Raw genomic sequence first — 144,179 nt, 5'->3', positions numbered from 1 at the left:
TTGAACACTCGTGGAATCACCCGATCGAAAGACAATAATGAAGACCTGTCGTTGGATGCGAAGAAATGACCATTAAGGCATGCCAGTTCTAAGGCACTGAAAGGGAGTTCTTCAGTATTGTAGCAATGCCTCAAACAATGTATAGGTAAATAACTGCAGATTGGACTTCTCTTGAACATATTGGCGACACGACTCCAGAGTGTGGCAACATCTGACTCAACATGGGACTAAAGGTCATGATGACAGTGTGGAATAGTCAAATGAGAGGCAAAATGGATCACCCAAACTCGGGAGGACAAGTGACTGAGTGAGGATATCCCAAACCCGACACGAGAGTAGAAGAGTGTCATGTTCAAGAGCACATGCTGCTTATACAAAGGATGTCTCATCTTCATTTTTCCCCGCTATTTCTAGCAAGTACCCCAATTATATTTTATCACAAGCTTGAAGGGGATAGCATATGCTTGTCATGTAAGTTCATTCTTCGAATGAATCCATCCTAGTAAGTTTTACGAGCCCTAGAAAGGAGAAGCTCGGTCTCATCATGGTGACAAGTCTTTTGTCACGAAGTTTTAACAAGCCCAACGTAAGAACAAATCGATATCTTTTTCATATTTAGATAGTTTGAAAAAGAAACGGAAAATAACACTCCATCATGTCCCTTTTCGTAATTTGTCCCTCGAACCCGAAAAGGTAGAAAACAATATCCGAGGGAACCTCTTGACCATGTCGACCAAGGTGTACCTTTTTCATAAATAGTTAATCTCAACCCAAAAAAGGGGAAAACGTATACTGAGGTGACATCAATTCATTTACTTTAACGAGTTCAAAAAAACAAGTACTCGACAATATTTTCAATTTTCAAAAATCTGAAAAGAGCTTAAAGATGACTTCAGGGGGGTTACTTTTTTGTTTATTTAATGAGTCCGAAAAAGAGATAGTAATATGTCTATCAAGAACAAGATTTTCTAATGCATCGGTTAATGTATTTAAATTACATGGAATATGTTGATATGTAATATAATCAAAATTTCTTTCCAGCAATCTAACATGTAGATACATATGCAATATTTGTGGATTTCTCACGGAGTAATGATTGTTTAATTATAACAATACGAGCTGCAAATCCAACTTGACAACTAAATCCCTAATTCCAAGAGCAACTGCTTCTGCAAGAGTTCAATAACTGCACTATATTCAGCAATATTATTGGTTGTTCGGCCAAGGAAAATACCTTGTAAGTTAATCAGCTTGCCATTAGGGTCATATAGTACCCATGCTATGGAAGAGAGGTTATGTGTGCTACGACAAGCACCATTAACAAAACCAATGTAATGACCTGATGAAATTTGCAAACCGAGTGGAACAAACGATAATCAAAAAACATATGTCTGAAAAGAAAACAAACACACCAAAAATAAAAAACGCACACTGATGAATTAACACACTAATCTACAAAAGTTATTACACAAATTTCACGCACAATACTTTTTGAGATACAACCCATTATGGGGTTGTGACAATGCATTTCCCTCATAATCACATAGCTCATAGGCACCTTTCTGTAAAACACGTTTGACGATATAGGGCCCATGCCACATGGGTTCGAACTTTCCTGCCCCCAATTTATCATTGGCTTGATCATAAAGAAGGACCAAGTCGCGTTCAACAAAAGTGCGAGGAGAAACGGTTTGGTCAAAATGAGCTTTGACTCGCTTCTTTTGATCTTCAAAGACCATTGCAACAATGCGACGAGTCTCATCAAGTCTCTCAAGATATAATAGTCGTTCCTCTTTAGGCGAGGTATTCGGAAGAAGTTCGATAGCTAGCTTAAGCGAAGGGTTTCACATTTGATTGGAAGAGTTGCCTCTAAACCATACGTAAACTGGAACAGAGTGAATCAAGTGGCCATATTAGCAGAAGTTTTGTAGGCCCAAAGAGCTGAGAATATCATTAAATTCCAATCCTTTATGTACTTCCCAACAGTGCGCTGAAGCATAGTAATCAAAACCTTATTGACTGCTTCAACCTGGCCATTGGCCTGTGGATAATAAGGAGTTGAGCTATCATGTCGAAGACCCAACAAAGCATTTAGCTCTGCCATCATGTGCTAACGAAAATGTGATCCATGGTCAGTCAAGATAGCTTGAGAAATAGACGCTTCAAGACAGGATGGCATCTCATTGAGGTTAGGAAGAAAAGAAGAATGATGGTGTAGATCATTCCATGGAATTTCACCCAGAGACATGGCCTCCACGATACTCTCATCAGTAGGGAATGTCTCGTTCAAAGGATCTGGAGAATCCCAAGAACCAAGCTAGGGAGATGGTATGTAAGTGTCCAGGTTCATGCTAAAGACAATATGACTTTCTGAAGCAGCCATCGAAGCTAAGACAATTTCTTGATAATTTATTTCCAATGGACTTAAAGGCATAACATCACCAAATGAGTCAATTTGATCGTCGTTGTTTATACTACCTTCCAAAGATAACTCCTAAAAATACTCTTATTCAATGTTGGCATTTATTTTCTCCTCTCTTTGTCACTTAACTATCTAAACCAATAACTCTTAGTGTTGGACTTCAAACTATAAGTATTGTTTCTTAAAAACGACACACCTTTAGAAATAACTAAGAAGTCTGCCAACCTTTACTTCTTATGGCATGAATCAAGGACACATTTATTGTTGAAGAAAACCTTCTATTTTTTGTCCTGAAGATGGAGTATATTGTCTCTGATACTGTTCCTATGTGGCACATTTAACAAGTTTCTAAACCCACTCCTTTCCTACAGGGAAGTGTTGAACGGTGTTTAGCTTTGTTTGCAAGGAATTATTGGGTTGTTGCTTTGTTGTGTGTTGTCCTAGCAGCGACATATTTTTTCCCTCAAACAATGAAGGTTGTAGAGATGTTTATTTTTGAATGCAACCCTTTGTGTGAAGTAAAGGTTGCCATCAATGACTCATTTCAGCACATTTCCTCTTAAGATCGATGTTTCCAAAACTATTTTTCACACTTAATTTGTCCAATAATAATAAACCAAGATTCAAGACTGTTTTACATCTCACACTAATGTAAAGAAACCACACCATGTTTAAGGCTTTAACACACTTTGCAACTTTGCTAACTATTCCAAGGAAGTTGAATTTGTTTAACTTAGCCATATTAGTAGCAATGATTGTAAGAAAGGTCATTTTTTCTTTCACGAGATTAGGAAAATACCTAGTGTGGTTGACCAGTCAAACTTCGCTTTTATCAACAAATCTAACAACAGAGAGGTTGATTTTGTTGAAGAATGTAACTAGTGTTGGTCTTCATAATTATATTTGAATCATGATGTAATGTATTTGTCAAAAGAAAGAAAAAAGAATTATATTATTTAAGAAAATTAACCTAATAAAGCACGAATTTCATGCTTGGGTCAATGGTTTATAGGTCAAAGCCTCCATTGTAGGCTTCTAAGGTTCCATGTCATAATGTAAAACACTGTTCTCAAGCTTCATTTGTCAAGAAAAAAATTTATTTTAATGTAAAATAAGTCAATTAGGCCTCTTCCACCAAGTTGACCTCAAACTGGACAAGTTGGCCTAATTGAGGGGCAAAATCTCCTATATATAGGCAACAACTCGACCTCATTTGGAGCACTCCCTCACCAAGTTCGACCTGCAGTTGTTGGGGGGCAGTGAAAAGTGTGAAATTAAAGGAAGATGGAAAGGGCTAGCGAAAGAGAAGGAGGCCTCTATCGAGCATAAGAAGTTGAAATTCTCTCTCTCTCTCTCTCTCTCTCTCTCTCTCTCTCTCTCTCTCGTGTGTAGCTGCGAAGTTGTTAGAAGGGCCAAAACTTCAATATTGTAGCTAGGCCGAAATTTTGGAGTTGTTGGGGGCTGAAATTATGGGTTGTTGTTGAGTTGTAATTGCTGGACAAGAAGAGACTACTCAAGTTTGTTGAATCATATTGCAAGGTTGACTTGGTGGAGGAGGAAGGTTTTTTGGTCTAGGGTCTTGGTCTATCTCAACTTGAATTTGTTAGTGGAAGAGTTTGACTAGGGTTTCCCTTATACAGAGGTTTTAGCCCTGGCTAAGTGCCTACATCTAGTGCCATTGATCTTTGTGTTTTGCTTTGATGGTTGCTTGATGAAACAAAGATAAAAGAACATAAGAACGTTAATAAGAACACAAAGATATCATAAGTAATTATCAACATAAGAAAATCTTTTTGATTTTATAACATGGTATAAGATCTAAGGTGAAGAAGAAGTAAAAAGGTAGACTGAAGATCTATTGAAAGGAGAGATTTAAGGGTTTCAAGAAAAGGGTCAGAAGGAGTAGAAGATAGCAATATGGGAAACTCAATGAAGGGAGAAAACAAATTAGAAGGAGCCTCCAACTACAGGGCATGGAAAAAGAGGATAGCTCTTATTCTCGCAAAGCACAAAGTTTTGGACCGTGTTCAAAGAAAAGTAAGAAACCTACAAATGAAGCAGAGAAAGAGAAGTTCAGAGAAACCAAAATTTGGCGATGAACCTAATAATAGATGGAGTAAAGGACAAACTAATTTCATTCATATCCAACATAGACTCTACTCAAGAAATGTATGAGGATCTCTCCAAATTATTTACCATCAAGAACATTGGTCAAATAGTAAGCCTCAAGAATGAACTGATGACAATAAGGATGACAAGAGATGATAATGTATCATCATACTTTGTGAGGATATCCCGAATAAGAGATGGACTCCAAGCAATAGATGAAGTTGTACCAGAAAAGGAGCTTGTAATTGTTGTTCTTCTAGGACAACCAAAATCTTGGAGTGCTTTTGCATAAGGAATTAGCAGTTGGAAGGACACCCCAACATTCGAACAAATGTGGAATGCATGCAACCAAGAAAAAGCCTGAATATCATTAGTAAACAAAAAGGAGGAGGATGAGGAAGAAAACACCTCTAATGCTTATTCTTCTCATCACAAGAAAACACCTTCAATAAGTTCAAAGGACCAAAGAAGAAAGTTGACCTATCCAAGATTTAATGTTACAACTGTCATAAGATGGGTCATTACAAAAATCAATGTCTTGAGAATCCAAAGAATATGAAGAGAGATGGGAAACAAGCAAATGTTACCGATGAAGCTTCACCTGAGAAGAACAAGGCTGAAGAATCGAAAGTCAAAAACTTATACTACTAAGTCTTCTCTTACATATCCTTCTTAGTCTTGTATTGTTTTCCTTTAAGTTTTGATTTTAAGAGTTTTAGAACATTTTTGAATTATTTTGATAGGTTATAGGTATCCCTCAACATTGGATTAAGATAAGTATTTTACTGAAAAGATAAGTATGGTGTTCCTTGTTTCCTCTTTTATGTTTGGTTTCCCTCTCATATCAAGATTTGTTTGTATTATATGCTAATAATATTTTCTTTGTATTTTTCTTGGTAGCAAAGATTGTTGAATTCACAAAGGTTGTGAAGGAGATTTCAAAGGATAGACTTGAAGCATGGAAGAAGTTTTGTTGCAAAGGAAGCCCTTCAAGAATTATTGTCTTACAAGGTTTGTTAAAGAACAATTCAAGGTATGTCTTAAACTATAGTTTTGTTAGAAAATGTATGTTCATTCTCTTTTCAAATTTGTTTTACATTATTGACATTGTTATGTTTGGGATATCTTGATCTTAAAAGATTTTTGTTAGGGTGATTAATTATCGGATTGAATCTACCCTCGTTATATTGTCATTTTGATCATTCTTGTGAAACCCTAACCTTTAGGGTTCACTATAAAACCCTAATTTTTGTGTTTAGAGTATGTTATCAATATTGTTGAAACTCTAGTCCGCTTAGGGTTGTTAATAAACTCTAGAACCAATGATGAATTTCTATGTTTAGGGTTTTGGTATTGTTATGGCAAAAAATCCTAGGCTTTTAGGGTTTGTTGTTATTGTTTGAGTTATAAACCAAAACCTTAGATTTTGATGTTACGGTTGGTAAATTTGGGTTTATGAACAAATCCCTTGCAATGGTATTGTAAAATCCTAGGAATGAAGCCCTAGGTGTATATTCGTCTGTATGATCAAAACCTGTGTCTACATGAAATTGTTATATATCTTGAGTTTCCCTAGTAGATATTGTTGTGAAATGCTAATGCATGATTACGAAACTATGTGTGTGTGTGTGTGTGTGTTGATGTTTTAGTTTATGAAATCTAGGGCTTGTATCAAAACCCTAGTTTAGATTGATATTCGAGGAGATGATGATATTGCTTTCAATATGATTTAGCTTTGATAATAAAATTTAAGGTTTGCAACAAACCCTAGTAGAGGTCTAACATGTAAAAGCATATCGTTGAAACCTTAGATGTATGGTAGGATTGTTAGTTGATTGAATTATTGATATTTAAGGCTTTGTATCTTGAAGATGGAGTCTAGGGTTTATGACAAAACCCTACCAAAAAGTTGAAGTCTAGAATATAAAAGATATAACCCTTGTTGATTATGAACGTAACTAGGTATTTGATGTCTAAAAGCAAGAATGGGTCGATGTTTCCATTGTAATGACATAGTTAACTTCATGCTTATGTATATTTGTTTTTGGTTGTACTTGTTATTAAAGTTTTGTCTTCAAGATGTTGAAAATGTTCATAAGTGAAGATGACTTGATAATTTTGGTAAACATGATGAAGGAAGCTATAAGAATGATGATGATCAAGATGACTTTGATATCATAAGAAAGAAATAAAGCCTTGAGAGAATGAAGTTTCTCCAATATTATGAAGTTGCTGATCTCCTTAAGTTGAGAGGGAGGACATATTATGACAGTGAATACCTTGAAGTAAGAATGAAACAAAATGAATGTAAGTACTACAAGTGAATGTTCGTGATTCATGAAGTTGCAAACAAAAGACTTGAGAAGTATCGAGGTTGTATTTGATACTGTTGAAAAAGTAAAAGAAGAAAGTGTAGAACTTTTTCTACAAAACCTGGCTCTCATACCATGTAGAATTTCCTGCAAATTCTCTACAAATCTACCTCTGAGATCTTTGTAGAAAATCTGACTGTAGATTAACTCGATAATGCAATATGCCAAAGCAAAATACTATAATCTACTTCTACTATCAAACTTGCAGAAGCTTAAAGATCGAGCTAGAATCAAGTTGAACACATATAACCAGAAAAGAAGAATCAATACACATGAAACACAAAAGAATACTTTAGGGAAAGCCTCAACGAAAAACCCCACTATCTGTATTATCATACAAGGTGGAAATACATCAAGATTACACAAAGCTTTAGCTCCCACAGCTAACCAGCTCGCAATACAATCCTCCTGGATGCTCACAGGCAAACAAGGCTTCTCACAAACCTTCTCCTCTGCCCTCCAAGACTCCTATTTCCTTGCGTTGTTTCTCCTGGGTGATCTTACTGTTACAAGTGTAACACTGATCACTCACAATGATCTCACACCCTGTAAAACTGCGCAATCCTCAAGGAACCTTATTCCTTCCGCATGGATGAGTTTCCATTATAGGAAAATTCCTCCAACTGATAGTACAATGTCCCTGTCTTTAATCTCAATTGGGCCTTTGTATGAACTGACATGCATGAGTTATTTATGTGAGAACTCTCAGTGATCTAGAGTACACTAGTTGCATGCATGCATGCATTAACTGACTAAACTCACACTCAGTTCCGCGAACTATTTGGAACTAATCTAACTAGACTTAACTCAGTCAACTGAGCTAACTAATTACAACTCAAATACAACTCATCCTTATCTCCTTAATTAAGAGATAACTTCCTCAATCAAAGGGATAAATGTTGCATGACTTCGCAAAGAGTTCATGTTTGAATTTCTCCAACTAATTAACTCAGGATGAATTAATTAATTATTTTTCAAACACCTGGCGAGACTAAATTCAAATTTTAATTCAAGGACAAATTAAAATTGGAATATTCTGAATGTTATTTTTAGCATTTCTTGTTGCTATTCTCTACACTCCCTCTCAACAAGAAAGAAATTCAACTCAATCCCGATCCTAAACCTTTGGAATGTTCTGCATGTAACACTTCTCTCTAGTGTTGTAGCTCTAGAAACTCCAGAAACAAAAAATATCGAACCTGAATCAGAATGATGTCTCTGTCATCAAAGTCTCTGAATGCTATTGCCTTTATCGACTGAAAACTCTGTGCTTCTGTTGACTCAGCCTATCTGCACTGTTGTCAATCCTTCTCTGCGCTCTTCAATACTGACTGCTCTAGCCTCTGTCACTTTGATCTCTGACTGCATCAATCCCATGGATTCCTCCTGCTACTATGTACTTTGGGCTCCCATAGCAAGGTATGATCCATGAGATAAAACCTCTCAATGGACCCTACCCAATTTCAACCTTGTCGGGACTATCACTTCACATCGCCCCACCTCACAGCTAGAGGTATGGCTACATGTGATCCCTCTGCCCAAGGGATATATTGAACGATTCCACTTTTCCTATATGGGAATCTCAAGAATCTCATATATTCTTTGCATGGTGCGGGAGGGAGCATTCTAGCCATATATTCTACATTTTTCATTGTTTAAGAGACCACCAGAAACCTCCATGAAGTTATCAAGGAATTTTTTGAATCTTTGGGCAATAATGCATGAAGCTCTGCCCATCAACAAAGTGTCATTTGCGAACAAGGAATGATTTATGCTTCTTACACCATGTGAGATGTGCAAACCAGTTAGTGTTCTTTCTCTCCTTCTCTTTTCCAAAGCTCTACTTAACGAGTCTGCCATTATTATATATAAGAAAGGTGAAAGAGGGTAGCCCTACCTCAACCCTCTGGAACTTTGAAAGAACTCACTCGGTCTTCCGTTTATCAACAGGGCTATCCATGGTCCCATAATGCAGGCACTGATTACCTCAATGATTTCATTTGAGAAACCAAATTTCTTTAAGACAATAGTGAGGTAAGGAAGACTTACCCGGTCAAAGGCATTGGCCATATCCAATTTTATGATGATTCCCTGTTCTTTTTTCAGCATGCTTGAGTGTAGAGCTTCCTGGACCACCAGTACATTGTCTATAATCTGTCTATTTGGAACAAAGCCTCCTTGGTTTTCCAAGATAATCTCAGGGAGAAATTTCTTTATTCGGTTGGCTATGATCTTCATTATTATTTTATAAGAAGAGTTGCACAATGAAATTGGCTGAAATCTGCTAAAAGTGGAAGGTCTAGCATCCTTTGGAATTAATGTCAGATAGGAGGATTTGGTAAAACCTCCCATTTTTTTTAATAAACACATTGCTTATCATTCTTACTAAATCCTTTTTTATTATCTGCCAGTGTTGCCTGTAAAAAGCAATTGTGAATCCATTCACACCCGGTGCTTTATCCAGACAAAGGCCCCAAACAACTACCTCAATTTCTTCTTCTGCAATTTCTTGCATAATTTCAACATTTTTCTCAACACTTATCTTATTTGGTACATGCTGCAAAAATGTTCCGTAATCTGCTATTTCTCCATTTGTTGTTAGGAGGTTTTTGAAATGTTTGTGAGATTCTTTTTTAATTCAACTACTCCTCTAATTTCCTGTCCCTCTACTTGGATTTTGTCGATTTGATTTCTGGCTCTTCTGATTTTCATAGTATTATGAAAAAAATTTGTGTTTTTATCTCCTGCTTTTAACCAAAGGCTTCTTGACTTTAGTCTCGCCACTTCCTCTTCTTTCCGGTTTTCTCTATATATTTCCCAAAAGAGGCCCTTTTCCTGGAGATGGTCCTCTTTGGCCTCCTTTGTTTTCTTTTGCCTCCTGAAGTTTCTCCATTTTTTTCTAAAACTTAGCCTTTCTTTTTTCTGTTTGCTTTTCGTTTTCTATGGCCCATATTTTCAATTCCTTTCTCAAGTTTTTTAGCTTGGTTTCCCACACATAATAGGGGGACCCCGAGACTTTTTGAGACCACACTTCGGCAATTAGTTTTTTGAATTCTACATTGCTGTTCCATATTGGGCAATATCTGAAAGGTATTGGGCCTTGATTTTCCATCAGCCCCATAGTGATTACCACCGGCTTGTGATCTGATGTCGTTGTATGAATGATTCTTGATCTTGTTGAATTGTAGTTGGAGATGATGTTGTCCTGAACCAAAATCCGATCTAATCTTTCCTTTATATTGTTGCTTCCTACCCTTTTGTTGTTCCATGTATACTTACCATTGTTGGGAGGGATGTCTATTAGATTGTTTTTTTCCATAATGTTTTCAATGGCATCCCTTGAAGGGTCTGCATGGTAAATCCCTCCAAATTTCTCCTCTACATTTAGGACAAGATTAAGGTCCCCTCCCAGGATTATCTTTTTGTTATGAGTATCATTTAAGGTTTCTTGAACCATATTCCAACATTGTTTTTTTCCCTGAAGTGGTTGGGAGTGTATATGTTGACAATGCAAAATTGCTCATTGGTGGTTCTCTCCTTTAGATCTGTTCTAATCCATTGTTGTTCATTTATTTGTTGTAGCGGCTCCCATTTTCCTTTCCTCCATAATGTGCAAATTCGTCCTGAGGCCCCTATAGCTTGTTGAGTTGTTCCCTCATAATTTTTAGATTTTTGATCATTTTTTCTGAGTCTTGGCAACTAGTTTTGGTCTCCTAAAGCATAAGAATATTTGGGATTTCCTTTACTAAAATATCTTTTGCTGCATTTACTTTCAAAGGTGTTTTCAAACCGCGACAATTCCAGGAGACCACAATCATTATTTATTTAGTTGATGGGTTGAGGGTCCTTTCCCTCTTTAATGGTTTTCGTTTTTCTCATTGTTCCCGAAGCTTTTCCCAAAAAAGGATTCCATGGGTTGTTGTGTTCTTAAAGCCATCTCTTTTGCTACCACTTCATCTCTAATCTCTTTGTTAGATTTTCTTCCTGCTTTCTTTTGGTGATCTAAGATTTGAAGAGATTCCTTTGATTGGTTTCTTGTCATAATTCTCTCAACTGAGGGGGGAGGAGGGTTGCGAGGGATAATAGGAAGGAAGGGGGTGAAGATATGAAAGGGGAAGAGATGAGGAGGGGAGGAAAGGGATGAGGGAGGAATTGGAGGATCATCAAGAGGTCCAAAGGGTTGGGATTGATGAAAGATGAGGATATTAGGGGGGGGGGAATGACTGGGGGGGGAGCCTAGGGATGGCTTGAGGAGGAGAGGGGCTGTTTTTTTTTCCAATTTTTTCTTTTTAACTTATTCCCATTTTGCTTCAGACTTTTAAATTTTCACTTTCTTGTTTTTTTGGACATCTATTTGCAAAATGACCGTATTCATGACATACCTTGCATTTGAAAGGTATCTGCTCATAGTCCAGCTATTGTATGTGCATCCATTGATCTACTTTGATCTTTACAGCCTCTGATAGGCCCTTCCCTAGGTCCACTTCGACACAAATCCTCGCACATGCATGCATGTTCTCTTTTGGTTCGCATCTATCAATATACTTCCCCACAACATTCCCGATGGCCCTAACAGATTCATCGCCCCAGCAATGTAGAGGAAAGTGAGGTAGTCTTACCCATACCGGCACTGCGCTAGGCACATCCATTTCAGGATCGAAGGCAAGGGTCCATCTGTTTAGGTATAGGCCTCACATGTCCATGAAGTATGGCCGTTTCTGAAGATCAAATCTCGATCTTCCTTTGTTTCGAAATGAAAGGTGTAATACCCCCTCCACACAATATTATGGAAATTTTTCCATTTATTGAAGAGGACCAGTTCCTTTCAACCCATTTCTAAACCGAACGAGGTGATGGCCATAGTTCTGTAAACTAACCAACCAATCCCCTTTCTGCTAGAGACAACACCACCATATCTTTTTTCACTTTTATAATAGCTAGTCTCTACAATTTCAATATAATATATATTATTATTTTATGTCTAAAAAAAATTGGATTTGAAAATTTATTTTTAATATTATATTTTATATTAAGAAAAAAATTTCAATATTATATTTTATATTAAAATAAAAAATTTAATCAAACATATTTATTTTATATTTATATAAATATATTTAATTATATAATTTTATATAATTAAAAAACATATTTGAAAATATATATGTTTAGTTGTTTCCTCTTTCTTTTTTTCTTTTTATTTTTATTTTATGTATATTATTTCCATATTTTTCCATATTGATTGACACCCTCACGTAATGTATTCTTATGCTTTAGTGTACAAACAAAACATTTCCATACATCAAACCTTACACTGTGATTGATATTGATGACTACTAATATAAATAAACACTTAAGACCTATAAAAATTTGACATCATTTTTCAACATGTCTCTGCCAACCATTATGGACCGTTATATAATGCTCGGGTGGACGAATTTTAGCGAAATGAAACATGCCAGCCTGGCGCTTCATGTATTAGCTAACAAACAAAGCATTTCAATACTTTAGTGAAACACAATATTCAACCCTTACACGTGGATTGATGTTGGTGACTAACGATATAAATATACACTTAAGACCTATAAAATTTTGACATCATTTTTGGAAAGGTCTCTACCCCCCATCATAGACTATTATATAATCTTTAGCGCGTGAACTTTTTTGTTGCTTCTTTATGGACCGTGTTATCTCTAAAATGTGACTTTGACACAAAGTTAACCATGGTTCATTTATATGACAATACTGTATTTGACTTATTCAAGTTTGTGTTAAAGAACCGTGTTATCTCTACAATGTGACTTTGACACATAAAGTTAACCATGGTTCATTTATATGACAATACTGTATTTGACTTATTCAAGTTTGTGTTGTTTTCTTCTAACTGCCAGTTAGTATTTTCTTTATTATCTCTTTTTGTTGTCTTATCCAGTGTGGATGGTTGCTAAGCCCTAATTTGATTTAGGGATAAATTCCTTAAAGTAGACTTCATCTAATCTATGTAGCAAATTTAGGTAAATGTCCTATATTATATATTAAAATTTAGCTAAATTTCTGTAGACTACGATGATATGTTAAACATGGATACTTAATCCAAGTAAATTTCATAAAATTGGATAATATGGGTAATATGTTAATCATTCATGGTTAATTTAGGTATTTCTTTAAAAATAGGATAGTAGATGGTTTTTTGATATGAGTATAAATCTATTTCCAAGGGATAGCTCAGTTGGTTGAGTTCCTGTTGCTAAGTACTTCACCTATCAGTATAAATTTAATAAATTATGATAACATATCAAATATGGTTGGGTTGATCTACCTAGATTTACTCATTCTCAGGGTAGATTCCTTCGAGATGTAGCGATCATTCGTGAACTACATTAAAAAAGATATTGATATAAATTTAATAAATTATGATAACATATCAAATATGGTCGAGTTGATCTACCTAGATTTTCTCATTTTCTCATGGATGTAGCCGTTACTCAGTGTGAGCCACATTAAAAAAAGATATTGGTATAAATTTAAATAAATTTCTTAAATTATGATAATATATCAAATATGGATGACTAATTTAGATAATAATAATAAAAGATTGTAAGCTTGGCAGGACTACATCTTCATCATGTCCAATATATCACTCAATTGGGGCGGGGAATTGAACCGATGACTTTAGATCAAGGAGTGCCTTAATAGCGCACCGGATCACCATCTATCAAAGACCCGGTGAACAATTTAGATAAATGATTTAAAATATGATAATATGTCAAATATAAATGGTTCTAAACGAACCTTTTTTTGTAATCAGAACAATTAGGGATTTTATATTAACAAAGTTGGAATAGGGTCCAATACCCTTACATAGCTTTCCATTACAATTTTTTGCAGTTCATGAAATAATTCAAAATTCTGCAAATGCTTGGATTAGAGTTCCAGATTAGCCTAAAGATATTGACATTGTCAACTTTATAAAATCTTTCCAATATGTAACAGAATTTACATGAAAGCATAACAAAATATAGACATATTTGAAACATTAGGACCAGACATCAGAACTGATTTAGTTAGGCCCCTTGGAGCCATCATCCCGGAAACAATGAACCTTCTTTCCTCCAGCAGAGACATCGCAAACTTTAGCACCCACAATCTTCAATGCAACCCCATTTCTTGAGATCTCCAGATCCTCAAGTCGCTCGCTAATGGAATGGATATCCTCATGAATATCATCCATAATAAGCTCCATGTCAGCTTGTTGGTGGAGCAATTTAGATTCAAGAAACATTTGAAATGGCATGTGTTGGCGCTCCACCATATCCTCTAATTTTGAAATGGAAACAAGCAGGGCATGAGAAGCATCCAATAACTTGACCAAGACCATATTGGCCTCAAAGCTATCCATAAGAATAGAAGCAGGAGAGTTAGCCATGGTTGGAAGCAAAAAGGACTTATGACAACCCTGTTCAATGCATAGGAGGAAGAACAAATAGACCAACAACAACCTAAAACACCTTTCAAATATTCAAAAGTTGAGAGGGAGTAATATATAAGGGAGCTCTACTAGCACAGGACCAAACATCCAACAAAATTTTGACTCCATGCTCTAAAGATAGGTCAGACGGAGGATTGGCAAGGCCTTGGACGAAAACCATAAAATCAAATTTACATCCAAAGCATTCCTCATCACAGCCAAGAGAGCCAAACCAACTTCAAATGTGAGGGGAATAAATGGATTAGACTCCACTGTCTCGGAGGTCTCAAGAGACCCATCAAATTATGATTCGAATTAATAACATAGGACAAGGAATTAATAAGCCTGAACCTGGAGATTTCCAGGGGATCCCAACACAGGAATTCAAACACTTTTGAGAGGAGGAAGATTAATGATAACCTATGTGCCCATCCTGAGAGGGGATGGAATACCATGCAATGCTTTGTCTTTGCTTGAGAATTATCCATAGCTTAACTTTATATCCTTTGAAAATAATTGAGTCCCGGATTCTGAAAAAAATTGATGACAATATTCATATTAGGGAATAGGACAGAAACACTCAAAATTATCCATTACGATCTTCCCTGCCCAAGATCAAAGCCAAATTGTGAGGCAACACTATTTTCTCTTTGAGCTATAGGGAGAGGTGAGGAGCTAATCCAATCGCTTGCTTGGGTCATTTTTCTAATAACAATCGACGAGTCTTTGTACACCATGAGATTATGAATTTTGTTTGCTATGGTTATTTTTATGCCTTTCCAAAGAGCAAGGGATTTAATCGTATTGTTGGTTGCAATTCCTAATTCCCAAGCAAATTTAGACACAATTTTTTCATCGACACTTATGAGAACCCCTCGTGCTCTTGCCTTCCCTAGTTCTAAATGAACTTTGACTTGTAAACCAAATTTAAATAAATTTCTTAAAGTGTAGTAATATGTTTTATTTTATTTTTTAACTATAAGAATGAATAACTTAATTGGTTTTATATTCACTTAATAAATGGTAGATTCCCACCGCAATCACTTAATACATAACACTTTATTTTCATAACATTTACTAATTGAATTGTCCAAATATATTAAATATAAATAGTTAATCTAAATAATTTTTTTAAAGTATGATAAACCTAGATAAACTCTTTAACATATGTTCAGAAAACATTGCCTTGTAAATCAAATCTAAATAAATTTCCTAAAATATAATAATATGTAAATATGAATGGTAACTATAATATGTAAAATTCAGTGGCATTTTGATTGACTTATATTTATAATTGGGAAAAAAATATACTTTAGGTTTTGGCATTATTATTGTTTTTTATTATAATTTTTACAATATTATAATATATTTATATATTTTAATGTGTTTTTTTTGTTTTTTATTATAATTTTTACAATATTATAATATATTTATTTATATATTTTAATGTGTCTTTTGTTTTTTATTATAATTTTTACAATATTATAATATATTTATATATTTTAATGTGTTTGTGATTGGTAAAATTAGTTAAAAAATTATGAAATTTTATAATTTAAAAGTTTTACTATTATAATTTCTTTTGTTAATTAAAAAGTTGAGATTATTATATAATATGTAAAATTCTAATTTGAGGTATTTAAACCATTAAAATTAGATTGAATTTGGAGTGGACATGGTTAGATTTTTTTTTTTTAATCTCCTCCTTATCATCATGAGGTATTTAAACCATTAAAAATAGATTGAATTTGGAGTGGGCATGGTTAGATTTTTTTTTTTTAATCTCCTCCTTATCATCATGAATTACAAATATGGATAGCAATACAAAATAAAACCTTTCAAAATTTACCAGGATTTTGTTATTATAATTATTCCATTTTTGTAATTTAAAAAAAAATATATGAAAAAAATTATTATTATTATTTATTTTTAAATATTTCTTTGATAAATGTAATTAATCTCATTTTAATTATAAATATGCTTTTTAATAATTTGTTATTATATATTTATTTTAGCTCTTTTTTAAATATGGAAAAGCATATAAATTTTTTACTTATTTAAAATAAATTTAAGTTGTACTAGTTTAATAAAATTTTAGATATATAAAAATATTTTTATTATATAATATATAGAGATTATTTCTCTCTCCAAGAGTGTATATGTTTCATTTGCATTATATTTATATTTGATTAATTTATAGGTGTTATTATTATTTTTATTATAAATATTATATTTGTTTCAAGACAACATAGGATAATGCAAGTATTATATTCGGTGTAGAAATAATATCTTTCAAATAATAATGAAAAAATAATTATAACATTTTATTAGAAGTTATAATACTTATTATAAATGGTATATTCTTAAAGTAGATTTATATTAATTTTCACTTTATTAAGAGTTGATCAATTTTTTCGGAGCGTAAACTTTGAGCCAAATCTTTTTTAATTACAAATCTTTTATAAAGTGGAAATTTTGAAAAAAAGTTTGCAACTCTAGTGATTTAATTCTTCATGATAAATTTGAGGTGAAGATGGATTTGTGTTGTTTTAAATGAAAATTATTTGCACACACAAAACTACTCTACACTTTTTATTACACACAATATCATAAGCGATACTTAAGATAAGTTGACCATCTCAGCCAATAAATCTAATTAATTGAAAAAATATCTCAACTGTGTCTAACAATCCAAAACCAACTCTAAAGTAAGCATTATTTCTAACACCCTCCCTTAATATTTACATCACAAAGAACAATACTGAAATCACATAAAAATATTTTTGGTCTTTAATCACTGTATGATCTGGTCTTTATTAACATTCTATGCACTTCTAAACTCTCGTAGACTACACTCTGTCTCAAACATTCATTTTGAGTTTGCCACTTCATTCATAGAATATAGAATTGTTTTTGACCATCAATGTTCTATTTGTAATGACTAATGATTCTTGACATACTTCAAAAAATAGTCTAGAGACTTAATCAATTTATTGACATATGACTAATGATTCTCGACATACTTCGAAAAATAGTCTAGAGACTTAATCAATTTATTGACATACTTCCATATGTCAAAACATAGCCAACTACTATTTTGATAGTTATATAGGTAAGTAGTCTATATACTTAATGTATCCAATAGTCAATTATACAATCTGACATTTTTCACGTACACAAGCTCATAAACACACCAAGATAACTAGTAAACATTGTCCTTGGAGCACCAAAGTACAACATGATCCACCAACTTAACACAAATTATAGACATAATTAAACCAATGACGTATTCTTGTAACACTAAAGAATGTCAAGAACCACTAGCTTAAATTATGTTACTTTGTTCTGTGATTGCTTCTTTATCATATAAGTTTACAAACAAAATAAATATAACATGCATAACCAATAGTTATATTCTAGAAAAGTATAAGAGGCTCTATATTAAAATTTATTATCATTGTTCGAATCTTGTGAGTCTTCAAAGATGTCATTTGGAGAATCTTTAGAGATAGATATGTTGGCTTATTCTTTTCACACTCAAGGCCAAACATAGGATGAGTGGAAAGTGCTCCCCTCCCAATGGTTTCTTTAATGTATTGGCTCTCTGTAGCATAGGAATTGTGCTTTGCAAACAACATCTCAACAAAAAAGTATGCAACATGTTTACTTGCACCATAGCCATGAGATTCAAAATTTGATTTCCTATGAAACCATTTTTGTGAAGGTTTAGGTTCTGACAGAGCATTTGGCACTGGACCATGTGGCCTCTATATGAGGGTGGAGGGGAAATCAAACTTGCTAAAAGTAGTAGAACACATAGATCTTGCAACATGAACAATTGTCCCCAAAAGGAAAGATCGTAGGTAGTGATCAGTTGAGGTACCGAGTTGCAAGAAGTGTAAGATCCGGAGATCAAACATAAAATCTTGAAAATATTCTAAATATACAAGATATACACAGTCCAAATATGGTTCTAATGCAGAAGACCAACAACAATCCACCAACTTGGGAAAGTACAAGCCACAAATAGTTGTGATCCTATCTAATATTATATGTCGTCAAATGATTCTACACAATATAATGAGATTGGGGAACAAGAGCAAGTCTCAGGTTGTGCGCCACATCATCTTCAATATGCAAGTGGGAGGGATCCATAAATGGTTCCAACACTGACCCTCGGAGAGGACCCACAAGCTCAAAGTCAGAAATGATTTGTCTACAGTTGATGCAAAATCGTAGCAATATGGCCTATTAGTAGACCTTTCACATCCCCATTTGATTTCCACCACATGTATGATAACTCTACAAGGAAGAGACTTTAATCAACCATGAGCTTACTGATAAGCAGAGGTGTCGAGGTACCTTACACTTCAACAAACTCACTACAAAATCACATTGAAAACTATAAAACGAATTCAATGCACTCTTTTAAACTATCAACCATGTTAGAATCCTATAAAAATTACATTTTGCACTCTCTCATCTAGACCCTCTCATGAGGGAGTTAACCTAGAGGTACCAACTCTGATACCAAACTAAAAATTATTTACACACACCAAACTATTCTACATTTTTTATTCTATACAATATCATATATTTTATACATAAAACCAAATTAAGATTGGTTGATTATTTTAGCCAACAAATGTAATTGTGTTGAGAGGTGCTCTTTAGCCTAATATGGAAGAGATGTTGTAGTGTAATGTTACGTTATGTAAACAATTATATATATATATATATATGTGTGTGTGTGTGTGTGTGTGTGTGTGTGTGTGTGTGTGTGTGTGTGTAGAGAGAGAGAGAGAGATAATGTTAGCTCAATAATTAAAATTAGAAAATCAAAATTAAAAAATGGAGGTTAATTTATTTAAAATAAAATTTTTTATAACAAACTAATTCTTATAAATATTGTTATTACAATTCAAGTAAATTTGAGGTCATAGAACAATTTACTGTAGGCAGTTTTTTGGGCTCGCGGTTTCCCATCCCAGAGTTTTTCCCTTGGTATTCTTATGTAATATAGCCTATTTAAAGGCGTGAAGACTCTTTTAATCATTTAAAGGCATGAAAGTTCTTATATATATATATATATATATATATATATATATATATATATATATATATCATTTTTAAATATAAAAATATAAGTCATATATATTGAAATTCTAATTCATTTTTTTTTAAGTTATGCACTTTACATTACATCTAATAAATATTACATATACCAACAATTTTATGTTATTGGTTTGCTCAAAAAAGGGAAGTCAAACATGTTAAGCCTTTGAATTATCCTTCTTTTGACAATCCATTTTGTCTTTTTCATCCATTTTGTTACATGTTTTTCACTTCATTCAATCTCAAAGGCCATCCAGGTCATGCAAATGTGTAATTATCCATCAATGGCTCAAAGTCTATGTTTTCTTTGTGAATTTCGTTTAAACTATGCTATAGTTGCTGAATTATGCACTTTCTACAACTAACTTGAATTTCTGCAGCCAAATCCTAAGTTCTCCAGGTTATTGCGCGTTAGAGGACAACCAAGCCACATGAAAAGTTATAAAATGTCGCCTACATGGACATCCACCAACTGGAAGCTCACGGGATGAGATAATCTTATTGGTCAAACTAGAAGTCAACATGGCGCCATGGAACACTAGTTTTCCGCAGTGTCAAGGGACCAACCCTATTATCAAGCAAGCGTGGAAAATATCAGGCAAATGAGATCTAGAAGACTATGATTTTGCTGATGATGTGTCAATAAAGAATTATCTCATGGTTCGCTCCTTTAGTAGCAAATAATGAGAGTGAAATTCCTATTTTGACTTGAAAACCTAAATGTTGAATTTAGTAGTCATTTTCTAGGCGCCAGTTTCTTAAGCTTTTATTCCAAAGACATTATAAAATGCTTCGTTCTAGAAGTGAAAGGTATTCAATAGATATTAATTTAAGGTTGTTGTTATCATTCTCCAGAGAAGACTTTGTTTTTACTTTTTAAGTAATACAAGCAATATGTTCTCATGGTATAATCGTGATTGTGTTGATGAACCATAGTCTCGTGATCTGAATTCTTAGCATCTCACGCTCACCAGGAGGGCCCCCTATGAAGTTGTGAGAGATAATATAATTATTCTTTTCATAATTTTTATTTCATTCCTTATCCTCTGCAGCTTGATTGGAGCTTTATTTAATTCGATTCCTTAGCTAGTTTAATGCTTTAATGCTTTGTTTTGAATTTGAATTTTTCTTATTTTTCTTTGGTTCATTACATGTCAAGCACTTGACAACAACAACAAAAAGAACTCTAAAAACATTTCCTTTATGCTTAGCCTCAGATTTATATTTAGATGTTATGATTAGTACACGTTGTTATGAATGCACATATCAGTAATATTTGAAGGCTTTTGCATTTGAAATCTTGTCAATAATTCATTGCTTTTTAATTACTGCTTTTTAGAATAGTTTCATTTCCAAGTTTTGTAGAATAGCTCTGCTTTCAAATTGATATATATATTTCCTTTCGAGTCCTTTAGAAAAGACTTATTTCAAGTTTCTTAGATCAGACTTAGAATAGAATTATTTCAAAGCTTTTTAGAATAAATTTCTTTTTCAAGTCAATTAGTTTAAATTCCCTTTCATTGTTCTAATAGAATAGTTTTCAATTCCTTATGCAATAGAGTAAATATCAAAGCTTTCATTTTACCATAGTTTTCTTTAAAAAGTTCATTTACATTTTAGTTTTGAGTTGGCTTTTTTAGATAAAAAATGTGTTTGTGCTTAATGAGATCTAGTCATAAATATATTTAAGTTCCATTGATAGTTAATTTCATCTTCTTTACATGAAAATATATTTCTTATCATATATGGTGCATGTATACTTCACAAGATCGCAAACCATGATCAATTTAATGAAGTACTTTAAGAAACAATTAAATTACCTAACATTTTTGGCGTCGTTGTCAAGGAAGTGTACATATGTGTCTACTTTTTATTTAAATTGTCTTTTCATTTAAACAACTCTATATAGAGGGAGCGATAATACGAGAGGTGAGAACTTGTACATCACAATTGTGGGGTTCGCTCTAAATTAAAGTTGTCACAATTTCATTTCATAATAGTTGCATTCATTCCTTAGATGTATAATTGATTTATATTAAAATAATTTAGAATGCATGTATAGGGAACGAGATTCTAGGGGTAAATTTTTAAGTAGAGGACGTAGTTCAATACCAACATCACCAACCACCGTTGCTAGACCATGTAGTACCACACCACTTTCTAATACACACATTCCATCATTTGCAGGTAGAATAAGACTCCCTAAAGTGCATAGGTCTGAAACTCAACCTAGGGATTCACCAACCTCATCTACAAAACATATAGTTGAAGAACCTACATCCCCAACTGAAAGACTCATATTTCTTTCTGTTGACAAGGTTAATCCTCTCTGCGGACAGAGATGATCCCTCTATCCCAATGAGTGGGTCTAGCAATTGAAGTGACAATCAACTATACATCTTCCTAGATTATAATTGAAAAGTAGAACAAGAGAGATGGCCTACCTTGCTCTGATGCTATTCCAATTTCCTTTGTTGAGATCCTTGAACCGTTTTTGTCACTGACTTGTTCCTGCTTCTTTCAGCGCTTATGTACCTACTCAAGTGATCAAGAAAATGGCATGGACGTAACCATTCAGATGATGAAGACTAAATAAAAGATGCATGGTATGGGCACATCCATCCAGATAACAAGGATCATCATAAATATAAAGTCTCGCAGTATGGTCACAACCATCCGTAGTAGAAACATGTGTACAATCATGAATAACATATAACTCCATGCAGCCTAAGTCATAACAGACAAGACTCAGGGTCTTGCGCTCCATCCCGACCCGATCAATGTATGAATTCTAACATGCGAATAAAAATGTTGAAGTCAAACACGCTATAAAACCACCTAATTATCGACCAATGATGTTGACCGTTAATAAGTACGAGAGAAACCACCGATAATGACAATGGCTCTCAAGGTACAATAGTACACTCCATGAATTTGATAATGAAGCTGAGGTCGAACACTCATGGAATCACCCTATCGAAAGCCAATAATGAAGACCTGCCGTCGGATGTGAAGAATTGACCATTAGGGCATGCCAATTCTAAGGTATTGAAAGGAGTTCTTCAGGATTGTAGCAATGCCTCAAACAATGTATAGGTAAATAATTGTAGATTGGACTTCTCCTAAACATATTGGCGACACGACTCCAGAGTGTGGCGACATCTTACTCAACATGGGACTAAAGGTCATGATGATAGTATGGAATAGTCAAATGAGAGGCAAAATGGATCACCCAAACTCGGGAGGACAAGTGACTGAGTGAGGATATCCCAAATCCGACACGAGAGCAGAAGAGTGTCATGTTCAAGAGAAACATGCTGCTTATACAAAGGATGTCTCATCTTCATTTTTCCACACTATTTCTAGCGAGTACCCCAATTATTTTTTATCATAAGCTTGAAGGGGATATCATATGCTTGTCATGTAAGTTCATTCTTCGAATGAATCCATCCTAGTAAGTTTACGAGCCCTAGAAAGGAGAAGCTCAGTCTCATCATGGTGACGAGTCTTTCGTCGCAAAGTTTTAACGAGCCCAACATAAGAATAAATCGATATCTTTTTCATATTTAGATATAGTTTGAAAAAGAAATAGAAAATAACACTCCATCATGTCCCTTTTCGTAATTTGTCCCTCAAACCCGGAAAGGTAGAAAACAATATCCGAGGGAACCTCTTGACCATGTCGACCAAGATGTACCTTTTTCATAAATAGTTAGTCTCAACCCAAAAAAGGGGTAAATGTATACTGAGGTGACATCGATTCATTTACTTTAACGAGTTCAAAAAGACAAGTACTCAGCAATATTTTCAATTTTCGAGAATTTAAAAAGAGCTTAAAGATGACTCTAGGGGTGTTACTTTTTTGTTTATTTAATGAGTCCGAAAAAGAGATAGTAATATGTCTATCAAGAACAAGATTTTCTAATGCAATGTATTTAAATTACGTGGAATATGTTGATATGTAATATAATCAAAATTTCTTTCCAGCAATCTAACATGTAGATACATACACAATATTTGTGGATTTCTCACGGAGTAATGATTGTTTAATTGTAACACTACGAGCTATGAATCCAACTTGACAACTAAATCCCTAATGCTAAAAGCAACTGCTTCTGACAAGAGTTCAATAACTGCACTATATTTAGCAATATTATTGGTTGTTTGGCAAAGGAAGATACCTTGTAAGTTAATCAGCTTGCCATTAGGGTCATAGAGTACCCATGCTATGGAAGAGAGGTTATGTGTGCTACGACAAGCACCATTAGCAAAACCAATGTAATGACCTGATGACATCTGCAAACCGAGTGGAACAAATGATAAGCAGAAAAACATGTCTACAAAGAAAACAAACACACCAAAAATAAAAAACGCACGCTGATGAATTAACACACTAATGTACAAAAGTTATTACACAAATTTCACACACAATACTTTTTGAGATACAACCCATTACGGGATTGTGACAATGCATTTCCCTCATAATCACATAGCTCATAGGCACCTTTTTGTAAAACACGTTTGACGATATAGGGCCCATGCCACATGGGTTCGAACTTTCCTGCCCCCAATTTATCATTGGCTTGATCATAAAGAAGGACCAAGTCGCCTTCAGCAAAAGTGCGAGGAGAAACGGTTTGGTCAAAATGAGCTTTGACTCACTTCTTTTGAGCTTCGATGACCATTGCAGCAATGTGATGAGTCTCGTCAAGTCTCTCAAGATACAATAGTCATTCCTCTTCAGGCGAGGTATTCGGAAGAAGTTCAATAGCTAGCTTAAGCGAAGGGATTTCACATTCGATTGGAAGAGTTGCCTCTAAACCGTACACCAACTGGAATAGAGTGAATCCAGTGGCCATCTTAGCAGAAGTTCTGTAAGCCCAAAGAGCTGAGAATAACATTAAATGCCAATCCTTTCTGTGCTTCCCAATGGTGCGCTGAAGCACAGTAATCAAAACCTTATTGACTGCTTCAACCTGGCCATTTGCCTATGGATAATAAGGAGTTGAGCTATCATGTCGAAGACCCAACTGAGCAGTTAGCTCTGCCATCATGTGCTGACGAAAATGTGATCCATGGTCAGTCAAGATAGCTTGAGAAATAGATGCTTCAAGACAAGATGGCATCTCATCAAGGTTAGGAAGAAAAGAAGAATGATGATGTAGATCATTCCATGGAATTTCATTCAGAGACATGGCCTCCACGATACTCTCATCAGTAGGGAATGTCTCGTTCAAAGGATCCGGAGAATCCCAAGAACCAAGCTAAGGAGATGGTACGTAAGTGTCCAGGTTCATACTAAAGATAGTATGACCTTCTGAAGCAACCATCGAAGCTAAGACAATTTCTTGATAATTTATCTCCAATGGACTTAAAGGCATACCATCACCAAATGAGTCAATTTGATCATCGTTGTTTATAATACCTTCCAAAGATAACTCCTAAAAATACTCTTATTCAATGTTGGCATTTATTTTCTCCTCTCTTTGTCACTTAACTATCTAAACCAATAACTCTTAGTGTTGGACTTCAGACTATAATTATTGTTTCTTAAAAACGACATACCTTTAGAAATAATTAAGAAGTCTGCCAACCTTTACTTCTTGTGGCATGAATCAAGGACACATTTATTGCTGATGAAAACCTTCTATTTTTTGTCCTGAAGATGGAGTATATTGTCTCTGAGATTGTTCCTATGTGGCACATTTAACAAGTTTCTAAACCCACTCCTTTCCTACAGGGAAGTGTTGAATGGTGTTTAGCATTGTTTGCAAGGAATTATTGGGTTGTTGCTTTGTTGTGTGTTGTCCTAGCAGCCACATATTTTTTCCCTCAAACAATGAAGGTTGTAGAGACGTTTATTTTTGAATGCAACCCTTTGTGTGAAGTAAAGGTTGCCATCAATGACTCATTTCAGCACATTTCCTCTTAAGATCGATGTTTCCAAAACTATTTTTCGCACTTAATTTGTCCAAGAATAATAAACCAAGATTCAACATTGATTTACATCTCACACTAATGTAAAGAAACCACACCATGTTTAAGGCTTTAACACACTTTGCAACTTTGCTAACTATTCCAAGGAAGTTGAATTTGTTTAACTTAGCCATATTAGTAGCAATGATTGTAAGAAAGGTCATTTTTTCTTTCACGAGATTAGGAAAATACCTAGTGTGGTTGACCAGTCAAACTTCGCTTTTATCAACAAATCTAACAACAGAGAGGTTGATTTTGTTGAAGAATGTAACTAGTGTCCGTCTTCATAATTATATTTGAATCATGATGTAATGTATTTGTCAAAAGAAAGAAAAAAGAATTTTATTATTTAAGAAAATTAACCTATTAAAGCACGAGTTTCATGCTTGGGTCAATGGTTTATAGGTCAAAGCCTCCATTGTAGGCTTCTAGGGTTCCATGTCATAATGTAAAACACTATTCTCGAGCTTCATTTGTCAAGAAAAAAAATTATTTTAATGTAAAATAGGTCAATTAGGCCTCTTCCACCAAGTTGGCCTCAAACTGGACAAGTTGGCCTAATTGAGGGGCAAAATATCCTATATATAGGCAACAAATCGACCTCATTTGGAGCACTCCTTCACCAAGTTCGACCTGTAGTCGTTGGGGGGCAGTGAAAAGTGTGAAATTAAAGGAAGAAGATGGAAAGGGCTAGCGAAGGAGAAGGAGGCCTCTATCAAGCATAAGAAATTGAAATTCTCTCTCTCTCTCTCTCTCTCTCTCTCTCTCTGTGTGTAGCTGCTAAGTTGTTGGAAGGGCCAAAACTGCAATATTGTAGCTGGGTCGAAATTTTGGAGTTGTTGGGGGCTGAAATTATGGGTTGATGTTGGGTTGTAATTGCTGGACAAGAAGATACTACTCAAGTTTGTTGAATCATATTGCAAGGTTGACTTGGTGGAGGAGGAAGGTTTTTTGGTCTAGGGTCTTGGTCTATCTCAACTTGAATTTTCTAGTGGAAGAGTTTGATTGGGGTTTCCCTTATAGAGAGGTTTTAACCCTGGCTGAGTGCCTACATCTAGTGCCATTAATCTTTGTGTTTTGCTTTGATGGTTGCTTGATGAAACAAAAATAAAAGAACATAAGAACGTCAATAACAACACAAAGATATCATAAGTAATTATCAACATAAGAAAATCTTTCTGCCTTTTTTATTTTCTAACATGGTATCAGACCTAAGGTGAAGAAGAAGTAAAAAGGTAGATTGAAGATCTATTGAAAGGAGAGATATAAGGGTTTCAAGAAAAGGGTCAAAAGGAGTAGAAGATAGCAATATGGGAAACTCAATTAAGGGAGAAAACAAATTAGAAGGAGCCTCCAACTATAGGGCATGGAAAAGAGGATAGCTCTTATTCTCGCAAAACACAAAGTTTTGGACCGTGTTCAAAGGAAAGTCAAGAAACCTACAAATGAAGCAGAGAAAGAGAAGTTCAGAGAAACCGAAATCTTGGCCATGAACCTAATAGTAGATGGAGTAAAGGACAACCTAATTTCATTCATATCCAACATAGATTCCGCTCAAGAAATGTATGAGGCTCTCTCCAAATTATTTACCATCAAGAACATTGGTCAAATAGGAAGCCTCAAGAATGAACTAATGACAATAAGGATGACAATAGACGATAATGTATCATCATACTTTGTGAGGATATCAAGAATAAGAGATGGACTCCAAGCAATAGATGAAGTTTTACCAGAAAAGGAGCTCGTAATTGTTGTTCTTGTAGGACAACCAAAATCTTGGAGTTCTTTTGCATAAGGAATTAGCAGTTGGAAGGACACCCCAACATTCGAACAAATGTGGAATACATGCAACCAAGAAGAAGCCTGAATATCATTAATAAACAACAAGGAGGATGAGGAAGAAAACACCTCTAATGCTTATTCTGCTCATCACAAGAAAACACCTTCAATAAGTTCAAAGGACCAAAGAAAAAAGTTGACCTATCCAAGATTTAATGTTACAACTGTCATAAGATGGGTCATTACAAAAATCAATGTCTTGAGAATCCAAGGAATAAGAAGAGAGATGGGGAACAAGCAAATGTTACCAATGAAGCTCCACCTAAGAAAAACAAGGCTGAAGAATCGAAAGTCAAAAACATATACTACTAATTCTTTTCTATATATCCTTTTTAGTCTTGTATTGTTTTCCTTTAAGTTTTGATTTTAAGACTTTTAGAACATTTTTGAATTATTTTGATAAGTTATAGGTATCCCTCAACATTGGATTAAGATAAGTATTTTACTAAAAAGATAAGGATGGTGTTCCTTGTTTCCTATTTTATGTTTGGTTTCCCTCTCATATCAAGATTTGTTTGTATTATATGCTAATAATATTGCCTTTGTATTTTTCTTGGTAGCAAAGATTGTTGAATACACAAAGTTTGTGAAGGAGACTTCAAAGGATAGACTTGAAGCATGGAAGAAGTTTTGTTGCAAAGGAAGCCCTTCAAGAATTAATGTCTTACAACGTTTGTTAAAGAACAATTCAAGGTATGTCTTAAACTATAAGTTTTGTTAGAAAATGTATGTTCATTCTCTTTTGAAATTTGTTTTACATTATTGACATTGTTATGTCTGGGATATTTTGGTCTTAAAAGATTTTTGTTAGGGTGATTAATTATTGGATTGAATCTACCCTCGTTATATTGTCATTTTGATCATTCTTGTGAAACCCTAACCTTTAGGGTTCACTATAAAACCCTAATTTTTTGTGTTTAGAGTATGTTATCAATATTGTTGAAACCCTAGTCCTCTTAGGGTTGTTAATAAAGTCTAGAACCAATGATGAATTTCTATGTTTAGGGTTTTGGTATTGTTATGGCAAAAAATCCTAGTCTTTTAGGGTTTGTTGTTATTGTTTGAGTTATAAACCAAAACCTTAGATTTTGATGTTAGGGTTTGTTGTCGAATCCTTAGGGTTGGCAAATTTGGGTTTATGAACAAATCCCTTGCAATGGTATTGTAAAATCCTAGGAATGAAGCCCTAGGTGTATATTCGTTTGTATGATCAAAACCTTTGTCTACATGAAATTGTTATATATCATGAGTTCCCTAGTAGATATTGTTTTGAAATGCTAATGCATGATTATGAAACTATATGTGTGTGTGTGTGTGTGGATGTTTTAGTTTATGAAATATAGGGCTTGTAACAAAACCCTAGTTTAGATTGATATTCGAGGAGACGATGATATTGCTTTCAATATGATTTAGCTTTGATAATAAAATTTAAGGTTTGCAACAAACACTAGTAGAGGTCTAACATGTAAAAGCATATTGTTGAAACCTTAGATGTATAGTAGGATTGTTAGTTGATTGAATTGTTGATATTTAAGGCTTTGTATCTTGAAGATGGAGTCTAGGGTTTATGACAAAACCCTACCAAGAAGTTGAAGTCTAGAATATAAAAGATATAGCCCTTGTTGATTATGAACGTAACTAGGTATTTGATGTCTAAAAGCAAGAATGGGTTGATGTTTCCATTGTAATGACATAGTTAACTTCATGCCTATGTATATTTGTTTTTGGTTGTACTTGTTATTAAAGTTTTGTCTTCAAGATGTTGAAAATGTTCGTACGTGAAGATGAATTGATAATTTTGGTAAACATGATGAAGGAAGCTATAAGAATGATGATGATCAAGATGACTTTGATATCATAAGAAAGAAATAAAGCCTTGAGAGAATGAAGTTTCTCCAATATTATGAAGTTGATGATCTCCCTAAGTTAAGAGGGAGGACGTATTATGACAGTGAATACCTTGAAGTAAGAATGAAACGAAATGAATGTAAGTACTAAAGATGAATGTTTGTATTCATGAAGTTGCAAACAAAAGACTTGAGAAGTATCGCGGTTGTATTTGATATTGTTGAAAAAGTAAAAGAAGAAAGTGTAGAACTTTTTCTACAAAACCTCGCTCTCATACCATGTAGAATTTCCTGCAAATTCTCTACAAATCTATCTCTGAGATCTTTGTAGAAAATCTAACTGTAGATTAACTCGATAATGCAATATACCAAAGCAAAATACTATAATCTACTTCTACTATCAAACTTGCGGAAGCTTAAAGATCGCAATAGAATAGAGCTGAACACATATAACCAGAAAAGAAGAATCAATACACATGAAACACAGAAGAATACTCTAGGGAAAGCCTTAGCTAAAAACCCCACTATCTATATTATCATACAAGGTGGAAATACATCAAGATTACACAAAGCTTTAGCACCCACAGCTAACCAGCTCGCAGTACAATCCTCTTGGATGCTCACAGGCAAACAAGGATTCTCACAAACCTTCTCCTCTACCCTCCAAGCCTCCTATTTCCTTGTGTTGTTTCTCCTGGGTGATCCTACTGTTACTAACTGTAACACTGATCACTCATAATGATCTCACACCTTGTAAAACTGTGCAATCCTCAAGGAACCTTATTCCTTTTGCATGGATGAGTTTCTTTTTTAGGAAAATTCCTCCAACTGATAGTACAACGTCCCTGTCTTTAATCTCAATTGGGCCTTTGTATGAACTGACATGCATGAGTTATTTATGAGATAGCTTTCAGTGATCTAGAGTACATTAGTTGCATGCATGCATGCATTAAGTGACTGAACTCACAATCAATTCCACAAGCTGTTTGAAACTAATCCAACTAGACTTAACTCAGTTAATTAAGCTAACTAATTACAACTCAAATACAACTCATCCTTATCTCCTTAATTAAGGGATAACTTCCTCAATCAAAGGGATAACTGTCGCATGACTTCACAATTTCTCCAACTAATTAACTCAGGATGAATTAATTAATTATTTTCAAACAAATGGCGAGACTAAATTCAAATTTTAATTCAAGAACAAATTAAAATTGGAATATTCTTAATGTTATTTTTAGCAATTTTTTGTTGCTATTCTCAACACTCCCTCTCAACAAAAAAGGAATTCAACTCGATCCCGATCCTGAACCTTTGGAATGTTTTGCATGTAACACTTCTCTCTAGTTTTGTAGCTCTAACAACTCCAGAAACAAAAAATATCCAACCTGAATCAGAATGATGTCTCTGTCCACAAAGTCTCTGACTGTTATTGCCTCTGTTGACTGAAAACTCTGCGCTTCTGTTGACTCAGCCTATCTGCACTGTTGTCAATCCTTCTCTACGCTCTTCAATATCTGATTTCTCTAGCCTCTGTCACTTTGACCTCTAACTACATCAATCCCACTGATTCCTCCCGCTACTATGTACTTTGGGCTCCCATAGCAAGGTATGATCCATGAGATAAAACCTCTCAATGGACCCTGCCCAATTTCAGCCTTCTTGGGACTATCACTTCACATCGCCCCACCTCGCACCTGGAGGTATAGCTACATGTGATCCCTCTGCCCACTTGGCTCGAAATTTCCCCCTACTGGAGGTCTCTGCATGAGTGGATGCCTCCATTCGGTCTCCTCTCAGCATCTCCAATTGTGACTCTTCCATAATTGTTTGAGACTTCTTCTGGGACTGCATGTTGAGAGGTAATTTACTATCCCTTTCAACCACCAAGTCTCTAACATTTGCCTTGCTCCTCAAGACTTTGCATGCATCTTGAACTTCAAAAGCATACAGGTTCTTAACTCGTGAACCGATCTGTTTCACCTGTCTCGTGGTGATGTGTCTAAGGAAAACCTTCCCCTTACTAAAGACAACATCGTAGCCTTTGTCCTCCAACATCGTGACCGATACCAAGTTCTTCTCCAATCCAGGCACATACTTCACATCTGTCAAGGTGATAGGAGCTCCATGCTCCCTCTGAAAAGCAACCGTGCCCACTCCTGAAACACTATACCTTTCATCGTCACCCATCTCTATGCGCATCTTGAGGTCTTTCTCCTCCAAGGTACTGAATAAAATTTTATTGCCGGTCATGTGGAATGCGGCTCCACTGTCAAGATACCAACCCCAACCCATCATTGAAGACACCATGCATGCGATGACGGTGAAGTCCATCTTGAACTGAGAGGCCAATGCCTCACCTTCATATCCTTCTGAGGATCCCTTCTTGGACTTCTTCGATGGGCAATTAGTCGCATAATGACCCATCTCGTGACAATTAAAGCATTTCACTTTAGATTTGTCACCCTTCTTCCCTCCATGAGAAAAACTCGATTTGGGATGAGAATCCTTCTCCTTTCCTTTCCTTGCCTTACTCGCTAAGGCCAAATTTTCTTCATCCTCCTTGGATGAAGAACCATCTTGTGTGTTCCTCTTGATCTCCTCCTACATATCCGACCATAGTCATTCCCAATCCGACAGTTTCTCCCTTCCATTCACAGAGCCCTGGTAGCTATGCCAGCGCTTAGGAAGACCGAAGAGAGCAAGACTCACCATATCATCATCGGTTGTCGTTATTCCTACACTTCCAAACTCATCTCTGCGGGTGGTGAGCTTGTTCAGATATGTAGAAATAGTGTCGCCCTTTTCACACTTGATTTTCCAAAGCTTGTCCTTCAGCGCCAGTTTCCTCTGGTCGTTGTTGTTATGATATAGGTCCTTCAATGTCTTCCACATTGAGAATGGAGTCTCCTTCCTATGGAAACTCGAGACAATATGGTCTGGAACGCCCTCTAGAAGAATCCTCCTTGCCTTTGCCACACAGTTCTTCCATGCCGCCAATTCTTGGGCATTAGCTGCTACTGGTTTTGGGATTTCTTGATCAATGAAATCCTTCAAACCATTGTCTTCTAATACTGCTTCCATGCGATCCTTCCATGCTATATAATTCGAGTTGCCATCTAGTCAATACTCGAGTCTCAAGCCATTGTATGCCATTGGAGAACTTAGAGGTGTGATAAGAATTCGATTTTGTACCTGCAATCAAGAACTTCAAACTTCGACTTTTCCCTTCTCAATATGTTGTTCATAGCTCTGATCACCTTTGCTCTGATACCATGTAGAAATTTTTCTACAAAACCTCGCTTTGATACCATGTAGAATTTCCTGCAAATTCTCTACAAATCTACCTCTGAGATCTTTGTAGAAAATCTGACTGTAGATTAACTCAATAATGCAATATACCAAAGCAAAATACTATAATCTACTTTTACTATCAAACTTGCGAAAGCTTAAAGATCAAGCTAGAATCGAGTTGAACACATATAACCAGAAAATAAGAATCAATACACATGAAACACAAAAGAATACTCTAAGGAATGCCTCAGCTAAAAACCCCACTATTTGTATTATCATACAAGGTGGAAATACATCAAGATTACACAAAGTTTTAGCTCCCACATCTAACCTGGTCTCAGTACAATCCTCTTGGATGCTCACAGGCAAACACGGCTTCTCACAAACCTTTTCCTCTACCCTCCAAGCCTCCTATTTCCTTGCGTTGTTTCTCCTGGGTGATCCTATTGTTACCAAGTGTAACACTAATCACTTGCACTAATCTCACACCCTGTAAAACTGCACAATCCTCAAGGAACCTTATTCCTTCTGCATAGATGAGTTTCCTTTATAGGAAAATTCCTCCAACTGATAGTACAATGTCCCTGTCTTTAATCCCAACTAGGCCTTTGTTTGAATTGACATGCATGAGTTACTTATGAGAGAATTCTTAGTTATATGGAGTACACTAATTGCATGCATGGATGCATGAACTGACTAAACTCAAAATCAATTCCACAAACTGTTTAGAACTAATCTAACTGGACTTAACTCAGTTAACTGAGCTAACTAATTACAACTCAAATACAATTCATCCTTATCTCCTTAATTAAGGGATAACTGTTGCATGACTTCACAAAGACTTCATGTTTGAATTTCTCCAACTAATTAACTTAGGATGAATTAATTAATTATTTTTCAAACAACGAGTGAGACTAAATTCGAATTTTAATTCTCAATTTTAATACAGGGACAAATTAAAATTGGAATATTCTAAATGCTATTTTTAACATTTCTATTTTTAGCATTTCTTATTGTTATTCTCAACAAAAAGCTTCTGACAAGATGCATTTGGATAACTTGATGATGATATAAGCAACATCCGAGTGATTGAAGACTCCGAAGGTTTGTGTTTACTTGTATATATACATTTGAAAGTTTATTACTGATTTGGGTTGTTAGTGTGCAAGATCTCTCCAAAAAAGATTAAACATTTGAAGCATACTTGGATTGGTGGATATATCTGATTTAGTTGATTAGGAGAGATGCATCTTATCGTAAGATTCTTGGGAGGACATCTGGTCGACCTATGTGTTGATGTCTAGATCCCGAAGTAGGGCGGGTGGCGTTGATCATGGAACTTCAACCTTGCACCCAAATCCATGTGTTGGTGGTAGAGCTTAAATGCCTGATGGTACCTATAGTGGCTAAAACTTGAGTCCACCTTAGTCCCACTCAATTAGAGTACCTTGGTGTTCTAGCGGCTACAACCACCCTCCAAAATTTTGCCTTAGCTTCGTTTTGGAGTCTCCCTACCAACCTTTCACAGTAGCATGTCTTGCCTTGTCAAGTACACAAGCTTCAGTGATTTTCTTGCAGAATCACAACCTGTCCATCAAAGCCTGTTGCATCCCCCTCACTGGTTGTTTCACTGGACTTGGTCCAGCTATAGGCTGAGCAGCTCCCTCAAGAAATTACGCAATTCTAGAGGGCAACCAGCCTTCACTCTAAAAATTGTGCAATTCTTTCTGGCAGCCTACTGGGCTCCAGAATTGCGCAAATCTATCTGTCACTGTTCACTGAGAAAATTGCGAAATTCCTCCCAACAGGGCTGCTCATCCCAAAAATTGTGCAATTATGGGTAGCAGTCAGTGAGCTACTCAACCTAGAAATTGCATAAACCTTCTAGGTAGCCAGCCCAACTCCCTCCCAGAAATGCACATTTTTCCTCCTCAGCTGAGCAGATCGATGCATGTACCTTCAGGTTGACCGGTTCCCTCTGGGACCGAGAAAAAACTGATTTGCATGCAAGGGTTGCTTCTCCAAAGGCAGCATGCAAAGGCATCCCTTGATTCAGGGATCTATTTTTAGCAGCTGGAGGTTACATGCAAAGATCATTTCAAAAACCTCCTGCCAAGTGTCGTTTTTCTTAGATTTGTGGCATGCGCGTCACAACCTTGATTTGATCAAAACTCATTAACCAGACGCTGCAGAGCTCATTCCTCACATCGACCTTACACCTCTGACATCCCACATTGCACCTAGGAGTCGTCGACACATTTAGCTCAGTCGTCTTGGGGTAAGCCTGCCTTTCATGTCTTGTGTTCCGTTTTTGTCATTTTTTGTGTTCCGCTTTGTGTGAGTGTTGCATGTTTGATTTCAGTGAGCGTTTGATGTCGTTTTGATGTATGTTATCTTGTAGAAGCATCGTTTCAATTTTCATTTGCATCTCACTGTTGTCGCATGCATGACACTGTTTTACATAGATAGTCGTCGTTGCGATGAGCCGAGCTAGATCGAGCATCAGGAAGGTATGATTATTTTGTTAGCTTGGTTGAAAAAGAAATTTTCTTTCCTTTTATTAATCCTAATTCTCCAAATAGAATATCTAGGATTGAAATGATGGAACATCTCTTATCTAAAATGGAGGTGAAGAAAGAAGTTCTAAAAGCAGAAGAACTTCTTAACAATGGAAAATACACCAAAGAGATTGCAGATATAACAACAAAATTCAGAGAATGTTGCTCTGATGATCCGAATGCACTCTGGCATATACCATTAACAACAGGACCATTAACAACACAGATGCGGAAAATAAATGAAGATAGCCAGAGGCTTTGATTTATATTATCAGAAATAGGATTCAGATATTACAGAAGGATTATTTCTTTACAGAGATCGACTGTCATCGCTTTTACCGAACTTCATACCGTTCGCTGGGAACAAGTATTACCGGAGGCTACATGGCGATGGACAGACTCTGCCTTAAAAATCTTATGACAGACTTTCAGACTTTTCCTATGGTTCAGCCACTTTAGGTTCTCACCAGTGCCGAGCACACTGATGCGCAGGCTTCCAAACCAATACTATAAGACCAGAGTGAACTTTTCGTGATGCAAGCAGATCAGACACTATGGTCCGCAGATGCAGAGCAGGAAAATCACTCGACTCCAGACTCACAAGACTCTAAACTCTTCAGACCCGAATGCCCTTTCCATCCTCAGGTCTCATCTATTTATAGGACTCAAGCATCTCATGAGTCATCAACAAGATTGACAGATAGCAAGATGCTTTAAAAGGACCAAATCTGGGCATGAGCGGACTACTCATGTTATCTCATCCCTATTCCGATACGGAAAGCCAGAGGCATATGGGGACCGGATTTACTTTATGTTTACACAGAGGAGATTCGTACAAGAGAACCCTCGAAATACTGAAAAGATAAGATTTGCATATCTCATTATTTACACAGTAGATATTCTTGATCGGGGAATCTACACAAGACCCGTCCAAATCCATTATCGGTTGGAAAGACTTTACATCATGGTGTAGTAATCTACTTGAGGCTAGCTGTAGTGTTGGAGATTCCACCGTTCAATCAAGTAATTTGAATAGTACTGGACCCATATCCCTTTCTCTGTTTCCCAAATATTCGTGTCATGGGGATTTGTTAATTCCAAGTAGCTAAGATGAAGATAAGGATTGTGTTTGGACTTATCTGCTGATGAAAATCTTCATAATTGGAATTATTGCTGGTGTAAAGTATTCTTTCTATGTAGTGATTCATTACGAACCAGCGTATATGGCCACATCTTCGTACTCCTTGTAGAAAATCAAGATCACTCAGATTTACAAGATCATTGATTTTTTTTCTTAGGACATCTATCAGGCATGGTGTCTACGGAGTGAAGTTAGGAATCTTTAATAAGGTGAAGGAATGTGGTTTTAAGATTAATGGAGATAATCCATAAATCTTCCACCAATCTAAGAACCATTCTGGAAGTGGATCTTCTTCTTCCATATCTTCGACTGGCATGTGCTCATACCAAAAGGAGAACTGCACAAAGTAAAATAAATTAGTTAAAAAATTTTGTAATCCCATACCTGTGTAGAATGCATGTTCTTGCCATTCTTCATCAAAGTTGTCTCGATCCAAAAAGTTGCAGAATCTTCTTAGAGTAATGTGACAACTAGTGATCTGTGTACTATCTTCTTCTTCTCTTTCTAGCCTATAGGCTATGCTTCCAATATGTCTGAGATAATCAAGAGCCTCTAAAGCTTCATCATTCATTTCATCTTGAAGTGGATCTATCCATTTGTATGGTATACCAATTCTCTGTCTGACTTATTTGATTGGGATCCAGTTATCCTCATGGTCAAACAGACTCTTCTGTAAATTGAAAGAAACCCAACCAGTGGATGTTTCAATCTCTACTTCTTCTTGATTTCTTCGGATAAAATTCAGGGATAAGGCATGCATTGAATGTTCTTCAAGAAATTCTCTACTGAGCATGTCAGCAAAGCTATTTTTATCTCCTTTGAAAAACTCGATATCAAAAGAATATTCGTTGAGTTGCATTACCCAGCACACCATGGCTGCGTCTTCAAACTCACACTTCTGAATAGCAAACTTCAGGGTTTGACAGTCTGTTCTTACTGTAAAGTGTGTGTAAATGACAAAGTCTTTAAACTTGGAAATGCCAAGGCATACTGCTCGCAGCTCCTTTCTAAGGCTAGACCAGTTCAACTGGTTCTTAGCCCAAAGACCAGAGGAGTATTGACAAACTTCTAGTGCCTTTTTATCTGTGGGGTTTTCCTGACATAAGATTGCACCCCAGCCGGCATGGCTTGCATCTGTCATTATGATCTTTTTCCATTCTTCTCTTATAGGTGAAAGGGGCTGTATATTTCTCACCCTTTCTTTAATTCTTCGGACTGCTTCAGTGCAATCTTTATTCCAGGGAATAGGATCTTTCTATAGACGTTTATTTAGCAACTTTATTTCCTGAGCACAATGTTTCAGGAACTTTGAGATATAATTTAAACTGCCTAGGAATCTCTGTAACTGACATCAGGAAAATGATCAACAAAATTGAGACTCCTTTGTATCACACTGTAGGAACCATACTGAATATTGTATCCAAGAAAATCTATCATGGTTTTGAAAAGCTTCATCTTGGATGCAGAGAGGACTATTCCCATTTCTTTCACTCTTTTATAGAAGATCTTTAGATGCTTGATATGTTCAGGAATGTTATCATAATGAATCAGAAGATCATCTATATACTTCTTTAGAAATTCATCCATACCTTCAAAGGTTTCATCCATAATTCTTTGGAAGGCGGATGGAGCATTGATCAGGCCGAATGGCATAATGTTCCATTCAAAATGTCCTTCAGGAACAGAGAAAGTTGTCTTCCATTTGTTTTCTTCTTTGATCCCAACCTGCCAGAATCCAGACTTCAAATCGAATTTAGAAAAGATTTTTGATTTGGAAATCTGTGCCAGAATGCTTGATGGTTTGGGCAATGGATAAGCATCATAATCCAAAATAGAATTCAGGGGCTTATAATTAACAACTAGTCTTGGTTTACCCCGGGCTTGTTCAACATGATTATTTACATAAAATGCAAAGCAAGCTATAGGGCTCTTGCTTTTCCTAATTAACCCCTTTTTTAAGAGATCTTTGATTTCTGCTTTGCATGTCTTTAGTTGTTCTTCATTCATAGCAATAGCTTTAGATCTTCTGAGCTTGCCATTAAAATCTTTCTTAAGTCGCAGCTCTACTTCTTGCTTCTTTATATGCCAGAATGCATTCGGATCATCAGAGCAACATTCTCTGAATTTGGCTATTATATCTGCAATTTCTTTGGCGTATTTTCCATTGTTAAGAAGTTCTTCTGCTTTTAGAACTTCTTTCTTCACCTCCATTTTAGCTAAGAGATGTTCCATCCTTTCAATCCTAGATATTCTATTTGGAGAATTAGAATTAATAAAAGGAAATAAAATTTCTTTTTCATCCAAGCTAACAAAATAACCATACCTTCCTGATGCTCGATCTAGCTTGGCTCCATGCTTCTCAAAATTTTTGAAGAAGGGAGTCCCAAGGTACATGGCACAGTCTATTCCCGGGACTATTGGACAGACAAGATGAACTCCAGTGGTTTCTGTCAAAAAGATATTTACATTTGCTTCATGCTTTGTAGGAATAGTTCCACTGGCAGTTATCACCTTTGGACACTCAGTAGGCCTCCTTAGATGTGCTGGAACAACTATATCACTGACAATGTTTAGGCGAGATCCAGTATCCATCAAAACTTTCCAAAACTCTGTGTGATTTCCAATTTATACCTTTAGTTTGACACAGTACATTACATCTTGGTTTACATAGTGACAACTCAAACCCGATCTTTCTGCTTCAGACTCATCATCTGAATCTTTCATTTCAGGACCTGGTTTAAAATATGAAGTAGAAGCTGTATTTGCATGAAGTAATTTGACAGAAAGATCTCTATGATTTTCTATGCATAGTCTTTTATTTTCTTTTACTGTTTTCCTCAGTTCTTTAATAGCCATATGCATAGCAGGCGATGTCTGTGGTAGATCTTTGCCAAATTCTTCATTCTTGAATTGTCTCATTAGTGCTTCTACTGAAAATAATGATGCAGGGGGAACATAACCTCGATTTGAAGATGACTTTGAGGTTTTCTTTGAAAGATGATCAGCTAGCATAGATCTGTACATTTCTTTTAGCTGTTGATCACTAGCTGCCATCATCTGAGTGAAAAGATTTCTGCTAATCTCATCATCTTCACTTTTCATCATACTTATCATATTGCACTTGCAAACATCAGGGTCACTACAGTTACAATCATTGCAATTTGTGCAATAGGGGTCTCTGCAGTATTCTTCTTCTTCTGAGGAAGAGTCATCTGCAAAGTTCAATTCATTCTCTGATTCTGAATCAGAGGAGATTAGCTCATCACCACTGCTGGGAAGGTCAAAGTAATTTACTTTACCCTTTTTGTTCTTATAAGCAATTTTCTTTTTAGAGAACTCTTTCTTCTTCTCAGGACATTTATTAGTAGTGTGTCCTTTCTTCTGACAGTTGTAACAAATTACTTCTTTGGAAAACATTTATGTTTTTCTGTATGGCTTTGGTTTTCTGTGCTGATCGTCTTTTTTGTGGTGAAGCGGGGAATTCTTCTTGGGGAATCTCTTTTTCTTTCTTCTCACCCCTTCAGAATTGCCAGCTTTGCCTAAATGCCATTGTTTACATAGCTGCTGATAGCCATGCGGCTTCTTAGGATTAGTGGCGGCACGTGCAATCTTCATCTGGGACCAAAGTTCAACAATGACTGCCTTAACTGCTTGACGAATAATGCCAAATTTGTAGTCTCCAATTTTGCCGGGGAGTTTAGCTACAATTGCTGAAGAAACCCAGTTGGGTAGAGAGGCAACAAAAATCTCTTTCCATTTTGGTTCAAGAATTAAATCAAGAGAAAGAGTATGGAGACGATGCAGATATTCATTGAAATATTCATCAAAGTGCTGCATGTTGTGCAGTTTCATTGCAAGCAGAGTAATGACAGTTATATCATTGGTGATCTAAGGAAATCCAATGAAATTAACTGTGATGTCATAAATCAAACAGCCTATCATATTATTTACAGGGAGAGTAGTGACGGGGTCCATGTATGTAGTGCCATCTGCGTTTAGAATGACTGATTGTTCCCATTGTGAAAGCAGAGTAGGTAACTTTAAAGTCTCAGCTTTAAGCCAGGAGTCTAATGTACCTTCAAAGCCAGCTATTATTCTTCTTGTAGCATTTATTGGACCAATTTCATCTGCAAGATAAGTACGATAACATACAAGCATAGAATGCAGAACAGACATTACTTCGGCTTTGGTACAGTTGTCAATGTTCCATGAATAAGTGGAACTTGCTGAACAATCCTTATGATATTCTGATTTCATTAAATCACGACGGTCAGGAGCAGGGTTCCAAGTAGAAGTCCAAGTAGATCTAGAGGTAGTAGCATGGACTTGCTGGTCAATGTTAGAAGTCTCTGTTTCTTCAGAAGGATCCAATTTTGAAATACCAAATTTTTCTTTATCCCGCTGAGAAAAATTATTTATGCAGCTTTCTAGTTCTTCAAGTTTAGGTGTATCATCTATCTTATTGATACTGGTAATTGCTGCATCTGATTTTTCTTCTTCTTCATCATGACTAGATGAAGCAAAGAACTCTGAAAAACTTCCTTTGAATTCTTTAGATTCTGCTTCTTCTTTCTTTGAACCAGGAGTGTCTTTAGGGACCGGCTTTGGAAGTGGTGTAAAGAAACTTGGATTAGCAAATAGAGAGTATGGATGAGAAGAAGTGGGAGGAGGAAAGTTTATAATGCTTGGAGTTTTGATTAAACTTTCCACAGAAGGAGAAATAGAATAAGGAACAGTAGTAACTGGATTGGAAAACAAAGTTGCAGATTTATAGCTTTCAATATTTGGCTTCTTCTTTAAAGTAGCTAAATCTGAAGAAACAATTTTCACATATCCTTTTATCAAATCTAGATTTTTATTGACTCTAACAATCTCTCGTCCATGAGTAATTGATACATCATGGATCTACTTTTCTGTCTTTAAAGACAGCTTATCAAGACTCTGTGCTATAGTCTGATCATTTTCAGCCAAGGTCTTTACATGCTCATTTAAGTACATAGTATTGTAATCTTGCTTTTGCAAAATTCTATCCAGAAGTGCTTTCATTTCACTATTTGCTTTTTCTAAATTATCAAATTTAGCTTTAGCAAATCTTTCCAAGCTAGATAGAGCAAGATTAGTCCAATTAGTAGCAGCTATCATATCTTTGGCTGAAGAATTTGGATCATCTGGATGGGAAGGCAAAGTTTATACAATTTCCCATCTTGTCCTCTAATGACCAAATTTTTCCAAGGAGGAAAATCATTTTCTGTCTCAAAAATATTTCCATCAAGGAGCTCCCATTTATGCTTTGCAGGGGTTCCTGATCTTATCATGTTGATTCTAAGATTAGAACAAACTTCTCTTACTAGTTCTTCTCCATTTTGTCTGATATAAACCAAATTTCTAGGGGTGTTTGGTTTACTTATCATTTTCTGAACTTTTGGATCAAACTCTGGAATCCTTAGAGGAGAAGGAATTATTACAACATTTTCAGCCATTTTTTCATCAACAAAATTTTCTGGATCACTTAATCTTTTTTGCTTTGCTTGATTTCTGAAAGATTTCATCAAGGCATCTTCTACTTGATTAATTGAAGGATAATAACATTCATAGAATGATATCCACTGATTATTAATAGTCATCCAGGCTTTCCATGACTCACTATTTTGCTCATTAAATTTCCTGCGATCTTTTTTCTCTTGCAACAACATTTCTTGCATATAGAGATGCTCTTTTTCATGAGTAAAAATATCCCAATGGAACATTTTCTTTTTCCAAGGATCAGCTGGGTCATAAGGGCCAATTCCTTTAAAGATTTTCAGAAAAGAGAGGATTTCTTCATCGGAGGGAATCACTACAGACTTTGGAATCTTGTCTATAGGATGTCTTCTATATTCTGGAATTTGAGAAGAATGTACGAAGCCTAATCCTGAAGTAGAAGTTGGGCTGACTGACTGAACAAGCACTTCTTCACAAGGGTTGAAGAATGCAACTTTAGTATAATTCTTATCAGGACAAGCAGAGCCTTCAGCTGGTATAAACTTGATCATATTGATATGAAAGTCTTGAGATGATTTTCCATGAGGGTTAGGAGGATCATTTGAAAACTGACAATATGTCTTGGAACAGTGAGGATGATCGCAAACTGAAGATAAGGCATTCTGAGAAGAAGATGGATTGCTGAACAGATTTTTTAAAGCTTCAAAAACAGCAAGGTCAATGACAATCTGCTGAGGACTTTGTACAGAAGGAATGATATTTAAAGGATTTGTATTTACAGTAGGAATAGAAGTGACAATAGTCAGAAGGATTTGATCTGGGAAATCTTGTGACAACTTTGTCATCCATCTCGGTTATTACGGATTGAGCAGCATGTACTGTCCTTTTTGCAGGTTTTTTCCAGTTAGTAACCCAATCATCTGGAGGACACAAATGTTTTCTTGAAACAGAAACTGGGGCAAATGGGTTACAGGATGAATCATACTGAATAAGAGTAACTTTTCCATCATCCTTGTCTGGAGTATGCAAGACTGCAGGAATAGATGTATTGTAAAACCAAACACAAGTAATATAAAATATGGCTAGATTACTCGCTTCACACACATGCATGCTTTCCCATTTTCTGAATCTTGCACTTGTTGTTTGCATATATGATCATTCACTCTTGTTTGCACTCATCTCACCATGCATTCAGACTTCTCATGTTTCCAGTCGCCCGTCGGCTGGTCTGGGCTGCCTTGGCCCAGACCGTGCCTTGCTTGGCTAGCACAACGCATTTCCGGAAGCAAAGGTTCTCCCTTCCCTCTAGAAATTGTGCAATTCTAGCCCTGCAGTGGCCTCCAAGCTTGCAATGCGCAATTCTTGGAGGCAGTGTCTTGCTGGCCCTAGAAATAACACAATGCAATTTACTAGTTGCATGTTACTGCTGACTGAAATTGCGCATTGCAGAATTTCACTCCTCAACAGGATAGGCTGGACTGTGCATTCCGCAGTTCCAGCATTCAATCAGCCTCCTGATAGTCCGGACTGTGCCTTGCGCAGTTTTGGTAGTCAGTCTCACAACCTCCTGGCGGAAATTACGCAACCTTCACGTTCAATCACACAGGTATGTTGCAAGTCAGTCCTCAAGTTTGTTTTGGTTTTTGACTAACAGATTGCTTGCCATGAGTGTTGTTATGTCTCCAGGCATCACAGGTGTTCGTCTGTCTCTCAACAACACAAGTACAACGGCTTCCAGGAGAGCAGAGTCAAAGACATTGTTAAGAGCACAACTAGGGATGCAGTCGGTCAAGTGTCTATGAACTTGCCTATCCACGAAGACATCAAGTTGTTCATGGACAAGGATATCAAGATCAATGGCAACGACATCACAATGAGTAGCACCATCAACAGAAGGTAGCACACCTGCACGCAACGAATGCAAGAGGAAGGTTGTTGACAGCATAGAGGCAGAGCAAAGCTGCAAGTTCAAAGTAGATCCACTCATGATGAAAGCAACTTTGGAGATTGAGGCTATGAGGTGACGACGCGACATGAAGATCACGTGAAGGTAGAGAACAAAACAAAGAAGGAGTTGCATGTGCTAAAGCAACAACTCAAGAAAGAACATGAGCTGCATAGACAAGAGAATTAGTTGTAGCAAGAACAGGTACAGCAGGAGGCCCAAAATGCACAGACGGATGAAATTGCGCCCGTACAAGTTATAGATCCATCCCATCAGCTGGCACGGAGTAGACAATACAGTGTTGTTGATCGCATGCAAGGGAATTCAGCGCCATGCATGTCATTGTGCGCACGCATGTGATCCCACCATTTGGCACACTCACCAAGGCGAAGACAAGAAGCAAGTCCAACTGGAGTTGAACATGTATTTTGACAAGTTGATGCGCATGACCACCAGCACATGCTTGGAGACCAGCACATACATTATGCATCAACATGGTGTCGATCCAGTCACACCTAGGAAAACCATGCACATGTTATCAGAAAAGTTGGATGGAGGAGCCATATCAGTGTACCTGGATACATGGGAGCAAGAGTTCGCTTCAACAAGATGTCACCATTGAGCACACAGACACCATCACGGACGACCAAGCTTGGCATCAATTCGCCACCATCGACCATCACAAAGATGTCAAAAATTTGGTCTCACCACAACGGTCTGAGTGTTAGTGATGTCTTACATGGTTTGCTCAAGCCATTTTGTCTCACATGGGTACATGTGCATTGTAATGTAACGTCTTGTCAAGTGTAAGTTCAAATGTCAATAGTTGGATGTAACAGTCATAGAGTAGATGAAGAGTCATGAGGGTAGATGAACTGTCACAAAGGGGAATGTCAAAGGCCACCCCACCCTTTGTTATAAATAGTCCCTCATAACTCATTGTAGAGGCTTTTGGTCAGCCAAGCTTCGATAGGGGTATCTTAGAGAAATATTGGACAATATTGTAACACGCCTTGGCTTCTCCACTGCACAAAGCTAGTATATCTCTTTGGTGGAGCAGGCGATTGTCGCTGTAACGTTCCGCTATTAGAACTAGTGGTTGGACACGGATGTATTGTATGACTGGAACTTACACTTCTTAATATAGCAGTGCCAACACGTTTCATGCATATTCCAACTATCTTGTTTACTCTAAATGGTAGATGTATCTGTTTTCTTACGCATGCATGTATGGACTATCATGTATAAGTATGTATGAATCTTACTGAAATGTGTTGATTGGTTTAACCATCACTTTGGATTGTTAGCTAACTTGCTTTCCAGTTTGTGATGCATCTTCGCTCGTGTGTTCCCTTCCAAGCTACGTACTATTACAGGTTTCTAAGGGGCACACTCACCCAACTCTCCATGTGTTAGAATCGTTCATGCACCTTCCTCGTCTTACTGCAGTTGTCACACCCTTGCGACCAACATAGACATCTTACTTGCCTTTGTGCAAAATCGCAATCAAGGCATTATCGTATGACCCACTGCTAGGACTCCTACACCAAACAGTCTAAGGTCTAATTGAGACTTCTTACCAGGGAGATCCCCTGACATGAATGAAAGTACTACATATGAATGTTCGTGATTCATGAAGTTGCAAACAAAAGACTTGAGAAGTATCGAGGTTGTATTTGATACTGTTGAAAAAGTAAAAGAAGAAAGCTTCCAACAATATGTATTTGAACAACTTGATGATGATATAAGCAACATCTGAGTGATTGAGGACCCCAAAGGTTTGTGTTTACCTGTATATATACATTTGAAATTTTATTACTGATTTGGGTTATGATTGTGCAAGATCTCTCCATAAAAGATTGAACGTTTGAAGCATGCTTGGATTGGTGGATATATTTGATTTAGTTGATTAGGAGACATGAAGCATCTTATTGTAAGATGCTTGGGAGGACATATGGTCAACCTATGTGTTGATGTCTAGATCTCGAAGTAGGGAGAGTGGCGTTGATCATGGAACTTCGACCTTGGATACGCACCTAAATCCATGTGTTGGTGGTAGAGCATAAATGTCTGATGGTACCTATAGTAGCTAAAGCTTGAGTCCACCTTAGTCCCACCCGATTAGAGTACCCTGGTCAAGTATCTAATCTGTAGCACTGGGTGTGCTCAAACTCTTCATAAATCATATCATTTGATATCTTCCATGTACCTTTGTATATATGTAATTATGAATACCTCCCTAGTTAAGAGGGAGTGTTAGTGTCGGTCTTCATAATTATATTTAAATCATGATATAATGTATTTGTCAAGAGAAAGAAAAAGGAATTTTATTATTAAAGAAATTTGACTTATTAAAGCATGTGTTTCATGTTTAGGTCAAAGCCTCCATTGTAGGCTTCTAGGATTTATGTCAAGTGTCCTTGTCCATGTCATAATGTAAAAGACCCTTCTCGAGCTTCATTGTCAAGAAAGAAATTCATTTTAATGTAAAACAAGTCAATTAGGCCTCCTCCACCAAGTCGGACTAACTAAGGGGTGGAATCTCCTATATAAAGGCAACAACTCGACCTCATTTGGAGCACTCTCTCACCAAGTTCGATCTACAGTTGCTAGGGGCAGTGAAAAGTGTGAAATTCAAAGAAGAAGGTGGAAAGGGCCACTGAAGGAGAAGGAGGTCCCTATCAAGCACAATAAGTCGAAATTCTCTATCTCCCTCTCACATGTGTGTAGCTGCTAAGTTGCTGGAAGGGCCGAAACTGCAATACTGTAGCTAGGCCGAAATTCTGGGTTGTTGTTGGGTTGTAGCTATTGGACAATAAGGGACTACTCAAGTTTGTTGAATCATATTGGAAGGTTGACTTTGTGGAGGAGGAAGGTCTTTTGGTGTAGGGTCTTGGTCTATCTCAACTTGAATTTGCTAGTGGAAGAATTTGACTAGGTTTTCCCCTATAGAGAGGTTTTAGTCTTGGGTAAGTGTCTACATCTAGTGTCATTGATGTTCGTGTTTTGTTTTGATGATTGCTTGATGAAACAAAGATAAAAGAAGAACATAAAAAAGTTAATAAGAACACAAAGATATCACAAATAATTATCAACATAAGAAAATATTTGTTTTCTGATTTTCTAACAGATTTAGGTGTTGAGATTGACAATATTAAGAATTTGAGCCACGATTTGATCTTGACAAAATTAACATGCTTGCCAATTGGAATAATAAGGTGAATTAATTTATGTGCAAGAATGTCAACCAAGAATAGTAAAATTGAATCTGCTTTTGGATTTGACCAAAAATAGCAAGCAAAACAATTAGTTCTAGTAATTGAACCCAGGTTTTTGATTTGATATTTATGGCAAGACAAATTAGGTCTTTGAAGGATCAAACTAGCAAGAGTTAGTGTTTTAGCGCTAAGCCATTTGGACTGTCATATAGATGGATGGATACCTTCCAACTAACTACCATGTGTCGCACTAGGAGAATAGTTCACTTGCTCAACACTGCTCTTGACTCATCATCTTACACAACTTTAATTTGAGATTTGATTGCCGTCGCTTGGAAAATTTGGGGGTGCACTCTAGCCATACCGGAAACTCGTACCCCATCCCCAAAGGCAGTGCATCATAGTTAACAATCTGCTACAAGTTGGAATTTATCCCAGTGTGCATAGCCACAATTTGCACTCTTTTGTGGTCAAGAGAATATACCTTCCTCACTCGTACGCACCATTTGTAGCCTTGCCTGGAGCAATGACGAGAAACATGATAATCAATAATCCAAGGCCTTGTTTCTGCGCATATAAATAAAGAAATCAGCAAAATTGCCACAGCTGAGCATTGCAATTAGTCAACGATCACATCAAGTGATAATAGAGCATGGAACTCCCATTATCTTACATCTTACGTGATGATAAGAGTGTAGTAGTCTCGCAAACCACCACAGCAGAAACACACAATCAGAACTCCACATCCAAGGACTTTGTCAGTATAAAGCAGCAGTCTAGAATACTGTGAACAGTGTGCTGTGGGTATTTCAGATAATCCGCTATCCCTGCTCAAACACCATCCTTACCCCACAACTGTCCATTCAACTCACAGGTAAGTCAGGGTACTAAGTGAGCGTTGCAAAGTCAAAAATGCAGTGTGAACAGTAGAGATTGTGAAATAGAAACAAGCAAAGTACATCAAAGTTGATACATCTGGTGTTTCAGCAATGACAGGTTGAACTTGAGCATCTATCAGTCGCAGAACTGCAAACAAAACACTAAGCTGCAGGTGACACCAAGGGCAGACCAATAATTTGATACAACTTTCCCAAAAATTTCATTGATATAGGCTGCAAGTCATCTCCTATTTGGCTCAAGTGATTGTTCCAGGTATAATTCACCTAACTGAGGCATTGTATTACGTGTGTATTACATTAACTGACATTTGGCATCTTCCAAGACCTTGGACCTTCCCTGGCTTGTAATAAACTTTTTGCTAACCTTGTCACATACAGGTTTCAAAGAGTCAATTGAACACATTGGCATCTGTTGCTGACGCACATCCATGGTGGCTGGGCACAACAGAGGCAGGCAGATAATATATTTTGCCTATTCGAAAATTACCAGTAATCGCTGCAACAACAAAATCCATCCTTGAAGTGATGGAAGCGGTTGGCATCCCTAACAACAATTTCACGCCCTACAATCTCGGAGATGAACTTGGTGGCAGTGTGGCAATCACCACACATACGAAGGTTCTTGATTATCAGAATGAGTATCCCAGGTGGAGTACTGATAAGCCCGAAAGCAATTGCGAGCTTTTCACTGTGGTGGCAAAGTAATTCTTCCTTCAATCCTTTGTCTATGTCATGTAGTGCAAAGCTTGTGTCGGGGACATAACCTACCTCCTTCATCTTTTCATTCAATTCCTCTATCTGTGCATAGATCTTTTCTGTCTCCATGTGCTGTCTATCTCCTGCAACAAATGAATGAACTTTGTTCTTAACTTCAATCCAACTAAGACCTGGTTCCTTTTTTACCACCCTTTCTTTCAGTAATTTTCTCACATTTGCCACATCATCCCACCTGCCAGCTGTAGCGTAGATGTTTGATAGCAACTTATAAGAGGATGCATCTTGTGGATTTTGTCTTAAGACTATTTCTGCTGCATGTTTCCCTAGTTCAACATTTCCATGTACCCTGCATGCACCGAGTAAAGTCCGCCAAATGACAGGGTCAGGTTCAAATGGCATTTGATAAACAAACTCCTCTGCCTCGGTCAGAAGCCCAGCACGGCCGAGCATGTCAACCATACAAGTGTAGTGCTCAACTTGTGCGCTTATACCATAATCTCGACTCATTGAATCGAAGTAGTAACAACCTTCCTTCACTAAACCTAAATAACAGCACGCGGAAAGCACGCCAATGAAAGTAATGCGGTTTGGCCTTGCACCTGCCTGCTGCATTTCTTCAAATAAATGGAGGGCTTCTTTGCCACGGCCATGATGCGCATAGCTTATGATCATAGTAGTCCACGAGACCACATTCCGCTTAGGAATTATCATGAAACCTTTGGATGCATCATCGATACTCCCACACTTGGAATACATGTCAACAAGGGCACTTCCTACAAATATATCCAAATCAAATCCAGTTTTAATAGTCTGTCCATGGAGTTGTTTACCCTGATTCAATGCTGCTAGTCCGGCACAACCCCGAACCGCGCTGGCAAATGTAAATTCGTCAGCCTTCATCTCTGCCCACTGAATTTGGCAAAAGAGTTTCAGAGCCTCTTCATCATACCCATTCTGTGAATACCCAATAATCAAAGAATTGAACGAAGTAACATCTCGTTGAGGCATTTTGTCAAACAGTCGGCGTGCATCTTCAAATTTGGCATTCTGAGCTAAGCCTGCAACTATGGCATTCCATGACACTAGATCCGGTTTTGATATCTTAACAAAAACGTTATATGCATCTTCTATTCTGCCACACTTAGCGTACAGATCAGCGAGAGCACTCCCCACAAAGTTATTTGACTCAAATCCAGTTTTTACAGCAGATGCATGGATTTGGTTTCCCTGTTCCTGAGCCGCCAGGCTTGTACATGCCCTGAGGACACTGGCGAGAGTGAACCTGTTCCAACTCATTCCTGCCTTCTGCATTTGATTGAAGAATAAAAAAGCCTCCACGCTGTGACCCCTCTGAACGTATCCTGCTAGCATAGCACTCCATGAAACGTTATTTCGTTCAGGCATTTTGTCGAACACTTGGCGTGCAATCGCCACGTTCCCACATTTGGCATACATGCTCAAAAGGTTGTTCTGTAAAAATATTAGGAACCAAAATCCAGTTTTGATGATGTGGGCATGAAGTTTCTTGCCTTCAACCAGAGCTCGGCTATTTATAAATTCCCGCAAGAGACGGGAGTAGCTGTCCGAGTCTAATCCAGGGCCAGTAACCCGTTGACACATGACACTAGACGCGCTAACAGTCGCCATATGAATTAATTTCAAGAATACTAAACGCTGATGGTGGCGACGCCATTTAAATATCTCATGTATTACAGTGGTGACGATAAGGCACTGTCATTGTGACAAGCGAAAGTGGATGCGAATTTGCATATCCACCTTGAAGCTCCTTGCATTCATTCAATCATTTTTCCTTGGTTTTAATGTGACATTACTTCATCCATTTTTCCCTGTGCTCCGATAGATTGGTTGATTGAAATGTTTTATTTGGAGATTTTATTTCATTATTATTTATTATAATTGTGGGCCTTACCAATATGTCTTGAGTTTTTCATATAGTGGTTTTTTTTTACTAAAAAGAATTAAAATTTATTCAAAGTTTAACATTATGAAAGAATTGACTTTTTGTGTACTATATTATTAATTACTATATACTTTATCATTAATCACTAATATTATATATTAATTAATATGTACCATAAACACAAATGGTTTGTAATTAAATTCAACAATTTCATTTCTCATTGGTGTTAAGTATTGAATAGACAATTTTTAGGGTTTTATTTTTTAATTTACACAATATATATATATATATATATATATATATATTGAAAAAAATGTATAAATAATATGTGTACAATTTGTACTAATTTCATTATATCAATCTATACTTCAATGACATAACATGTGTACTCTAATATGAGCATTATATAAAAAATGTCATCATTCAATATTAAATAAATAAATATTAACTTGTTATCATTCTCTTCGCTGTCAATTATATATATATATATATATATATATATATTGACATCATATCTCCTGCTACATTCTATCTGGGTCCTATGTTCAGAGTCTAGATTGATCCACATTATCGGTGGTACTCTGGGTTTTATTTTTTATATTGTATATATATATATATTTGAAAAAAATGTATAAATAATATGTGTACAATTTGTACTAATTTCATTATATCAATCTATACTTCAATGACATAACATGTGTACTGTAATATGAGCATTATATAACAAAATGTCATCATTCAATATTAAATAAATAAATATTAACTTGTTATCATTCTCTTCGCTGTCAATTATATATATATATATATATATGACATCATATCTCCTGCTACATTCTATCCGGGTCCTATGTTCAGAGTCTAGATTGATCCACATTATCGGTGGTACTCTCTCTCGTCTTCGTAATCCCCCCTCCATCTAACTTTTCTCTCTGTGCCTCCAGTTATGCCGGTTTGTTTTGTCAGAAGCGTCTTTTCCCTTCCAGACGTCTTTAACTCTCCCGTGCTACCTGTCTAGTGGCCGGACTGATCTCTTTAATTCTGGAAAATTTCCTGATTTGCATAATCTTTCAAGGACTCCTCCCAGTCTCTGTCCCGGCGTGGAGTTCGAGCTGGTCTAGCATGGAGGATGTGTCTGATGTGTCGGCCACGGAGGCCATGGTGCGCGCCACCATTCTTGCAGAACAAACCTGGAATGGTGCCACGAAAGCGGGTGACTGGCGTACTACATTGGCTGACGCGGTTATTAAATCAACAACACCAGCCGATGTTAGTGTCCGCTCCCAAAAAGTCACGCATGATGGGGCGAAGAGATATAACAAAGCACAGAACCCTGTTAGGACCTCTCCTCTGCCGGCTGCCCTGAAACTGGACAACATCCATCTGTCTAAGCGCATAGAGAGCCTACAGCCCCTCGCCTTGGTGGGGAGATGGCACTTCCCCAAAATGGATGACGCTGAAATGAGAAAATGGCTTGCATCCCAATGGAAGCCTCTGATTGGATATTTCCCAATTGTGTCTAAGCTCATGAAAGAATGGTACTGTTTCCATTTTTCAAAGGTGGGCGACGCTGAAGCCATCCAGAATCTCCCATGGGTTCATGGGAGAAGTTTCCTTGTTCTCCACCGTTGGTATATCGGTTATGATCCTTTGAAAAACACCCCCTCAAACAATTTAATCTGGGTAAAGCTCCCAAATCTTCCTCTGGAGCTCTGGTCTAGGGAGACCTTAACTGAGATTGGCAATTCAATTGGAAGATTTGTCTACGTAGACCCATGGTGTCTGGGGCAGAAAGACAAGCGCATTGCATGGATTCTCATCGAAAATACTTACAGGGGTGGTTTCCCAGACCACATAGAGATTGCCTGGAGGGACATAAAAATCAACCAAAGGCTCGATTTCTGGGGTATTCCTTTTAGGTGTTCCGCCTGTCATAAGACGGGACACCTAATAAAAAGCTGCCCCCGGTGCCCGCTCACAAAGAGAACGACGTTTCATCATAAAATCCGGGTAGCCTCCCCTCTGTCCTCTGAAAAAGAGAAGCATTCCCCCACGGTCAGCTGGACTCCGACAGATTTGGAGGATGCTCGGGTTACCAAGAATCTGGATCATGGATCCATTCTCTCTCCACAATACTTCTCTCATGATCACTCCATTCGCCATGGTTCCAAGCCGGGATCCTTCATGCCGGACTCTATGCCCTTGACTGATTTCAGCGCTGACAAAGAGCTCCCGTTCCAATGTTCTCATCCCATCCCGGAACCTATTGATGAAAATCCTATTCCCTTCCCCCCTCCGATCCCCAAGCCTATAAACTTCATTGTGGATTCTCAAACCATCCAAATTTCTTCATCATCACCCACCCCCGATAAGGCTCATCATCCCTCCATTAAAGGTAAGGAACCTCTGGTATCTGACACCCCATTAAATTCCCCTTCATCTTCTCCCTCAAATTTAATGGACGGTGACTTGGACTTCCTGTTATGCAAGAAATCCATCGAATTGGAGCCTTTAACCATTCATAAGCCCCGGTTCCCTTCTCCCCCTATCATTAGCCCCAACTCTGCCAAAAATATAACTGTCAGAAAGAAGAATAAGGGTGGAAGCAGACATTTCAGGGGGAGAACAAATGATCCGGATGGTGGTATAAGGAACCTGTCTCTAGTGGATGTCCCCATTGTTGACATGACTGTGAAACAGCCTCTTAGAGCAAGCGTGGTTGGCCCTCCCCCTCAATGACTCACATCATTTCTATGAACATTCGAGGTCTGGGCGAAGATCTCAAATTTTTGGCGCTAAGGGACCTTTTCTTCTCTGCCAGGCCAAAAATCATCCTTATACAAGAGACCATGCACAACAAACAGGCGGCCATCTCATATTTCAGGGAAATGTTTCCATTATGGCACATTGCAGCCTCGGAAGCAAGCGGTCTCTCGTGAGGTTTAGCGGTTATGTGGGACCCTTCATGGATCGATGCCAAAGCCTATAAGTTCTTTGCTGGCATTCTCATATCAGCAGTTTTTAGAGGACATTCCTTTCCCATCAACATACTGAATATCTATGCCCCTTATAGAAATAGGTCTCTATTCTGGGATAAGTTCTTTGATTCAGAAATCCTTGACATCGACTATTTAATGATTGCTGGTGATCTCAACATTACTTTGAGCCCAGAAGAACGATGGGGAAATTGCAAACAGAGAGAGCCCCTCTCAGACAAAATCAGAAATGAATTTCTCCTCGAGAATCTTATAGATGTGTTGCCATCCAAAATGATGCTAGAGGCCTATATAGCAAAAAGGATAGATCGTTTCATTGTCCATGCCAGCATCATAGACAAATTGGGAATGCCTTTCTCGACTATTGAAAACGTGTTCATTTCCGACCATAGGCCTATCTCCCTCTGCTGGAAGGATGCGGGCTTCAGGTGTGGATATCCTTTTAAATTCAACAAAACCTGCCTTCAGGATCCTGCTTTTGAGCTAGAAATATTTAAAGCCTAGAAGGACTTGTCTGCTAACGGACTGGCGACCTTCAGAGATAAGATGTCCTCCCTGAAAAAATGGTAAAGGCATGGCAAATTAAAAAAAGACAATTAAATAGATCATCTCTTCAAGATATTCAAAAGGAATTAAACGATATCTGCAACCTTTTGAAAACAAACTCTCTTACTTTCAGTTTAAAATGCCGAATATATGAGCTGGAAAGAAAAAAGCAACATTTTCTCAAGGAAGAGGAAGCCTTATGGAGACTAAAGAGTAGGGCGACATGGCTCAACGAAGGCGACAGGAACACCAAGTTTTTTCACAGGTTTGCAAATGCTAGAAGAGTGAAGAACACTATTTGGAAAATCAGCGATGGACAGGGAGGTTTTTTCTTTTCTCACCAAGAAATCTCAAGGGAGGCCGTCAGGCATTTTAAAGAACAATACAAAAGAAGATAAATCTGCAACTTCCAGGACATCCTATGGAGCATTGATCCGGCTCCCGAATGTTCGATGAAGGAAAAAACAATGAGCTCTTCTGGCCCATCACAGAAGAGGAACTCCTAGACGTCATGAAGACCTTTAAGAAGGACAAATGTCCTGGCCCCAACGATTGGACAATCGAATTTTATCTCCACTTTTTTGATTCCATCAAAACAGGTCTCTTGGGGATGGTCGAGGCATCGAGGATCTCTAGCAGTATACACCACAACACTTCTTCCACTCAGATTGCCCTCATCCCGAAAAATCATGATCCGGTCTCCTTCAAAGACTTTAGACCGATCTCTTTGTGCAACATCTCTTTCAAAATTATCACAAAAATTATAGCTGAACGGATTAAAGCGACTTTGGCCGGATCATTAACAAGGGACCAACATGCTTCCCTGAAGGGTAGGAACATTTTGGACGCTTTGGCCATAACTCAGGAGTGCCTATTTTCCATGTCCACAAACCAATCTGAAGCAGCCATACTAAAAATCGACTTGCAGAGAGCTTTTGACTGTTTAGACTGGGGCTTTATCAGGTGTCTTTTAGCAAAAATTGGACTGAATCCAAATGTTATCAATTGGATTTTGGCTTGCATCGAGAATGTGAATTACTCGGTCATCATTAACGGCATCCCTACCCCTTTCTTCTCAGCTGAAAGGGGCCTACGCCAAGGCTGTCCCTTATCGCCGCTACTTTTTATCCTTGCAATGAATTCTTTGAGTCTTCTCATCAATAAAGTTGTTTCAGAAAACTCTTGCAGGCCTGTAAAGATATGCCGGAACACCTCTGTCTCACACAATTTATTCATTGATGATGTGCTTATTTTTGCTATGTTGTGCAGGATTACATGGCAATGTCTTTTCAACATCCTTAACAGGTTTCAAAGGGCCGCTGGTTTACATATTAACAAGTCCAAATCAATTATATACCACAACGATGTCAATATGGATCTGGTGGACTGGATTTCTCAATTGTTTGAAATCCGTACAAGATCTATCGGGAATGGAGTAAAATATTTGGGCTTCCACCTAAGGGCAAAGGGTTACTCCAAAGGCGACTGGAAGTGGCTCATTGATAGATATTATAAAAAACTATCCGCTTGGGAATTTAAATGTCTTACTCTGGCTGAACGTATCATCCTAACCCGAGCAGTTCTCTTACAGCTTGCTGTTTATTGGTCCCATGTGTTCTTCCTCCTGGCTAGCATCATACAGAAAATAAACAGGATCTCGGCAAACTTCATATGGGGCGGCTCCTCTGCTCAAAGAAAATATCATCTCACCTCCTTGGAGTTTATTTCCAGACCAAAATCTGCTGGTGGTTGGGGCTTATTGGACTTGAGAACATTCGGAAAGGCACTGCTGTGCAAAACCTTGTGGAGGGGGATCTTCGGGACAGGTCCTTGGAGTCATATCATCAGAATGAAATATATGAGGGGAAAAAGTGTGGACTTTTGGTTCCATTTTGAAAGGATTGGGATCAAGTGCGGCTCTCCCATCTGGAACAGTCTCTGCAAAATAGAGAAGTATTTTATTGGGAACCTTAAATGGAGCTTACAGTCAGGCAATAAAATTATCATCGGTATTGACCCCATTATGAGTGGACGCAAATCCATTTCATTTTCTGACAGGCTTCTTTTTTTCCTCCATGGCAAAGGCTACTTTACATGGGATAAGTTGATCTCTGGTTGGCACGGCCCCCTTCCAATATGGAAATCGGCCGCTGAATTGAATCTGCCAGAGTCTCTGTCGAGCCAATGGGACTCGATCATCTCGGTTCTGAAAAGCTGCGGTTTTATCAAAACCATGCCCCAGGACTTCTTAACATGGAACCTGTCAAATGCAAACTCTCTGGTATGTGTTAAAAATATCTACGCCGATATGATTAGCTCCAGGTCAGTGCTCTCTTACCCCTCCTTCCCGACAGCATTTTGGAATTTAGACTGCGCCCCCAAATACATTTACTTCTCTTGGCTGGTTTTTTACAACAAGAATTTGTCCTGGGAAAATTTGAGGAAAAGACTGTGGCACGGGCCGAGCAGATGCCAGATGTGTGAACTGGACGAGGAGACAAATCTACATATGTTCTTCCAGTGTAACTCGATGCAGCACATATGGAGGGAACTAGCCTCTCTATACCGTTTTCCACTTCTCCGTTTTCCACTTCTCCTTCACATATCTATCCCGGCTGCTTTTCACTGGTGGTGTAGGCAAAGCGTTACTTTGAGAATGATCTTCATTATCACACTATGGAGCGCCTGGCGGTGGAGAAATAACAAAATCTTCAATGGAGCAAAGGAGCCCCTCTTGGAAATTTTGCAACACATTGTCCTCATTTATGATTCCGTCCCTAAAAAGCCTTCAATACAGAAACATGCCAACAGTGGTGGTCTATCAGTCTCCTTCCTAAGATCCCCGAGGGCCTTTTTTGACGGTGCTGCTCAGAGACATACTTGCGGTTGCGGGGTGGTCATCTATATGGACGAGAACCTACAATACTATCTGTCCTGGAATGCAGGTAGGGGCACAAACAGTTTGGCGGAGGCTAAAGCTCTCGCAAGTCTTCTTGCTTTTTGTTTTTTCTTTGACATCCACCCCATCTCAATCTTCGGGGACTCAAAACTTATGATCGACCATGTCAGTGGCTACAGCCACATCCTGTGCCCTCACCTCACTTGCTGGCTGGAAAGAATTATGTTCTATTGGCAACAGTTGGCAGGAAGCACCATACAACACGTCTTCCGGGAAATGAACCAGGAGGCAGATTGTCTGTCAAAGGAAGGCCTCCTCCTCAACACAGGATCTTGGTCCTTGATGGTATATGCTGACGGCGAGTCCCACTCCATACAGGATTTCAACATTCCGGGCTTTTAATTTTTCCTTTTCATCTATCTATTTTGATCTATCTCTGGCCCTTCCAATCTTGATATTTTGACATATGATTTTCCTGTTCCTGTACATGACAGATTATGTTCTCTTTCTGCCCATCTATGTTTACTTGGGCACTAGTCTCCCAATGCATGTGTGCATCTCGATTCTTATTAGGCTATCTGCTACAGAAGAACCTCTCCTCTGTTTTTGACTTGGCCTTCCTATATTCATCATATGTACAATCTGGAACTATATTATGTCTTAATATAACACTATTACAACTTTTTTCTTCTGAAAAAAAAACCTTTATCTACCAAAAAAAAGTTTAATTATATTAAAAATTAATAAAAAAAGGTTAAACAAATATTCTATAACTCGTTTTACAATTTTATTATTGTTTGGAGTACATACAACACATCATGACACTAAAATATTTTCCTTATAAAGTGGACATCATAATCCTTGTCTTGTATTTCTGAGACTGAAATTAGGTTCATGCCTAAACCTGGCACATCTAACACATCTGAGACACGCGTACTTGCCCCTAACTCCCTCTGAATCTTTATGGTAACTCTCCCAACTGGAGTACATTTACTTTTGTTTCCCATCTAGATCTAGAAGTCCATCTGCTCCTCCCTATAGCTGGAGAAGTAGTCTCTAACTCTTGTCATGTGTACTGACACTCCACTGTCTATATACAGACACCCTATGAAGTCAAGCTAGAAAGGCAGGTTATCTTAGGGAACTCATCTTCCAATCTAGAAGATAAATCCATAGCATCCTAAATGTTGAATCTCTCTACGACCATATGAGAAATTTTGAGAAACTCAAATACACTGGAGAAGTCAATGGTATACTTCTTAGTGTGCTTTTCTCTTCCTGCCCTTTGTTGATTTGTTGCTACAAAATCCTTGTTGCAAAATCATTGTGCTAGATATGCCCTGCGAAATAACTAATTTTCTCACCAAAAAGCCTCTCTGGAAATCCTACTGCCCGTTGCTACTACTCCTAAGGCAAATCAAACCTTTCCTCCACCGTGGAATGGAAATCAAATTTTTGCCTCCCTGCAATTCGCATTGCCTGGCTGGCCTGCACAGATTTGGAATTTCAAATATTGCTCTCAATCTGCACATACCTTACTTCATTTCTCCTAGAGCCTCTATGATTTGATCTTCTTCTCTAATACCATGTGAAAATTCCTTGAATGCAACAATTGGAAATTTGAAAAATCCTTGAATGCAACAACTGTAAATTTATCTTCTAGCTATTAGCAGTTTATTTGTCTTCTGAATTATTAATTCGACAAATAACAATAAATTCATTGATGCATTCTTCACAATAAAAATGTTGCGGAAATATAAAATACAGAACTGAGAAATAGATGCACAAGCACAAAATTGACACAACTATTTTTGGACAAATGCTCATGGAAAAACCCCGAAGGGAAAACTAGTGTAGCATATGAGCGTTTTATTATTATGCGGCAATTTGAGAGAAATATTACAACTGGTTGCCTAACTGGCAAACCTCCGACAATCTACTAGAGAAATATCTGGAAGACACCCTTCTCTCCCTCCGCAATCAACTTGGCCTCTCCTATCCTGCTCACAACTTCTTAAAATTGGAAACTAGGGCCAAACTCCATGTAGATCATTTTATTAATGACATCTAATATTTTTCTTGGATCCCTCTCATCGAGAGGTGTAGGATTGATCTAAAGATCATCCGATTCCGATAAATATTCATGGAGATATGAATTTATTTGTGTTATAGGACAAATCGTCAAGGTTGGCCAACAACCAAATAAACCCCACATGTGCTCAACGTTTTAGTATAAATAGAGGTGCCTTGAAAGTCATTTGGACACACTCACTTGGGATCTCTTCCTCTCTACTTGTCTTTGTGTTTTAGTAGGAGGAGAGATCCTAAGGGATAACACTACCATAATGGAGATCTACACTGCCCTAATGAAGAAGCCCTAGATGCAGAAAGGAAAGAAGATCTAGCATGGCGAAGGAGGCCTAACAGTAGACCCTAATCCTATTATGCCCTAATATATATGTTGTCGTGAAAGGGTTTTAGATAGCCCTTAGACGCAGCAAAAGGGATACCCTAACAGCAATAAGGACCCTCCCATTCGCTGCCCTAACCTGCCCTCATATGCTATCCAAAGGAGCCCTTATACGCTGCCCTAAAGAGATTTGGCCGCAGTCAAAGGAGAGCTCTAGCAGCGTTAAGGAGGAGATAATCCGCAGTCCAATAAAGGTGCCCTAGCCACAACGTTTGAAGTGCAGATTTGGTGCGGATTCTCTGTGGAAGAAGGTTGCAGCTCTAAGCAGCTAGGAAGGTGCTTAAGGGCAAATTTATGGGCAGTGTAGGTATGTTTTCTTAGTCAAATCAGGCCGCAACAAATCAGAGGTAAGTTGAAGTATTTATGTGTGGGTTATCTATGTCACAGGACCACTGAATAGGGTTGTTGCTACAGCTGCATGGGAGAACCTTTTTGTGAGGGCCGAAAGGCTAGTTGAGGCCCTCTCTCTAGGCCACATATGCCCACAACAAAGTGCAGTAGGACAAAGGTTCTTCCTTATTGTTTGGGGTTGTTTTATGTTGTTGGTTGGTACATGTTGGCTGTAGGATACGTGGAGGAGGAGCCTAATACTCTACAACAGATTTGGATGACTATCATTGGACAACAAATCCTTGATGTAGCAGATTTGAGATCTGTAGGGTGCCTTGAGGTGATTGGGACAGCTAGGACATGGAAGCAAGGTACATCATGTCTCATTGGGATAGCTAGTACATGACGCAGCAATAGGAGAGCAAAGAAGTTTGGTGAAGCACGAACAACAACAACATGGTAAAGCATGGACAACTGCAAGCATGGTGATGCATGGAGCAACAATGAAGCTTGATGGAGCAAGTAAATGAGACAGTAGTACAACATGATGCAATACATGGACAACAGTACATGAAACAATAGATGGGACAGCTAGTACATGGTACAACAAAGTGCAGTATGGTACATGGGACAGCAGTGGCAACATAAGGTGCAACATGATGATGTGTACAACATGGTCATGAGGTCCAACAATGTGGTGATGGGTGCAGCATGGTGCAACACGGTGAGGTGCAGCATGATGACGAGATGCAGCACAATGAAAGGTGAAGGAGTCACCTTGGAGAATCAGTTGAAGCAACATGTCTTCAACTGATCTCATGTAGAGATGATCTATTCTCTTATCTAGAAAGTCTAAGTGTTGACTTCTGTTGTAAATGTACTATCTCTCTCTCTCTCTTTTTGTTGAACTATTGAAGAACATATAAGAAGAATTGATCGAGGGTTTCACCACATTGGGGTTTGTCCCTGGCTAGCGCCACATCTTGTGTCCTCTTGTCTTGGATTGTCTTCTGCGATTTATGTTTATGTTCTATCCGCAGTTTATTTTAATGCTGATGTGATTGCCAATCTGGAAAAGAAATTGAGCTAACTGTGAAAATTGAATTAAATTGCTCTTAGCATGGAACATACCTAAAATTTAACATGATATCGGAGCTAAGGTGAAGCCAATGCCCAAGCAAGAGTGAAAGAGCAATCACCGAAGACAATTGGGAAATGACAAAAGGATCGATGGATTCCTCACCCCTCTTCAAATTTACCAAGGGTGAAATCGAAGCAGAGAACATTATCAGAATGGTGCAACTAAAGCTTATGATGGCCTGCCTAAAGATCACTTCATTGGGAAGTCCGGATCTAAGGGTGGAAGGAAATGCAAATGCCATTATGCGAAGGAGTGTTCGAATGGCAGGGACACATCACTTGATGATGATAACAATCGTTCTAGGGACATCTTCAATGATCAGAGGAATGACAGTGCAAGTCATCAAGGAAATGGCCAACTCTTCAGAGAAAGCAAGGAACCCCAGATATGAAGAATCAAATGTTGTTTCTGATAAGATAAAGAAGTGGTATCTTGTATTGGCCCTCTCCTTCAGATTCTTTGGGAATCTGGCTTATAGATTGTAGTGCTTCAAGGCACTCCATCAGATAGAAGGGTGCTCTCTCTCTAATTTGGTAGAGATGGAAACATTCATGGATTATACTTGGAGTTGATGCCACCTAACCGGAAAGGGTGTTACCCCTCAATTGAATGAGGGTAACTCGATTCATTTACAAAATCTCTTTTACGTACCTAATTGCAAGAAGAACCTGGTGTCCATTTCGGCAATAGAAGTCAAAGGTTTCAGGGTGGCATTCATCGATGGAAAGGTACGTGTTTGGAAATAAAATTTTCAAAGATGATTTTATCTTTGAGTTCAGGGCTGGCAATTTGTATCAAGTTGTAGGATGGTCCATTGGGGACCATGTCAATTGATAGATCTCATCTATAGCATCAGAGGTCTACTTATGGGGCTGTACCCGATGTGAGTCAGATGGTGACTCGAATGCCTGAATTCAAGAAAAGCATGAAGGTATGTGTCTAAGATGTACCGAAGGAAAATCTTACAAGAGGACCATTCCCCTCATGTAGTAGGTCCACAGGTTTGGAACAACCCAAGGGGTTTGAGATTCATGATCGAGAATCTCATGTGTGCAGGTGGAAGAAAGCCCTCTATGGCTTGAAGCAAAACACCCCGGGTTTAATATGAGAGGATAGCTATCAGATAAAGCTGAGATTCACTAGGAGTGAAACCGATCCAAACCATTGTTTGAAGGTTGTGGATGATAGACCTCTCATACCGGCTCCTTCTAAAGACGACCCATTTCTGAAAGGTGTAGACCCTCTCATTTACAAAAGTAAGAGGAAGCTGGATTCCAGATGTCGAATGATAAACTGCAAGCCTGTGACTACCTCAAGGATCTTAACTTTCAGAAGTTATATGGTAGTGATGCCGGACATGATTTGGGAAATGCTTCTGAGTTTCATAAACTCATTCGCATTGATGTTCTTGGTGAACTTCCGTTCGGACATATGTTTTGCAGTTAGCATGGTGAGCTCATATATGGTTGAGCCACACTGGATTGGTACCTAGAATCTCCTGAGATATCTTCGGGGCACAATCTCTCATGGATTGAGATACACTACCGAAATATGAAGCTGCATGATTATTCAAATGTTGACTGGGCAAGCAGTGTCGAGGATCACTAGAGCACTTCTCAGTGCTGGTTCTCTTTGGGTTCTGCTTCGATATCATGGATGAGCAAGAAGCAGAAGTCGTTTGCTATAAGCACTGTCAAGACTGAATACATAGCTACGCGTATGATCTCGTATGAAGCTGCCTGGTTGTGGAAGCTCTTCAGTGAGCTGTTTGTACACATGATGAATACCATCGTGATCCTCTATGACAACCAGTGGGGTCGATTGTTGAGGAATCCCGTATTCGATGATTTCTCTAGCAGATAGACATCAGATACTACCTTATCTGGGATATGGATGAGCGAGGAGGCTCCATCACATTGAGACTGATGTACAAGTTGCAGACATTTTGTCAAAGCCCTGGGGAAAGGTCAAATCTGTGACTTTCCCAAACGACTTGGAGTCGTTGAGGGACCTTCTTATAAGGGTCCTGCATGTTGCATGCATTGAGCTCTAGGAGCTTTAGGAACTTGGGGTACTCAATGGAGCAACACACAACCATAGGGCGACTCATCCTCCCCTAATGGTGCGCTGTGTACAGGGTGAATGGCTTAGCCTTCCCCTGTGATACCCCGAGGCGACTTTGGGACAAGATGATTAGTTCTCTTGTCGAGGCATCCTATCCATGCAGTCTGGGACTCATGGGAAGTACCTCTCATCTGATCAATAAGCAGAGAAATGGGGTTAGGGACCATAGTAGTACTATCGATGGACGCATCGTTGTAACTACCGTACTCCCTATGCCAGGATGACCTCCATTGATCTGTGATCAATGAAACTGATTTGGGATTAGTATGAGTGGTTGAGACACTCTCTTGTGATATTGATCTGGAATCAATGAAACCGACTTCAGGCCAGTAGAGAATGGTATGAAACATTCTCGATCAATTCTTCTTCTTCATGGTTTAGCGGAGCAGTGCAAGGCACTGATGGCAGAGATAGTATAGTCGGACATATGGATCAACGGATGTAGTTCTCCCTAGTTGAGAGAGAGTGTTAAAATTGGAAACTAGGGCCAAACTCCATGTGCATCATTTTATCAATTACATATGATATTTTTCTTGGATCCCTCTCATCAAGAGGTGTAGGATTGATCTAAAGATCATATGATTCTGATAAGTATTCATGGAGATATGAATTTATTTGTGTTATGGGACAATTCGTCAAAGTCGACCAGCAACCAAATAAACCCCACATGTGCTCAACGTTTTAGTATAAATAGAGGTGCCTTGAAAGTCATTTGGACACACTCACTTGGGATCTCTTCCTCTCTACTTGTCTTTGGGTTTTAGTAGGAGGAGAGATCCTAAGGGATAACGCTACCCTAATGGAGATCTACGCTGCCCTAATGAAGAAGCCCTAAACGCAGGAAGGAAGGGAGATCTAGCATGGTGAAGGAGGCCTAACAACAGACCCTAACGCAGTCCTATTATGCCCTAATATATACGTTGTCATGAAAGGGTTTTAGACAGCCCTTAGATGCAGCAAAAGGGATACCCTAACAACAATAAGGAGCCTCCCATTCGCTGCCCTAACCTACCCTTATATGTTGTTCAAAGGAGCCCTTATACGCTACCCTAAAGAGATTTGGCCGCAGTCATAGGAGAGCTCTAGTAGCATTAAGGAAGAGATAATCCACAGTCTAATAAAGGTGCCCTAGCCAAAGTGTTTGAAGTGCGGATTCTCTGTGGAAGAAGGCTGCAGCTCTAAGCACCTAGGAAGGTGCTTAAGGGCATATTTATGGGCAGTGTAGGTATGTTTTCTTAGTCAAATCAGGCCGCAACAAATCAGAGGTAAGTTGAAGTATTTATGTGTGGGTTATCTATGTCACAGGACCACTGAATAGGGTTGTTGCTACAGCTGCATGAGATGACCTTTTTGTGAGGGCCGAAAGGCTAGTTGAGGCCCTCTCTCTAGGCTGCATATGCCCACGACAAAGCACAGTGGGATAGAGGTTCTTCCTTATTGTTTGGGGTTGTTTTATGTTTCTGGTTGGTACAGGTTGGCTGTAGGATGCGTGGATGAGGAGCCTAATACTCTACAGCAGATTTGGATGACTATCATTGGACAACAAATCCTTGATGTAGCAGATCCGAGATCTGTAGGGTGCCTTGAGGTGATTGGGACAGCTAGTACATGGCAACAAGGTACATCATGTCTGATTGGGACAGTTAGTACATGGTGCAGCAATAGGACAACAATGAAGCTTGGTGAAGCATGGACAATAGCAGCATGGTAAAGCATGGACAACTGCAAGCATGGTGATGCATGGAGCAACAATGAAGCTTGATGGAGCAAGTAAATGAGACAACAGTACAACATGATGCAATACATGGACAGCAGTACATGAAACAATAGATGGGATAACTAGTACATGGTACAACAAAGTGCAGTATGGTACATGGGACAGCAGTGGCAGCATAAGGTGCAACATGATGATGTGTACAACATGGTCACGAGGTCCAGCAATGTGGTGATGGGTGCAGCATGGTGCAACACCGTGAGGTGCAACATGATGACGAGATGCAACACAATGAAAGGTGAAGGAGTCACCTCGGAGAATTAGTTGAAGTAGCATGTCTTCAACTGATCTCATGTAGGGATGATCTATTCTCTTATCTAGAATGTCTAAGTGTTGACTTCTGTTGTAAATGTACTATCTCTCTCTCTCTCTCTTGGTTGAACTATTGAAGAACATATAAGAAGAATTGATCAAGGGTTTCGCCACATTGGGGTTTGTCCCTAGCTAGCGCCACATCTTGTGTCCTCTTGTCTTGGCTTGTCTTCTGTGATTTATGTTTTATCTGCAGTTTACTTTAATGCTAATGTGATTGCTAATCTGGAAAAAATATTGAGCTAACTGTGAAAATTGAATTAAATTTCTCTTAGCACAGAACATACCTAAAATTTAACACAACTCCTGGAAACTTGCACTACAACTCAAAAATATTAATTACCTGGCTGAATAAAATCGTACAGCCCTGGAACTGCCTCCAAGTGAGACATCTAGCTTCTGTATGCCTCTAGAGCTAACTTGCTCTGCCTCTGGGACTCTAATCCGGCAACTAGTAACTGAAACAAGTCTCTTCTGGCAACTGGCACTGGGGTTTCTGGTTATTCGCACTACTCTGTTCGACCCCCTCTGCAGATAAACCTCCCTTTTTCCCGTCTCCCGGACACTAGAAATACTGCGGAAATATTCCTCTGAAATCTCTGCTCCCAAATCTCTATTGTGCCCTCTCTCTGAGGCTTTCCCTAGCTTCAACTGCGCCCTTGGTGAATGATATAAACTAGGTAGGTCGCACTACTCAAAACTCACTCGATGCCTCTTCTCAAAGCCCTCGACTTGCTCTTATAATTTTTTGTTGGTCATCCAACGACCAAGATCTAATCTTGATCAATGGCTTAGATCACTCTGACTCCATCAATAGAAGTCTCTAGAGCAAAATCGAATTACCTTAATTAATTAACTTAAATTAACCAACTTTCCTAAGTTCTAAGTTGCACAAAGCACCGAAACGTTTCGAAGTTTCCGAAACATGTACATTTAGAAACGTCACCTCCAAAAAAATGGAAACGTTGGTTGAAACATTATATATATATATATATATATATATATATATATATATAATTTACAAATAAGTAAGTAACACATTATCTTGCAAGAAAAAAGGTAATAAGACCCATTGATGACAATTTCGAAGGAAAACCAAGACTATATTAACTCTCATAGATGATTATATATTGGTCGAGTTTCGGTCAAGTTTCAGAGATATGGGTACAGGTATGGTTCGAAGCACTGGGTTCCTAGAAGTTTCGTGCAACATAGCCTAAGTAGACTTGTGAAATAATTAAATTATTTGTTAATTAATTAATTAAGGCATTTCAAAGTCTTATCTTGAGAAACCTTTTATGGGTTTTGGAACACCTGTCTGCTGCTACCATAAACTAACATAATTGCTTAATTTTGCATTAGGTTGTTAGATCTACATTCTTTTCATGTTATATCACATGGTAGATCTTGTTGATGCAGATTGGTTTGCTCATCATAAATATGTATAATCAGCGTACATTATGGTAAATTATGCTTAAATCCATTACCTTGTGGGTCTAGTCGCATTTCAAATAGTTTTTTGTGCTTGCATCTTTACGCTAATGGATCTTTTTCGATGGTTTATTCATTCACCTCTAGCATAACAGGGGTTTATACAATTTTATTCTAAATCCCTGGACCTAACCTTGAGCTTATTTACATTTTATCACTTCACTACAATATTTCGAACAAATTGGTAATACTTGGAATCAATGTTGCAAAAATCCCGATTTTATCACGAAAAAAAAAACACAAGATTGTGATTTTTTGGCTTAACCGATCTTTGCTTATTTTTGCTGATATTTTGGTGGTATCTTAATTTTACCAATGTTTGTCGATTTTTACCGAGATTTTCTAAATTTTTATGATTTTTTGGTTTTCCAGACCCTTCCCAATTTTATCCCAATGCGATGTTTGCAACATTGCTTGGAAATAACATGTTCTTGATACTGTTCTTATCAGTGCTGCAGGAATCGCCCCCCCCCGGATCCAAAGGCAGAATCGCGGATCGGAGCGAATCGATCCGGAATCCCCACTGGAAGCGCGATTCCGTTTTGGAGGTGGCGCGATTCCGGGCAAAAAAAACGATTCCTGCCATTTCATGTTGCGGCCCCCCGGAATCGCGGTTCGGCAGACGCTTCGGGCACGGGGTGGCGCCACGCAACCTGCCCGGAAGCGCACGCCACCCGCACGCCACCCAGGCGCAACCCGGACGCAACCCCGCGGGCAGCGAATTAAACATATATTTTTTTTAATTTCTTTTAAAGTTTAACTTAACTAGCATGAGGGGGTGGGTTAGGTGAGTTTAGGGTGACTTTAGAAAAGAATAAAGCCCCCATTCTCTTCTCATTTGCTCACTTTGAGTTTATGAGAGTTGGAGAAGAGAAGAGAGGAGAGGAGAAGAGAAGAGAGGAAAGGAGAGGAGAAGAGAGGAGAGCTTGGAGGAGTGAAGAAGGAGGAGCTAGGAGAAGGAGGAGGAGCTTGGAGCAAGAGCTTGGAGGACTTCATCTACAAGAGCTAAAGAGGTAAGTTCAAACCCCAAACTCCCTTGTTTTTTTGAAAAAAAAATTGTATTTTTCTCCTCTCTCTCCTACTCTTTCCCATTGTTTCTACTTGCTCCTTTATTTACAGGTTGTCCACCACCTATATCCATATTCCAAGATGGTGTTCTTTTGGCTTCTATGTATCATTCCACTCTTGGTTTTAATGATGGCAAGGGTGAGGAATAGAGGGGAAGAGGAAGGGGATGAACTTGGTCCTAATAGTAGTGACCCAATGTATGATGAGGAGGAAGGGTTTGAAGAGGAAGGGGATGAACTTGAAGAGGACACTGAAGCACAAGATGGGAAAGGTACATCAAATCCCTTGTGGAACTATGTGACCAAACTTGAAGGGGGAAAGGGTGGTGGATCTTACAAATGGATGTGCCCTCATGGTTGTCATGGAGGAAAACCATATACGGGTTCATATAACCGTCTGAGGAGGCATCTTTGTGGGGTGCTAGACAGTGATGAAAAAAAGGGTTCTGTGGGGGTAACCATTTGCCCAAACATTTCAAGTGAACAAAGACAAAAATACATCAAAATAGAGATGGCTGCACAACGAAAAAACAAGAAACAAAAAACTCATTCTGAATCAAGTGCAACCTCTAAATTTGGTAGTTGCCCATCTCCTCATGGTACTTTTGCAACCTCTGGAGGTAGAAAAACAATAGGGGATTTCCTTAATGTTGCTGGGAGGGATGATGTGGATGGAAAGATAGTCCGTTTTCTTTGTGCTTGCGGTGTACCATTCAATGTGCTTCGCTCTCCCTATTGGCATGAAATGGTAAAGGCCATCAATGAAGCCCCAAAAGGATACAAGGCCCCCAACTATGAGAAAGCTAGAACAGTGTTATTAGAAAGAGAAAAAGCTAAGGTTCAAAGAGCTTTGACACGTTTTACACATGAGTGGGTGGATTTTGGGGTATCCATTGTATCAGATGGGTGGACAAATATTAGAAACCAACATTTGATAAATGTTCTTGGTGTTTCTTCTAGTGGTGCAGTATTTATTGCATCTCATGACTCCTCCTCCATCAGTGCAACTGCACCAAACATTGCAGATCTCCTATTGAAATCAATCAAAGATGTTGGTCCGAATAATGTGGTTCAAGTGATCACAGATAATGCAGCAAATTGTAAGTTAGCAGGAAAAATTATTGAGCGTACTCATCCACACATCTTTTGGTCTGGGTGCCTGGTTCACACATTGAACCTTTTGATGCATGATATTGTGAAACACAAAGATTGTGGGTGGATTGCTGAGGTTTACAGGAAAGGGAAGCAGCTCATTAAATTCATCACAGGGCATACAAGGGTAAACTACTTCTATGGCACTTACTCCAAGTTGCAATTGCTTAAAATTGCAAAGACAAGATTTGCTAGTTATTACCTCACCTTTAGGCGGCTAGTGAGGGTGAGACAAGCTTTAACTAATCTGGTGTGTGCTGAAACATGGGATGAAATTAACGTCAGTACAGATGGTGCTAATGAAGTCAAGGACACTGTTCTTGACAGTTACTTTTGGTCACAGGTTAAATATGTTTTGCAATTCACCAAACCAATTTATTACATGATCAAGTTTGCAGATTCAGATCGACCAGTAATTGGGGAGGTGTATGAGCAAATGGATAGCATGTTGGGGCAGATTAAAGACATTGTTGAGCCTAGAGATACCACCTTGTACAATTATATTCGTGAAGAGGTGGAAAAACGATGGGATATGCTAAATGTTCCATTGCATGCATTAGCATATGTTTTGACACCTAAATACTATCATCCATCATGGCTTTCAAAACCAGCACCTGGGGGGGGAGTCAGGAGAAAACCACACCAAGATAAAGAGGTTCACGAAAAATATATGGCTGCATTGAGTAGATTAATCCCTGATGAGGAGGAGGCTGCATTGGTACGGAGACAGGTGAGCAACTATACGAGCAACACTGGTCCATTTTCGAGCATGCATGCAATTCAAGATCGAGAGCATTTTTCTGCTCTTGAGTGGTGGAACATGCATGGAGGGCCTACTCCACTTCTACAGAGTTTGGCATTGCGGGTGCTATCACAGGTGGTAAACACTTCTTCTGCAGAGAGGTGTTGGAGCTCTTATTCTTTCATCCACAGTGTTAAAAGGAACAGGTTGAATTTAGACCGGGCAGAGAGCTTGGTTTATGTTCATTACAACTTGCGATTGTTGTCCCATTACTGTGAAGATGCAAAGTCTAATAAAGACTTGTTGACTTGGGACAAGAATCCAGAGGAGCCCAATTTGGAGGATGGAGTGTTGCGACTAGAGCAATTAGAGGATTCTCTTATCCAGGTATGTCCATTGTGGTATGAATTTTCCAATTTTCCCTTATAAAGCATTTCTCTAATTCATGTTTTTAATTTTTTTGTTAACTAGTGTTTTTTTTTTTGCATGAATTTTTTGAGCGATTCTAGGATGATGACACGGGTGTTGATATGCCACCACCCCCACCCCCATCTGGTCCCTTGGTTTCTAGGTTCCATGGTTCAACACCAACGGCAGGGGGTTCTTCTTCATCAGTTCCAGTGCCACGACTTACACAGGGACCATCTTCTTCATTGCCACCACGTGGAGGCCCGCCATCACGTTCTATTCGTGGTGGAAGGAGGAGAGATTAGTAGATATATTCACAATCTACTTCTTTTTGTCATAGATTACTCATTAGACTTGTAGACTTGTGAATTTGAATTTTGAACCTTTTTGGCTTGGCGGTGACCAAGTGACATATTTTGTAAACATTATTATTTGAATTTTGGACATGACAAATGTTTACAGTTGCTCACTTGCTAGATAAATCATAATATGCTCTATGTTTTATGTTTTATAATATGCTTAAATGTTTTATGTTTTATAATATGCTTAAAAATTTGATGTATGTTTGTAATAGCTAGAATATAGATGATTGTTGTACATACTAGTAACTACAATGGAATCATGGATGCCATATCTATCTTGATTTATGCAAAAATATGCATGTTTTCATGTCTTCTACAATTAATTTGGTATTTGGGATGTTTGTTTTGAGTATAATGCAAAAAAATATATAAAAATATATATATATAGCAGACGCTTCCGCGGACGCTTCGCTCCCTAGATTTTTGGAAAATGACGCTTCCGCGCTTCCGCTTCGCGCTTCCGCTTCGCTCCCGCTTCGTGCAACATTGGTTCTTATACATTCATACTCTAGGGTTTTGCATCACTTTGTTTTCTTTATATGCTGCGATAATATGGAATGGACTCTGAAGTGCGTGGACACCCTATTTATCTTATCCAATGTTAGCTCTCTGGATCATTTAAACACTGTTCAGAAATTGATGCACAGAGTTACTGTCATTATTCATGAGCTATTCTGAAATTGATGTCCAGATTTACTATCATTATTCTGACATCGATATCCAGAGTTATCTTAATAGCCTATTCTTGCAACATCTTCTGGGCTATTTCTAACCCTGGTATCATACAAGACACATCGATTCAAACAGTAAACTAAAGGAACTACTATATATAATGTCAACTTCAGGCTATCTTATCTCTTTTTAAAGGCATACAGCATTGGGGTTACTTAATGAGTTTCCATCATTGTTCTTTGGCATCACCGTTGGGTTTTTTTAGAGATATCTTTCACGATTTCAAAGTTGACGTGAGACATCTCTCAAAGGGAATACTGAGGTCATAATTACTCTGTCCTTTCACAGGCTCAGGGTACAAGAATTCTGATATAATTTAGCCCTTGAACATGGTTTCTGTCCCATAAATGCTTAAATGGTTTAATGTTCCCACACAGTGATACTTGCATTTCATTCTCATTTCTGAATGAGTCTGAGGCTTTGGAAATAATACCTAAGGCATTAAAGTTGTAAATGGTTAGAATCTGCTCTTGCCTTTTATAATCAATAGTGCTTTGTAATGATATATGCTTCACTGTTGGATCGATGCAATTTGGGAACATCTTCAACAATTGTTTGAAGGCTATTTCTGTTGTTACATGCCTACCATATACATGAACAGAACCAGCACATAAACTTTAAACCTCACGCATTCTACTGCTGGTGCACTTGATTACAGTTAATACAGTCTTTTATTATTGGCTCCTGTAGCTGATGTTTGGGACATTTCAATCTCTACGATATTTTGCTGGGATGTGATGATAATTCTGCTCTACTACATAGAACTAAATATGCTTGAATGCCAAAGAATATATTGCACCTAATGTCTTTTGAACACTGTTGAATTGTTCATCAAAGTAATCATTGTGGAGTGCAGGGAATAACTCTCCCTTAATTGCAAACCTACAAATGATATTTTGGTCAAGCATAACGAGTTGTTTATGTATCATTTCATGTCACATCTTGTTTCATGAACTCCTGAATTTTTCTTTGAGCAAAACAAATTTTAACTTCCGAGCATAAAGCTGGTTGTTGATCTAGTTGTTATTGATTTAAATTGAATACCTTTCAAACTTATTCATATTGATAGTTTGGTAATCACACAGGCTCACCCCTTCTACTACTCGATCTAGCTTACTTAACCCTCAGGAAAACCCTCCTGAGCCTAAGCTCCTTAGCCGTAAAGCAATAGGCAAGGCCATCAAGGTGAAAGTGGGTGGCTTTCCTGTTAGTTCCTCCTTGGCTCTTCTGCTAGGCTTAGGATCTTTACCTTTAGGTGACAGTGTGAATTGGAATAGGGTGCACTCTACGAAAGTGTTGTACCATGCAATTAAAAGATGTTCTCCCTAGCAAAACCCCCCAACCATAATACCAACAAAACACAAATCCAAACCTAGAGTGTCTTTGAAATGTAACAAGGTTCGGTCTTCATAATTATCATTGTACTTGTATCAATATGTATTTTCATGTAAAAGAAAAAAGAAGAAAAAAAAATTATTACTATTATTTTCTAATGAAAGCATGTTCTTCATGCTTCTAGGGTTTATTGAGTCAATAAGAAAAATTCTCATGAGTCAAAGTCCCATTTGGACTATTTGTAAGAAAAATAAAATATTTATTTTCAGTCAAAATAGTCAATTTTGTCACCACAAGACCAAGTCGGCCCTCCAAATGGACAAGTTGATCAACCCATAAGTTGTGTCTTTTCATATGGTTGAACAACTATATACTGGCAATTGCGCTCCACATTTTGAAAACCAATTCGATTTATGTGCAAGCAAGAAGAAGAAAATCAGAGAAGTCAAAGAAGAGAGAGAGAGCGAAGTCAAAGGAGAGAGAAAGGTTTGTTTTCTGCCCTAATCTGTCCACATGTGCGAGATTTTCTGTGGTATTTCAGAGCTGGTACAGGGCTAAAATTGAAGGGTCCGAAAATTCAGGAAGAGATCGAAATTTTAGGAAGTGACCAGAATACAAAGAATTGACTAGCATTGACTTTTTCCGACTATGATTTGTTGAAGATGGCTTGAAAGAGGGCTGACTTGGGTCTATGTAGCAGTCTTGGTCTTCGTCTTGGGTCTTGGATATTTCAATTTGATCTAATTCTATAAGAAGAAATTTTTTCTTGGGTTTGCCCCCTTGTGGGGTTTTTGCCCTGGCTTGGAGCCTATATCTTTGTCTTCTTTGTCTCTTGTGATTTTAAGGTTTTGTACTTTTGGTAAATGCTTGATGAAGAAGAACATAAAATTTAATGAAGCCAACTAACATTCACAAGTAATTATCATGGCAGAGAAATATGTTGAAGAATCTAGGGCATGCATAATTAATCTTCTTAACAAGATAACAAGTTGCGAAGTGTTTTTACAATTTAATCTTAGCTTAATATTCCATTCATTATTAGTGTGTGTGTTTACTTCATCAAGCTACTATCAAATCAAAAGAGACAAGAACACAAATATTTTGGCTTTCTGCCAGGCCCAAAACCTCTCCTTCTTGGAGAGGAAAACCCATGCAAATTTCTTCTTATAGAGATTCCATTGACGAATACCAAGACCATGACCCTTGGCACATTCTGTCACTCCAAGACCAAGACATCAATCCTTCACTTCTGAGATCACCATTTTTACTGCATTCCTAAAGCCAATACTGTTGCATTACTGAGATCACTGCTACATCACTGAGATCCTCATTATTGCTTGATGAGATCTTTCTACTGGTCAGCTCTGGAGAATTTGAATTCCTTGGTTAGAAATTATCTGAGGAAGAAATTCCCTCAGCCGTGCTTCTCCTCTTTCTTCTGATGATTTTCTGACCAACAAATAGCCTGCATAAAAATCTGCGTCCCACTAGCTCTCCTCACGGTGAGGCTTCAGTGCTGCTCCCTCTGCCTCGGCAAAATTTTTTTTTGATTTGAAAGCCCTTCTCTCTGTCGACTCTCTCGGAGAGAGACTACCTCGGAATTTCAACCCTCCGACTAAGAACTGTGCAAACCCCTCAGGTTTCGAACTGCTGCCTCCTGCAGCTTTTCGATTTCCCTTTTCTGCTCAATGTTGTATCTATCAGCTTTGCTCTTCTTGCTTCACCTGCAGCTCTGTTACCATGTGAAAATTCCTCAACTGGAATTCCTACTACAACAAACTATTGTTACTTCTCCTACTTGTTAATTCATACAAGTTATTTACTGTGTGCTACGGTAAATATCGAAATAAATACTGTTGCAGCCTTCACTTAATTAAATTATATGCGGAAACAAGAGACTGAGCAAGAAAGAAAATACAACACAATAACACCATTATTTTTTGACAAATGTCCCCGGAAAAACCCAGTGTGGGAAAACCAATGTAGAGGATCTGAGGGTTTATTATTATTAAGAAGTAGCAAATTCTGAATACATCTCTAAATACCTCAAGGGTTATTCAAATATAGAGAGAGAAATACTGGCAGAAATATTTGTGAGATTACCTCACACAATCACTAAGAAAAATCCTAGCCAATCCAGGCACTGGATGAGGTGCCTCTAGCAGGCCGTGCGTTGCCTCTGCACGGTCCTCACGCAGTCCCTGTGCCAACCCCTCTAGGCACTACGTAACCCAGCCCGTTGATTGATTTACTGCCCATAGTCATTGCTCTCAGCTTCCCTATCTCACACCCCGGTTCCCGGCTGCTAAAACTGACTCTGCTGCAAAATCTCAGACTCTCTCTCACCCTCTGTGCTGCCTCTGCATGACCCTGCGTGAGAGCTTCTGGATCACTCTTTGCCTTTCTCTGTTGATGATTCTCCGGCTAAGAAAATCTCTCTCCGGATGCTATCCCTACCCCTCAACTGCAAGAAATCTACTCGATCAAAATTTTCTCCTGAGAATTTCTCACTTCAGAAATTGGAACTCTTGATCTCTCGGTGTGTCCTCCAAGTGCCCATCAAGCCTTTTCTTATAATCCTCTCATTGATCAATCAACGACCCAGATTAGATTCTAATCAATGGCTAGGATCATATTGACTTGATCTCCGCCTTCTTCTAGAAGTTACACCCACAGTTTAGATTAATACCCATTAATTATTTTAATTTCCTAAGTTTAGACTTAGGGTCCCATTAAAAATAATTAATTATTTTAATAAAACTGTCTCCGGGTGAAATTTCCCAAAACAATTTCTCAGTATTGGAGAATGCATGTGTCTAAGCTTCCCTGCAAATTTTGAGGCCTAGAGCACATCCGATGCTACCCCAAATCAACACAGATCTCTTGTAACCTCATAACATTCCTATGAATAAATAGGAGGTAATTTCTATGGCTTTTATCGTCGGGCTACCCCTCACCCCACAAAGGCACAATGCCATTCTGGTTGTGATGGATAAACTAATGAAAAGCACCCATTTTATTCCCATAAGAGATACTTATGAAGTTGTTGACGTAGCTCTAGTATTTATAAATGAAATCATTTGATTTCATGGGGTTCCTAAGAATATCATATCAAATAGGGATCCATGATTCACTTCAAGATTTTGGACTTGTATGCAGTCAACCTTAGGAGCTCAACTAAATTTAAGTACAGCTTATTATCCCGAGATTGATGGACAAACAAAAAGTGTGAACCAAGTAATAGAAGATATGTTGAGGATGTATGTTATGGATCATGAAACACACTGTGAAAACTACTTACCCTTCGTTGAATTTATCACAGTTCAATCAAAATGCTTCCATTTGAATCATTATACGACAGACCTTGCAGAACACCGCTAACTTGGGACAGGTTAGAAGACTGGGTGATAGTGGGACCAGAATTAATTCAAGAGATGGAGAAATAGGTAAAGAAAATTAGGCAATGGTTGGAGGCACAAGGTAGACAAAAAAGTTATATTGATGTTCACAGGATAGATATGAATTATTAAGTAGGATATCAGGTTTTCATCCGCATCAGACTAAATAAAAGCACCATCTGGTTTGGAAAAGGAACAAAGTCATTGCCCCGATTTAGTGGGCCAATTAAAGTTCTGGAAAAAGTTGGACCAGTGGCCCATCATCTTGCACTGCCAAACCACTTGCATAAAGTTCATGATGTATTTCATGTATCTGTACTAACACATTATATCATTGATAAATCACATAACCTTCAATGGAACGAACCATATGTATCAGACGAGAGAACTATTTCAGTCGAACCAATACGAATGCTCGAACATAGGGTTTGACAGCTCAGGAACCACCTGGTAGACCAAGTTAAGGTCTAATGGAACAAGTGTAGTCCTGGATCGGCTATCTGGGAGGACACAAAAGCCATTTGCCATAAATACCCCAACTTGTTTTGATTTTGAAGCACTTAAAACCTTGTTCTGTATATCTTTACTTTATTTTGGTTGGATACTTAAGACTATCATTTTGAACGGTTACACGTAAGAATGATTTCAAATTATTTTCTTAACATTGTTGGTACATGGATACTAATATGAATTATGAATTATGTCATGGATGTGATGTCTGTAATTTTTATTTTTTTCAACATGAATGATGAGCTGGAAATAAATAATGACTACACTTAGTTACTTAATGTGAAAGCGAACTTACAAATATAGCAGCGAAACATAGCAAAATATGTTATATGAACTCAAAGATCAATATCATAGATGACAACATATTTGGAATGCACAAAAGTTGTTATCTGAATACAATTGGTTTTGAATATATTGATGCATATGTTATAATGTGTGGACAAGTGTTTACATTGCAGGTAGTATCGTTACCAAACTGACCACGTGATAACAAAACTCCAAAAACAATTGAGGCTCAATAAGATTCCATGATAGGGTGATAACCTTGGTCCTACTGGGAGGGGTGGAGATGTTGCCCACTGTTATCCTCCAAAACTTGGAGTCATGGGAGGACTGTGCGAGTCACACTCCCTTAGACGTGTGATGACGACTGTCAGATGCCTACTGAGAAATCATGTCGATATAGTGGACACTATTACCTTTGGGGTCTATGAATGGTTAGGTCAGTATAATTGACACCATGGAATATTCTTGTAGAGGATGGATAAGATGGGAGCGGAAGAGATTAGGAAGGATAGGATGATTCTAGAATAGCTTGGGAACCCAGTTGGGGCAGGGCATGACTATCAAGGTTGTATAACTAAAACACAAATTTTAAAGTGTCTTCACATTAAACAAAAATTCAATTATAGAACACAACCCTTATATGATTATACTAATCGCTAAATAATTACTAATATACTTTATATACCTTAACTTCAGGACGAAGTTTTCTAAAGGAGGGTTGTATAGGCAACATAAGAATATTAGCATCTCAAATTATAGGCAACATAAGAATATTAGCATGTATACAAGGCATGTATATGATAGCTATGTACGCATGCATCACATTAACTGTGCTAGTATACATATTAACTTATTATGAAAATTGTCAAGAAAAAGATAAATGAATTAATTATTGAAAGTTCTAAGTGAATACCTCACTCACATAAATATTAAATATATTGAGAGAGATACTTAATGTATGTACCACCATCATAATATATATAACTATACAAAATAAAGGGGAAAGACAATGTATTGCACAAAATAAAAGGGAATATAATATATATGGTGCGAAAATAAATTAAAGGTAATACATATTATACAAATAGCAAGGGAAATACAATACATAATATACAAAGGATATATATATATATATATATATATATACAAAAGGAGAATATATAATCTACAAACTATACAAACTTAAAAGAATCCATAATATATATATTATGCAATCAAAAGGGAGCATAATATAAAGTCACAAGGAGTTATAACGTAAACAAGGAATACAATAAGATATGAATGTTTTATTAAGAGGAGTTTGATGTCAACCATTAACGCAAGTGGAAAATTCCTTCTTAGACTTTAGCTAAAGCTTATCACCTTATCTCTTCGCTGGAGGAACCTCGAACAAGGGGTCACCATTTGGAGGAAGAACATGATTCTATATAAGATGGGAAAGGAATTTCAAAAAGGGGGGAAGGAACATTGTGAAATTTGAGGAATAAGCCTGAGGCCTGAGAAATTTGTAAAATTGAGCAATTGAGCCTTTGTTCTTGGAGTTTTGGGCATGAGGGCTAGAGGACTTTGATTTCGAATTCCTCTGGGTCTGGGAACCAAAGATATTGATCACAAATAGGCAGGGTGGATTCGGTCAGTTTGGTAACAGGAGTAGATTAGGATTAACAACAAACGGAAACCTCCAACCAGAATATCCAAGTAAGTAACTGCATTTAAATTTTTGGTTTTGGTTAAAATTCGAGTTAATTGTAAAAATTAGGTCAATTGATTATTGTAAAATTAGGGCATTTCACCCGCAAACTGATCACTACATAATGCTACACATCAAGCTATCGTTGTTCAACTGCACAACACTGTCACTGCACACTGCATATCATTGTCACTACAAATCACTAAACTATTGTTGTTCAACTGCACATCACTGTCACTACACACTGCATATCACTATCACTACAAATCAATACGCAATTGTTGGCTATCACTGCATGTCAGTGCTCATGAATGAATAGTCATCAATGCACAACCGTTTTCATCATCAGGCTGCACACGATGTTGCAACCATCTGGCACTGCTATCAAATAATGGCACAAACCAAGGTGCCTCAGGTCATCCCGATGACCTGCAATCAGTGCTTTCAAACTAGGCCCAAGGAGGGCTACAAGCATATGTCTTCTCACTTCTACTACTGATCACAAATCATATACTGTTGTCCATGTCCCATGTCAATAAGTTGTACAACAAGGTTATTATCACTTGTCAAGGGTCAAGCCAATGTGTATGTGTCACAATCCATATCTCAAATTTTATCACTGTTACTAAGGATTACAACTATCAAAAGGTCAAGTCAAGTCAAATCAAATCTTTTGTCAACTTAAGGATCAAACACCAAATTGGTGTGTCGAAGGTGGATAGCGATGGCGAGAACGAAGTAGGAAAATAACCAGGGTTTCAATCGGTCACAGAGGCGGTCCTCCATGAGAGGACGCACTGGAGGGAGCTCCACTCCCTCCTACAAGCAATCTGTGGTTAGCAGGGGAAAAAAACCAATGGAAAATGACAGAGAGTCTTCAGAAGGAAAAGATAGAAGCAATGAAGAAGAGCAAGAGGGAACTAAGTCAAGGGAACACAATGATGCATTGGAAAATGAGGAAGAAATCAAGGAACAAAGCACTAAAGAAAAAGCACACATGGGACCATGCAAACCCAAGGCGGCGGTAACTCCCAGAGTCATTTTAAATGATCGAGCGCTGCAGGCTCATAGGGATCACATGCAAACATATGCAATCATTTGTAAATTCATGGGGTTGTGCCCCACTGAAAAAGCATTACAATACCACTAGAAACCAAAAGGCAACATTGACCTACATCTTGGGTCCAAGGGAATTTTCATTGTAGTTTTTGCGAATACTGAAGATAAGGACAGAGTGTTTGAAGGAGGGCCATACTTTTATGCTGCAGCAGGCCTCTATATGCGACCTTGGATTATGAACTTTGTTCCGGAACGCGAAACTTTTACTTCAGTCCCAGTCTGGGTAAGACTCTACTCTCTACCTCTTGATTACTGGCAAACGGAATCTCTATCAGCCATAGGAAATAAGTTAGGGCATTTTGTCAAAGTTTTTGAGGCTACTAGAAGGGGAAAGTATACTTCCTTCGCTAGAATATGTGTGGAGATGGATCTCTCTGGAGCGTTGCCGGATGAGGTTATTCTGGAAGTGTTTGATGAGGAATGAATACAAATAGTAGATTAATAACATATTCCATTCAGATGTCGCAAATGTCATGAGCATGGACATCTGTTCAGAGACTGTCCTCTCAGTAAGATAGAGAACAAAAACAAAGTTGATATAATGAAGGATCTAGAAAGCTTCTTCACGGTGGAACACAAATGAAAAGGGGGCAAAAGAGGACTAAGAACACGCAAAGCTACAGGGCATCAAGTTAACCAGAACATGTTCCAAGTCCTCGAAGCAGACGAAGGTCATACAGATACTGATAAAGCAAAGGAAGGAAGCCCAGTGGAGGAGGAGAAAGAAGAAGAAAGTGAGCAAACACAAGAAAATGACAAACTGAAAGAATTTATGATAAGTAATGCAGAACAGGCGATGGATCTTGAAATGACCCAAAGTGAGATGGATATGGAGGACCATGAACTCCAGGAAATTCTTGAGAAAGAGAACCTAGATTTAGAAGGTTTCTTGAATCAAGGAACCAAAGAAGGGCTAGACTCGTTACCTACAGAGGAGTTCAATAGGGTTCAACAACTGTTTTTATGGAAGACCCAAACTAAAGGGTTGGACAGACTAAAACACAAAGATAGACAAGGCAACGAAGGAGTGAAAACGATGAAAAATACAGCAGGACTAGCACCCAGAATCCCAGGAAAGAAGAGGGGCAGAAAAAAGCAGAATGAGCTGTTGATGGAATGCGGAAAGCTAATGATAGATTCAGGTAAGATGAAAGACCTATCCAGTTATTCCTTTACTAATCTTTAATTATGAAGTTCACTTCTTGGAATATCAGAGGTCTAGGTAGTAAAAGGAAACAAAGGTTACTGAGTAATAGAATGAAACAAGCATCTCCGGATGTGATTTTCATTCAGGAAACCAAGTGTTCCATTCAGAAGATAAGAGATATCCACAGTAAATGGCTCAATAGATTTGAGTTTCTGGAAGTCAAAGCAGAGAATACAGCAGGAGGTATTCTCACTCTTTGGAATCCACAAAAGATCGACTTAATAGATGCGGAGGCATCTAGGGATTATTTATCTGTAGTAATTCAACCAGTAGGAGATAAGGAAACCTACCTGGTTACAAATGTCTATGGCCCACAGAGAATGGATGACAAACTTAGGCTTCTAAACTCTCTGGAGACTCTCAGAAATAGACATGTAGGAATACCCTGGATCTTAGGGGGTGATTTCAACATGATTAAGGGGGAACTAGAGTTCTAGGCAAAGACTCTTTGGATTTTCAAACCTTTATTGAGAAGATGAAGCTGGTGGATATTGAAATGCATAACGGAATCTTCACCTAGAACAATAAAAGAGGAGGAGAGTCTCAAGTAGCTTCCAAATTAGACAGATTCATAATCTCAGAGGATCGTATGCTCATTGACAAGGAAATGGTAGCAAGAGTGCTACCCTTTGGTGGTTCGGGTCACTGGCCAATACAATTGGAGGTTCAGGGCATTGGTAACCCCAGGAACAGACCTTTTAGATTTGAGAATATCTAGCTTTCCCACCCAAATTTCATCAACAACGTAACCAAGTGGTGGGCAGAGGATATAAACATTCAGGGAACCAGAATGTTCTTCCTACATAAAAGATTAAAACATAGCAAGCTCAGGCTTAAAGATTGGAACAAGAATGAATTTGGCAATATCTTTGAAGAGAAAAAAATGATTGAAGGCAGACTGCAGGAACTTAACCAAGCCCTTATCAAAGAGGGCCATGACAAAGTACAAAATAATCAAGCCACCAAATATCAACAACAATTGGAGAATATATGCAGTCAAGAGGAAATATTTTGGAGACAAAAATCTAGAGTCCAATGGCTAAAAGAAAGTGAATGCAATACCAGATTTTTTCACAAATCCACCATGGCAAACACAACACATAATAGAATTTCTTTGATTAAGGATAAAAGAGGAAATAATCTCAAATCTCATGAAGAAATAGAGGTAGTTCTAGTCCAACACTTTAGAAACATAGCACAGGAAACCTGTTATGAAAGAGAACACTACATTCGAGACTTCACTAAGCACATACCCAGGATAGTTTCCAGAGAGGATAATGTTAACCTTTATAGGCTTGTGACCGAAGAGGAGGTAAGTGGGGTTCTCAAAGAAATGCAGAATGGTAAGGTGCCAGGCCCGGATGGTTTCAATGTCGACTTCTTCAAAGCTTGCTGGAATATTGTCAAACAGGACATTCTGCAGGTAGTGGAAGATTCCAGGAGGCACAGAACCATTTTGAAAGCTCTGAATTCCTCCTTTATAGCCCTGATCCCTAAACAAGAGCTGGCTCAAACCCCTGATAGATTCAGACCTATAGCTCTATGCAATGTAGTTTACAAGATAATATCAAAGGTGGTTGCAAACAGGCTCAAACCCCTCTTACCTTCACTAGTTTCGGGGGAACAATCTGGATATGTGGAAGGAAGGCAAATTCTTAATAACATCATCCAAGCTCATGAAGTGGTGCACTCTCTTACTAGTAAGAGAAAAGCTGGAATGATCATGCAACTAGATATAGCCAAAGCTTATGATAAACTAAATTGGAACTATATCAGGAAGGTTCTTATTGCTTTCGGGTTTGACCACAATTGGGTAAGATGGATCCTGGATTTGATTACTTCTTCTAGTTTTTCAATTCTAGTCAATGGCTCCCCTTTGAATACTTTTACCCCTTCCAGGGGCCTTAGGCAAGGTGACCCTCTCTCTCCCTTTCTCTTCATACTCATGATGGAAGGACTAGGCAGGGCTATCAAGTATGCAAAAGTAGTTGGTAACATCAGGGGTATACAACTCTCCGACAATGGACAGGCCTTAACTCATCAACAATTTGTGGATGATACCATGTTGCAGGGAATACCCACAGTCAAAGAAGCTCTTGCTTACAAACAAATCCTCAATGACTTTGCCATGGCCTCTGGTTTGGAAGTTAATCTTTCCAAATCTAAGATTTTTTTCTTCAATACTAATATTGCTATTCAGAGGAACATATCCAGAATTCTGGGCTTCCAAAGAGACTCTCTCCCCTCGAAATACCTGGGGGTTCCATTAACTGCAAAACCGTTACACAAGAGTATTTGGGAGTTGATGATTAGTAAGCTGCAAGACAAGACCAGGAAATGGACAATGAGATCATTAAACTTGGCTAGCAGGTTGGTCCTCACAAAGGCTGTGCTTCAATCAATCCCAATCTTTATGCTTTCAGCTATCCCTACCCCTAAAGGAATTTTGCATCAAATGAGAAACATACAAAGAGACTTTCTATGGGGCAAGGGGGAAGAAAAGAAGAAATGGGCCTTAGTTGCCTGGGAAAAAATATGCAAACCCAAAAACCATGAGGGTCTTGGATTGGATGATCCTGAGATTCTTTGTAAGGTTCTAGGGGCAAAACTATGGTGGCGATGGATAAAGGAACCAGAAGCACAATGGGCTATCACTTGGAAAGAAAAATATGCAAGTGCTTGGCTAGATAATGACCACATAAGGATGGATGGGAATATAAGAGGATCTCATATTTGGAACAAAGCCTGGGATAACAGAAGCTTAATTCAAGACCATAGCTTCTGGGAAATTAGAGAGGGAGACTTAGCCTTATTCTGGGAGGATAGATGGCAACAAGAACCTATTCTGTTACAGGAGGACCTGGAGGACCTCAAAGCAGAGACAGATACTAAGGAGCTCACCCAGGTAAAGGATTTTTGGGATCAAACTAATAGTTCAAGGAAATGGAGAAAACTTGACCTCTGAAATGACAGTCATCTAAAAACTAAGCCCGAAAGACTAATGAAAATGTTGGAGCAAAGGAAAATTCTAGTTTCAAGGGGGCATGACCAGCTGAGATGGGGCAACAACAATGAGGGGAACTTTAATCTCAAAGAAGCTAAACTCATACTCCTTGAACTTGATCCCCATGCTCCTGACAGGATTTGGCAAAACCTTTGGAAGCATCAGGGTTGGATGAAAATTAAACTTTTTCTGTGGCTAGTTCTGCAAAGGAAAATCCTGACCTAGGATAATATTAGGAAAAGGGGATTCCTAGGGCCTTCTAGATGCTGAGGCTCAAGAGGAGACCATGGAACACCTTCTCAACAATTGCATTTTCACCTCCAGATTATGGGATTCTTTTGCAACTATCTTCCAACAATCTGACAGAGATATGGGAAGTCTTTTCAATACTCTCACCAAATGGAGAAAGAACTTTTCGGATAATGAAGTTCTTAGTTCTGCATGGGCTCTTACACCAAGCTTCATTATTTGGAATGTTTGGAAAGAAAGGAACAATAGAATCTTCAAGAATGTTAAGAATTCTTCCCAGAGTATTTATGATCTAATCCTAAAACAGATTAAGGAAACAGTTAGTACTACCATTCAAAATCTTCCTTTGAATCCCCCTTCTATTACAGACTGGAGGATTCTCTGCTAGCTAGAGTTGCAGGGACTTGTTCCTCAGGGCTTCGTCAGGAAAGTTTCTATTGTGGATCCTGAGCTAGACTTCTGGCATCCTCCCCCTAAGGGCTTTCTCAAATTCAACATTGATGGGGCTTCCAAAGGTAATCCGGGCAAGGCAGGCCATGGAGGGGTGTTAAGGGATGATAGGGGAGAGATTTTGTTTATCTTTCATGGCCACTTAGGAAAAGCCACCAACAACATGGCAGAGTTAATGGCCATGGAACAATGTCTTGAGTTCCTGGTTCAGGAAAATCGCCAAAATACAATCATTGAAGTTGACTCCGAGCTGGTCATCAACTCAGTCAAAAGAATAAGCTAGGGAACAAAACCAGAAAAAGCCTCTTCAAACTGGAGGCTAATTCAAGTCTTCCAACGGATTCATAGTCATCTACAGAGCCTGAGAACAATCAGTTTTGCACATGTGCGAAGAAAGGCCAACAAACTAGCAGATTTGCTAGCCAATCAAGGAGTGATCTGCACAGATAATAGGGTAGTGATGAATTGGCGAGAGTTCCCTAGAAACAGACTAAAGACAAAGTGTCAAAACCAAGCAAATGAAGACAATACAGTGTTCCTTAAGAGAGCCATGGAGGCGGGTACAGTTAACCAGCAGGTGTTTGTTCAGAGGTATGCTCACAATGGGGTCTTTTGAAAACGGTATGGAGAGGTTAACTAGCGATTCCCGGATTAATTGGTGCACTGAAATTTCCAGTTGTACTGACGAGGACAAAAGAGCTTCAGGGGTTGTAGGAAGGAAGGCGCAGAATGCTTCACACATCGGGTCAAGGAGGGTTGACGATGCGAACAATCAGGAGCAGATGACACTTGAAGACCGCGAAACCAGAGATTTTCCTTTACAGCACTTCTCACCGCGACCTGAGCAGTTTTCTACTGATCATGGCCCTCACAAGTGGGAAGCGGTATTTTCTTTTCGAGAGCGATCCCACTCGGTGAGCTCCATGTGGCGGTGGGGTCGGGAGGAAAACCACCCTTATCGCACGCTAACTTCCATGAAAGTAGGCGGGTGCGATATCTATCTCCACCGTTGGATCTCACAAGGCGAATCAACGGATCAGATCGCTCGGGCAGGTTTGCGGACCCTTGCGGTTAATGGTGAGCAGCTTTTTATTGTGGGTTGGTCTACAACCATTAGATCAATCGGAAAAGTTCAACAGTCAAGATTAAAGAGGAAGGCTAGGTCTGGCGGGAAAAGAGTTCCCCAAGGGACAAGAGGCTTACCATGCAGGCAACCGAACCCAAGTTTAAGAAATCGGGTGGATTTATTGCCTTTACATGCAAACAAACATATGTTCTTTTTGGATCAGAGTCCAAACTCATATATTTTTCTTTTGAGAAATGTAAAGTTTGAAGATAGGGGTAGGGTTTAGTTTTAATGAAGTATCTCCTCAATCACCGAGCATGAGAGTTTTGATGTATTCTATGTACTTTATTTTTTGATTAATGAATTAGAAGGTCCGACTCTTGCATTAGCAAAAAAAAAAAAGGATCAAAGACCAAATTAATTCAAATCAAAATTCAATACTGTCATCACAGTCTTATTTCCTTGCATATTTTTGCTACATTCATCTTTGCCACATCAAGTCAAGGATTACTAATTCAATAGGCAACCATAAGTATTATTGTAGTCACATTACATATGAATCCATCAAACCATAGTCACATGTACAGGGAATACCTGCAGGTCTTCAAATTACTGTTAAACATTATATCATTGTTTTGCAAGGTCACATAAGGTACGGTGTTCTAAGGTCATGTCATTGTTTGGTATAGTAAGTGTTACTGTCAATCAAGTCAGGTTTATATGTCAAGTCTATTCTTGAGGTCATTGTTAAGTCTAAATGCCAATATGTCACTTGCTGTAGATTACCTTCTCACTGTATAAGAGATTATAATCTCACTGTTGAGACAATTATAAGAACTATTCACAACTACCTTGCTGTCCACATATTGTTGTCACTGTCACCTTACTGAATTGTCAAGGTATCTTGAGTCAATTGGCAGTAATAAGAATAATCACTACAGCAAACTTGTTTTCACAAGGATATATCAGGTTAATGTGATGACATATATCTCTGTATTAAGTCAATTGACAGTCAACAAGAGAGATACTACAGCAGAATTGTTTCGTTAAGATATTCTCAAGGATACATCACTCATAGTTCACAAGTGTCAATATAGTTAGTGCAATCAGATCACTGTAGTAAGTCATGAAGGTACATAAACAACATCATATCATCAATTAAGTTTGTCACCTTCACATGGCATATGTCAAAACATCTTACTATGCTTGTGACTGTTAGGTTGATTTTACTTTCACTGTTTTATATGACATCACAACTGCTCTTTATGTCATCTATTGATAATTACAACAAGTCAAGTCACTGTGTCATATCTGGCTGTAATATCTTAGATTGTCACATCACTTAGGTTCTAAGTCTCTGTCAAATCTATCTATACACTTGAGGACGGTTATCACAATTCTTAACACATGATGGTGAATGCTATTTTGTCATTGTTCAGTTTCATAGGTTGTTACTGTTACTGCTGCTCCCAAAAAGTCATCATAGAGGTTATATTTATCAAAATTTATAAACAGAAATTCTATTACTGCAGCAACTGATTTATTTTACCTACTTATTTCTCAATAAGTTATTTATGAAATCCCTTCAATAAATATTAAAATGAATTCTACTGCAGATGTCACACCATCATACAGAAACAAATATATGCACAAGAATCAAACACATTAACACAGTTATTTTTGGACAATTGTCCTCGGAAAAACCCAATGCGGGAAAACCGGTGCAACAAAGGAGGGTTTTAATTAATCTTTAGCAACAATCGCTTTTACAGAAAGATTTTACTTAGACACTGGGATAAAACACCTGAGACCTTTCTCTGAGACTTTCTAACACCCTGGAGGACTTCCTTTCTTAACTGTGTCAGCCCTGCGTCATCCTACTTGGCTCTGCGTTGCTCCATCCTTCATTGCGTCATCCACTATGTCTCCCTCTGCGATGTCTCTCAGAGCCCCTACGTCACCCTTTCTGAGCTTCCTGAGTGCTGCTAGTCACCCCCTCTTCCTCCACCCTGCAACTCTCCCTCTGAAATCGAGTTTTTTCCTCTTTGAGAAAAATGATTTTCTTTGGGATACTGAGTATCTACTAGTGTGTCTCCAAATGACCCTCAAGTCTTCTCTTATACTTTTCTTGTTAATGGATCAACGGCCGAGATTAAGTCCCTAATCAATATCTAAGATTAAAATAGACTTGATCCTTGTCTCTTAGAAGCTTCTCATCCTTATCCTTATTAATACCCATTAATATTTTTATTTTCCTAAGTTTAGACTTAGGAACCCATTAAAAATATTAATTATTTTAATAACTCCTCATCTGGATGGAATTTTCCAAAACGATTTCTAAGTCTTGGAGATCTCATGTGCTTTAGCTTCTCCACCAATTTTCATGGCTAGAACACATCCGATGCTACCCCAAATCAACAATATCAAAATGCCAAATCATTGTTCTAAGGTCTGCAAGAATAGCACACATGTTACTTTAACAAACTTCAAAGTCAATGTTTGGCTTAGTGCATGATACTAAGACTCAAATGATGAACCCCTTACAACCACTGTTTTATTGTGATAAACAATGTCATATATTGACAACTATAGGATGATAAGAGAATACAATGTTTCACTGTGATATCATTGTGATGTAAAAAATCTTGTTATCAAAAGGTCATCACAACCTTACTTCCTTGCAACATGGGAGAGTTTGCTATATCATAGTCAACAGTTTTAGGTCACATTAATTAAAGACACAGGCCATATGAAGGACAAAATGTCCTTGCTGCAAAGAGAGCCAAGTAATGAAACCCTCAAGGTACTAAAGATAACAATTGCATATTCGGTCAAAACTCTGCAAGAGAAGCACATAGGTCTGAATGCCAGTGTTAAGGTTTGATCATCTATTCGTTGTCCTATAGAGTGATTTTTCTAGGAGGGCCGAGGGTCTAGCATTAGTCTATAAGTCTGAATTAAAAGCTTGATGCCAAAAAGAACAGGCCACACTAGGTTCTTCCCTTGCATATCATTCTTCCCTAACGAATTCCAAGGAAAATTGATCCTAATTCAAGAGGGCTGAGAATCCTAACCACAGGGCACTAAGGCTTGTTCAGATTTGTGCAAGGAAAATCGAGCTACACAAAACAAATCCATCAAACATCCCAAACATAGATCAAAAGAAAAGAGCCTTGTTGTTTTAAGTGCCCTAGAAGAGGTCCGAAGTTTTGTGCAAGATAGCCCAACCAAACACAATTTTTTTTTACAGAACTCGGAGGGCAGATGTAACACCTAATGCACAGACCTGCAACAAAAGAACTTACCTCAGACATGCAATCCCTTGATCCTCAGGAAATCCAAACCTTTGTTTGCCTCAAAGATTCCTCAACAAGCCGAAAATTTCAGAGCTAAAGACAAGATAGATCGTTGAGTTAAAATGTACTTGGAGGAGTACACAAGGTATTCTTTTATAGGCCAAGTTTGGGCTTAGGAGGGGCTTCTAAAATAGGTGTACGTTGGAGGGGTGTTAGAGAATAAGATTTCAATAATCATTATTAAATGACAGACTTAAGCCTTAAGCTAGGAAGTCGTTGTCCTTATGGTAAAGGAATTAGGCCTTAATTAGAATGAGTAAGGCATAAGGCTTCTTTTTATAGTTTTAGGGAGGACCTTTTAGGAATTTTAAAATAATTTTTATTCTTAATTTATTTTAATACTTTTTATTAAATTCTTTGTTTAATCCTTAAGAAATTAATGTACTAACCCCTTTTTGGTGTGCTTGTGAAGCGAACAAAGTTCCTTCTACAGATTAATTACTCCAAAAGACTTGGAATGTCAAGATATCCATTTAGGATATAAATATTATATTAAATAAAATGAATAAGAATGAATGATTTACAAATGAGAACGAAAGGCTTGCTTATATACCAAGCAAGTGTCTTTTCATGAAGAGTCATGTCCTGTTAGACATGCCTCTTCAACCTAATTACTAGCTTAACTAACTATTATTTATGATTATTATCTTTTACATTATATTTATATTATTTATATATTTTATTCGTTACATTGCCTCCTTCCTCAAAAAGCTTTGTCCTCAAAGCTTGTCGATGAAAAAGGCTTGATCTCTTTTTCAGCTTCGAAAGTCTTTCTGTCTCGGAATAGTCATCCTCGTCGATACAAGTTGATATGATCTTCTTAGTGACAAACAAAATTGTCGCACTGAGAAGGGATCAGACCATCCCAGATTAATCTTCTGTATAGCATTCTGATCACTAAAATTTTGTAACGACTTGTCAGCATAAGACGGAATTGATGTTACGTCATTATTCTCTGAAACATTAATTTGTTGTCTACGGTTTGAATGGTCCTGATACACAGCTTGGTTGATTTGTCTATTCTCATGATTCAGATGTCGATATAAAGTTTTTAGATTTTCTTTTGGCGAAGATGTTGTTGAATTGGTTATGGAACATTCACTTGGGATGTCCATTGTCTGAACTGCAACATCTACGTGTGTCGTTTCTTCAACTGACTTGTCTTCTTGAGTTGTCATATTCACTGGATTGGTATTCGTTCCCTTATTTTCAACTTGAACTGTTGTGACTGGAGATTTCGATACTTCTTCTTGAGTGACTTGTTCCAACTTATCTTTTAATGCTTTCTTATCCTCCTTAAGTTTCTTAGTTTGATTGCGCAGACTTTGATTATGGTTTCTTAGCTAAGTTACCAGAAAACGGATACGGGTACGGGGTTTGAAACGGATACGGCAAATTTTCAAAAAATCTGGATACGATACGGCAGGAAACGACACATAATATATATATATATATATATATATATATATATATATATATATATATCTATATATATATATATATATATATTAAAAATAAAAAATTCATATTACCATTCATATTTCAGAATCTAGATTATCTGTATCATCTATGATCTATCATGATTCATGATTCATATATGATCCGAGTTTACCTCTATGGTAATCTCTAAATGACTCAACTTCAGGTAGAGAGCGGTTCCCTTTCCAAGTACTTTGCTCCTCAAATGGGATCGCTGTTTCTGCAGGCCTCCCCCTGGACAGCGATGGTCCTGGTTCTCAAAGGAAACTTTGCTGCTGAAAGAAGGCCTTATTATAAAACCCAAGTACACATGGAATCACTGGATGCATAGCCAATTCAGGGTTCATTCGCATTGACCTTGGATCAAGACATATCATCACATTTCAGATCATAGAAGCTCTTTCAGGTTTGTCACAAACAGGACACTGAGTTAGAGGAGCACCTTATTAGGGGGAGATTCCCTTTTTATTACAGAGTGTGAAGGATTCCTCACTACTTACCTCAGATACTCAGACCAGAGGTATTAGCTCTTTTTCTGACTGTAGTTATTGGATTCAGGAGATAGATTTTACAGGGACCATACAAGACAAACCATGTTAGGATGATCACTGCCTTCTTTCCCTCAATCTCAACAGTAGAAGAGCATAAGAAATGCGCTAAGTCTTGAATACATCAGCTTCCAGACCAATGAGACCTTGTGTACTTCTTCACAACTTGCAACTAGCATACTGATTCCTGAAAACGTTTTCATTTTTTAAAAACTGCAATTTTTTTCCGACAAAAACGCCTCAAAAACGGCTGTGAAAAAAACTTCCCGTTTCCAGAAAAAAAACGGCACAAAAACGTTTTTCCGGCGTTTCATACGCGGATCCGGATCCGAAACGGGAAAACGCCGTTTCGGGGTTGGAGGTAGCCGTTTCCGGCAACTTAGTTTCTTAGGCGTAAAAGTTCTTTGGCTTTTTATTCATCAACTTTATTTTCAGTGTTTTGAATTTTAAGTTTTTCATCTTTTAGATCTCCGATTTGTTCTAATAAATTTTTATTAAGGTTCTTTAAATGCAAAGTTTCCTCTTCTTGTTCTGATAAGTGCTTCTTGAGTTATTTCTTTGTGACTTTAGTCTTCTTCACTTGTGCCAGTAATTTTTCGACGTGGTCCTTAAGACGAGAAATTTCTTCGTCCTTTTCCATTAATTCTTTGTAATGTATATCCACAAGATTTTTATGTTCGCGTTCTAACACTTCCTTGCTTTGTTGAATTTTGGCTATTTGGTCATTCTCTTGAGCTTTTAGCTGCACTTTCTTGGTACACTGGATAACATCATTCTGTGGAAGTGATGATGGATGTAGAGAATGGAAGAAGGAATCCATTCTCTTTCTCTTCTCAGCTTGTCGCTCCATTCTTGTAATTAATTGTTCTATATATCTTGCGATTGGTTGTTTTTGTTCCCTACTCAGGGATTCCATATTTTTTTTTCTTCACTTCTTTTAACTTTGTATGGAATTTTTTATTTTTATTTTTTATTTATTTTTTTAACTTCTTTTATCTCCCTTTTTATATATATATATATATATTTCCAATATTCTCCCTTAATGTGGATTGTTAAAAACTTGAATACCCTTTTATAAAAAAAAAATACTTCTTTATATTGTTGCCCTCTATATATGTATGTATTTCTTTATATTAAGACCCCTTTTCAAAATAACTTTATTGTCTTATAATAATAATAGTTTCACTTTTTTTTAATAATAAATTGGTCCCTTTTTTTATATACTTAATTACTTCCTTAATAGATTTTTAATGACACCCCACTTAATAAATATAGAGGTCATGTCTTTTCATATGACACGGTCACGATGTTAAAATACCATGGGCTATTACCATGGGTTGTTTTTAAAACCTCCTGTAAAAAGTAATATTTACCTTTCACGTAAGAGCTTTTGTATCCATGTTTTTTTCTTTAACATTTAAAATACCATGGGCTATTACCATGCATTGTTTTTAAACCACGGGCTTCTACCAGGTGATTTTAAAATTATATATATATATATATATATATATATATATTGTTATATATAATTTGATTTTTTTATTTCTTTTATATTTTTTCTTTTTCTTTTTCTTCTTCTTCTTCTTCTTTTTAATTTATTTACTTATATTTTTTTTTTTGGATAATTTTTCTTTTATGGCCAAAGGTCAACTAGCGAATTTTCTTTTAATTTTAATTTTAATGGCCAAAGGCCTAGAAAAACGGAGAAAATGAGAACTCCCAAATTATGAGCAAAATGCTTCAATTGTACGACAACAAGGTTGACGAATTTCGATAGCCAAGGTCCTGGATAGGAGAACGAGCTTTGTGCACTGGTTAAGCAACCTAGAAGACCGAACTGCTCTGATACCAAATGAAGCGAACAAAGTTCCTTCTACAAATTAATTACTCCAAAAGACTTGGAATGTCAAGATATGCATTTAGGATATAAATATTATATTAAATAAAATGAATAAGAATGAATGATCTACAAATGAGAACGAAAGGCTTGCTTATATACCAAGCAAGTGTCTTTTCATGAAGAGTCATGTCCTATTAGACATGCCTCTTCAACCTAATTACTAACTTAACTAACTATTATTTATGATTATTATCTTTTACATTATATTTATATTATTTATATATTTTATTTGTTACTTTGCCTCCTTCCTCAAAAAGCTTTGTCCTCAAAGCTTGTCAATGAAAAAGGCTTGATCTCTTTTTCGGCTTCGAAAGTCTTTCTGTCTGGGAATAGTCATCCTCGTCGATACAAGTTGATATGATCTTCTTAGTGACAAACAAAATTGTCGCACTGAGAAGGGATCAGACTATCCCAGATTAATCTTCTATATAGCATTCTGATCACTAAAATTTTGAAAACGACTTGTCAGCATAAGACGGAATTGATGTTATGTCATTATTCTCTGAAACATTAATTTGTTGTCTACGGTTTGAATGGTCCTGATACACAACTTGGTTTACTTGTCTATTCTCATGATTTGGATGCCAATATAAAGTTTTTAGATTTTCTTTTGGCAAAGATGTTGTTGAATTGGTTATGGAACATTCACTTGGGATGTCCATTGTCTTAGCTGCACCATCTACGTGTGTCGTTTTTTCAACTGACCTGTCTTCTTGAATTGTCATATTCAATGGATTGGTATTCGTTCTCTTATTTTCAGCTTGAACTATTGTGACTGGAGATTTCGATACTTCTTCTTGAGTGTCTTGTTCCAACTTATCTTTTAATGCTTTCTTATCCTCCTTAAGTTTCTTAGTTTGATTGAGCAGACTTTGATTATGGTTTCTCAGACGTAAAAGTTCTTTGTTTTTTGATGATTCAACTTTATTTTTAGTGTTTTGAATTTTAAGTTTTTCATCTTTTAGATCTCTGATTTGTTCTAATAATTTTTATTAAGGTTCTTTAAACGCAAAGTTTCCTCTTCTTGTTCTGATAAGTGCTTCTTGAGTTATTTCTTTGTGACTTTAGTCTTCTTCACTTGTGCCAGTAATTTTTCGACGTGGTCCTTGAGACGAGAAATTTCTTCATCCTTTTCCATTAATTCTTTGTAATGTATATCCACAAGATTTTTATGTTCGCGTTCTAAAAACTTCCTTGCTTTGTTGAATTTTGGCTATTTTGTCATTCTCTTGATCTTTTAGCTGCACTTTCTCGGTACACTGGATAACATCATTCTGTGGAAGTGATGATGAATGTGGAGTGTGGAAGAAGGAATCCTTTCTCTTTCTCTTCTCAGCCTGTCGCTCCATTCTTGTAATTAATTGTTCTATATATCTTGCGATTGATTGTTTTTGTTCCCTACTCAGGGATTCCATATTTTTTTTTTCTTCACTTCTTTTAACTTTGTATGGAATTTTTTATTTATTTATTTTAACTTCTTTTATCTTCCTTTATATATATATATATATATATATATATATATATATATATATATATTTCCAATATTCTCCCTTAATGTGGATTGTTAAAAACTTGAATACCCTTTTATTAAAAAAAAATACTCCTTTATATTGTTGCCCTTTATATATGTATGTATTTCTTTATATTAAGACTCCTTTTCAAAATAACTTTGTCTTATAATAATAATAGTTTCACTTTTTTTTTTTTAATAATAAATTGGTCCCTTTTTTTTATATACTTAATTACTTCCTTGATAAATCACCCCACTTAATAAATATAAAGGTCACATCTTTTCATATGACACGGTCACGATGTTAAAATACCATGGGCTATTACCATGGGTTGTTTTTAAAACCACGGGCTTTTACCAGGTGATTTTAAAATTTATATATAATATATATATATATATATATATATATATAATTTGATTTTTTTATGTTCTTTTATATTTTTTCTTTTTCTTTTTCTTCTTCTTCTTCTCTTTTTTTAATTTATTTACTTATATTTTCTTTTTGGTTAATTTTTTTTTTATGGCCAAAGGTCAACTAGCGAATTTTCTTTTAATTTTAATTTTAATGGCCAAAGGCCTAGAAAAACGGAGAAAAGGAGAACTCCCAAATTCTGAGCAAAATGCTTCAATTGTACGGCAACAAGGTTGACGAATTTCGATAGCCAAGGACCTGGATAGGAGAACGAGCTCTGTGCACTAGTTAAGCAACCTAGAAGACCAAACTGCTCTAATACCAAATAAAGTGAACAAAGTTCCTTCTACAGATTAATTACTCCAAAAGACTTGGAATGTCAAGATATCCATTTAGGATATAAATATTATATTAAATAAAATAAATAAGAATGAATGATTTACAAACGAGAACGAGAGGCTTGCTTATATACCAAGCATCTTTTCATGAAGAGTCATGTCCTATTACACATGCCTCTTCAACCTAATTACTAGCTTAACTAACTATTATTTATGATTATTATCTTTTACATTATATTTATATTATTTATATATTTTATTTGTTACTTTGCCTCCTTCCTCAAAAAGCTTTGTCCTCAAAGCTTGTCAATGAAAAAGGCTTGATCTCTTTTTCGGCTTCGAAAGTCTTTCTGTCTGGGAATAGTCATCCTCGTCGATACAAGTTGATATGATCTTCTTAGTGACAGACAAAATTGTCGCACTGAGAAGGGATCAGACCATCACAGATTAATCTTCTATATAGCATTCTGATCACTAAAATTTTGAAAACGACTTGTCAGCATAAAACGGAATTGATGTTACGTCATTATTCTCTGAAACATTAATTTGTTGTCTACGGTTTGAATGGTCCTGATACACAACTTGGTTTACTTGTCTATTCTCATGATTCGGATGCCAATATAAAGTTTTTAGATTTTCTTTTGGAAAAGATGTTGTTGAATTGGTTATGGAACATTCACTTGGGATGTCCATTGTCTGAACTGCAACATCTACTTGTGTCGTTTCTTCAACTGACTTGTCTTCTTGAGTTGTCATATTCACTGGATTGGTATTCGTTCCCTTATTTTCAACTTGAACTGTTGTGACCGGAGATTTCGATACTTCTTCTTGAGTGTCTTGTTCCAACTTATCTTTTAATGCTTTCTTATCCTCCTTAAGTTTCTTAGTTTGATTGAGCAGACTTTGATTATGGTTTCTCAGACGTAAAAGTCCTTTGGTTTTTGATTCATCAACTTTATTTTCAGTGTTTTGAATTTTAAGTTTTTCATCTTTTAGATATCCGATTTGTTCTAATAAATTTTTATTAAGGTTCTTTAAACGCAAAGTTTCCTCTTCTTGTTCTGATAAGTGCTTCTTGAGTTATTTCTTTGTGACTTTAGTCTTCTTCACTTGTGCCAGTAATTTTTCGACGTGGTCCTTGAGACGAGAAATTTCTTCGTCCTTTTCCATTAATTCTTTGTAATGTATATCCACAAGATTTTTATGTTCGCGTTCTAACACTTCCTTGCTTTGTTGAATTTTGGCTATTTTGTCATTCTCTTGATCTTTTCGCTGCACTTTCTCGGTACACTGGATAACATCATTCTGTGGAAGTGATGATGAATGTGGAGAGTGGAAGAAGGAATCCTTTCTCTTTCTCTTCTCAACCTGTCGCTCCATTCTTGTAATTAATTGTTCTATATATCTTGCGATTGATTGTTTTTGTTCCCTACTCAGGGATTCCATATTTTTTTTTCTTCACTTCTTTTAACTTTGTATGGAATTTTTTATTTTTATTTTTTACTTATTTTTTTAGCTTATTTTATCTCCCTTTTATATATATATATATATGTTTCCAATATTCTCCCTTAATGTGGATTGTTAAAAACTTGAATACCCTTTTAAAAAAAAAATACTCCTTTATATTGTTGCCCTCTATATATGTATGTATTTCTTTATATTAAGACCCCCTTTCAAAATAACTTTATTGTTTTATAATAATAATAGTTTCACTTTTTTTTAATAATAAATTGGTCCTTTTTTTTATATACTTAATTACTTCCTTGATAAATTTTTAATGTCACCCCACTTAATAAATATAAAAGTCACGTCTTTTCATATGACACGGTCACGATGCTAAAATACCATGGGCTATTACCATGGGTTGTTTTTAAAACCACGGGCTACTTCGAGGTGATTTTATATATATATATATATATATATATATATATTTTGTTATATATAATTTGATTTTTTATGTTCTTTTATATTTCTTTTTCTTTTTCTTCTTCTTCTTCTTTTTTTAAATTTATTTACTTATATTTTTTTTGGTTATTTTTTTTTTATGGCCAAAGGTCAACTTAGCGAATTTTCTTTTAATTTTAATTTTAATGGCCAAAGGCTTAGAAAAACGGAGAAAAGGAGAACTCCCAAATTCTGAGCAAAATGCTTCAATTGTACAACAACAAGGTTGACGAATTTCGATAGCCAAGGACCTGGATAGGAGAACGAGCTCTGTGCACTGGTTAAGCAACCTAGAAGACCGAACCGCTCTGATACCAAATGAAGCGAACAAAGTTCCTTCTACAGATTAATTACTCCAAAAGACATGGAATGTCAAGATATCCATTTAGGATATAAATATTATATTAAATAAAATGAATAAGAATGAATGATTTACAAAAGAGAACGAGAGGCTTGCTTATATACCAAGCAAGTATCTTTTCATGAAGAGTCATGTGCTATTAGACATGCCTCTTCAACCTAATTACTAGCTTAACTAACTATTATTTATGATTATTATCTTTTACATTATATTTATATTATTTATATATTTTATTCGTTACAGCTTGTAGGTGACACATGAGTGATTAAGTCAATGGTTGATTTATTGTCTTTGGTTTTTTGAAGTTATGTAACTTATACGTGGTGAGGTTACGGCGATAAACAATGTCATATATTGACAATCATAGGAGGAGGTGTCATGTCACTACCCCTTGGGGTTTTAGCCCAGAAACTGTGGTCACAAACTTTAATTGTGAATATCTTTCAAACTAGGCCTCTCGGGGTGTACTATATATCAATAGAAACATCTTTTCGAGGAGAATCTAATGACATAGATCTCCGACCCAAAATCAATGTTTTGATCTACCAAAACCCTCGACAAATTCAGCGTACATCCTCAGTCCAAGGAACCCAAACCCTAGGACTTGGGTTTTCAACTATCCAATAGTATTGCTACCATCTTGATGTAATCCGACAATTACTAAGACATATTCATTAACTATTTGAAATCAATGACTTGTGTATTTGGTCAAAGTCAAACCCAATCAACTCCATGGGTTGACATCAATGACAAAACCATCCAACATAAAAGAAACTAAGACTTAAGCAAAATATTAAGTTTGAAAATTTGTTATCATTTATATTAAAAAAAGCAAATTACCTAAAGAGAAAATGGATAGAGTGAAAAGTTTTGTTTGGAAGAACATTAAAAAAAATTTAGTTCCATGAGAAGATAAAAACGAAAAGAAAATTAGTCAATCCCAATGTATAGAAATTAAGAATGCTAGCCAAGGGATGTTTTGGATTACCCATTACTATCTCCATTGTGTGGAATTTGTCACTCTCGATTACGATAAAGGTGAGAGAAATTAACAATGAAATAAGGAAATGAATCTTTCCGTAAAAAAATTGATGTCCCTCCTCAATACATTTCCCTCTTAGAAATAACCAAAGCATCCACTTGAGGTACAAAACCTTCCCACTTTGAGCCAACCAAGGAAGAATCCTCTTACTAGAGGTGGTATCCCATTCCCACTATAAAGATATTCCAATGTAAGGCACATTGTCCCTAGCACTTCAAAATATAAAGCTGAAAAGGAAAAAGGAGATATAAGTCTAATCACAAGTACATCCACACCAAGCCTTTATCCAACGGGAAAATTTGTCACAAGCCGTGAGATATCTATCATAGAGAAAGGTTCAAAAGATTTCAGAGGAACAATGATTTATAATATAAAAGGGGATGGTAGTCTCATATAATCTTATATTTAAAAAATGAAATGTACTTGGGCCTATGGAAGGACAATCCTATAGCTTGAACAATGTTTTAAAACTCCGACTCGGGTTTGGAATCGGCCGAGGGTCGACTCCGACTCTGACTCGGAATCGACTCGGCCAGTTTGATTTCAATGACTCAGTCATTGTAAAAAATACATTAAATATTTACTTTTTTATGAAAAAACATAATTTTAAAGATTCTCATTCATGTTTCCAAACACAAAGCATTAGAATATAGAGAGAAGACAACATATGATCAAAGTAAGCTCATGAATATATCCATTATATCAAAATGGCGCCCAGTGCATTGTCTAATACATACATGATATAGAGATCAAAACAAAAACACATAACCAAGGAGGCTCTAAATGGCCTCTGGCCCTCTACAACAAAAGTAAAACATCACTAGTCACTAGTACTACTGGCTACTGCTAGAGAAGCCAACATCATATGGTTCGGACTTTGAATTAGAGTCAGACAGGGAAACCCATGGCTCCTCCTCCCCATCATCATCTCTAATTGCAACTGTAGAAATAGTAGCACTAGCAGGCGTAGCAGCTGCACGCTGAGATAGACGAGCTATGCGCTTTCGTCGTGGATGAGTAGAGGAAGTACCTACTACTGGAGGACTTGGGGCTGGGCTTAGTACTAGTGGATCTACATTTAACTAAACATAATGTTCAACTACTGCCTCCATCTGTAAATCCAAGTCAATACCAATATCCTCATCAAAATCAAACTCTTTTGCATGAATCTCCACTACCCAATCTGATGTCGCATCAATATCTTCCAACACAATGGGATCTGTCTTAGGTCTTTTGTTCAGCGATTGGTTGCATCTTAGCCAAAGGTTGTATTGGACATAGACTAGATCATTTAACTATTTCTGTTCCAAACAGTTTCTCTTCTTCGTGTGAATCCTCTCGAAGACAGACCAATTGCGCTCACACCCAGTAGCACTGCAAGTTTGACTCAAAATACGGATTGCAAATTTCTGCAATTGAGGACAATGGCTACCAAATGCATCCCACCATTGTGTTGCAAAAAACATGGTTGTGTAATCAGTTAGCTCAACAAATTATATCCAATTTTCAAATTATAAATAATTTAACAAAATAGAATTTAAAAATTGAAATTGTTTGTTTACCTGGCTCATATGCTTCCCTTGCAATGCTTGTTAGGTTCTTGCAAAAGGTACCTGTGGCTCTACTGAAACAGGTGATCTATTGATGTATCTCGAGCTGGTCACTCTCCTTAGGGACCATGCGATCAATGCAGTCAATCAATCCATCTATAACCTCCCCAATCAAAGCTTCTACCTCCAAAGCTTTATAATGATACCTTGGGTTCAAAAAATACCTAGCTACATGTATAGGGCGATGGAGTTGATTGTTCCGTCTTTGATCAATGATTTCCCAAATGGGCCCATACTTAGCCACTTTATCCTTGTATGTTGCTTTTATTTGCTCCTTTGCTTGATCCATAGCCTCATAAACCCATAGCCAATGTTTCCCCAACCAAGGAAGAATCCTCTTACTGGAGGTGGTATCCCATTCCCACTATAAAGATATTCCAATGTAAGGCACATTGTCCCTAGCACTTCAAAATATAAAGTTGAAAAGAAAAGGAGATATAAGTCTAATCACAAGTACATCCACACCAAGCCTTTATCAAATGGGCAACTTTGTCACAAGTTGTGAGATATCTATCATAGAGAAAGGTTCAAAAGATTTCAGAAGAAAAATGATTTGCATTATAAGAGGGGATGGTAGTCTCATATAATCTTATATTTAAGAAATGAAATATACTTGGGCCTATGGAAGGAAAATCCTATAGCTTGAACAATGTTTTAAAACTCTGACTCGGGTTCAGAACTAGTCGAGGGTCAACTCTGACTCCAACTCAGAATTGACTCAGTCAATTTGATTTCAATGACTCGGTCATTGTAAAAAATACATTAAATATTTTTTTTTAATGAAAAAACATAATTTTAAAGATTTTTCATTCATGTTTCCAATCACAAAGCATTAGAATATAGAGAGAAGACAAGATATGATCAAAGTAGGCTCATGAATATATCCATTATATCAAAATGGCACCCAGTGCACTGTCCAATACATACATGATAAAGAGATCAGAACAAAAACACATAACTAAGGAGGCTCTAAATGACCTTTGGCCCTCTACAGCGAAAGTAAAACATCACTAGTCACTAGTAATACTGGCTACTGTTAGAGAAGCCAACATCATCTGGCTCGGACTCTGAATCAGAGTCAGACAGGGAAACCCATGCCTTCTCCTCATCACTATCTCTAATTGAAGTAGTAGCACTAGCAGGCGCAGCCACTGCACGCTGAGATAGACGAGCTATTCGCTTTTGTCGTGGCTGAGTAGAGGAAGTGCTTGCTACTAGAGGACTTGGGGCTGGGGCTAGTACTAGTGGATCTACATTTAACTGAACATGATGTTCAACTACTACTTCCATCTGTAAATCCAAATCAATACCAATATCCTCATCAGAATCAAACTCTGTTGGATGACTCTCCACTACCCAATCTGATGTTGGATCAATATCTTCCAACACAATGGGATCTGTATCAGGTCTTTTGTTCAACAATTGGTTGCATCTTAGCCAGAGGTTGTATTGGACATAGACTAGATAATTTAACCATTTTTGTTCCAAATAGTTTCTCTTCTTTGTGCGAATCCTCTCGAAGACAAACCAATTGCGCTCACACCTAGTAGCACTGCAAGTTTGACTCAAAATACAGATTGCAAACTTCTGAAATTGAGAACAATGGCTACCAAATGCCACCCACCATTGTGCTGCAAAAAAAATAGTTGTGTAATCAATTAGCTCAACAATTATATCCAACTTTCAAATTATAAACAATTTAACAAAATAGATTTTGAAAATTGAAATTTTTGTTTACCTGGCTCATATCCTTCCCTTGCAATCCTTGTTAGATTCTTGCCAAAGGTACCTGTGGCTCTGCTGAAACAAGAGAACTGTCGATGTATCTCTAGCTGGTCACTCTCCTTAGGGACCATGCAATCAATGCAGTCAATCAATCCATCTCTAACCTCCCCAATCAAAGCGTCCAGAGCTTTGTAATGATATCTTGGATTCAGAAAATACCCAATTGCATGTATAGGGCGATGGAGTTGATTGTTCCATCTTTGATCAATGATTTCCCAAATGGGCCCATACTTAGCCACTCTATCCTTGTATGCTACTTTTATTTGCTCCTTTGCTTGATCCATAGCCTCATAAATGAAGCCCATAGCCAATCTTTCCCCATCCACCAACCGCAACACCTTAACCAGTGGCTCAACAACCTTCACAATCTCTGCTGCCTTTTTCCAAAATATTTCTTCATTAACTTTCTTTCTCACATATTTGCCATCCTGTTTGCGAGACCATTGACATTCATTCCATTCATCACTAGAAAACACCCTTTGCAAGTTTCTATGTTGGGAAAGCATAGATTGCAATGTCAAAAAATGAGTTGCAAATCTAGTGATGGAAGGCCTAATAATATCCCTGTCACCTGTGTGTTTCTTCATCAAGTTCAAAATCCATGAGTGGTTGTAGATATATTTTGTTATTCTTTTGGCATCCTCTACAATGTTCTTGATCCAATGAGATCTATGTAATGTGCAGCACATGGGGTCCAAAAGATGGTTTTGTGTTTTTCCTCTAACATTTTACCAACGAGAACATAGTTAGAGGCATTATCTGTGATGATTTGAACAACATTAGCCACCCCCACTTCTTCAATAACCTCATCCAAAAGCTGAACAACAAGTGTGCATCTTTCACCCTATTAGATGCATCAACTAATTTTAGAAACATGGTTCCCAGTGGGCAAAAGGTAAGAAAGTTTATGATGGTACAAAACCTTTGATCAGTCCATCCATCTGACATGATGGTACATCTTGTTTTTGCCCATGAGCTTTTGAAATCTTTCAAATATTCATCAATGGACAAAACCTCTTTTCACAAAAGAGATCCCCTTAACTCATGCATAGTAGGGCCCTTGAAGCCCTTTTCAACGACAAATATGGCATGAAACTTAGGTTCATAATATGATGAACGAGAAGCATTGAAGGGGATATCAGCATCATACCACCATCTAGCGATGTAATCACAAGCAGTTTCTCTCAATTCTTTCTTCCAATGGTCATCTAAAGTGGCTTGCATTTGACCTCTATTAGCTTGAGGACCATGTGCACTATCAGAGGGAGAGGAGGGTGTGAAATAAATTTTGATATCACCCTTCTTTTTCATTTTACCCTTACCCTTTTCTTGAATAGACTCCAAAGAGGGAGGAGCATAGTGAAAGGAGTTGGATGCATCAATGCAAGGGATAGATGAAGAGCCCTCATAATCAAAATTGGGGTTGGCAGCCATCATGTGTTTTATACTCCTCTTCCTCCCAATTTCAGCCTCTATTTCTTTTTTCCTAGCTTTTTCTTCCTCAAACTTCTCAAATTTTTCTATCAACTCCTTCCTAATATCCCCAATTTGTTCTGTTGGTGTTGCACATGGAGCAATTTGGCCTCTAATACCAGCCAAGTGTTGTTTCAGCCTATGAATGCCCCCTCCACCTCCCTTAATTTTTCTATGACAAAATTTGCAATGCATTTGATTATCAATCATCTCAACATATGCCCAAGCAATATGCTTCATTCTAGGAGCCATATTTTGATATTTGGACTTGGAAATGAAAGGAAAGAAATCTGAAAATGAAAAGAAAGAAAAAACAGCGCTTCAATGTTAATTTCTTTTACAAAAATTACTCTTTTCAATTTCCAAATTTGCAAAAAAAAACACAAGCAAAGGCAGATTTTAGAAGTGAAAAAAAAAATACCTCTAGGCTCTAGCCTCCTCAATGTTGCTCCAACAAACTAACTCCTCAATGCTGCTCCAATGGCTACCCAAGAAGCTCCTCACTGCTGCTCCAATGATTGCCCAAGACTCCTCACTGCTGCTCCAAAAACCAACTCTTCAAAAACTCCTCACAAATTCTCACACAAACGCAATGAGATAGTTGTGAGGAAATGTGAGGGGGTTGGGTAGCTTTTATAGGCTTGGGAGAGGTTAGATGGGCAAAGATAAAACCTAAAACCAAAAAATAACTAAGTTTGGGGTCCACATTCCCTCCAAAACGCGTCATTGACCAAGTTTGACTGGCTTGATCGGTTTAAGTCGGACTCGACCAAGCCGATCGGTCTGTTACCGAACCGACCGATTTGGTGACCATCTCGGCCAGTTCGGTAACAGACCGGCCAATGAACCGATTTTTGTATCGAGCCAGCCTAGGTAGGGGTCTGGCTCGGTCGGCTCGGCCGATTCCGATTTGGTTTGGTCGAATTTTAAAACAATGAGCTTGAATAGCCAATCCCAAACTCATTAACCATGTGTGAAGTATAATGTGGATAGTAATAAATTCCAATAGCCTACAACATGTTTCTCATATACAAGCATTAATCCACAAAGGGGACAAAGCCATGAAATGCTTCCGTACATTAGATTAGACAATATAAGACATATGGCAGTGACGGACTAGTGCTACAAAAAAATCTACTTACAACTCAGATATCACAAAAATACATGACTACAATGCCCAAGAATCTAGAAAGAATTAGATGGTGGGTGTTAATTTTCCACTATTCTATGTTGTAACAATTACTTAACCCAATCTTTTCTTCAATTAACAATCACTTTCAAATAAATTTAGTCTTCTAGTAACAAATAACAATTTTAGATAGAGCAGTAAATGCAATGTACAATAGAAGACAATCAAGAGCAATAACACGAGACACCAAATCTGGTCAAAGAACGGGGAAAAACCCACAACGGGGAAAACCCTTTCAAATTCTTCTTACTAAATTGTCATAAAATGTTCAACAAAGAGATACAATGATTCAATTCATCAACAAAAGAGTCAAAGTCAATACCTTGACCATCCAAGAGATCAACCAACCAATATCCAATAGATGAGCCTCCAAGTCAAATCTCGTCAACAAGTCAAAGTCTGCAATTTTGTCAAAGTCAACAATAGTCAAAGATGCCTTAACCAGTCCTGAAGTCAACAGTCAAACTCCTCCAAAAGAGCTCAGTCAACTACCCAACAATGCGGTCTTGAATGCTAGTCAAAATGAAGTCAAAACAGTTCAAAACATCTCAATCAAACCTGGTCAACAAGAGAGAAACCCCGCGATCAAACTATAATGAAATTTTGCAGTGAACAAGAGTCAAACTACCTAGAAAACCTCAATCCTTGTGCCAAAGAATGCGACCTCCAAAAATAGTCCAAATGCTATGTCAAACCAATTCAAACTATGCTCAAACTCCAAGAAGTCAACATTGGTCAAAGATTGAAACAAAAAGTCAACGCAAAAAAATAGAAGACACTTCTTTCCTTCGCACGTGTGAGAAGATGACCCTGCAATTTTAGATGTACGAACCAATCAAGAGAGGAGAGAGAGATGTGTGATGTGTGTCCAAATTGTTAGCTTTTGTAGCATCAGATGGTGTTTTAGTCTCGAGACTTTGTGGAGAGACTAAAACACAGGAGTTCTCAAAACCCATAAATTGTTTCTGGAAATTCCACCTAGAGATGGCTCAATCAAATTAATTGACCATAATTAAAAAATTTCCCAAGTCTAACTTAGGAAAAGAGGTTAATTAATAGGAATTAATTGAGAAAGGTGTGAATCATCTAGAAACTCACACGGATCGACTTGGAGATGATCTCAACCATCGATGAAGTTTTAATTTTGGTCATTGGTGTTGATTTGGGGTAGCATCGGATGTGCTCTAGCCACGAAATTTGGTGGAGAGGTTGAGGCACATGAGATCTCCAATACCTAGAAAGGGTTTGGGCAGATTCTAAATAGATCAGGAGATATTAAAATAATTAATATTTTTAATGGAGTTCCTAAGTCTAAACTTAGGGAAAATAAAATATTAATGTGTATTGATATGAATCTGTGTTAGAATGGTCCAAAAGACATGGATCAAGCCAGATCTAATCTTAGCCGTTGATTAGGGACTTAATCTCGGCCGTTGATATGTCAACAGGAAAAGTATAAGAGGAGGCTTGAGGGTCACTTGGAGAATACACCAGATGATTAGTCATTCTATTCTCTAGAGCGGGGTTTTCTAAGAGAGATAGCATCAATAATCAGGAGAGCAGCTGAGGGGCATTGAGTACAGAGAAACAGAGAAGGAAGAGATTGAGCCGGGAGAGCAGAGAAGCAACCAAGGAGGGTGACGCAGAGCCAGCAAGGGCTCACGCAGGGCCACACAGAGGCAGCCAAGTGTTGCGCAGAGCACCAGAGGGGCCAGCGCAACTGACACAAAGGCTCCCAGAGCTGACGCAAGGCCTCCTGGGGCTGAAGTAGGCCTAGAAAGGCTAACGCAGAGCCAGCGTGAGACAAAGAGGGGCTGACACAGCCCAGTTTGGGCAGACGCTGGGGTTGCAGAGCAGTTTTGTGCTGAGGAGCTGCCGGAAGGATTTTCCGGGGTTTTAGCCATGAGATTTCTCTCAAACTATGAGGTATAGCTGCTAAGGAAATTCTCTGTTGGGTAGGCCAGTTTCGGCACCCAGATTGTACTATAATATTGCTTAATAAGAAAACCCTCAAATAGCTGCACCGGTTTTCCCGCATTGGGTTTTTCCAGGGACATTGGTCCAAAAATAATGGTGTCATGTGGTGTGTTTGTTCTTGTTTCTTTTAGTTGTTGATCTGTAATATGTTGAGCATGCACTAGTGTTTATTTTCAATATTTACTTTGTAAATAACTTGTTAAAGAAAAATAACAAGTAGGTAAGAATAAATCAGAAAAAGTGCATGAAGGGTTTCTAAACTAAGTAAACATAGAAACTTCAACATGGTATCGGAGCGTTATTGCAGATCACAGGAGGACTAAGAGACATCAGTCGAGCGAAGCAATAGCAACAGAAAACAGTTGTCCCGAGGTGACAGAAGTTGTTTCTAGCAGAGCAAAAGCTAAGAAGTGTGACGCAGAGAAACGCAGAAGAAGCCGGGAGCTGCGCAAAGCCTCAAAGAGGCTAGCGTTGCTGACACAAAGGGCCAGAAGGTTGACGCAGACCCATCTGGGGTGACGCGGAGCCATCGTGAGGCAAAGAGGGGTTGATGCAGTTCACAGAGAGGCAGCTGCTGGAGTCTAGAAGGCTACAGAAATATTGCAAAGTGGAGTTGGTGAGGTACTGTAGTCAGAACAGTACCTGACATAGCAGGGCCAGAGGAGTTGTTACTGAGGGTTTCTAGCCGAGGAACCTGGATCAACAGTGCAGTTGCACAATACGATCAAAGTAGGGGGCATCTCGACAAGCAGCAGAAGGATTTCCAGGAGGGAAATCAGGACTTAGAGGGAGTCTAGAATAGAACTTCCAGACGGGAAGTAGAGACTCAGATGAGTCAAACAGAGAACTTCTAGGAGGGAAGTAGAGGAGCGTCATGGCACTTCATGGGGTAACAGACCAGGATAGACTGGACGGAGCATTGAACTTCGCAGTCTGGAAGGCCATAATCTTATCAGTGCTTGAAAGGAATCGTGTCAAGAACTTCGCCTTGAAAACGATAGCTATTCCAGTCGACCCAAATGATAATGACAAGTACGAAGAGGCAATGGCGAGGGCCAAGTGCATTATCCTTGACTAGGTCAAGGATCATGTCGTACCACATATAGCCGAGAAGGAAATGGCAGTTGAGATGTGGGAGGCTCTCAAGAACCTGTACCAACATAATTCTGTGCAGAGAAGAATGCTGCTCGGGAACCAGATGAAGAATTGTCAATCGATTGACACCTTCCTCGGAGGACTAAATGAGATCCAAGACTAGTTGACTACTATAGGAGCGACACCGGATCAGAAGCTTATGGTGAGGATAGCCCTGAATGTTGCCTCAGAATATTGGGAAGTGTTTGTCCAGAGTATCCTGGGCAAAGGGACTCTCCTACCTTGGGACGAGATGTGGGCAGCTCTTCGCCAAGAAGAGATTAGACGGTAGTCGAAGACAGGTAACAGCAGCAAAGGGAAATTTCAGCAGGATGAGGAGAATGTGGCACTAGCATCTGAGGGGAAGCAGGAGAAGCGGGAGAAGAAAGATCTCTCCAAGATCAAGTGTTTACAATGTGGAGAGATGGGTCATTATGCAACCCAGTGCCCAAGGAAGAAGAGTATGGGAGAGTCTTCCGAGACTAAGGTAGCACCAGCACGGGCAGAGAAGGAAGTTTTGACAGACGATGACTGTGCCATGAGTGCACATGCGCCACTTGAGAGGAAGTGGGGAGACATCGAGTTGTAGTTAGGCAGACTACAGGCGATGAGGGGCAGGATCCTTGAGGTACCTAGCCTCTTGGATTAGACCTTGCTATGGGAGCCCCGACGAGGAGTAGCAGGACTGGCTGAGTGGGTAGAGACGGATGCGGATGGAGCGGCAGAGAGAGCTATAGTGCAGGAGTCCCGAGACAGCGCAGAGCTAGCAGGCTGCAGTAGTGCGAGAGGCACAGGAGTGTTGCACCAGTGCAACAAGGCACAAAGAGGTGTGCAACGGTGCAAGATGGAGGGAGTTGTTGCAGCAGCGCAGAGGTCAGAGAGGGAGCACTTGTCAGTGGCAGAGGGAGCTTCAGCATCACTGGGTGTTTCTAGCCCAACAAGGAGGTTAGTTGGGAGATTAGTTACTTACTTCTTAGTAACTAAGTTGTAGTGCAGCAGTGGGTAGCACGATGCAGCATGATGAGAGGAGGTCCAGTGCAGATGCAGTGTTGGGAGAAAGGACCAGCAACAACACGGATGCAGAGGGCGCTGTCGTACAAATGCAGCAGTGGCAGAACCACGGCCAGCAGCACAGGAAGCAGCAGTGCAGAGGATGTTGGGCAGGAGGCCTAGCATCAGCACAGGTACCGATGCCTGATGATCAGAGTAATACTTAGTGAGGAGTATTGCTAGAGCACAGTCCTCACTAAGAGGGAGTGTTGATTTGGGGTAGCATCGGATGTGCTCTAGCCACGAAATTTGGTGGAGAGGTCCCAACACATGAGATCTCCAATACCCAGAAAGGGTTTGGGAAAATTCTAAACAAATCAGGAGATATTAAAATAATTAATATTTTTAATGGAGTCCCTAAGTCTAAACTTAGGGACAATAAAATATTAATGTGTATTAATATGAATCAGTGTTAGAATGGTCCAAAAGACATGGATCAAGCCAGATCTAATCTTAGTCATTGATTAGGGACTTAATCTCACTCGTTGATATGTCAACAGGAAAAGTATAAGAGGAGGCTTGAGGGTCACTTGGAGAATACACCAGATGATCAATCATTCTATTCTCTAGATCGGGGTTTGCTAAGAGAGATAGAATCAGTGATCGGGAGAGCAGCTGAGGGGCATTGAGTATAGAGAAATAGAGAAGGCAGAGATTGTGCCGAGAGAGCAAAGCAACAACCAAGGAGGGTGACGCAGAGCCAGCAAGGGCTCACGCAGGGCCACGCAGAGGCAGCCAAATGTTGCGCAGAGCACCAAAGGGGCCAACGTAGCTAACGCAGAGGCTCCCAGAGTTGATGCAGGGCTTCCTGGGGCTGATGCAAGGCTTCCTGGGGCTGCAGCAGCGCAGAGGTCAAAGAGGGAGCACTTGTCAGCGGCAGAGGGAGCTTCAGCATCACTGGGTGTTTCTAGCCCAACAGGGAGGTTAGTTGGGAGATTAGTTACTTACTTCTCAGTAACTGAGTTGTAGTGCAGCAGTGGGTAGCACGATGCAACATGATGAGAGGAGGTCCAGTGCAGATGCAGTGTTGGGAGAAAGGACTAGCAGCAACATGGATGCAGAGGGCGCTGTCGTACAAATGCAGCAGTGGCAGTGGCAGAACCATGGCCAGCAGCACAGGAAGCAGCAGTGCAGAGGATGTTGGGCAGGAGGCCTAGCATCAGCACAGGTACCGATGCCTGATGATCAGAGTAATACTTAGTGAGGAGTATTGCTAGAGCACAGTTCTCGCTAAGAGGGAGTGTTGATTTGGGGTAGCATCGGATGTGCTCTAGCCACAAAATTTGGTGGAGAGGTCCCAGCACATGAGATCTCCAATACCCAGAAAGGGTTTGGGCAGATTCTAAACAAATCAGGAGATATTAAAATAATTAATATTTTTAATGGAGTCCCTAAGTCTAAACTTAGGGACAATAAAATATTAATGTGTATTAATATGAATCTGTGTTAAAATGGTCAAAAAGACATGGATCAAGCCAGATCTAATCTTAGTCATTGATTAGGGACTTAATCTCAGTCATTGATATGTCAACAGGAAAAGTATAAGAGGAGGCTTGAGGGTCACTTGGAGAATACACCAGATGATCAGTCATTCTATTCTCTAGAGCGGGGTTTGCTAAGAGATAGAATCAGTGATCGGGAGAGCAACTGAGGGGCATTGAGTATAGAGAAATAGAGAAGGCAGAGATTGTGCCAAGAGAGCAAAGCAACAACCAAGGAGGGTGACGCAGAGCCAGCAAGGGCTCACTCAGGGCCACGCGGAGGCAGCCAAGTGTTGCGCAGAGCACCAGAGGGGCCAGCGCAGCTAACGCAGAGGCTCCCAGAGTTGACACAGGGCTTCCTGGGGCTGACGCAGACTTAGAAAGGCTGACGCAGAGCCAACGTGAGACAGAGAGGGGCTGACACAGTCCAGTTTGGGCAGACGCTGGGGTTGTAAAGCAGTTTTGTGCTGAGGAGCTGCCGGAAGGATTTTCCAGGGTTCCAGCCAAGAGATTTCTCTCAAACTGTGAAGTATAGCTGCTAAGGAAATTCTCTGTTGGGTAGATTAGTTTTGGCACCCAGATTTTACTTTGATATTGCTTAATAAGAAAACTCTCAGATAGCTGCACCAGTTTTCCCGCATTGGGTTTTTCCAGGGACATTGGTCCAAAAATAATGGTGTCATGTGGTGTGTTTGTTCTTGTTTCTTTTAGTTGCTAATCTGTAATTTGTTGAGCATGCACTGGTGTTTATTTTTAGTATTTACTTTGTAAATAACTTGTTAAACAAAAAATAACAAGTAGGTAGGAATAAATTAGAAAAAGTGCATGAAGGGTTTCTAAACTAAGTAAACTTAGAAACTTCAACATGGTATTGGAGCGTGATCGCAGATGACAAGAGGACTAAGAGACATCAGCCGAGCGGAGCAATAGCAACAAAAAACAGTTGTCCCGAGGTGACAGAAGTTGTTTCTAGCAGAGTAGAAGCCAAGAAGTGTGATGCAGAGCCATGCAGAAGAAGCCGAGAGTTGCACAGAGCCTTAAAGAGACCAGCATTGCTGACGCAGAGGGCCAGAAGGCTGACGCAGGGCATCCTAGCACTAACGCAGACCCATCGGGGTGACGCAGAGCGTGAGGCAGAGAGGGGCTGACGCAGTTCACAGAGAGGCAACTGCTAGAGTTTAGAAGGCTACAGAAAATATTGCAGAGTGGAGCTAGTGAGCTGGTAAGGTACTGAAGTCAAAATAGTACCTGAAAGAGCAGGGCCAGAGGAGTTGTTACCGAGGGTTTCTAGCCGAGGAACCTGGATCAACAGTGCAGTTTCACAAGACGATCAAAGTAGGGGGCATCTAAACAAGCTAAAGAAGGATTTCCAGGAGGTAAATCAAGACTCAGACGAAGTCCAGAAGAGAACTTCGGGACGGGAAGTAGAGACTCAGAGGAGTCAAACAGAGATCTTCCAGGAGGGAAGTAGAGGAGCATCATGGCACTTCATGGGGTAAGAGACCAGGATAGACTAGACGGAGCATCGAACTTCGCAATCTGGAAGGCCAAAATCTTATCAATGCTTAATAGGAATCATGTCAAGAACTTCACCTTGAAGCCGATAGCTATCCCAGTCGACCCAAATGATAATGACAAGTACAAAGAGGCGATGGCAAGGGCCAAGTGCATTATCCTTGATGGGGTCAAGGATCATGTCGTACCACATATAGCAGAGAAGGAAATGACAATTGAGATGTGGGAAGCTCTCAAAAACCTATACCAGCATACTTTTGTGTAGAGAATAATGTTGGTCGAGAACCAGATGAGGTCGTATTAGATGAAGAATGGTCAATCGATTGACACCTTCCTCGGAGGACTGAATGAGATCCGAGACCAGTTGACTGCTATAGGAGCGACATCGGATCAGGAGCTTATGGTGAGGACAGCCCTAAATGTTGTCTCAGAAGATTGGGAAGTGTTTGTCCAGAGTATCCTGGGCAGAGGGACTCTCCTACCTTGGAATGAGATGTGGGCAGCTCTTTGCCAAGAAGAGATCAGACGGCGGTCGAAGACAAGTAGCAGCAGCAAAGGGATCAAATTTTAGCAGGAGGAGGAGAATGTGGCCCTAGCATCTGAGGGGAAGCAGGAGAAGCGGAAGAAGAAAGATCTCTCCAAGATCAAGTGCTTCCACTGTGGGAGATGGGTCATTATGCGACCCAGTGCCCAAGGAAGAAGAGTAAGGGAGAGCCTTTTGAGACTAAGGCAGTGCCAGCACGGGTAGAGAAGGATGTTTTGACAGACGATCATTGTGCCATGAGTGCACATGTGCCATTTGAGAGGAAGTGGGGAGACATCGAGCTGTAGTCAGGCAGACTACAGGCGATGAGGGGCAGGATCCTTGAGGTACCCAGCCTCTTGGATTAGACCTTGCTACGGGAGCCCCAACGAGGAGTAGTAGGATTGGCTGAGTTGGTAGAGATGGATGTGGATGGAGCGGCAAAGAGAGCTACTGTGCAGGAGTCCCGAGACAACGCAGAGCTAGCAGGTTGCAACAGTGCGAGAGGCATAGGAGTGTTGCACCAGTGCAGGAAGGCACAGAGAGGTTTGCAATGGTGCAAGATGGAGGGAGTTGTTGTTGCAGCGCAGAGGTCAAAGAGGGAGCACTTGTCAGCGGGAGAGGGAGCTTCTGCATCAGTGGGTGTTTCTAGCCCAACAGGGAGGTCAGTTGGGAGATTTGTTACTTACTTCTTAGTAACTGAGTTGCAGTGCAGCAATGGGCAGCACAAAGCAACATGATGAGAGGAGGTGTAGTGCAAATGCAATGTTGCGAGAAAGGACCAGTAGCAGCACGGATGCAGAGGGCATTGTCGTACAGATGCAACAGTAGTAGTGGCAAAACCATGGGTAGCAGTACAGGAAGTAGCAGTGCAGAGGATGTTGGGCAGGAAGGCCTAGCATCAGCATAGGTACCGATGCCGGATGATCAAAGTAATACTCAGTGAGGAGTATTGCTAGAGCACAGTCCTTGCTAAGAGGGAATGTTGATATGGGGTAGCATCGGATGTGCTCTAGCCACGAAATTTGGTGGAGAGGTCCCAACACATGAGATCTCCAATACCTACAAAGGGTTTGGGTAGATTCTAAACAAATCAGGAGATATTAAAATAATTAATATTTTTAATGGAGTCCCTAAGTCTAAACTGAGGGAAAATAAAATATTAATGTGTATTAATATGAATCTGCGTCAGAATGGTCCAAAAGACATGGATCAAGCCAGATCTAAGCTTAGCCGTTGATTAGGGACTTAATCTCGGTCGTTGATATGTCAACAGGAAAAGTATAAGAGGAGGCTTGAGGGCCACTTGGAGAATACACCAGATGATCAGTGATTCTATTGTCTAAAGCGGGGTTTGCTAAGAGAGATAGAATCAGTGATTCGGAGAGCAGCTGAGGGGCATTGAGTACAGAGAAACAGAGAAGGCAGAGATTGTGTCGAAAGAGCAGAGCAGCAACCAAGGAGGGTGACGCAGAGCCAGTAAGGGCTCACGCAGTGGTGGCCAAGTGCTGTGCAGAGCACTAGAGGGGCCAGCGCAGCTGACGTAGAGGCTCCCAGAGTTGATGCAGGGCCTCCTGGTGCTAACGCAGGCCTAGAAAGGCTGACGCAGAGCCAGCGTGAGACAAAGAGCGGTTGACATAGTCTAGTTTGGGCAGACGCTGGAGTTGCAGAGCAGTTTTGTGCTGAGGAGTTGCCGAAAGGATTTTCTGGGGTTTTAGCTAGGAGATTTCTCTCAAACTGTGAAGTATAGATGCTAAGAAATTCTCTACTAGGTAGGCCAGTTTTGGCACCCAGATTGTACTATGATATTGCTTAATAAGAAAACTCTCAGATAGCTGCACCGATTTTCCCGCATTGTTTTTCCTAGGACATTGGTTAAAAAATAATGGTGTCATGTGGTGTGTTTGTTCTTGTTTCTTTTAGTCGCTGATCTGTAATATGTTGAGCAGGCATTGGTAGTTTATTTTCAGTATTTACTTTGTAAACAATTTGTTAAATAAAAATAATAAGTAGGTATGAATAAATCAGAAAAAGTGCATGAAGGGTTTCTAAACTAAGTAAACCTAAAAACATCAACAGTTGATCTCAACTGGAGATTATAAGAAGAGGTCGATGGGTAGATGGAGAATAGACAAGCGCAGATACTCAGTTGCCTAGGCAAGACAAATTTGCAATAGCATAAGAAGAGGTCAATGGGTAGATGGAGAATAGACGAGTGCAGATACTCAGTTGCCTAGGCAGGTTGAATTCCCAATAGCAGGAGTGATTTAGCAGTGGAGGTCGAGCCAGACATTGAATAATAGGTGGTAGGAGAGGTCAGCAGTATCTGGAGTGTTGGAAGTATGTAGGGGGGGGGGTGAATCAGTATTCCTTAGCAAATAGCACTTTTAAATCTTTTCAAAGCATTAATTAATCTTCAATTATTATTAATGTTTATGCAATAATAACAATAAATAAAAGAACACAGTAGACACAAGAATTTTAGGTGGAAAACCCCCTCCGGGTAAAAAACAAACGAACGCTTTTCTAATAAATTCTTTAATCTTCAGCTCCAACTGAAATGAAAGCAACAATTTCCTAGAATTCTAGAAAAGCATTCTTATCCAGCTCCCACTGGAAGGACGCCCCAATGCCCTGGTTTCTTCAGTATTCAACTGAATGGATGCCCCAACATCCTAGACCAGCCTACCACCCTGAGGTGTTCTCAGGCTCCAACCTGTAGGCAACTTCATGCACCAGCCTAGCACCTCCCTACCACCCTATAATGACTGAAATGAGACAAGAGTGTGGATTCTCGTACCAAGGACAACGATCCACAATACAATATGATTTACAATGATTTTGACCGAACACCCAATCACACTATGACCTGCAACCCAACCATGACATCATCCCAACAGAGACTCCTATACCTCCCAATAATGCCTTTTCGACTCTAGGCAGATTGACTCTTTTACAACTTTACAATGACGACTCTTAGCCTTGACACTTCTTCACAATATACGGATGGCTGTCATGTCTTCAAAGGATGTCCCGTTGCAATTCTTCCTTTGATTTAATACTTCTGCTCTTAAATTATTGCTTGAAGTTGTACTTGAATCTTCTTCTACCCGCATGCAAAATTTGCCCAGCGAAACCAATCCCAAAACAAAACAAAATACCCTTCAACTTACCTCTGCCTACAAAATGCATGTAAGTGCATAATAACGAATAAATACAAATTAAAATTACAACGCATACCTGAAGTGTGCTTGTCACTTTTGTTGTTGACTTGTTGTAGTAGTAGACAAAGACTCTCACTCTTGATATAGGCCTGGACTCTATGCAAGACTATATCCAAAACTGACCTAAAGATATATACAATAAAAACTGATGATAAACCCTAGACTTGTGATGGACCAAGTTCTAAGTACAACAATAGAGACCATTCTATCAACTATGACAAGAAAGTAACATGAACTTACAACATCATATAGATTTAGCAGACTTGGTGTACCATCAAGAATATGTAGCATCAAATGTATAGTATCAAGAATAGGACATCTGAAATGTGGTATCAAAACTAACTGTGACATATAGACATAGAGATATAACCGAGACCCTGTATGTACTTACGTTGTCTTGCCAAAACATATGTCAGAGATGATACTCATATTTCAAATGTAAACACTAATCATACATACCTTGCTGTAGGAGACTTACCCTTGACTATTGATGTGTGGTCCTTACTGCAATGATCGTTGAATGAATGCTTTGTCTTGCCTTCTAGGAGCTCGATATTGAATCTGTTGTATCTATGCAATTTCGGATCTCCAGGGTCTGAAATTTCATCTTGTGGTAGCCCTTTGAGTCCTCTTTCCAACCCCACAGGTCTGATCAAGATTGGATTCTTCAAGAAAGAGTTATGCCCAATCTCCCACAATGACCTGAGCGAACTTGTACGAAGTGCCACGTCACTGTTGCGACCTTCAGCCCTGAAAACACTACTCAACAAACTAAGTCTGTCATCTTTCTGTGACTATTTACGAAATTTGAATCCAATGCTCAGAGAGAAAGTTATGAAAATTTTCCCAACATCACATTTTTGACATGGAATTCGAGAGCCTGCAAAAACCCTAACTTCCTTAGATCATATCTCCGAACATATAGCAAACCAAGATCTGAAATTTGGTCACGAAGTTCGTCAAGATTTCGGCTCAAATGGGTTTTCATTTTAGCTTCTGAAGCTTCGCAAGAAAGAAGTTATAGCGAAAATGTTACGATGACCTGTTTGAAGCCACAAAATCCCTACTAGAGGAGGATAAGAGAGCCATTATTTATATGAATGTCTTGAGCTGAGAGGGTCCTCAACAAGTGAACATTAGAGAGATTTTAGGAGCAATTTTTTATTATTATTTATTGACTATTCAATGACCACAACCAATTAAGAGTGGCATGCCACAACTCCATAGGGTTTTAGCCCACTAACTAGGGTTACTAACTTCCAACATGAATATCTCTCAAACCACGAAGAATTACCTAGCGTGCCATATATCAATGGAAACATCTCGACGAGTAGAACCCATCTAGAAGATACTTGGCTCAGAACAGAGTAATTTGTCAAGTCAAAATGCCCATGCAATATCGGGGTAGCCCCTGGTGCTACTAGGGTTGACATCAATGATAACCACAGATCAACATGGAGGAAGATTTTCCAATTTCGAAGAGTCATATTGAGGGAGTGCAAGTTTGCCCAGAGGGTCTGCCCGAGGACTACGTAGGCAACAACAACAATGCAATTCGACCTAGCTGGAGGAGCAGTCGATTCAGCAGCTGATAGCAGGGATTTTGATCAAAGGGGTCCATGAATCAGTGCCAAAGCCAAAGAGAAGCACAACTACAGAATTCAGGCGTTTCCAGAGGCAATAGCAGCAAGGTCTGCGCAAAGGCCGACACAAAAGGAAGTGTGAAATGCTGAGGGGCCAATTTTTGGAGCTGAAATTAGCTTTGGGGTGAGGAAATATCCTCACAATAATTTTTCCAGTGATTCTCTCAAATTGGATTATCAGTTTGGCATCCAAATTATTGTACTCAAGTTTTCTATTGATAATATAAACCCCCAGCTACCACAACCGGTTTTCCCACATTGGGTTTTGCTGGGGACTTTTGTCCAAAAATAACGGTGTCATTTTTATGTGTTTGTGCTAGCATTTCTCAATTTCCAACATTTTTATTTTCCGCAGTATTCTAGTTGTGAAGATTGCAGTGTGACTAATTTGTTGTTGTCGTAGCAATAAACTGCATAATTAATTTTACAGTTAGAAGAATTAATTCTATTGTTGCAATAAAATTTTGTTGTGAAATTTTACATGGTATCAGAGCAAATTTGATCAGACATGAAGCCCAGAAGCAAAAGGAAGATATTGTCCATATTCGGAGGGAATCTGGCAGCTCGATTTCCAGACTTGCGTAGAGGCTGGCCAGACAATTTGAACTGCTGGGCAGAAGGTTCGATTTTTCTATTGCAAGTGGTAGGAAAAACTCGCAAAGCCCAATAGCAGTTCCAGTAGGCAGTGGTAAAGCCAGGAAGCAATTCTTGTAGAACAGAACAATATTTTTGCTGAGAAGATTTCTTGTCTAGGCACAGAAGAGTTTTGCAACAGTTACTAGAGAAAAATCAGTGCTGGGTGGAAGAGAAATAGCACACAAATTTGTACTCGGGAAGTCTTCAGTAAATTCTCTAGTATGGCCATGGACAAAGTTTATATTCAGGGGGCTCCAGAATTGTTTTCCAGGTTGGAAGATGAATTTGCTTGCTTATCAGGCTCAACTTCACAGGGTGTTTGGTATATAGACAGTGGAGTGTCAACTCACATGACAGGGGTTAGATAATATTTCTCTAGCTACAATGAGGAGCAAATGGACTTCCAAATTATGATGGGAAACATAATGAAGTGTCTTCCAGTGGAGAGAGGTACCATCGATTTTCAGAGGGATTCAGGAGCAAGAACCAGCGCTACAAATGTACTACATGTCCTAGGATTGGGTTTGAACCTAATCTCAATATCCCAACTACAGGATAAGGGATATGATGTCCACTTCGTAGGGAAGAAGGTGTTTTTCAAACACCCAAGCTGGAAAAGGGTGAGACAAATTGTAGTTCGAAGCAACAAGTTGTATAGGTTGCAGCGCAATTTGCCAATGGCACTTATAGGCAATGACAATAACAGTGGTAAGGAACTGAATGAGCTATGGCATAAGAGAATGGGACATTTACGCCATGCAACATTCAAGATGCTCAGGGAGACAGTAACAGGGGTTCCAGAACTTGGCATGGAACATGATGATGTGTGCAGAGGGTGCGTGCTTGGGTAATATGCTAAGGCAACATTCCCAAAAAGTGACAACAGAACAAATGGCATGTAAGGACTTATACACTGAGACATTTGTGGCCTGATGTCCACTAGAGATCTCAATGGGGCCGAATACTTTGTCACCTTTATTGATGACCATTCCAGGAAAACCTGGATCTACTTCTTGAAGACAAAGGATGAGATCTTCGATCATTTCAGGGAGTTTAAGCCTCTCATGGAGAATACAACAGGGAAGAAGATCAAGGTGCTTCACTTAGATAATGGTGGAGAGTATATTGATAAATACTTCACATATTTTTGTGCAAAGGAAGGCATTAGGAGAAAGTGGACAACTCCTAACAATCCACATCAAAATGGAGTAGCGGAGCAAAAAAACATAACTATAGTTGAGGCTGCAAAACCAATGTTATATGACAATAGTGTATATTCAGAGCAAGAGTCCTCATAGGGCACTGGGGAAGAGATTGCCAAAAGAAGTCTTCATAAGGAAGAAGCCAGAAGTTAGTCACTTCAGGATCTTCAACAACATTGCTTATTGCCATGTGTCAGATGAGAAGCACACCAAATTGGATTAGATTGCAGAGAAGGGGTTTCTCATTAGGTATAGTGAAATCTCAAAGGCATACAAGATCCATATTCCTAGCAATAGGAAGATTGTAGTGAGATAGGACATAACGTTCGTGGAGGATTGAGCTTTCAAGAGATCTCGTGAGATGCCTGCAGGTGATCAGAATCAGGTAGCAGAAGCTCCAATGGTCCAACAGCAAGGGCAGCCAGTGAGACCACCAGTGGGACAATCACATGGATCCAATATAGTGACCAATACTAGCATTTCCTCAGGTGTAGGGGATCCAGTAAATTCACAGCAGACGGAGCAACAGAGGCAAGATGAGGACGAGTTGGTTGAACCTCCCATCATGAGTGGTTGAACCAAGAGAGAAGTTTGTCAGGCATTGAGAGATGCAGAGGAGTTCATTGGAGCTCCTAGGACGAAGAAGAGAGAGCGCAAACAACTTGATGGGTACCAAGCATTGGTGGCTCAGGTTACATAACCTTCCAGCTTCCAAGAAGCCGCACAACATCAGGTGTGGGTAGATGCCATGGTAGAGGAGTACAACTCTATCATGACAAATGATGTGTGTGAGGTGGTGTCGAGGCCTGAGGACAGGTCAGTTGTAGGTTCTCAGTGGATCTGCAAGATCAAGTATGCTGCAAATGACAGTGTAGAAAAGTGCAAGGCTAGGTTCGCGACAAAGGGGTATGCGAAGAAGGAAGGCATAGATTATGAGGAGACCTTCGCCCGAGTTGACAGAAATACCTCTATCCGGCCAATCATATCTCTAGCACCGCATATGGGTTGGCAGATTCACCAAATGGACGTCAAGACAACATTCTTGAGTGGGGTGATAGAGGAAGAGGTGTATATAGAACAGCTAGAGGGGTTCAAGACTCATGAGAGGCACACACGTGTGCAGGTTGAAGAAAGCTCTATACGGGCTCAAACAGGCTCCCAGGGCATGGTATGGTTGGATTGACAGTTACTTACAACAAATGGGATTCGTCAAGAGTGACATAGATCCCAACCTCTATTAGTTGATGGTAGAGGATGATCCATTCATCCTAGTGTTGTATGTGGATGACCTCTTCTTAATACGTTCATCAGGGCTTATAAAGGACTGCAAGAGGAACCTGGCAATTGAGTTTGACATGAAGGATTTGGGTTTGATGCACTACTTCCTAGACTTTGAAGTGTGGTGGAAAGTTTGGGAGATCTTCCTCGGTCAAGGGAGATATGCTACAGAAATCCTAAAGAGATTCAGGATGCAGGATTGTAGACCCATGTCTACTTCCACGATTACCTACTGGAATAATATAGATGCATCAGAGGATAAAGATGTGGACCTCACCTTGTATAGACAGCTCATTGGCTCTCTCATGTATCTCATCAACACTAGGCCAAATATCTACTTCACGGTCAACACTCTCAGCCAGTTTATGGTGGAGTTGAAGAGAGTGCATTGGGCAACAACGAGGTACATTTTGAGATATGTGTGTGGCACAATAGAGTATGAGTTGAAATATACCCGAGGAGATGACATCAAACTATGTGGGTTTATAGATGCAGATTGGGTAGGGAGTTCAGTGGACAGGAAAAGTACCTTTGGGTACTGCTTCAACGTTGGATCAAGGATGGTATCTTGGTGTAACAGGAAGCAGAAGTCAGTAACACTAAGCTCTCCAAAGACAAAGTATATGGCAACGAGCACAGTTATGTGCGAAGCTATATGGCTTCGGAAACTATTGGTAAGCTTGTTCAAGCAGAGGATGGAGGCAACCAGTGTCTACTATGATAATTAGAGTTGCATCAAGCTCTCTGCGAATCCAGCGTTTCATGACAGGTCGAAACACAGATATTCGATGTCATTTCATCAGAGATTGTGTGCAACATGGAGCGATCTAGCTACAATATGTTTCTACAGATGAGCAGGTTGCATATATACTCACAAAAGCTCTAGGGAGAGCTAAGTTCGTCTATTTCAGAGAATAGATGGGTATGGCGGAGAAATCATTTCAGTAGCAAGGAAAAAGTATTTTGGATGCTTCTCAATTGCAATAGTTGCAGTAGCAACAACCACAGTTGAGAGGGAGTTGTAATGCAGATGCAAATTTGATAGCGGTATGGATTGTACAACAGTGTCAACAGTAGCCTAGATGCAACATCAGAGTTTCCTGGTTAGTAGGTGGTGGTAGGCAGTCGCAATGGCCAGACATCAACAGTGTGAATGAAGGATGTTATAGAGATAGGGTGTTCTAACCAGTGTTGCACGAAGCACCCCCCCCCCCCCCCCGGTTCCAAGCCCCGAAGCGCGTCCCGTACGGAAGCGCCTAGGAAGCTTGGCCGGAAGCGCGCTTCCGAAATTCGGAAGCGCCGCTTCGGCTTTTTTAGACGCTTCCTGGAAATTTGGAAGCGCCGAAGCGCGCTTCGTACGGCGCTTCCCAGACGCTTCCCAGACGCTTCCCAGGCGCTTCCCAGACGCTTCCCAGACGCTTCTGTACGCTTCCAGAAAAGCTTCCAGAAAAGCATTTAGAAAATCGTTTTTTTTTTCAATTTTTTTTTAAATTTTAGGTGAGTTTGCTTGTTGGGGGTGGGTCCACCTTGGGTTAGGGTGACAAATGAAAGCAAAAAAAAATATAAATATAGCAGATGCTCCCTCATGGTAATGTTAAATTCTTAAAGTAAAAGTGACATTCTCCTTTATTTTTCATTTTCATCCTTTTACTTAAATTTTTAACATTACCATGAAATGACTCAGAATGTTTGAGAGTGGTTCCAGCCTCATTGGACTTCATATGGAGAAAATAGAATTTCATATCCTATTCAAAATTCAGCAGACTTAACAGTTTTCAAGTATTCAGGATCAATGGGATTGTGGCATTTCATTAGATTATATCAAGTATGAAGGTATGTGATTAGCATTTAATCAAGAGCACCAAGCCCTATATGTACCCTGGTGTTGGTGGTGTTAATTGTTGAACTCCTTTGTCACGCGGCACGCCCTTAGCAAAAAATTACCTTTCAATCAAGTCAAAATCATCGATCAAACATGTTAAGCTTTTTCTACCATATTTTAAGTCTTGAATTAGGTAGTTTGATCAAAATTGGGCAATGTTGATTAATATCCCTAGACAATCGAGGTAGAGGCAAAGGCTAGACAAGAGGAGAAGAATCTAGATTCTAGATCATTAATGTACAATGGATGTTATATCTATCTTGATTTATGCAAAAATATGCATGTTTTCATGTCTTCTACAATTAATTTGGTATTTGGGATGTTTGTTTTGAGTATAAATGCAAAAAAATATAAAAAATATATATAGATATATATAGCAGACGCTTCCGCGGACGCTTCGCTTCCTAGATTTTTGGAAAATGACGCTTCGACGTCCCCGCTTCCAAAAAACGCTTCCGCTTCGCTCCCGCTTCGTGCAACATTGGTTCTAACAGTTGTGCAACACTAGTTGGAGAGAACACCTTTTTTGCTAAGAGGGAGTGTTAGTTTTTGTAGCATCGAATGGTGTTCTAGTCACGAGACTTTGTGGAGAGGCTAAAACACAGGAGTCCTCCAAAAACCAGAAATCGATTATGGAAATTCCACCTAGAGATGGCTCAATTAAATTAATTGACCATAATTTAAAAAAATCCTAAGTCTAACTTAGGAAAAGTGGTTAATTAATAGGAATTAATTGAGAAAGGTGTGAATCATTTAGAAACTCACACAGATTGACTTGGAGATGATGTCAGCCATTGATGAAGTTTTAATCTTGGCCATTGGAGTCCCAACTGAAGATTAGAAGAAGAGGTCAATGGGTAGATGGAGAATAGATGAGTGTGAATACTCATTTGCCCAGGCAGGTCAAATTCCCAATAGCAGGAGTGATTCAACAGTGGAGATCGAACCAGAGGGCGAGTAGCAGGTGGCAGGAAAAGTCAATAGTATCCAAAGGAAGATTTTCCAGTTCCAGAGAGTCAGATTGAGGGAGTGCAAGTTTTCCTAGAGGGTCTGCGCAAGGACTGCGTAGGAAACAACAACAATGCAATTTGATCTAGTTGGAGGAGCAGTCGATTCAGTAGTTGATAGTCGTGATTTTGATCAGAGGGGCCAGTGAATCAGTTCCAGAGCCAAAGGGAAGCGAAGTTGCAGATTTCAAGAGTTTCCAGAGGCAATAGAAGCAAGGCCTGTGCAAGCACTGTGCAGAGGCTGATGTAGAAGGAAGTGTGAATTACTAAGGGGATAGTTTCTGGAGTTGAAATCCGCTGTGGGGTGAGGAAAAATCCTCACAATAATTTTTCCAGTAATTCTCTCAGATTGGATTGTCAGTTTGGCATCCAAATGATTGTCCTCATATTTTCTCCTACAAATAATAATATAAACCCTCAGTTGCTGCAACCAGTTTTCCCACCTTAGGTTTTTTTGAGGACTTTTGTCCAAAAATAACGGTGTCATTTTTATGTGTGCTAACATTTCCTGGTTTCCAGCATTTTTATTTTCTGCAGTATTCTATTTGTGAAGATTGCGATGTGATTAATTCTTTGTTGTCGTTGCATAATTAAGTTCACAGTTAGAAGAATTAATTCCAATTGTTGCAATAAAATTTTGTTGTGAAATTTTCACAAAAATGAGATGCCATTTAGTTGTATTTATATGCTTCTTTGGAGACCCAATTTTGCCTTTAGGCCGACCTAAACTTTTGTGCACATATGGGTTTTCACAAGAAATTAAAAAAAATAAAAAAAATAAATAAATAAATATTCCTTGACCAAATAAAATTCTTCCAAGGGAAAATAGGGTCTTCTCTAGATGAGGAAGGTTGTCCAAAGGAGGGAATTTGTCCCTGAGCTGCCAAAATAACACTCCCTCTCAGCTAGGGAGAAATTTCCGACTGTAAAATATGACCCATCTCAAATGCCTTGTCATCATCAAGTCAGATGTCATCTCTGCTCATCTCTGCTCATCTGTTGAACACTCTCTAAGCTAAAACAAGAATAATTTGACATCATAGGGGAGCTCAAGCTACCACCCTCTATCCAAGGACAATAGATAAGATACGACTTACCATGTAAGGTAAGGATCACAACTATCCTATCGTCAGGACAATAGGTAGGATACTACTTACCATGAGGTAAGGATCACAACTATCTTATTGTTCACTGATCTTCCCAACTTGACCCTCAAGAGTCAGTGGTAGAACACTTGCATCCTCTCACTTGTGCAGGATATTACTTACGGAGGTAAGGACGCAACTATCACAAGTATGCTCACCCATTGGCTAGATGGGGAGAAACAATCCCAACAAGCCCAGCTTGTGGGTAGGATGCCAATTGGGGTATACTCTGTCATGTCCCAGAGATGACAATAGGCAACATGCTACTTACTGTGAGATAAGGATCACAACTATCCTATTGCCAGAAAATAGGCAAGATATGATTTACTATGAGGTAAGGATCACAGTTATCATATTGTCTAGAGTTCCCTCAGCCCCAAGAGCTCCCTAGCTCAATTCCTCTCCCATAGCTCAATGTCCTCGATCAGCCAGGACCCTTACCCAGGAGGGTCACATCCATCAATCCAAATTGCTCTCTGAATACCAAGAAGTTTCCTTTCGGCAAAGCCTTCGTGAGTATGTCTTCTATATGTTCATCAGTCGAAATATGATGGAGTCTCATTGATCCTCTCTACACCATGTCTCATATATAGTGATACCTAATCTCAGTATGCTTGGACTTGTCATGAAACACGAGATTATCTACTAATCGGATCCCACTCATGTTGTCGCAATATATCACGGTTGTATCCAAGACTTGCTCAAACAACTCTCCAAAGAGCTTCCTCAATCATATTGCCTCACAGCTAGCCATGCTAGCAACAATATATTTTTCCTCGGTCGTACTAAAAGCTATGGACTTCTGCTTCTTGCTCATCTAAGATATCATGGGAGAACCCAAACTAAAACAACACTCTAATGTTCTTTTCATGTCAACAATGTTTCCATCGCAGTTAGCATTGGTGTATCAATGTAGTCTCACATCTCTGGCAGTATATCTCAAACCAAGATTGATTGTCCCATGCAAATATCTTAGCACGTGCTTGGCAACAACCGAATGTGCATGAAGAGGCTCTATCATGAATTGACTCAAAGTGTTAACTGCAAAACATATGTATGGATGGGTGTTCACAAGAAACATCAATGCCCCAATCAACTTTTGATACTCAAAGGGGTTCGCCAAGTCAGGTCCAGCAGCATCTCGCATAACTTCTTGAAGTTCATCTCTGTCGATGTGGCCAGGGACTTGCATTATACCATTCCGAATCTTTCCAATAGTTTCACGACATATTTTCCTTGAGAAAGGAAAATATCACCAGGTCTTTTCCACACTTCTAATCCCAGGAAGTAATGCATCAAACCAAGATCCTTCATTTCCAACTCAGGGACCAGCTCCCTCTTACACTCGAGCATCAGGGGCTCACTACCTATCAAGAATAAATTGTCAACATATAAAACCAAAATCAAAGGCATACCTTGGATCACTTTGAAATAGAGGTTCGGATCAACACTGCTTCTCATGAATCCAAGCTTCACCATTCCAATTAGCATCGGTGTATCAATGCAGTCTCACATCTTTGGCAGTGTATCTCAAACCAAGATTGATCATCCCATGCAAATATCTTAGCATGTGCATGGCAGCAACCGAATGTGCATGAAGAGGCTCTGTCATGAATTGACTCAAAGTGTTAACTGCGAAACATATGTATGGACAGGTGTTCACAAGAAACATCAATGCCCCAATCAACTTTCGATACTCAAAGGGGTTCGCCAAGTCAGGTCCAGCAACATCTCACATAAATTCTTGAAGTTCATCTCAGTTGGTGTGGTTAGGGACTTGCATTATACCATTCCAAATCTTTCCAATAGTTTCAAGACATATTTTCCTTAAGAAAGGAAAATATCGCCAGGTCTTTTCCACACTTCTAATCCCAGGAAGTATTGCATCAAACCAACATCCTTCATTTCAAACTCGGAGACCAGCTCCCTCTTACACTCGGGCATCAAGGGCTCACTACCTATCAAGAATAAATCGTCAACATATAAAACCAAAATCAAAGGCATACCTTAGATCACTTTGAAATAGAGGTTCAGATCAACACTGCTTCTCATGAATCCAAGCTTCACCACATAACTATCAATGCGAGCATACTAGGGGCTTGCTTTAACCCATAAAGTGCCTTCTTTGTGAAAATACCTTGAAATGAAGCAACTGGAAATTAATTTTCTAACTGGTTAATTATTAGCAATTTATTTTCTATAGAAAACAACAAATAATTCACATTGCAATTCATCACAAATAAAAAACACGTTGCGGAAATAAAATATGTAGAACTAAGAATATTATAGCAATCACACACAAATTGACACCGTTATTTTTGGCCAATTGTCCCCGGAAAAACCTAAGATGGGAAACCCAGTGCAGCAGATGAGGGTTTTATTATTATGCAGTAGCAAAAATTCTAACTACAATAAAATGGATGCCAAACTGGCAATCCTGTCTTAGAGAAATACTAGCAAAGTCAACTGAGGGAATTTACCCTCCTCCACAAGCAATCCTGACTGAGTCTAGCCACTCGAATTGGCAAACTCGAACCCCTCTATGCAACTTCTACGAAAGCCATGAGAAGTCACTCACATGCTCAACCCAATCCTACCACGAATCTGCCTCTAATTGAATGTTGTTGCTTTGGAAATAATTCTACAATCCTCTAGAAAATTATTCTGGACTCTGGCAACTAAATCATCTATTGATTTTTGTAGCAACGGAAGTGTTCTGGCCACAGTTTTGTGGAGAGGCTAGAATACATGTATTCTATAAAACCCAGAAATTGTTTCTGGAAATTCCACCTAGAGACGACTTAATTAAAATAATTAACTTTTTTTTTAACGGTTCCTCAGTCTAAACTTAGGAAATCTGGTTAACTAAAGGGTATTAATTAAGTCATGGTGAGAATCTTCTATAAGAAGACATGGATTGATTTCTAGTTTTTAATCTTGGTTGTTGGTGCTCCAACAGAGGATTATAAGAAGTCGATGGGTAGATGGAGAACACACCACAGCAAATACTCAAATGCTCAAGCATATCGATTTTCTCAGTGGCTGAAGTTCGGCAAGAGAAAATCAAATCAGAGAGTGAGTTGCAGGTGGGAGAGAAAGGGCATCAGCATAGTCTGAGAGTGCAAGACAAATCAGGAGGGGATAGCAGAGAGGAGAGACACAGATCATTGATGCAGAAGCGTTGACGCAGGGCCTACGCAGTCACTGTGCAGAGGGTGACGCAGAAAGGGCAGCGAAAGGGGCAGGAGGTCCTCTTTGGGGTCAGAGAAACGTCATGGAGCATGAGAAATTCACCAGTAAATTTCTCTCAGTAACTCCTCTATTTTGTCTTGTACATAAATTATTGCTGAAGATTAATAAAAGAAACCCTCATTTGTTGCACAGGTTTTCCCACATTAGGTTTTTCCAAGTACAATTTTCCAAAAATAACTGTCACTGTGCTTATATATGTTCTTGTATTTACTTTCAACAAAATTTTATTTGTGAAGGCTGCAGTGTATGCATTTTGATATTTGTCGTAGAAAACTACAAATAATCTGTTTAAGTAATTTAAAAAATAGAAGAAATATTATCAGTTATTGTAGTAGGTTTCGAGATCGTCAAATTTTCACATGGTATCAGAGCACTAGTAAAGCAGGAAGAGCTCAGTTGCAGACAGGAAAAGGATTTCAAAAAGCACTGCTTAGGTAGCAGTTTGAAACCCCAGAGAGGCTGCATAGTCCATTTGCTAAGTGAGCAATTTTTTCGTGGAAAATAATTCTCTGAGTGAGTCGAGAGAGAATAAAGTTTCTGGATCGAGATTTGTCGGACGCAGAGGGAGTAGCGCAACAGTTTCCACATAGAGCAACGAATTTAGTGTTGGGTAGGAAATAGCACAAAAAATTATGGATAATCAAGAAGCCTTAGAATTATCTTCCAGATTGGAAGATGAGTTTGTGTGTCTGTCAGGATTGGCTTCAGCTAGAGTTTGGTATATTGATAGCTCACATGATTGGAGTAAAGGAATATTTCTCAAGCTATCAAGAGGAGAAAATGGACTTCCAAATCACTATGGGCAACAGAACTAAGTGTACTCCAATAGGGAGAGGCACCATAGATTTTCAGAAGGAAGCAGGTACCAGTACTAGCACCACGAATGTACTGCATGTGCCAAGATTGGGTATGAACCTAATTTCAATGTCCCAGTTGCAGGGCAAGGGATACAATGTAAACTTTGTGGGAAGGAAAATATATGCCAAGCATCCTAACTAGAAGAAGGTGAGACAGATTGGAGCTTGAAGCAATAGGATATATAGATTGCAAATTGATTCTCCAATGGCACTGATAGGCAGTGATAACAATAGTAGGAAGGAGCTGAATGAACTATGGCACGGGAGGATGGAACACTTGCACCATGGATCACTCAGGATGCTTAGATAGATTGTAACAGGAGTTCCAGCTCTCAGCACCGAGAAAAATGATCTATGTCGAGGATGTGTACTTTGAAAGTACGCAAAAGCAGTGTTTCCTAGAAGTGATAGCAGAGCCAATGGCATGTTGGGATTGATACACACAGATATTTGCGGCCCTATGTCCACTAAAGCTCTTAGCAATGGCGAGTATTTCGTCACCTTCATTGATGACCATTCCAGAAAAACCTGAATCTACTTCTTAAAGACCAAGGATGAGGTCTTTGATTGATTTCGAGAGTTCAAGGCTCTCGTAGAAAACATGACATGTAAAAAGATCAAGGAACTGCGTTCAGATAATGGTGGAGAATACACGAACAAAGGCTTCATAGATTTCTACACAAAGGAAGGTATCAAAAGAGAGTGCACAACTCCCTACAATCCACAACAGAATGGAGTAGCAGAGGCGAAGAATAGAACTATAGTCGGGGCAACAAAGGCCATGTTGTATGATCAGGATTTGCCTGGATTCCTATGGGCAGAAGCATGCAACACAACAATGTACATTCAAAACAGGACACCTCACAAAGCTTTGGGGAAGAAACGCTAGAGGGAGTCTTCATCGGGAAGAAACCTAAGGAAAGTCATTTGAGGATATTCGGGAGTGTGGCCTATTGTCACATTCCAGATGAGAAGTGTAATAAGTTGGATCAGACTACTGAAAAGGGGTATCTTGTGGGATATAGTGAGACCTCAAAGGCATACAAAATCTACACTCCTGGAAGCAGAAAGATTTTAGTAAGGCGAGATGTAAAGTTCATGGAAGACAAAGCTTTCAGAAAATTTCGAGATATGCCTGCAAGAGATTAGTCATCAAATGTTCCTTTAGTTCAGCAATAGCAGGGACTGCAGGTAGAACAAGCAGGGGGACAGTCACAGGATTCGAGTACAATGACTAGTACCAGCATCTCCTCAGGGGCATGAGATCTAGGAAGTTCTTAGCACACAGAGCTGCAAGTACAAGTAGAGGAACAAATTGAACCTCCCACCACCAATGGTAGGACCAGTAGGAGAGTGCGCCAGACCTTGAAGGACACAGAAGAGTTTGTCAGAGCTCCTAGAACTGACAAGAGGCAGCGCAAGAAACCAGACAAATACCAAGCCTTGGTGGCTCAAGTTGAAGAACCCTGCAGTTTTCAGGAAGTCGCACAACATCAGGTGTGGGTGGATGCCATGGTAGAAGAATACAGTTCTATCATGACAAATGATGTTTGAGAGATGGTGCCTAGGCTAGAGGATTGATCAGTTGTAGGTTCTAGATGGATCTACAAGATCAAGTACGTTGCAGATGGCAGTGTAGAGAAGTATAAGGCTAGATTCGTGGAAAAGGGGTATGCACAAAAAGAAGGAATAGACTATGAGGAGACCTTCACCCCAGTTGCCAGATATACCTCTATCAGATCCATCATATCCCTACCAGCACAGATGGGATGGGAAATTCACCAGATGGATGTCAATACAACATTCTTGAACAGGGTGATAGAAGAAGAGGTGTACATAGAGCAGCCTGAAGGCTTCGAAACTCATGACAAGTGCACTCATGTATGTAAATTAAAGAAAGCCCTCTATGGGCTCAAGCATGTACCCAAAGCATGGTACGGTTAGATTGACAGTTACTTACAACAGTTGGGATTCATCAAGAGTGATGCAGATCCCAATCTCTACTATCTGATGGTGGAGAATGAGCCTCTCATTCTGGTTTTATATGTAGATGATCTATTTTTTACAGGATCATCAAGGCTCATAGAGGACTGCAAAAGGAACCTTGCAACAGAATTCAACATGAAGGATATGGGGTTGATGCACTATTTTTTGGGGTTAGAAGTATGGCAGAAGGATGGGGAAATCTTCCTTGGGCAAGGGGGATATGCTACAGAAATTCTGAAGAGATTCAGAATGCAGGATTGCAGACCCAATGCAACAACCATGATTACCAACTGGAAAAAGATAGATGCCTCAGGGGACAGGGAAGTCGACCCCACCTTGTACTGACTGCTAATTGGGTCACTCATGTATCTGGTCAACACCAAGCATAACATTTTCTTCGCTGTCAATACCCTTAGTCAGTTCATGGTGGAACCGAAAAGGGTACTTTGGGCAACCACTAGACACATTCTCAGATATGTGCGGGGAACATTCAGGGTCTTGTTGAAATATACTCGAGAAGATGAAGTCAGGTTGAGCAGATTCCCAGATGCGGATTGGGAAGGTAGCTAAGTGGACAAGAAAAGTACCTCCGTATACTGCTTCAGCGTTGGATCAGGAATGATCTCTTGGTGCAGCAGGAATCAAAAGTCAATAGTGTTGATTACGGGTAGCATCAGATGTGCTCTAAGCCTCAAATTTTGCAGGGAGGCTTGGGCACAGGTATTCCAAAGAACCCAGAAAGTGCTTTGGGAAATTCCACCCAAAAGTGATTTTACTAAAATAATTAATATTTTTAACGGGGTTCCTAAGTCTAAACTTAATAAAATTAAAATATTAATGGGTATTAATCTAATCAAGGGTGAAACTTCTAGAAAAAGCCATGGATCAAGTCAAAACGATTTGAGCCTTTGATTATGTTTTCATCTAGGTCGTTGGTTGCCCAACAGGAAGATATAAGAGGGGACTTAAGTGTCATTTGGAAAATGCACTGAGAGATTGAGAAAATAGATTCCTGAAGTGAGAAGTTCTTAAGAGGAAAATCGATTGAGGAGATCTTGCAGCAGAGGGGAAGTGAGAATCTGGGAGAAGGAATTTTCGGAGAGTACAAGGCAGAGAGAGGACAGAAAGACGTCCAAAGGAAAGTTGACACTAGCCCACACAATGCTGATGCAGAGGCAGTGTAGTCAGTGAGGGGAAGTCGAGTTTCTGCTAAGAGAATTCGAAGTTCAGTTGTCGAAAGCCAAGGTGTGAGTCTGGAAGGCAGGAAAGTTGATTTCTCAGCTAGTAGAGGATCCAGAGCAGAGAGGTAGCGTAATACCCAGGAGGGGTGATGCAAATGCTGCCCAGGGTGACCCAGTTCTGTGCAAAAACCACGCAAAATCTCCAGAGTTGAAGGATCAATCACTAATTCTCCAGTGACAAGGTGAGATCATTTCACAAGTCTTTTGTCTAGTATTTTCTCTGTAAAGAATTGCCAGTTGAGCATCCTAGATTTGTACTCGGAATTTTCTCCTGCATAATATAAAACCCTCAAAGTTGCTACACCGGTTTTCCCGCATTGGGTTTTTCAAGGGACTATTTGTCCAAAAATAACTGTGTCCTATGTGTTGCATTATTCTTTCTTTCTCAGTATTTTGTTTCCGCCTATATTAAGTGAAGGCTATAGATGTATTTACTTAGAAATTTACCGTAGAAGACAATAAATAACTTGTATTTCATCAAGTAGGAGAAGTAACATCAGTTTGCTGCAATAGGGATTCCAGTGTAGGAATTTTCACATGGTATCAGAGCTAGTGCAGGAGAAGCAAGAGGAGTAGAACTAGGAACCCTAGCGTTGAGCAGAAGGGGAAATCGAAAATTTGCAGGAGGCAGTAAGTCGAAACCCCAGAGGGTTTGCACAGTTCCTGCCAGAGGGTTGAAAATCCAAGGGAGTCTCTCTCCGAGTGAGTTGACAGAGAGAAAGAGCTTCTAGTTCAATTTTTGCAGTGGCAGAGGGAGTAGCGTTGAGCCTCAGTGTAAGGAGTAGCTGGTGGACACATAGTTTTCAGTAGGCAACTTAGTCAAGCTGAAAAGACATCAGAAGAAAGAAGCAGCGGAGCATAGTGCGGGAATACTTCCTCAGTGATTTCTTGTCGAGGAAATTAGCATTTCTCAATTGCTAAGTAGCAGAGGAGCAACAAATTACCAGCTCTATCAGGGACTGCATATGTCAGCCAGGAGCTACGCAGTAGGGAGAAATAGGGAGTTGTTCGACAATATTTGGAGCAGATGGCAACCAGTGGTTGGAGGGATCAGGGCAAGTTGGATGGGGCTTCCAACTATGCCATCTAGAAGACTAGGATGACCTTCCTGCTAGATGAGAATGCCCTCAAGATGTACGTTGATAATATGGTGGTTGAACCTGTGGATGCAGATCCGCTGAAAAAGTACAAGGCTGACATGGCTAAGGCAAAGAGGATGATCCTGGACGGGGTCAAGGATCATGTGGTGTGCCACATTGCCAGCAAAGGGACTGCTAAGGAAATGTGGGATGCCTTGGCCACATTGTATCAAGGAACTTCCGAGCAGCGAAATATGTACTTAGAGCAGAAGCTGAGATCTTCTCAGATGCAGAAGGGGGAGCGAGTAGATCTGTTCCTTACGAAATTGAAGGAGACCCGTGATGAGTTGTCAGCTGTGAGACATACTCCTCAAGACTCAGAGTTAGTAAGATTGGCTCTAAACTACATCTCAGATGATTGGCAGATATTTGTCTAGAGTATCCTAGGCAAGGCAGCGTTGCCAAATTGAGACAAGATGTGGGTAGCTCTAAAACAAGAAGAGCTAAGGAGAGACTTGATCAAGGTAAAACTTGATGGGAGCAGCAACAGCAGTGGGTCGAAGCCCAAAGTAGAGGAGGATAATGCAACCCTTGCATCGAAGGGGTAGCAGGGGCAACAGAGATGAAAGAAGGATGTCTCCAAGGTGAAGTGTTCCAGATGTGGCGAGATGGGCCACTATGCATCCCAGTGTCCCTTGATGAAAAAGGACAAGGATGAGAAACATGATCTGAAGGTTGCAGCAACAAAGATTGACGAGGAGGAGTTCACCATGAAAACTGAGATACCTCCAGGAGGGAGGTGGGCTAATATAGAGCTATAGTCAGGAGGACTGCAGATGGGCAAGATCCTTGAGGAACCCACCCCTTGGATCGTCACCTTGCTACGGGAGACCATGATTAGTAGTAGCGGGATGGTGGAGTCTCAATTGGTGCCATGGAGTGTTGATTCAACAGATGCAGTGGCTAGGAGAGCCAGAGACTGAGCTGCGCAAAGCCGTGAGGCAGCAGCACGAGGAGGCACAGTGCAGAGCTTCAGCAGCACAGTGGCTTCAGAGGCAGAGTGAGACTAGCAGCAGTCAAGATATTAGCATCGAGGAGTATCCACTGGATACTTATCTAGTTGTGGGTGTTTTCAGTTGCTTCTCTCAACAATTGAGTTGCAGTGCGGATGCAGTGTTAGCAGTGGCAATACTAGCAACATAGCAGATGCAACATTTGAGAGAGAGTTGCAGTACGGATGTAGCATTGGTAGTGGTAGTGTCAAAGGCAGCAGTATAGTAGCAGCAACAACGGAGTGGTTGATGGACAACATGTCAGACATCAGCAGCGCAGAGACAATGCTTCAAAGTCAGAGCAATTTGCAGAGAGGCAGTGTATTGCTAGAGCACATTCCTCGCTAAGAGGGAGTGATGATATGGAATAGCATCAGACGTGCTCTAAGACTCAAATTTTGCAGGGAGGCTTGGGCACAGGTATTCCAAAGAACCCATAAAGCGTTTTGGGAAATTCCACCCAGAAGTGATCTTATTAAAATAATTAATATTTTTAAAGGGGTTCCTAAGTCTAAACTTAGGAATATTAAAATACTAATGGGTATTAATCTAATCAGGGGTGAAACTTCTAGAAAAAGCCATGGATCAAGTCAAAACGATCTGAGCCTTTGATTATGTTTTAATCTAGGCTGTTGGTTTCCCAACAGGAAGATATAAGAAGGGACTTGAGAGTCATTTGGAAAACACACAGAAAGATTGAGAAAATCGATTTTTTGAAGCGAGAAGTTCTCAGGAGGAAAATCAATTGAGGAGATATTGCAGTAGAGGGGCAGTGAAAATCCGGGAGAAGGAATTTCCAGAGAGTACAAGGCAGAAAGAGGACAGAAAGACGTCGAGAGGAAGTTTGACGCTAGCCGACGCAGCGCAGACGCAGAGGCAGCGCAAGTCAGTGAGGAGAAGTCGAGTTTCTACTGAGGGAATTCAAAGTTCATTTGTCAGAAGCTAGGGTGTGAGTCTGGGAGGCAGGAAAGTCGATTTCGTAGCCAGCAAAGGATCCAGAGCAGAGAGGCAGCATAATACCCAAGAGGGGTGATGCAGAAGTTGCCGAGGGTGACGCAGTTATGCACAGAAGCCACACAAAGGGTGATGCAGAGCCTCCAGAGCTGAAGGATCAGTGACTGATTCTCCAGTGACATGGTGAGATCATTTCACCAATCTTTTGTCCAGTATTTTCTCTATAAAGGATTGCAAGTTCAGCATCCTAGATTTGTACTCAGAATTTTCTCCTGCATAATATAAAACCCTCAGAGTTGGTGCACTGGTTTTCCCACATTGGGTTTTTCCGAGGACTATTTGTCCAAAAATAATTGTGTCCTATGTGTTGCATTGTTCTTTCTTGCTCAGTATTTTGTTTCCACAAATATATTAATTAAGTGAAGGCTGCAGATGTATTTACTTCAAAATTTACCGTAGAAGACAGTAAATAAGTGTATTTAATCCAGTAGGAGAAATAACATTAGTTTGCTGCAATAGCGATTCCAGTGTAGGAATTTTCACAAGTAGCACTAAGCTCAGCAAAAGCAGAATACATCGCAACTAGCACAGCTATGTGTGAAGCCATATGGCTTAGGAAATTGCTAGTGAGTTTGTTTAGGAAGAAAATGGGAGCGACCAATGTTTACTGCGATAATCATAGTTGCATAAAACTCTCTAAAAATCCAGTATTTCATGATAGGTCGAAGCACATTGATATCAGATGTCATTTCATTAGGGATTGTGTTCAACGAGTGGTAGTTCAGCTACAGGTTTTCCCCACAGGCAATCAAGTAGTAGACATACTCACAAAATCTCTAGGGAGAGCTAAGTTCATCCAATTCAGAGAACAAATGGCTATGGTGGAGAATCTGTTTCAATAGATTCTCAGCAGCAGCAGTTGAGAGGGAGTTGCAATGCAGATGCAGTAGTTGACAACAATTTGTTATATACCTAGGGGGTAAGATGGGGTACCAAGGGAGGTACCCAAGTAATAACGTAATAATGGGATGGGCCATAGTAATAAATAAGGTGGTTATAATAATGTAATGGACCCATGGTATTAGTTGATGGTATGAGGAAACCATGGTAATGATGCATGGTATTGTATGTATGAGGCCTATATAAAGCCTAGAAACTCCACATATGAAGAGGAAGAGAAGAAATATTGTATGAACAGGCATATGGCTTGTGGAGTATTCTCCTTCCTTAAGGAGTGAAATGTTATATACCTAGGGGGGTAATATGGGGTACCAAGGGAGGTACCCAAGGTAATAATGTAATAATGGGATGGGGCATAGTAATAAATAAGGTGGTTATAATAATGTAATGGGCCCATGGTATTAGTTGATGGTATGAGGAAACCATGGTAATGATGCATGGTATTGTATGTATGAGGCCTATATAAAGGCTAGAGACTCCACATATGAAGATGAAGAGAAGTATTATTGTATGAACAGGCATATGGCTTGTGGAGTGCTCTCCTTCCTTAAGGAGTGAATGTATGGTGTTGCCCTACCTTAAGGGTTTGAGATTAATAAAGAAGCATTTATCTATACTTGATCTTGTTATTCTTGGGTTATTTCTATTCTTATCTATCTTCTGGGTTAGATCTACAACAATTGGTATCAGAGCTCTTTCTTGGGCAAACCGTGGAGAAATTTTTTTTTCATTTTTGCAGGGTTTCTGGGATGGCGAATTTGCAGATCAAATCCGTACGTTTTGATGCAAGATCTATAGAATCTAATTGCAGATCTGTATTCCTTGTGAAAAAATAGCCGATTTCAAAAAAAACATCGGTTGAATCGGAGTCCGGATGAAGGAGATATCGTTGATTTAAAATCAGTAGGGTTGCAGACAATTTTCAGGGCAGCGAGTTTTGAGGCGCAGATCTAGAAGTCCTGGTGCAAGATCCGCCAGATCTAATTGTAGATCTGGAATCTTTGTGAAAAAACATCTAATTTCAAAAAAAAATCAGTCGAATCGGAGTCCGGATGAGGGAGATATCGCTGATTTAAAATCAGCTCTTTTTGCAGAAATTTTGGGTGACGACGGGAGAGTAGCGGCGCAGATTTGAAATTATAGTGCCTGGATCAGGATTTCTATCACATGGGCAGATGCAGAATGGTTGTTCCATTTCCAAAAATAGGTTATAATAGAGATTCTGAGCAATATTGACGAAACTGTGACATTTTCAAATTTTCGCCAAGTTAGTGAATTTTTCTCAACCCCTCTTCATGGAAAAGTTTACAGGAAAAGATGATGGCCCTACTATTGAAGAATTCATACAAAGAATAAAGTCTAAAAATGGGATATGTTGGAAATTTTCAGTACGGTTTCATTTGGCAGACGAGGCTGACAGATGGTTTTCATCACTTGACTACCGGCAAATGCTCAAACTTTCAGACGCAGAATTTGAAAAAGTCTTTTTGGACCAATGGTCTCGGGCTAGAAAACAAGATAAGGAGAAACATGTGGGTCTATTTCCTACTGGTATATCCTTATTGCAGGTTCATGGATTGATTCAGAAAGAGAAGATCATTGTTTCTATCAATCCTAGTTGTAAACATAATTTTATCAGTGTTAATTTGGCAAAAAAGTTGCAAGTCCCAGCAAAACAAATTCAAAATACACAGGTTGATGATAAGGATGTTCAAATCTATAAGGATTTGAAGCTTTCTATGGATAAGTATGTGTTTCATGGTGATTTTTATGCTTCAGAGATGGATAATATCGATGTTGTTTTGAGATATCCTTGGATGGAATCGGTGGGTACTATCAATATTAATGTGCAGAATAAATTTCTGAAGCTATGGTATAAAAAGAAGAAAATTACATTACAGGATATTTCCATCCATAAACAGGTAGAGCACATGGAGGCTGAAGCAGAAGATGTTCAAGGGACTGACATATCAGATGATGAGCCTTTGATGATCGACAATCAAACACAAACAGAGGCTGCAGAAGAAAAGGTTACAGGTGATGATACATCAGAGGAGGGCTCAATGGTTGAAGTCATATTGACAAAGAAGACACCACAACAGGCACCACAGCAGGGTGAAGTCAAGCAAAAGCCATCGTGGGTTAAAACTTCAACATATCATCACCCACATCACCTAGCGAGACAACCATCAAGATGGAAACCAAGTAGTCACATGATGGATAGCGAGGAGAGAAGATCCACCCACTACACATCAACACAGAAGAGCTGCCACGGTCAACTTCCATCTCAAGCGAGCGAGGCACCAGCGAGATCGAGGGTTCACCTTTCTCTGGGATGGCTAGATGCACGTGCATGGTATCAGTGGACTACTCTTTTGAGTAGATCTTATTATTTGTGTTCTTCCCATGTTTCGGGGACGAAACATGCTTAGGGGGGTGGAATGTTATATACCTAGGGGGGTAATATGGGGTACCAAGGGAGGTACCCAAGGTAATAATGTAATAATGGGATGGGCCATAGTAATAAATAAGGTGGTTATAATAATGTAATGGGCCCATGGTATTAGTTGATGGTATGAGGAAACCATGGTAATGATGCATGGTATTGTATGTATGAGGCCTATATAAAGGCTAGAGACTCCACATATGAAGATGAAGAGAAGTATTATTGTATGAACAGGCATATGGCTTGTGGAGTGCTCTCCTTCCTTAAGGAGTGAATGTATGGTGTTGCCCTACCTTAAGGGTTTGAGATTAATAAAGAAGCATTTATCTATACTTGATCTTGTTATTCTTGGGTATTTCTATTCTTATATATCTTCTGGGTTAGATCTACAACACAGTTCAACAGGGTTAGCAGCAGCATAGATGCAACACATATCAGAGTTACACAGTGGTTGGTGAGCAGCAGTAGCCAGACATTAGTAACGATGACAGGAGATGATGCAGAGATAGAGTGATGCTTCAGTGGCTTGCATCACTAGAACACATTCCTCGCTAAGAGGGATTGTTGATTTTTGTGACATCAAATGTGTTCTAGACACGAAATTTTGTGGAGGCTAGAATACATGTATTCTCCAAAACCTAGAAATCGTTTCTAGAAATTCCACCTAGAGAGGACTCAATTAAAATAATTAAATTTTCTTTAATGGTTCCTAAGTTTAAACTTTGGAAATCTAGTTAATTGAAGGATATTAATTAAGTCATTGTGAGAATCTTCTAGAAGAAGACATGGATTAATTTCTAGTTAATCTTAGCCATCGATTATGTTTTAATCTGGTCGTTGGTGCTCCAACAAAAGATTATAAGAAGAAGTCAATGGGTAGATGGAGAATACACTAGAGCAGATACTCAGTTGCTCAGGTAGATTGATTTTCTCAGTGCCTGAAGTTCGGCAACAAAAAATCAAATCAGAGAGTGAGTTGCAGGTGGGAGAGAGAGGGCCTCAGCATAGTCTGAGAGTGTAGGACAAATCTGGAGGGGGCAGCACAAAGGAGAGACGCAGATCATCAGTGCAGAAGGGTTGACGCAGGGCCTACGCAGTCACTGCACAGAGGGTGACATAGAAAGGCCAGTGAAAGGGGCAGGAGGTCAAAGAAACGATGTGGAGTGTGAAAAATTCACCAGTAAATTTCTCTCATTGACTCTTCCTCTATTTTGCCTTGTACAAAAATTATTGTTGAAGATTAATAAAAGAAACCCTCATCTACCACACCGGTTTTCCTACATTGGGGTTTTCCTAGAAAAATTGTCCAAAAATAACTATCACTGTGGTTATATATGTGCTTGTATTTTCCTTGTATTTACTTTCAACATAATTTTATTTGTGAAGGCTGCAGTGTATGTATTTTCATATTTTCTGTAGAAAACTGCAAATAATTTGTTTAAGTAATTTAACAAATAGATGAAATATTATCAATTACTGCAGTAGGATTCGGGATCACCGAATTTTCACATCATCCTCCTACTCAGCTAAATCAAACTTCCCTCTTGAGACTGCTGCATAGTCCCTGCACATCCTCCTAGAGAAATAACTCGGCCTCCTCTCTTGACTCCTCCAGAACTAGAAACTCCTCTGAAATTTGCTACTTTGCCCCTCTACCACCTGCTACTCAATCTATGGATTGAATCCTCCAGTTGAATCACTTTGCTATTGGAAAACTGATCTACCTAGATCAATGAGTATCTAAATTGTGTGTTCTCCATCAACCCCATCGACCTTCTCTTATAATCTCCAGTTGAGACTTCAATGACCACGATTAAATCTTAGTCGATGGCTAAGAATATCTAAGTTGATCCATGTGAGTTTCTAGAGAATTCTCACCTTTCTCAATTAATTCCTATTAATTAATCAATTTCCCTAAGTTAGACTTAAGCAATTTTTAATTATCGATCAACGAATTTGAAGAACTCGTGTATTTTAGCCTCTTCACAAAGTTTGAGACTAGAACACCATCCAATGCTACAAAAGCTAACATTCTTCAACCTGCAAACATGAGTCTTCTTGTCCTTCACTTCAAATCCCTGAGGTTGCTCAACATATACTTCTTCCTGTAGTATGCCATGAAGAAATGCAGTCTTTACATCCATCTGGTGAAGGGTCCATCCTTGACTTGCAACAAGGGCAACAATAGATGGAATAGTAGTGTATCAGGCAACTAGTGCAAAGATGTCATCATAATCTTCTTCCTCCTTCTGGGAGAAACCTCTAGCCACCTAAGTAACCAGATTCGTCCTCCCCCCCCCACGTGTCCTAAATTCCGCGTGTTTGACATGATTCTCGAGGGACATGTGTCTAATTCATGGGTCGAGTGTGTATGAACACGAGGAATTTATGGACCTAGCGAATCTAATTTTCCCGAGCAGTGTGTCATGATTTTGGGACGTATCCTCTATAAAAGTGTGTCGCGGCTCTTTAAAAACCTGATTTGGGTCACTTTCCCATCATTGTAATGTGTCTCTCTTGTTGTGGGTGTGTGGGAGCGAGCAACAAAGGATTTAGGAACATTTTGGAGGTGATTCTCACAACCGGTAAGTGCATTTTGCTTTCATCCTCTTATTGCGAGAGGAATTGGAGCATATATGGAAATTTGTATAGTTTGAAGAAGAGCAAGCTTGAGCAGTTTAAGGCAAAGACAATGGTGTATGTGCACACCAACCTTCGTCTTATTTACAAGAAGAGGGAGGATTTGTTGAAGGGAAAGACAAAGATGTGGGATGTGTTCCCTGATGATATGGGTTTGGACAATAATGTTGAGTTGGCATTGGCCAACTTGGATCTTAATGAGCCAATGCTAGAGCCTGACACTTTTGATGATGGTAATACTATTGAGGGATCATCCTCCATACCAATAGAAGAAGAGATTACATCAGATACAAAGGAGGAGGATGCAGAGGATGTTGTTTTTCCAGGATCTTGGTGTCTAGGATAGAATCTTAAATCATTGATGCTACCAAACCAAGAATCACAATGAAGCTACTTTGCACAACGGAATATAAACAACAGTAAATCTACTAGTGCACAAAATATAGACAAATTTTTACAATTTTCAACGCAACTTTGTTATATTAATCACACTGAATAATACAACAGTTTAGAGTTCCCGTACCAGGGATAATGGCCCTCATACATCCATTGATACAAGGATACGAACCTGGGGGCTTGGTGTCAGTCCATTGAAAACCAATCTACGCTCCACAAGATACTCTAATAATATGGCTGATGTAGTCGACTTCATCGCTTCCCTCGATTGTACCATGTGCCTTCTCGGTCCTTTGGCTCCCGATCTGCACCACTACCTCTATCAATGATCCAAGTCCATCTGGCCATTGAACCTCGGCTAACCAATGTGCTGTCACGTTGATCGTTTGTCCATCAACGCATCAACACATCAAGACTCCTTTTGAGTTGTTCACAACTTCGTTTGTGAACAACTCACAACTACCCACTATTGCTCAGCTAATCAGGCACTTCAACCCACTATAGTCTTCCTGCGTTGCTCCACTGAAGACTAACATAGGGCACAGAGGGTTGCCACCTATCACCATCAAATTTCCCTTCTATAATGATGAACACGGGCTGCATCAAACTGCTCCTCTGGCTAATCAAACCTATGAGCTCCACCAACTGCCCCTCCTAGGCTTACACTTGGTCTACTCTCATGTTGCCCTCCAACAGACCACGAGTGACCAATCCTTGTTGTAGCATCTTCTCCTAGTTAGGGCATCCAACACCTATAAAGCCCTTCCTCTTGGCCGCCAACAAACTTCTCCTAGAACACCCATTCACCTACAAGTCACATCAACTCAAGAGGACAACCATACCTGTTCTGCAACCTTCTACTGCTCCTCTTGACGTGAGACATAAACTGTTGATGTGACTACTCCTTAGAATGTACACAACCGTCCAAATCTAGGACTTCCATCCAACTAGCATCCATCCATCAACAAGATACCATCTGCAACCATACTGCTGCTGCCCTCTTGCCCTGATTTTTGTGCATTCACAAGACTAGTTAGGGCACACTACCAGCCCTAAGCCACTGCTCTTCCCTTGTCCAAAATTCCACCTACTTTGTTGTCCCCTCCTTGATTTTCAAGACACGTTGGGCACCTCCACAAGGCTTTGAAATATCTCAAACTGCTATAGCAAACCAGGGCTGCCTCTAGGCACAAGGACAATCATGTTTGAAGCCTTCTTAACCCCTGTAGAAGTTGCATTGTTCTTCTAGAGGTTGCGGCTTAGATAGAGCCTTCTCCACAAGGCCTCATGGCCCTCCACCCTCCACCAAACACCTGATGTTTGCTACAGCAGTCTGCGACCCACCTGTAACAAAGATCCAACATACAAATGTGCACAAAAATCACCATGAAACTTACCTCTGGATTGAGGCTAGGACCTGCAAGGAATTCGCACCATATTTAGGAGATAATTTGCCCCAAAACCATACTCCTGGCCTCCATGCAAGGTGCCTCAGAGCTGCGACTCTTCCTCCCAAAGAAACTCGCACCAAAATAGAAGTATCACACTAAAAACATGTGCTCTAGCCCTTGCATCCTAGCTGCCTCCTTCGCTATCCTTTATCAGAGCTATTCCTTGATGAATGATGCACTTAGGATTGAACAATAACCTCACACAACACCTTTATTTATACCCTTTATGTGGGTGTCAACGAACAGCCCTAAAGGGCCTCCAAACTAAGTCGACCTTAACTAGTAGGCTTCTTCACCCACACTACACTTCAAAAGTTCATATCTCTATTTCTACATGTCAAATTTCAAAGATTTTTGTTGCGTTGGATTCGTCTCAATGTGCACTATAATCCTTATCCATCACATGTCGAAATATTCTCACAGATTCACACCCACATGCTTGGGTACAAAGCCCATAGGCTTGGGTTTCAAGCCCACAAGTGCTTTTGTGGCGCTCCAACCTCCAAACCCCGAACCCTAGGTCTTGGAGTACCTCCCAAGCAACCAAAAATCAACAAAGAAGAGCAGTGGTGACAGTGACAGTGATGTTGATTTTGATGATGATGATTGATGAGCAAACATACTACCTTGTAGTTGTTTTGTATTTGCTATTTCTATTTGCCATTGGCATTCCTAGTTAGGAATCCTCAAGACTCAATACCAATGTAACACATTTTGATTTTGATGACTTAAACAAAAAACTACAATTTATTGTAACCTAGTGTATGCATAACGTTACAAATTTACAATGTAGAATCTAGATGTATGTCTGAATTTGAATCATCATGAGAATTTGTGTAATATGAAATATCTATTTAGTATTATATATATATATATATATATATATAACGTGTCTTGTTCCGGGGGGTCTACGTGCCCCGTGTCGAACACTCGAATTTGCATGTCCTACGTGTCCCTGTGTCTGGTGACTTAGCTAGCCACGAACCTTGCTTTATACTTCTCAATGCTTCCATCAGCTCCATGCATGATCTTGTATAGCCATTTCGAGGTCACAACAGATTTTCCTTCAAGTCTCAGTACAACATCCCATACATCATTCTTCATAATGGACTCATATTCTTCGGCCATGGCATCCTTCCAAATCTGCTCTTTCACAGCTTCTTCAAAGGTGGGAGGTTCAACCTGCATGACGTTACTCATAGCTACAATGTATCCCTAGTACTGACATGGCTTCTTGCTTTCTCTAGAGGTTCCTCTGGTAGCGACATGTCTCTCAACATTCTGTAATGTATCATGAAGCCAAAGAGGTATCTTCCTAGCATGGGGGATCACATGGAGGAGGATCCAAGGGTCCACAAGCTCCATGGGATCATCAGAAACATCTTTCTTTAGCTTAGGCACAAAAAGGCCATCTAGATAGTCCATGTCATCATCCTTCCTCTCAACAATAGAAGGAAGAAGGTCCCATGCTTTTCTAAGGGCAACATCTTCATGAAAGGTTACATCCCTGCTAAACTCGAATTTCCTTTGACAAACACATATATTCTAAAGGGAATTTTCACAATATCCAACAAACGCACCTTTATTTCTGGTGGCTTCCAACTTGTTCCTCTTGTCCTTTGGCACATGAAAATAGACAGGGTGGCCAAATATCCTAAAATGTCCATCATTGGGCTTCACACTTGTAAACACTTCTTCAGGAGTTTTGTTATCCAGTGCTTGATCAGGAACCTTGTTTTGAACATAGACCGTTGTATTTGTAGCTTCTCCCCAAAGGAACTTCGACAACTTTTGATTATGCAACATGGCTCGGGAAGCTTCCATGATAAACATGTTCTTTCCTTCAGCCACAACATTCTTCTCGATATTATATGGTACAATAGTCTCTTTCTTGATTTTAGCGTCTTTGCAAAAGTCAACAAACTCATTTGAGGTATATTCTCTGCCATTTCCGAACCTGAAAACTTTGATTTTCTTTCCTATTTGATTCTCAATCAATGCCTTGAAGTCCTTGAACATGTCAAATTCCTCGTCATTATGCTTCAA

The 144,179-nt window shown here is 38.9% G+C and overlaps 1 pseudogene across 1 annotated transcript; it reads right to left on the bottom strand.

The window, feature by feature from the left end:
- Positions 1-46,880: 46,880 nt before the first annotated feature.
- LOC149189046 (pentatricopeptide repeat-containing protein At2g22070 pseudogene) lies at positions 46,881-50,262 on the bottom strand (annotated as a pseudogene). The gene is made up of 2 exons (XR_016255871.1): positions 47,456-50,262; positions 46,881-47,300 (listed from the first exon to the last, which is right to left on the bottom strand). The product of XR_016255871.1 is annotated as a pentatricopeptide repeat-containing protein At2g22070 pseudogene (transcript).
- Between the last annotated feature and the right edge of the window lie 93,917 nt (positions 50,263-144,179).

This window comes from Pinus tabuliformis, chromosome 3_1 (assembly GCF_031772625.1).
Source record: "Pinus tabuliformis cultivar Carrire ecotype Pingquan chromosome 3_1, CPIR1, whole genome shotgun sequence".
Lineage (NCBI taxonomy): Eukaryota > Viridiplantae > Streptophyta > Pinopsida > Pinales > Pinaceae > Pinus > Pinus tabuliformis.
Note: the sequence above shows the minus strand (reverse complement) of the source record. Positions and strands in the feature narration are given on the sequence as shown.